At 45.9% G+C, this 121,896-nt stretch overlaps 1 protein-coding gene across 3 annotated transcripts; it reads left to right on the top strand.

The window, feature by feature from the left end:
* Nucleotides 1-1,506: 1,506 nt before the first annotated feature.
* LOC310922145 (muscleblind-like protein 3) lies at nt 1,507-111,373 on the top strand. Of its 3 annotated transcripts, none has more exons than XM_083882546.1 (9): nt 1,507-1,614; nt 42,017-43,045; nt 82,473-82,637; nt 90,522-90,722; nt 92,159-92,395; nt 101,735-101,885; nt 106,592-106,686; nt 108,121-108,194; nt 110,120-111,373. In XM_083882546.1, the coding sequence occupies exons 2-8, from the start codon at nt 42,872-42,874 to the stop codon at nt 108,175-108,177; spliced, it is 1,080 nt and encodes a 359-aa protein (XP_083738672.1). In that variant the 5' UTR covers nt 1,507-1,614; nt 42,017-42,871; the 3' UTR covers nt 108,178-108,194; nt 110,120-111,373. The 3 variants fall into 3 exon arrangements, 2 of the variants coding, with proteins under 2 accessions (XP_083738672.1, XP_083738673.1); XM_083882547.1 differs by lacking the exon at nt 1,507-1,614 and adding an exon at nt 1,820-1,856; XR_014592305.1 differs by lacking the exon at nt 106,592-106,686.
* The last annotated feature ends 10,523 nt before the right edge of the window (nt 111,374-121,896 follow it).

Genomic DNA, 121,896 nt, shown 5'->3' with positions numbered 1-121,896 from the left:
ACTTTGCAGATCGTATTCCGGGAAGGTTCTTTTCACATGCGGATGGAGCTCGTCGGCCCATGGTTATTTCAATGTGTATTCCTCAGCGGAGAATTCTCTTTTTGTTCGGGGAGGAATTTCTCTGTCTGGGTGCGATGCCGATTCTTATCTGGGTTGGCTAGTGTCTTTGTTCCTCCTGATGGCTCCTGTCCTGTTCTTTTGTCCCAAGACTGGGGGACGGTGGAAACCTGGCTGGGGAAAAGTTTCTACGGACTATACCTTTTCACATTTTATATTAACATCAATATAAAATATATTGCTATATTCTTTTATCACGAATTTTTACCCAATGCCACATTTATCACAGTGGGGACATGTAAGAGTGGCTTTAGGGACAGAGGGTACAGAGTGGGAAGGTATGATGGTGACTTTGGGTACAGTGGGGACAGCGGGGGCATATGATGGTTTTGAGGACAGAGAAGACAGCAGGAAGGTGTAATGGTGGCTTTGGCAATAGAGGACTCAGTGGGGGGTATATGATGGTGACTTTGGGACAGCAGGGACACAGTGGGGGGTGAGATGGTGGCTTTGTGAACAGTGGGGATGCAGCTCCTCAGCAGGTGGATGTGATGGTGTCTTTGGGGACAGTGGGAACACACAAGAAGGTGTGATGGTGGCTTTGGGGACAGAGAGGACCCAGCAGGGATATGTGATGGTGGTTTGGGGACAGTAGGGATTCAACCCCTCATCAGGGGGCTGTGATAGTGGCTTTGGGGACTGAGGGTACAGAGTGGGAAGGTATCATGGTGGCTTTGTGGACAGTGGGACTACAGCCCCTTAGAAGGTGGATGTGATGGTGTTTTTGGGGACAGTGGGGACACAGCAAGAAGGTGTGATGGTAGTTTTGGAGACAGCAGGGACACAGTGGGGATGTGTGATAGTGACTGGGAACAGTGTGGATACAGTAGGAATGTATGATGGTGGCTTTGGGGACAGAGGGGACACAGCAGGAATATGTGATGGTGATTTGAGGACAGTAGGGATGCAGCCCCTCAGTGGGGGGATGTCACAGTGGTTTTGGGGACAGTGGGGCCCCAGCAAGGAGGTGTGATGGTGGCTTCAGGGATAGAGGGGACATGTCAGGGACGTGCGATGGTGGCTTTGGGGATGGAGTGGACAAGCCAGGGAAGTGATGACAGTTGGGGGTGGAGGGGACAAGGCAGGGAGGTACGGCGGCGGCTTGGGGACAGAAGCGATGTAGCCCCTCAGCAGGTGGCGGTGGCTTTGGGGACAGGTGGGCTCAGTGCGGGAGCGCGGTGGCCATGTGTACAGCGCCGGGCAGAGGTGCGGGTGCCGAGAGGTGCCAGGGTATCCCGGCCAGCGGCGGGAGCCGCGGTCCCAGGACGCGTCTCGCGCGTCGCGGCGGGGCGGGGGTCGCGGGGCGGTTGCCATGGCAGCAGCCGGGCGGCGCGCGCGGCCGGCGAGGCGCGGCGCGGCGCGGCCCCGGAGCGTACCATGTGCGCCCGGCGGCGGGAGGCGGCGGCGGAGGGGCCACGACGGTGGCGGCTGCTGCTGCTGCCCTGCTGCTATAGCTCCGCCACGGCGGGCCCGGCGACCAGGACCTGCTGCGTCAATGTAACGGCGGGGACGGGGGCGGAGGGGACGGGGAGTACAAGGGGGGACGCTGAATGGCATTTCCACGCCGCGCGTGGCCGAGGGGAGAGGGGAGAGAGGGGGGCGGAGGGCGGTCAGGAGGCGTTAAAATGGCGGCGCGCAGGCGGCTCCCGCGCTAGACCGGTCCCCCTGGCTCCCCCCGCGCCGCCGCGCGTGGTACGGAGCGGCCGCCGCTGCCTTGTAAGCGTCGCCGCCGCTGCGAGGTAAGGCCGGGGCGGCCGCGGGGCGCTCAGTGCCCCCCCCCCGAGCCGCGGGCGCCCGGGGACGGGGGACGCGCTCCGGGGAGGGGGCGCGGCGACGGCTGGTCCCGGTCCCGGTCCCGGTCCCGGTCCCGGTCCCGGTCCCGGTCCCGGTCCCGGTCCCGTGGGTGGCTGTCCTGGGAGAGCAGGCGGGCTGGCCGCGGGTGCTGGCGCGGGTCCGCATCGCTCCTTTGTCTGGCGGTGGAGGGCCCGGGCTCCGCTCCGGCGGGCGGCTGCGGAGGGCGGCTGGCGCGGTTGGAGCGTGGCGGAGGCGGCGTTCTGTTCTTTAATAGGAAAAAAAAAATCACAAACCCCACACCAGAACTAATTTTTGCAGCCGAAAGTGTTGCAGGCGCTGCCGTAGCCCTGTACGCCTGGTAGCGTGGCAAACCCCTGCTCGGAGCAGCGGGAAGCGGAGTTTTACTTCTGGAAAAGCAGCCCAAACTCTCTGGAGGGCTCCGACCGCCGCAGCGGCGAGAGAGGGTACAGAGGGCGGATTTTTTTTTTTTTTTTTTTTTACTATTAGGAAGACATGCGCGTTTGTTCATTCTTGCCACCGCACTGGAGTCTGCCTAGAAACAAAGAACACAGCCTGGCGAAGTTGATGCTGGCTCCCAAAGTGTCTGGTTTGCTTTTTTAAATTTTTTTTTCTTTTACTTCATTTTTTTGTGCCATCAGTAAAAGCCTCGAGATGTTTCCTTCAGTTATTCCCATGTGCCTGCTGATGGAAACACACCCTCCCCGCCGCCTCTCCCCTTCGCCCCCCTCGCCCCTACCAGGCCAGGTTACGCATTTTGGAAAGTGCAGCCATGATAGAAGCAAGTTCTCTCTCCCATTTTGCCCCGGCCCCGCGGTGTGACAGCTCGCAGGAGGTGTGCCTTCTCACCAGGAGCCACCCCCTTGCTGAATCATCGCCGAGCCGTGGCCGGACAGCTCGTCCGCCCGGGCAGCGGAACATTCCCCGGCCGAGCATGAGGCGGTGGCGAAGCTGACGCTGAGACCTGTTAACATTCGGCTCAGGCGCGGGCGAGCGCCTGGGGGGAGAAAACCTTCCCGTTTCATGGCAGCGGGAGCCGCGGATGCAGTTTTGAGCTCAAAGGCAAGACGTGCGCTGCTGTAAGGAACATTCCCTGCCTTTGAGGTAGTGAAAGTCCGACTGACTGGTGCTGCAGCTTTTGCCTATGAAAACTCCCCTCTTGCTCAGATAGGCTCCATGTGTGATCAGCACTGGGCTCGGGCGATTTCGTGGTGTTGTGGCTCTTAGCAATAATCCTATATTGCGTTTGCATAGAGAAGTGTATGAACAGTAGTGTCATGTCTGTGCTATTTGCCTAAAACTAGTTTATTCTGCACTGATGGAAGTCATTGCCTTTGTTACCACAAGGAAATAATGACTTAATCTTCATGGGGCGCTAGTGTGTCAGATGGTGAGGTGTTGCTAGGTATCCCTGCCTCCATTCAAACGTTGCCAAAAAGTAAGAGAGTGAGAGGTGGGATGAGCAATTTTCAGCTGGGGTGTATCAGGCAAGACTAAATTGCAGCAGTTGTTGGACATATAACATGATCCTATAATTAGAGTGAGGTTATAGTCTATACCATGTTGAAACTATCAAATGTCTGAGTTGGAGCAGTCTGAATTAAGCTAGTTATTCTGGGATTACACAGAAGCAGAAGTAATGCAGTTAAAGTTTCTATAGAGCAGCTTCCATGGGGCTGCAGAGATGTTTTCCCCCTTTGGTCCTCCCTGCGGGTGTTTTGCTGTTGAGGTAGTATGTGGAGGCTGCAATGGTGCTGCTCTCCATGTTGAAGAAATGCCTTACATGGTACAGTCCTGCTCCTTGGAGCTTAATTTACTAATGAACATCCAAACCATGCGTCTTGGTCCTGGGAGGGAAAAAGATCCTGAAGGGAGGACTTGGGGGGTTCAGCTTCGTGCAGAAGTGAAGGACTTAAAGGACTCTGTAATTTGGTCTTGAAATGTCCCTGTCCCCCTTATTCTCCAAACCCCAAGAAAGATGAGTGTTAGCAAGTCTGGTGGAGAGCCTGCAGGCTGTGGTCTTTTCAGTGCTCCTGCCAGTGGGGCAGGATCTTCCTGGAGTGGCTTCAAGCGGCTCTGGTTTGCTGTAGGGCTGTAGTGGTGTGGAGCTGCACAGGCAGACCTGGGAGGCTGTGCAGAGGTGCAGTGTGTGGGCACCAGCTCTGCTCATGGGTGATAATTTCCCTTGGTGTGTGTGCATATATATATAGACATGGTACATATTTAAATGAAGTAATTTTAAAGTAGAGATGGCCCAGAAAGGTTTTGAGAACTATTTCAGTGTTTTGAGTGTTTCTCTTTCAAAGACAATGGACTGTGCTGAAGCTTCTAGGTATTATGGGATGTGCTGATAGCAGAAGGAGCAGTCTATTTTGGGCTCAGTTGGCCTTCCTAGGAGCAGCTGAGTTTTATGTGTGCACCTGGTTCAGCCTGTTTACAGCTGTGTGGCTGCTGCAGATCTGGTGCTGCCTTATGGGCCTTTTGGGATATGTTGGCAGGGGCCCAAAGCAGACCTGGTGGTCAGCAAGGAAATTAGCCCCATGGTGCTGTAAACTGTCCTGCTCAGCCTCCTGCAGCATCTGGCCAGGTCAGCAGAATTCAGGGTGCCACATCCTTTCCTCTTTTGTGAGGGAGTGAGGGACCCACATGGAAAAAGAGGGAGTGGATATAGACCTGCCATTCCTCCCTCCCAGTGCTGGACCATGTGCTGCAGGAAGGTTACTGACAGTAGGGATGCTGGGCAGTTGTCCCTCTGAGATGTTGAATCCACACAGAGGATTTTCTAGTGGTTTTTGTGCTCAGTTCCACATCACAAGCAATGGGAGCCTGCTCTGCCCTCTTATTCTCTGTTGGGGAATGGCTGGCATAAGTCTCAAATGTTATTCTTAGAATTTTACAGATCTAGAAATTTTCTCCTTGGTTTGTCCCATCTTGGCAATAGGAAAATGTAGAGCTTAGAATTTTGCACTTATGATGCCATCAGACATGAAGTTTTGAGAGGCTGTTCTGCACGTTTAAGGGAATCTCAAAGTGCAACTTAAAAACTTGTGACTGCAGAGAGAGAGGCTGGCTTTCTTACTTGCAAATAGCTTGCAAATCAATTTTAAAGCTGGTGCTGTGGTGGAAATGGTGCTGCTTCTGGCCTTTTCCTCCACTCTTCCATCCTTGTGATTTAAGAATAATCTTGCTGAAAAACAAGAAAAAAAGGACGCTCATTTTAGCCATCATTCAGCTTCTCCATGTGGCCACAGAAATGGTTGTTGGTGTAAAGACTTGGGGGGCCCAGGCAGGACAAGATGAGGCTGGGCCACAGCATAACTGCATTGTTAATGTCTGGCAAATGGATCTTCCTAAAGGCACAAGTCAAACGGTGGCTGGCCTAATCACCAGTGCCTGCAGCTCAGTCAGGAGCCTGAAAACAAATGAAGATTTTTCTTTGTGGCTAATGCAGGCACAGGTGAAGATGATGAATCTACAGTTGGGATTTGGTGAGTGATGCCCTGTGTTGGTTTAGCAAGGAAGTGATTCTTCGGAGGAAGTTATAGCAAAACCAATTAGTGACTAAGGCATGAAAATTGACAGCTAATATAGCCATTAGTAAGGTTACACGCCTTTGCGAACACACAGGGTTAAAATCATAGAACTAGAACTCCCGGGAATCGATCTTTCTTCCCACCTTGGAGAGAAGTAACAGGAGCGGCGGGCTGGCCCCGCTCTGCCGCGCCCCCTCCCCACCCCCGGGCCTGGCACGGCCTGGTCGGTCGCTGCTGCCGCCCTGGCAGGACCGAGATGGGCCCCAGGTCCCAGCAGCTGCCGACGGAGGGGAGGAGGGAGGCCCTGGCTACTAACATCTAGCCAACTTTAAAGCTTGCCCCGCCGCCGGCCTGGGCCGAGGGAGGTGTCCGCTGGGCCCCTGATAACAGCTCTGGGCCCGATCTGGGCCAGGGCCACCTCGATACCAGTGAGGGGTGGTGGAAATGTCCATCAGCCTGTCCTGGCCGCTGAGATTCCTGACCTTCGAGCCACTCCGATCTCTCGGGGTGAGCTTTCCCTCCCCCCATCGGCGCGGCTTTGAAATCCAACACCGTGAGCCACAGCCCAAGAAAGGCAGACCCGGTCGAGATGTTAACTCTTTCACTGCATAAATTGAGACCTGAGGACATTAACCCTTTCCCCAAGTGAGAGGAAAATAGTCAGTGACACATGGAGAGACGCAGCATGAAACTGAAGCCAGTGAAAAGAGAGAAAGAGTAAAGATTCTAAGTGATGAGGAGATGGAGAAGATGTCTTGATTTTTGGGCTGAAAGTCTTTTGTGAGCCGTGGTAACAGACTGTGATATGCTAGAATATCCCTTTAAATCGTGGAAAATATGCATTGGGGAAAATGATAAGATTGTTCAGATTGTGGATTGGAGCAAAGGTGTTTGTGATGGACTAAGTGAATATTGAAGTAGCTGTGATCTTATGAGAAGCTGTGATTTTATGAGAAATTTGAACAGAGAGAGAGAGATGAGATATGAAGCCCTCTGCCCCAGGGAAAAGGAGAAGACCTCTGTTCCATGCAATGAAGAAAATCCTTTGCGCTTGGAATCGCTCATTTTTAAAAATTATACCCCAGGAGCATCCATGACCCATATGCAGCTGGTGGGAAAGCTGCCAATGGGAGGGACTTCACAAAAGCAGGTTCCCGAGTGGCTGGTTTTTGTGAGAATTAAAACCCACAAGAAAACTGTTCTATGTTGTCAGTGGGAAAATTCCATGGCAGACTAAAAGAGACTTCTCTCTCTAAATGAACTAATGAAAGACTATTTTATGGGTGGTAAACTGACTAAGAGTTACAGGTTTTGTCTCTTTATGTTGTTAGTGAGAAAGTGAACATTTGTGGGGAGGGGGAAGTGTTTTGAAGGTTTCATTTTGATTCTCATTTTCTTCTTTTAGTGTTTGTTAATAAACCTATCTTTATACCTTTTAAGTTTGAGCCTGCTTCGCTTTTCTCTTAATCCTATCTCACAGCAGAAAAAGAGTAAATGATTCTGGTAGACACTCAAACCACCACACTAATTTTGAGAAACAGGAATTGGCGAATGTGAAACCACTACATGCCCACAGTAGAACACCCCTTCTGTGCTGGTGGTGACTACTTGGTTTTGTCAGTGGAGTGAACCACTGCATGACTCAGATGTGTTGGGGAAGAGTATGGAGCATTCGTAGGAGCAAGCTTTTTGGACCACGAACATACTAGAAGTCACGTGTGGAAACTGAGTACTAGAAACATGAGACTGCTCATTGAGAGGGAGGCTGAGCACTGAAAAGCACAGTTTGCTTAGATCTCGATATCCAAAGGTAGTCAGGAGTGATGGCTCTTTTGGTGTGCTTTGAGAACAGTGTAAACATCCAACCAAAGAACTGCCACGTCAGACAGACATGGCATCTTGCATTTCCATTGCCCAAGTCCAGCCTCCCAGCAGCCATCAGGGAAAATGTGAGAAAAATCTTTTGCAAAATGCTAGAAAATCTTGTTTGGGGAGTGACTGCAGCCTGGAAGCAGGGGAGAGGGGATGTCTTAATTGAACAGTGTATTTGCTCTTAAAATCCCTTACAAAGCTCTGAAGCTCAAGCTTGCTTGATTTGCCGTGTTTGCCATATGTAATATTTCAGTGAGAAGTTTCAATTCAGTGTGGCTGAATTGATGCAAGAGTTCCTTTTTAGGTGATAGGGATCCACTTACCCATGTGTATTGTACTGGTTTGCTTTTTAGACTGTTTTTTGGAGGGGAGGGGTTGTGAGCTTCTTTTCAATTGGTGTAGTCCAGACCTCCGGGCAATGCATGCATCCATCTCTAGGGCAATGCTCAGATTCTAATTTGTCATATGATTTAAGCAGAGACTTGCCTCTTTTGCTGAAATTCAGTCTTTAAGCTGGAGCATTTATAATAAAACATTTTGTAATTCTCTGTTTACCTCTAATGTAACACCACAGGTTCCCCAGATTTTGTGTCTGCTGCTGAAATGGAATTCCTTATCGTGCCGCCTAAGTATAGAAATTGTATGAATGGATCCTTTTAGTTTGTTTTCTCCAGATTTCCATGTACACAAATTGCTGCCCCGGATAGATGATTTACCTGAATTTGTGCTTGTGATGCTTTTGCAGTTGGCCACCTCTTGCCTGCTAAGCTGTGCAGTGTTTTGTTCTTTTAAAAGGTGTATATCCTCCCCTTTTTCCATGCCACCTTCAAGGAAGGATAGTCTACTCAGAGCGATGTTATCATCTCCCATTTTAAATGGTGTCAGCAGATATTTGTTTTTTCCCCTTCTCTTATTCTGACGCTAAGTACTCACCATGGGAATGAGTCATCTTGTATTATTCACGTGGAGCAAATCTGTGGCTTGGCCTGCAAATTATGAGGCCCTGCTGAGTGAGGATGAGGGCCTTGGGAGCCCAAGTTTGCCAGGGTCTGTTTGCCTGGGTTTTTTTTGTAAAAGCATGTAGGCCGATGGCAAGCTGAAAAAGCAGTGGCCTTCTGAGCCGGAGATTTTATGTCTGAGGGCTTCTGAATGCATAAAATCAGAGAGAATGTGTCTGTGTAATCCGATCTGCTCTTGAAAGCCTTGTGGAGGGCTGCATGCTGCAGACATAAGCTGTGTCAATAAGAACTCTATTCACCCTCGGAAAACAGCCTCGTGATCGAGCTTGATTGGCAGGCTTCCTAAGGGAGGGCCTTTTTTTGAGAAAGAGCTCTGATTTTTTGGCGGTACTTCTGAGTGCCTTTTCGGACTCCCACTTATTGTTCTTTCCTCAGCGTGATAAACTTGGATATTTTTGCTGGGAGCTTGCTGGGGCAGAGAGAGGATTTCGTGTAGCACTGTAACAGGAGTGTAAGGTGAGTTTTCTTGCTTGCAGTGCAGCTCCTCTGCCAAAGCTGTATTTATGAGCATGAAGGTGAGGGATTTAAAAGAATATGAGGTAGGACTGGAGGTTGCTGTGTGCAGGAGAGTGTACCCTTCTGCATGCTCAGGGTACTGTCTTGCAGAACAGTGGCACAAAACACCCATCCTTGTAAAAGTCTTGGATGGTAATGCACAAAATGTGTGGTTGTGCATGCCTATGTGCTTTTTTCCCCTTTGGTTCTGCAGATGTCTGTGTTATCCAGAAGTGTTGGATTAAATTCTGCTTTTGGTAATGCTGCCATAAATCTGCTGGGAAGGCAGTGTTGTACTAATGGCTGTAATTTGCTGGTTGCTATTATATATTAAAAAAAAAAAAAAAAAATCATGCAAGGCAAAAGTCTAATTCTGTTTTATGAAGTATTCTACACCTGGCATGTAATCTTTTAAAATCTCATAGGAAAAACCTGCTTAAGCTGATAAAAATGGTACTTATGAGAATTGCTGAAAGCGGAATTTTAGTCGGAATACCGGGTTCTGAGCTGCTGTTTAGGGTGTAGCATTTGTGTAAATGACATTTTCTGCTGCATTATTATGTGTGTGATATTCAGCATTTGCTCTGCTGTCCTCTTTGGCACTGAGTTACTGGCTTTAGCAAAAAGTTAATGGACTCAGTTTTGCATGTTTCATTTTTTTTCCAAGTCCTTTGGTCTATCTGTCTTTTTAAAAAGCTTCATGTCCTTCGTCAAGTCATGATTTGAAAATTAGCTCATCTGTATGTCTTTCTGGGTTATTCCTGTAGCTGCACATAAAAGCTTTAAAATATAATTAGAATGTAATATGCATGAACTAAAAAAACCCAAAAAAACCCAACAAAGTTATTATTTAAGAGAAATGCAATTATATTTTGAGCCAATTGAGGCTTGACTTAATTTCTCAGGGTTTGGTGGTGATGATGTAGTAAAACCAAAATTAACTCTTGAAATATGCCTATCCCGAGTCAGGAATTTGGCTGGTGAAAATGTAGAGCCACTGAAAGAAGGGGAATCTCCTTGTAAGGTAGCCTGTCCCTGTGCAGTTTGCAAATGGATGCAGCATTTGGGGTGATTCCTGCAGTTCCATTTTCCTGGCTCTTCCCAGTTGAATCCCCTTCAATAAAGGCCTGATCTTGCCTACAACAGCTTTAATAACAAACTGTCTGTTTTAGGTGGTATTGGCCCCTGAGCAAACTGTGCAGACTGTGGTGGCCATGGACAGGGTGAGGGTGGGCAGGAAACACTGGCTGCTGCTCCTCTTAGTGTGAGGAGGCCACAACTGGGTGATTTGTTTTTACTTCCTGTTCCCAATCTGTTTGGGTCAAAAGTAACAGTGTTTTTCCATATTAAGATGTTTGGCTTCATTCTGCTAGGCAGCAATAAATTTCACACCATGCACAACGTGTTTCTTATATTTCAGAGACACTTCATTGCTGCCTTTGACTTTTAATTTGGATGGTGAAACCTTTATTAGCACTTTCTTTGTTGCACAACCTGCTTTTCAAGGAAAACAGAAAGCTTTTTCTTTTTTTCTCCTTCTGTTTTGGAAAGAGCCTTTGAAATATCTCACAGGTCTGTAGCTGAGCAGAGGGAGGGAGCTGGCAGGTCTGTCTGACATGCCTGGCTCCTCAGCCAGCTCACAGGGAGATGGAGACACCTCAGCCTGCTTCTCTGCTCCTGGAGTTAATTGGGATGCTAGGACTTAATTAATTAGTGCTTGTGAAGTGTTTGGTAAAGTTTTGGTGGAAGGTTCTGGGACTGTGTGGTGGTGAGGTGTGGTTGTGCAATGCAGGGCTGTGATACTGGGAGGAGCCTGTGTGGGTTGATGGACCAGTTGTTAAAGTGGTCCTAAAGGCTGAAATGGTGAGCTGTAAAACATCCCTATGTCATTGATGGGAAATCCTGCCTGGTAAAGGACAAGCTCTGAGCCATGGCTGACTGCTGGGCTGCTGCTGGGAGTTGTTCTCCAGAGCACCGGATTAGTCCAGTCGTTTTATCGGACACACAAAGGACGAGGCAGACAGCAGAAAGTCAGGCAGGAAAGTTCTATTTTAATATTTCTGACTCCATTTATATACACTTTTTACAGAAGGCAAAAGATTGGCTACACAGGTTGCCACCTCTTTGACCTTGTAGGTGAACATCACCATCATCCACAAACATACGCCTCCATTCCGTGTACTCTGCTTGTTCCTCAGACCAAGTCGATCACTGATGAATTTGGCTTGACTAATTACTCAGTGAAGCACTTGGTGTGACAACCTCAGTGCCCTTCGTTAAGCAGAGCCTTGGTAATGAGCTAACCTTGGCGGTGTCCCAAGTGCCTGGGCGTGGTCTGGCTAATGAAGCAGCACCTTTCACATGGTGCTTGAGGAAGCTGCGCTTCAGGTCGTGTAAATAAGGAAACCAGAGTGGGCTGCTCTCCTGTAGGATGAACATTGAGCCCCTTCCCTCCTGCATCTCCACAGTGAGGTGACACCTCCCCTGCTGCCTCTGGGTGCAACCAGCCTCTCCCCCTTGCTCAGAAATGCAGGCAGGTTATCCCCACTCCTTGCCATGCCTGCACTGCACACTCCCTTGGACCAGTCTGCTCAGGGCACCTCTCTTGGGTGGCTCTCTCATGAGATTGACCACCTTTGTCATGATTTTGAGGGTCTGTAGAGCAGTGGGTTGAGTAGCTGTGATTCATGTTTCTTCTGAGACTGTGGAGATGAATATGGCATGTAGGGCAGATTCTGCATGAGGTTTTATGAACCTTGCTGAAGGGATAGACCTGCTGGGTTGGGGACTTTCCAGCTCTGGTGACTGTATTGTAATATGACTTGTCACACCTGCATTTCTTGCTTTCAAGTGTTTGAGTCTTTGCAGCAGATTCTCACGCTGCTTCATGTAAACAATATTATATTCTTAGAATTTATCAGTATGTTTTGCATTCTTGTTCTCTGAGAGAGAACTTGACTGATGGTCATATTGACCAATAGAGTCAGGAGGTTGTAACCTCCTTGGGCCAATCTTGGCCCTCTGTACAAAATGTATATAAACTATTGAAATCAGATAATAAAGAGCCTTCCATGTTTGACCCTGCTGCTGCATGCTGTCCTCTGTGAAGGTCCACACCACGTCACAGCATGTTGCCCCTCTAAGGGCAGGAGTAACAATGACTCATTCAGTAGCTGACACTCAGGTACCAAGGTTGGAATGAGGATGCTGCTGCCAAGTGCCAAATTCATTCTGTGCCCTGTGTTAGGTGGAAGGTTATCCTTCTGACAAGACCTTGAGATCTATTAATAAGGTACAGGGAAGCTTCTTGTGTGTTTAATAACAGATTTATTTATTTTCTGTACAGTGCCACCCATCTTGTTTTTCTAGAGATACCTGGATTTCTAAATTCGGCCCAGGTGTAGAGACTGTTGTAGATGCCCCTAGTTGGGTAGTGCCACCATTTTGCATGCCACCTTACATGATAAAGTTTTCCCCTAGGTCTTGAAACATCTTGTGGGGAATGTGTGTATTTGGGACAAGATGTGGAAACCTTTTGACAATGGGGCATTGCCAAGGCAGAGCCATTGGCTGCTTGAGCTCCTAGGCTGTTCCAAGTGCTCTTGGCTTCATGGGTGCCATGAGAAGCAAAGCCTACTCCTTCATGCACTTCATTTGTTTTTTGGCACTGAAAGGTGTATTCTCTTTCCTCGTTGCTGCTGTCCTCTTTCCTCTGCTCTGTCAGTCTCATGAATGCTTGTCCTGGCTGAGGGAGAGGGCAGGAATGATGCCTGGGCCAATGCAGCCTGTGCTTGGCTCAGCTGGAAAAGGTGGTGAAAGCAGAGCTGGAGGATGCCCAGTGCTGCAGGAGAGCGTCTGCATGGGTGAGGCTGAGTCAGTCTCTGGCAGCCTTCTGCAAGGTGCTGGGGTTTTTTGGTTCAATAAAACACTCTCATAATTATGTACTGATTTAATTAGAAAAATGCTTAGAGCATCCATTGCATAAGGCCGTGAGCTAAGGCAGGTGCCTTTTAGCAGGAGTAATTCCCTTTTTGAAACAAAAGGACTGGACAGTTGAGTTGGACTGATCCCATACAGCGGCAATTCACTACACACTACATTTCAGACAACTGCCCACTGATTCTGGTTCTGTAGGTGGGGGGATGTGCTGGCTTGACTTCTCAATGTAGAGACCAGGAGAGCAAGTGGGGAATGCCACAGTCCAGCCAAGCATGCCAGATTTGGGACTGATTGGCAGTGATTTGCAGATTTTTTGACATTGATGCCTTGGGAAGGCTGACCTGGAACAGAGACTGAACAGAGCTAGAGAATAAAGTAGATATTTATTGAAAGGCCTTTAAGGGTACACCTTGGGCAGAACAAGAGCCTGGCCAGGGCTACACCCAAGGTGGACTTAAAATGGTCACAAAATGGACAACCAGTCACAAGGTCTTACACTTTTGTAAGTTTTGGTCCATTTGCATATTGGGGTTTAATTGTCCAATTACAGCTTTGGGTTGTGAAGTCTCATCCTTCTTGTTTTCCTTCGCCGTTTATGCTTTTGGGCCTGAAACTTGTCCTTGGTCTTCATCAGAAAAGGGTTTTGTTTTGTTTACCTACTCTGTGACGAGAGCTTACTAACACTTAATGAGGCTCAGAACTACATCCCTGGGCAGCACAGAATCTGAAAAACATGAAAGCTAAAACTTAAGGCATCAACATGAAGTTCCCTTTCTCTCAGTAAAATGTAGATTCAAACACTTGTGAGACGCTTTTTAAGTGCAATCATTCTTGATGTTCAGCAGCAAACATGTGACTGGTGACTTGCTTGTCTGATGGCTTTCTATTGAGCATCCTCAGATATTTCTGTCATGATGACTAGGGAGAGGGATTTTACAGTTTAACTGAAACTTAAATTTCAAAAGGAGTTTTTTCTCATGAAAATAAATCTGTGTTTTGCTTTGCTGCTGTTACTGTGCTCCATCTTCAATTTGCTGGTGCTGGCTGTAAAACCATTATATTCCTAGTGAGGTGGTGCAGAGTAGTGTCTTCAGTTTGAATCTGAACATTAGTGAGGAGCAACTCAAATTTAAAATCAAGTTTTGGTCACCAGCAACAGACACTTTTTTGTTGGTCCCATGTGCCTGTGACACATGCTGGTGTTGTGGTGTGTTCCACGCTGGTGAGTGTCAGCTCCCTCTCCCTGGCAGAGCCTAGAGCTGAACACCACTTGTTCTGTCTGCAGGAGTGACACCACTACAGCACGTGAGACTCTCCCCTTGCCTGTTGATAGGCAAAGAACCCATTAGGATTGCAGAAACTTCTTCAGAGATTTATGCAGCAATTGTAAGCATCCTATCTTCCTATTTTTTTTTTAGGTTAAACTAATGCTACAAATACTTTTTTTTATAAGACTCCTAATACAAAACTGTCGAGGGGGAGAAGTCCACTGTGGTGATTATTGTCCAAATATAATTTTTGATAGGCAGAAAGTGAGGCTGACTACAAATGGGAGTGATTCTGTGAGGAAGGTAAAAAACCTTAATATTCTGAATGATAGAAGAATTAATTTAAATTCATTTAATGTCAGTAATCTTTGTGTTATTAACCATAATCTGCTTCTGTGAAACATACAGATGTAGCTTCTTTTTTTTCTCCAGCTCTCTGTAGAAATGCATTAATAAAAACAGTGTTTCTCCTGACCTCTGCCTTTAGACTATGAGCTCCGAAGGGCACACATTTACTTCTGTATTTTTGGACAGCATCTGCAGGTAGTGAAAGCTGCCACAAATAAGTAACAAATCTGGGAAGGTGTTACCATAGTCCCAGATCATTTAGCAAGGGATTAACCCTGCATGATGTTTCCAGGAGAGTGAAACAAGGGCTGCAATTTGATATCCTTTCATGGGTGTTTTTAGGATCGTCTTGAACCTGTATGTTGCTGTGGAAAGACAGATGTAGTGTTAAAGGCAATCCTGCCTCAAATATATTGCAGCTGTTTTAATTACCAAAGAGTCGGAACAACCTTGCCCCCACAGCTATGGATGTGATAAAAGAGTGAGTTAGTTAGTAGAGAGTTGGTGGGAGTCTGCTGGCCCTGCTGTGAGGAGGAGGGGATAGGAGGTTGTATGAGAGAGAGATGGGGTTAGGTGGCCCTGCTAGGGACAGGAAGCAGCAAACTGGAACTGCAGAAGGAAGAGAAGAGAGAAAGAGCCAGAGCTGTGGGGAGCTGCCCATGGGAGGCTACATAGAAAAGTATGAAAGACTTCTAGATAATATGGTGCTGATACTTGAAGCCTTCTTGTTGTGGTTTGAAAAGCAAAATGAGTGAGAGGCTCCAAGTCAGAAATATACCTTAATAAGAATAAAGGTAAAAAGGTAAAAAATAAAATAAAATAAAATAAATGCAATAACACAAAGGACCACTGACGGAGTCAGAATACAACCTGAGCAGCATGGTGGAAGCAGTCCAGGTGAGGTGCTCTTCCTGAAGCAGTGATCCTGTAGAAAGGTCTGGTAGCTCTGGTCCTCTGGGAATCCAGTAGGTAAGGGCTGCTTGTACTGTCCCAAATCCCAGATTATATCCAGGTGAGAATGCTTGGCTCCTCCCCCTGGGTGGAGCATCTCACAATAGGATGAGGAGTTGTGAAGTGGGTCCTTGATGGTCCATTAAACAGAGACAACTCCTGGAGGGAGTTACCTGTGAGTCATGGGCAAGGCGTTGGTGGGCCATTAGCAGAAGACAGCCCAAAGGCAGGGGCTTGGGAACACTAGAGCACTGCCCTACTTGGTTTCAACAGTTCATGAAGATGGTGATAGAATAAATACTTTGTGTACATCCTACACTACAACCCAGGACACTTCTGAAGTCTTTATCGAAGCACTCTGAGTGCATGGCCATCTCAACTACATGTTGCCAAAGAGATTTTCAGCAGGGTGATCTTAGGAGGAAGCTGAAAGAGTGTGAGAGGGTGCAGGCTGCTGTAGTTTTGGATGCACAACTTTCTGGATGGTTTACCAGAGGGGGAGGTTCTAATGCAATGGTGTTGATGAATTTGATGCAGTACTGTTAGCTGGATTGTGGAGGTGAAGAGGCAAGACTGGCTTTAGGATTGCTGTTTGGAGCTTTCAACATGGAGAAAGAGTGCCGTGGCACATCAGACATCTTTGGGTGGGAGGTTATCACGATCAACCTCATGAGTTTCCCTCTTCTGAGGGAGAGAGCTGGTGCACATGAGCTTGGATTTCTGTAGGAATGTGATATTGTTCATCCTGGAGATCCAGGCAACCAAAATGAGAGAGAGAGAGAATTAAAGTGTGAGATCTGTTTGCTTATGACCCGAATCCCCTAATCACAGCCCTGTGTAAGTGAAGGTCTTAGGCTGGGTTGAGTAGAGGGCATCTCCACCCAAGAAAATGTACATCCACCCTCTACATTGTAGAATTGGAGCTTACTCCTGATGAAATACAGTTGTAAGAACATTAAACTTTGCCTTAAACCAGACCTGCTATTTGTGACATTGCTTCCCCTGTGGCAGGCACATAGTGAAGGCATGGTGAAGAGGTGTGTGCTACCTGAGGTCCCTGTCCTCAGAACACCTACCTTGTGTGCCAGGAAGTGTATCCTGGTGAGTCCATGCCTTTTGGAACTGGTCCTTCATTTGATGGCTTGGATTAAACCCTTAATTTTATTAAGTGTTGTGATGCTACTTACTGTGAGAAGTAACATTGAGGCAGTTCATGCGATAGTGTGGCCACTTTCATTGACCCTGTAATTTCCTTTTGACTGTGGCTGTTTCTCCTAGAGTATCCCACTAATGCCAAGCCTGTGGTGATCCCATGCTTTGCAGCATGGTGTTCAGTTTATTTCAGGTTGTAAGACTGCAGCTAGTGATGTAAGACTTGCTGATTTTTTTCATGTATGTAGCTAAACTGAAAAATCAATTTTTTTAAAAAAGGAAAGGAATTTATTCTGTTTTGAGCGGTGTCAGCAAAGAGAAAAAAGAAAAAATTGTCAGCACATTTTTGGCATGGAGGTGAAGGGAAGAGCATATTTTTATGGAAAGATATGTAATTAATTTATTTATTAGATGAGAGGTAGAGATGTTTCAGCTGAGGGATGGAGGAAAAAAGAAAAGGAAAAACAAGGAAGGAAGAAGTCTAATGCTTTTTGCCTTTTGTAAAGAAATGCTTCAGTTTTTCTTTTGAAGCAGTCTGGAAATTCAGGTTAGTCACTGTAAAGCTGAATAAATAATTTCTCTGAAAAGCACTGCCTAGATTGCACACATAGCAGGTAGAAAGATTAAAATATTTCATTAAAGGACTTTAAAAGCACCTTTGGCTCAAATCTGTGGTACTATAAACTGAGAGAGAACCTCTGATTTTTCTGTTTACTGAGGATCTGGCTTTTGGTTTTAATCTCTTATTCTCCCTCCCCTCTTCCTCCCATGGTATGAAAGGTGTGGTTGTATGGAGGATTTCTTGCAGCACATATTCAAGGACTGTTTCAGAGCTCAAACAATTTGATCCAAAGGCTTTTCCTAGCCTTGGAGTTTGGCTTTTACAGCTCCTGTGATTTAGGAGACTATTGGTTCAGCATCGTGTCAGATACAGATAATTGGGGGTTTGAACATTGCCCACAAACACTTAACAAAGCACTGTGCAAATGTTTTTGAGAGCTAACAAAAACCTGTGTTATCGCCTGAAGGTTGAATACACAGCTAGCTGCCTTCTTGGAATAAGCAGATAACAAATAAGCTACTAATACCATATTTGTGGTTTGATATTCCCACTGCTGCTACTGATGTGTGACTGGGGTGAAGGTTTTTGGGTCACAAGGTAGAGTGCAGGAGCTAGATCCTGCTCAGTGTTGATACTCTGTTTATATGGTGTGTTTGGGCAAGATAGGACAAGCTGTTGTCCATCCATCTCTAGCCTGTGGCTCCTGCATATTGGCCACATGGGGTGGGGACAGCAGGGACCAGGCCATGTGTGGCAAAACAGATGAGCCAGCTTGCTCTTTGACTATACCACTGCAGCAGGTCACGGAGCTGTGCCTGGTAAGGTGCTGTCAGGGGGTGATGTGGTATCTGGTTGAAGTTCTTTGCGTTCAATTGGTATCCTGACTTGTGTTTCTGACAAAGGATGAATAAGTGTTCAAGGTCAGGTTGGATAGGGCTTTGAGCAACCTGTTTTAGTGGAAGGTGTTCCTGCCCATGACAGAGGCATTGGAAATAAATGATTTTTAAGATTGGTTTAATCTCCATTCTAACCTTTAGATGAAGCTGGATATACCAAACTTGGCTATGGTTTCAGTGTGAGGCCAGAGCTGCTTCTGAGGAAACTTTGGGGACCGTTGATTTAAGGTCCATGTCCTGTTGGGTGAGCTCTAGGGTAAGGATTCAGCTTTCAGAAAGTACTGTGTGTTTTGTTTGCTTTTTGGCTTTTGAAAATGTGTGGGTTTTAAGAACAATCGGTTTTGAGGGAGCCTCCTGTCAATAATTGTTGGTATTTGTGTAGGGTGATCAAAAGAGTCTCTGCAGGCTGAAGGGGAGACTGAGCATAGAAAGGCCCACGTTGGAGTCGCTGTGTGTTTGCTGTGCCCTTAAGGTATAGGATTAAGCTTGCAGAAAAGGAACGAGGTCAGGTCTAGACCAAGAAGTAGACTCTGGAATCCAGCCAGGAGTGTAAAGTTTTTCCTATAACAGCATCCTAGATGTGGCAGTTGTGTTGACTTAGCCAAAATGAGGCTGACATCTGTAGGTCAGGCCTGATTAAAAGGGAAGGAGGGTGGAGAATAGCTCTGCAGAGTAAAGAGGATTTAAAGATAACAGTGGGGGGAGATGTGTGGCCCTTACTTGCAGAATTTGGGTAGGCCTTGGGAATCTCACTGTGCCTGGGAGCAGGGACCTCCTGGTCCCTGAGTTCTCTGTGAGCCCCAGGACACTGTGGCTGCTGCTTCAGTTCATGGGTGTCTTCTGACTGATCCCTTCCCCCTGAGTCTGACTTTTTGGATAGAAGTCTGACTTAAGCTTTCCTCTTCTGCTGTTTAAGGGACACCTCCCACACAAACTTTTGGCTTGGTGTAAAACCCTACTGTGATGACAACACCCACCCCTCACTTTGTTGTGTTGGAGGATTAAGTGTCTGGGTCTCCTGCTTGGTGCAGATGAAAGGTGCTGTATTGCTGAGCTGTGCTGTATGCTGGAGCATTATGTGCTGGAAGCTGCTTCAGAAAATGTTTCTGTGCTCCTTTTGACCTCCATTGTGTCTTCCTGCCCAACTTCAGTTGTGCTAGTGGCTGAGGATGATGGAGGCTCTCTTTTTTGAGAGAGAAGGAAAGAGGAAGGTGATGGCATTTCAGAAGCACTAACCCCATACTTTGGTAGAACAGCATATTGTGCCCAAAATTGTGCTTCATGATTATTAGCTGCTGCTTACACATTTAGTATGTTGCTCTCAAAAGTGCTCTGACACCATGGATCTCTGTCCTTTGGGATGGATGAGGTGAAACTACAAACAGTAGTATGAAGGAACATGCCACCTTCAGGGTCAGGAATGTAATTTATCTGTACTTCTTGCCTGGAGACCTTCAGGAGCTGGTCTGCTGTTCTGATTTTTTTCCACAACGATTCCTTTCAGCTTTTCAGGAAAAAATAGCTGATTTGATTAGATGAACACTTCTGTGGTATAAATCAGAAAGGAAGAGGGTGCTCAGCTTCTTCCTGAAGCAGGAGTTTTAGTTTCCAAATGAAAAACTTAGCATGATAAAAATAGAGAATTACTTTATGGGGAAAGTACTTGCTTCCCTCCTGGCTCTGCTGGGCAGCCTTCAGCTGGGAGGAAGTGGGGAAATTGCCCTCAGCTCCCTTGGACCACAACCAGTCTTAGTGGTTTTCCAGTGAAGTAACTAGAGTTACATCAGAGCTGTGCTTTAGCTCTTCAAAGTTAAGGGATAAATGACTCCATGTGAAAATTAAATTTTAAATCCTGCTAGGCATGGTGTCCCTCCCTGTAGGACCTGCAACTCGTGTGGCACTGCATCATGAAGTGCAGGCCATGTTCAATGGTGAGATTCATCACGTTGGGGTGCTCAGTCCAGCTAAGCAGCATGGATAGCTGTGATCACCACTCGCATCAGTCAGTCAATAACTCTATATATGGAGAAATAACTGCATGAGCAGTAGTGGCCTTGCATAGAATTCTGGGCCTCTCTGTCAGGGGATGGGAAACTATTTGATGATTTTGTAGAAATTAAATTATCTTTGCCTTTATTCTGGTCCCTAAATTAATTTTCAAATGTGCCAAGAGCCAGGATTTAAACTTGGGTTTCCTAAAGTAAAATGCAGTTAATTAGCCCACTCCATCATTCTAGCCTTCTCTGTTAACAAAGGCAGTATACTCAACCAGACAGCTCTTGCTCGCAAGTGATGCTCACCTTTTGTATGGCAGACTGTGCTTGCTCAGAGCCTAGAGTCCTTGTTTGCATCCCTTTTCAGCAGTGCTTCTTAACCCCTCTGTGCAGCCCCATTGTAGTGCCACCTGCCTCCAATTGAGACTGCTGGCACCAGGATGTGTTTAAGTTTGAATGATGGTTTGTGTTACTGGTAATGGCTGTGGAGTTTTACCAAGGTCAGATTGCTGCAGGGTAAAGAGGAAGAGGGTTTCTACCCCAAGGAGCTTGTAGCCCTCAGGGTGTGTGACGTTAGTGTTATTAGCTGTAAATTGTGAATGGGGTTCAAGCAATGTTGAGGGGCAAAGTGAGGCAGTTAAAACAGCTTGATTTCTGAGCTGGAAGAAGGATTTATGAGCTGTTGTCTGGGGTCCTGGCTTGCTGTTCCCACTAGACCACATCTCACTGGCTGGAAGCTTGTTTGCAACAGATACTGCTAAGCCAGAGCTCAGCACCAAATGCTGCTGTGGTGGATCAAGTGTAGGGAGATAAACCAGCAAGAAAGATGGGTTGCTGGGAGACTCTGCTGCACTGCTCCTGGCAGATCAGGAGATGTGTTTAGACCTTTTTGTTTGCCATCTCCCCACTGATTTGGGTTTAGAGGCTGGGGTGAGGCAGGGTGCTTCCTGAGCAGGGCAGGCTGTTGACAAGTTTTCCTAACTGGCCACTGACCTCAGATAGATCACTTAATTCTGTTCTGCAAAGGAGTTGCTTGGGTTAAATGTCAAGAACTTTGAGCTTTGCAGTATCATGATATTGTACAGTTTCAAAATACTATTTCTCTTCCTTGTGTGAATATCTAAATTTGACTGTTGTACCTGCAATGTTACAGGATTTAGTAAACTGGGGAGATGGACAATTTTTAGTGTAGGTATAACTATTGGCTGTAGTCTGTAAAAATGTGTCTGCAGTTTAAAAAACATAGGGAATTATTTTCAGATCCTGTTATCTATTTAAACCCAGGCTCTTCAGTACTTGGCTGCTTCCTGAAGGCTGCACTCACTGATATTGTAATCCAGAGCCTGTGTGTGCAGGCAGTGCCATGTGACTGAATGCAATCCGTGCACAAAAAATCATCTGTATGTAGATACTAGAATGTGAACAGTGATGTCTGTGTGAGTGGATAGCAGGTCACGACCCCCTGAAAATAGAAACATATTGATGTTGTTTGCAAAAGCTGTGGAGCATGTTTTCCTTGAAAATTGTTATTCAATGTTGTTCTTGCTGTCTTTTGAATTAAACATACTGTAAGATTTGGTTTGCTGGAATTTTGACTGTTCTGGAGCACTGGATATTGGGTAGTCATTATTAACAGCCAGAGTAGGTAGCATGACCTACTGAACAGACAGCAAGATGCATAGACACTAGCAGCAGGGAAATCTAAGACAACACATGGAAAAATATGTACAAGGTAAAACTTGCGCAGCCAGCCCTCATGCAGCAAATAAAACAAGGTCTTACTGACCTTGGCAGCTGTACAGGGCAGTCTTTGCATAAGAATGACTTGTGCTTAATATGCTAGAGAAAATATTCAGGGACAAATATTCCTGTTTTCTGCGGTACTGGGGACAATGTCATCTTCCATCTCCAGTCGCAACACAAACACAAATGCATTGCAGACAGGGTACAAGGAGGACCTGACCCTTCTCAAGCACAACCAGTTCTGCTTCCCATGGCTTAGAGAAAGAGATTGGGTACTATCCTCGTGGTAAAACTGGATCCAGTGCCTTATAGCAGCCACCTTTGAGACTGGCACTGACTGGATAAAAAGGCAGCATGATGGGTGTCATCCTTAATTAGTCTGTGCAATTTGTGTCCGCTAATAAGAGGTCTGCTAGACTTGGAGATCAGAGGGGCACTTTGCTCTTCCTGTTGTGCTGTGTGGAAGCAAACGGGGACTAGACCTGCAGGCTGGTTAAATGCCAGGAGATACTGAGCCAGTGAGGCATTTCCTGTGGCCCAGTGCTTGTGTGCAGCTCTTGGACAGACCAAGCCCAGCTCACCCACTGTTTGGAGTGAGCAGGAATTACAATGGAGCCTATACTTGGTGGCTCCCTGCTTCAGAGCCCAGTTTCCCTCCAGCCAAGGTGTGAGTGGGACAGATGGATGTTGAGCTGGCTGGAGTCTCTGCTCCCCACATCCTGGGGCCAGGCCAGTCCCTGTGCCACCACTATGGCCAGGTCTGCTCCTGCACATCTCCTCTGGTGGTGTTGCTTACTAAACCTTGCTGCTTTCTCACTACTGCTGTTTCTCATTTTTCCTTTCTCTTCCTCTTCCACTGGATAGATCAGCCCCACAAATGTCCATGTTCAAGAGCAAAGCTGTCTTGAGTGTTTGGCAGAGCAGGATCTCCAAAGTCTCTCTATCAGGAGAGGGCCAGAGATGGTGTTTGTTGGTATCGATCATGGGAAATGTAATTAATGTGGGTATAAAGTGTTAAATTAAAATGTGAAATTTAAAGGCAGTCAATAGGTCAATTCTGAGGCTGGGATGAAATGCTCAGGCTTTCAAGCAATAATCAGATTTATGATAAAACCTCACTGTGTGTAATTAGAGGGGTTGAAATACTAAATCAAATGTTAAGGGAGTGATATTTAGATGATGTTGAAAGAACAAAGATCCAGACAAAAAGAGTCCTCCTGTCTGCAGGCAGAGCTCAGGCTGGGCAGAAATAATGTGGAGCTCAGGGGATGTGCTGATCTAGCAATTAAAACTGCCAAGAGAGGAGAATGATGGGAAAACTGCACAAATCTACAATGCTGAACATCTGCCTGGATGGAAACAAGACCATTTGGACCTCATAGCTCTCTTGTAGTCTGATAACACTTCTAAGACCTTGGTCCATCCACATGCACAGATGTCTGCATCTGATGTGGTCTTGGTGAGCCTTCCAGAGGAGTGAGGACAACATGTTAAAACCAACTCCAGCAGGAAGTACTGCCATAAAAAATACGTCCCAAGAGTTAAAAATACTAATTACCAGCTGCCACCACATTTCAGTGGTATTCCAGCTAGTCAATAAGAGCAAAGGCATGCAGTTGATATTTTGTTAAGGGTAACAATTTAAGGAGAGGGGAAAAGTTAGGCTCAGTGTCCTAGGGCACATGGCATTTCCAGGACATTTCTTTGAAATTTATATTTTGCTCTATAATCCATAAAAAAGTAAGCAGAAAAGAGTCCAGAGTAGCCAACTCCCTAGTTTAACTGGCCTATGAGTAATGATACCAAATAAGTTCTGCTTTAGGAGCAGCATCAGGCTTTGCTCTTCCAGTCTCCTTAATTTTCTGATGCTGTGAGCTGTGCAAGAGGCTGCAGGAAACATCCATTCCCTGAATATGTATCATTGCTTTTCATCCCTAAAGGGATTATTCAGAATATGGGACAGACATAGTATTTACTGTGGGCACTGCACCTGTCAAGGTAACATTACTATGGAATGGAGGGTAAAAAACACTTCTCTGCTAGATAAAATGGATAAACTGGCTCATTAGCTCTGGGCATTTACTTGCTAACCTCGTCCTGTACCTGTGATGTGATTATCTGTGAAGATGTAGCTGTCAGTCTCTCCAGAGCCTTGAAAGATGCATGTTTTAAGAATATCTTCTCATTCTGTTTTATAATCCTGGTGCAGCCTCTGCTGTGCAGTTCCAGAGGTTGAAATGCTGGTCCATGGATGTGATGTAACCCCACCCAGCTGGTCATCAGTGCCTTGGAAATGCTTCGTGGTTGTTACTGCTTAACTGCAAGCCCTGCCTTAGCCATGGCTTGAGCCAGACTCCTGCTCACCTTGCTCCTTGCAGAGCATGAGGGTGAAGAGCGAATAGGGTGGTTTCAGCAGTGGAGAACTCTTATGAGGTTTTAAATAAAGGTCTCTAAAATTTCCACCCAGGTGTGGCTGGGCTGAGGTAACCTGATCTTTGGAAAAGTGCCTTTGTGCTGTAGTTTACAGAAGGGCTTCTTGATTAACAAAGCCTGAATGTGGGTTAAATTGTAGCCATTGTATTCAAGGTCACTGTTAATTTTTTTAATTGCAAGCTTTCTCCCAAAGTCTGGGGTTGGAAATGAGACTTGCCGTGTCAAGCTCCCAGAAAGAGTTGGAAATTGTGGCATTTCATCCTGCAATGACTGTTTCACTCTGCCCCTTCCCTTTATATAACAGGAAAATAAGCTTTAACAGTAAACCGCTGTACATAGATTTTAAGTTCATTGCTGATACTAGAAGCCCCAACAAGCATGTGTCTCTGGGAAGAGATGAATGCTCAGTCTGTGGCATATCATAAAACCAGCCAGGGGAAGGGCAGGGACATAAGGGCATGACTGTGGCTCGGGACTTATAGGAGGTCTTTCCCTTCACATGAGTCATAGTGGAGCTCTGGAGGTCCTTGCCAAAAGGTATGGGCACATGAAGCTTTCAAAAGTGCTGCGGAGACTGGGCAAACACTAAGCAAGGAGTTGGATGGGGAATAGTGAGCAGACAAACAGTGGCATGCTTAGGGAGTCCTCAGGAGTGGGAGGCTGGAGCACCAGGGTGGGAGATTGTGAATGCTTGCTGTGCTGTTACTCCTGGGCATCTATGGGGGCTGCTGGATTGTTTTCACTAGCTGTAGCCCAACTGGAAGGAGGGTCATTCCTCCACACTCCTGCTGCTCCTGCCTTCTTTGCCCACACCTGCCTGTGGACAGGAGCAGAGGAAGAACCCATAAACAGCACGCCACTCTGAAGCATGATGTTTGAGGGCTTGCATGCTGGAGGAGAAGTCCAGCCTCTCATGACTCCCTGTAAAGGAGCATTTTCTTGCTCTCCCTGAACCATTCCTGGGGTTCTGGTTCCAGTCTTCTGGGTTATTTCCACCTATATATTCGGCACAAATAGGAAACCTGCAGCACTTGACAGCACAGGAAAGGGTGAAAGACTGCTTTATGCCTGGTCCTGCACACTTTCCCCCTAAAGAGTTTTCCCTTACTCTTTTCCTAGACAGATTATCAGGAGGCAGAACAGAGATTCTAGTTTCTGGTCTTCTCAGATGCCTCACTGTTCCCTAAATAATACTCCTCTGGGTTAACGCTGTCCTTGCACGTTTTTAATGTGAAAGCCCTTGCAGTCTCATTCCTGGCAGGCAGAGTTGGCTGCTCCTGCATTTGAGCTCTGGTGATCCTGGCAGAGCAGCATCTGCATGGTTGGTGTGGTGAGTCCCAGTTATGTGTTTTGCGACCTGAATGCATGGAACAGCTTGTTCTCTGCTGTCTGTAAACCCCTGGAAAGACACTTCCTCTCATGCTCCTTTGTTCTGCACTGGCAGCGCTCAGCAGGGTCAGCTCTCCACTTTGGGTTTGGGGGCAGAGCCTTCGAGGGAGTTAATTGCTGAGTGATGATGGCTTTCTCCAGATGAAGGTCTGCTCCCATGAGATATTTAAGCCTCTGTTTCTTGTATGTCTGTGCCAATCAGATTACCAGATGCCAGGAAACAGACCATGGCCTGCTTGCTCTTAAATGCACCCTTTTTCCTCCTTACCTGTTTATTCTGGTCAAGCCCCTTTCCGCTCTGCCTCAGTTCTTTAATTTAGCTTTGTTCCTTCCTTTTCATTTTTACAGCCTTACTCTGGCCCATCTCCTTTCCCTGAGGCTTCCTCTCTGGGATTTAACGTACAGCCTTAAGAACAGTCAATCCTGTTTCCTGTCATAGTCATGACTGCTCCATTTGCAGAGCCATATGCCCCTCTGCACTTCTGCATTGAGCTTTTCTTGCTCTTGATTCCCTCTGTGTTTACCCTGTTGTAACTTGGATTCCCTTTAAATTGCAGTCGAGAGATCCACAGATCAGTGGAGCTGCTGGAGGGGCTCATCTTCCCAGGAAAGAAAGGGGAACAGGTTGGGGAGGGGAGTGTGGCTGAGAGCTGCCCCTCAGTCATTCTGCAGGGCTGTTGCCACCCCACTGTCTTCCCTAAAATGCCTTTTATATGTACTGCAGGGACTTTATCTCCATCCACTGTGTGCAAGGGTTCAGACTGGGCAGGACCACCTCGATTAATAGACCCTCGGGTGTTGACCATCCAGGTAGCTTTGGCTAAGTTCATTTCCCAATTCTTGAAGGTCCCCCCGCCAAGTGCCTTCAGGGTAGTCTTAAGTAGTCCATTGCACCGTTCAACTTTTCCGGCAGCTGGTGCGTGATAAGGAATGTGATATATCCATTCAATACCATGTTCTCTGGCCCAGGTGTTTATAAGGCTGTTTTTGAAATGGGTCCCATTGTCCGACTCAATTCTCTCAGGGGTGCCGTGTCTCCACAGGACTTGTTTTTCCAGGCCCAGGATGGTGTTCCGGGCAGTGGCATGAGGCACAGGGTAGGTTTCCAGCCATCCAGTGGTGGCTTCCACCATGGTCAGCATGTAGCGCTTTCCTTGGCGGGATTGGGGAAGGGTGATGTAGTCAATTTGCCAGGCTTCCCCATACCTGTACTTCAGCCATCGTCCACCATACCACAGAGGCTTCACTCGCTTGGCCTGTTTGATTGCAGCGCAGGTCTCACAGTTGTGGATGACCTGTGAGATGCTGTCCATAGTAAGGTCCACCCCTCGGTCACGGGCCCATCGGTATGTCGCATCTCTTCCTTGATGACCAGAGGCATCATGGGCCCAACAAGCTAAGAACAGTTCTCCCTTGTGCTGCCAGTCCAGATCCACCTGTGATACTTTCACCTTGGCAGCTTTGTCCACCTGCTCGTTGTTGTGATGCTCCTCATTAGCCCGGCTCTTGGGTACGTGCGCGTCTACATGTCGAACCTTCATGGTCAGTCTCTCTACTCGAGCAGCGATGTCCTGCCAAATGTCAGCGGCCCAGATGGGTTTTCCTCTGCACTGCCAGTTGGCCTTTTTCCAGCGATTCAGCCATCCCCACAGAGCATCAGCTACCATCCACAAGTCAGTGTAGAGATAGAGCCTCGGCCATTTCTCTCGTTCAGCAATATCCAAAGCCAGCTGGACAGCTTTAAGCTTTGCAACCTGACTCGACCCACCTTGTCCCTCGGTAGCCTGTGCAACTTGTCGTGTGGGGCTCCAAACTGCAGCTTTCCATTTCCGGTTAGCGCCTACAATTCGACAGGAGCCGTCAGTGAAGAGAGCGTATCGTCTTTCAGTCTCTGGTAGCTCATTATATGGTGGGGCTTCCTTGGCACGTGTTACTTGCTTTTCTTCTTCTTCAGACGATAATCCAAAAGTCTCACCTTCTGGCCAGTTTGTTATAACTTCCAGAATCCCAGGGCGATTTGGGTTTCCAATACGGGCGCGCTGTGTGATGAGAGCAATCCATTTGCTCCATGTAGTGTCAGTGGCGTGATGTGTGGAGGGAACCTTTCCCTTAAACATCCACCCCAGCACTGGTAATCGGGGTGCCAGAAGCAGCTGTGTTTCAGTACCAATCACTTCTGAGGCAGCTTGCACTCCTTCATAGGCGGCCAAGATCTCCTTCTCTGTGGGAGTGCAGTTGGCTTCGGAGCCTCTGTAACTTCGGCTCCAGAATCCCAATGGTCGGCCTCGAGTCTCCCCAGGCACCTTCTGCCACAGGCTCCAGGACAGACCGTTGTTCCCGGCTGCAGAGTAAAGCACATTCTTCACATCTGGTCCCGTCCTGACTGGGACAAGGGCTACTGCATGAGCAGTCTCTTGTTTGATCTGAACAAAGGCTTGTTGCTGTTCAGGGCCCCAGTGGAAATCGTTCTTCTTGTGGGTAACCAGATAGAGAGGGCTCACGATCTGACTGTACTCAGGAATGTGCATCCTCCAGAAGCCTATGGCACCTAGGAAAGCTTGTGTTTCCTTCTTGTTGGTAGGTGGGGACATGGCAGTGATCTTGTTTATTATCTCTGTGGGGATTTGGCGACGTCCATCTTGCCACTTGACTCCCAGGAACTGGATTTCTTGAGCCGGTCCCTTAACCTTACTTCGTTTAATGGCAAAACCAGCTTTCAACAGAATTTGGATAATCTTCTCTCCTTTCTCAAAGACCTCCCCTGGGGCGTTCCCCCATACGATGATGTCGTCGATGTACTGCAGATGTTCCGGAGCCTCACCTTTCTCCAGTGCAGCCTGGATCAGCCCATGGCAGATGGTGGGGCTGTGTTTCCACTCCTCGGGCAGTCGGTTCCAGGAGTACTGCACGCCCCTCCAGGTGAAAGCAAACTGGGGCCTGCACTGTGCTGCCAAAGGAATGGAGAAGAAGGCATTGGCAATATCAATGGTCACATACCACTTTGCTGCCTTGGACTCCAGCTCATATTGAAGCTTTAACATGTCTGGCACAGCAGCGCTCAGTGGTGGCGTGACTTCATTCAAAGCACGGTAATCCACCGTCAGTCTCCATTCTCCACTGGACTTACGCACGGGCCATATTGGGCTGTTGAAAGGTGAATGAGTCTTACTGACCACCCCTTGGCTCTCCAGTTTACGAATCATCTCATGTATGGGAATCACAGAGTCTCTGTCAGTGCGGTATTGGCGGCGGTGTACTGTTGTTGTGGCAGTTGGTACCTGTTGTTCTTCGACTCTGAGCAGTCCCACAGCAGAGGGGTCATCTGAGAGACCAGGCAAAGTATTCAACTATCTGATGTTTTTTTTCTCAACTGCGGCTATCCCAAAAGCCCAACGATATCCTTTCGGGTCTTTGAAATATCCATTCCTGAGATAGTCTATGCCGAGAATGCATGGGGCCTCTGGACCAGTTGCGATGGGGTGTTTTTGCCACTCGTTCCCAGTTAAACTCACTTCAGCCTCTAATACAGTCAGTTCCTGGGACCCTCCTGTCCCCCCAGAAATAGAGATGGATTCTGTTCCTACATACCTTGATGGCATCATGGTACATTGGGCCCCAGTGTCAACCAACGCCGTATATTCTTGTGGGTCAGATGTGCCAGGCCATCGGATCCACACAGTCCAGTAGATCCGATTGTCCCTTTCCTCTTCCTGGCTAGAGGCAGGGCCCCCCTATTCCTGGTCATGGCATACACTGTTCTCCTCCTGTACGTATGTTTCTGAGGTCCCTTCCAGAGGATCAGTCATATCATCATTCCTGTACCGTCTGGAGTTCTGAGAGACTGGGGCAACCTTGATTCTAGATGGGCTTGTTGTGGTAGTTGTTCCTCTTTTCAGTTCACGTACCTGGGCTGCTAAGGTGGAAGTGGGTTTTCCATCCCACTTCTTCATGTCTTCTTCATGCTCTCGAAGAAAAGACCAGAGGTTACCCTGTGGTGTGTATCCTCTCTCCCTGGCTGGGGGACGCCTGCTCCTAATGGCAGAGACTCTCGTCGGCTCTGGTGAGATATAGTAAATTTCTTCCTTAAGTTCTTTTAATTTCTGATGGCCTTCTTCAATCAAGCTCCGGACTTGCTCAGCCAGTCTTGTTTCCACAGACGAGACATGGGTGCGAACTGGGGCGGTGACAGTGTCCTCGTAAATTCTTAATTTATTAGCCAAGACACCCACCTTGTCCTCACCTTCCCTCCATTGCAGTGTTGCCAGGTAACATGAGTACATCTCTGGTCCAAGCCGTGCAATTCTCAACCACATCCGTGATGTGCACTGGACATCATCTGGGCTTTTAGGAAATCTCTTGTCTTCTGAAAAAATGATCTCCAGCACAGCCAATTCCCTCAGGCATTGGATACCTTGTTCTATTGTGCTCCATTTGCCTTGGTGCACTTGGAGGTCTTCTTTACAAAGGTATCTTGTCTTTCACACTTGTCAGCAGTCGCTGCCAGAGGCTGAGAGGTTCTTGGGTTTTCCCGATCCCCTGGTCAATGACCACATCCCGGGACAGCGATCCCAGTTGCCTGGCCTCAATTCCATCCAGAATGGTGTCATTGGCTGCAGCGTCCCAGATGCGGAGCAGCCAGGTCAGGATGGACTCGTTGGTCTGGCGGGTGAATTCCCTTCGCAGGTCACGCCGCTCACCCAGGGATAGAGAGCGCGTAATAATCTCTGTCTCCTCTGCTGGCTGCAAAGGTCCTGCTGCATTCTCGTCAGTCACTACGCGGACTGATTTGCTCCTTGACTTCTTCTGAGTGGTGGCAACTGCTACTGGTTTAGGTTGTTTCAGTTCAGTGACGGTTTGTGTGGAGATGCTGACAGCACCTTTGGTTCCTTTCTCCTCTGTGACAGTCTGCGTAGATGAGGACACTGTTGCCTTGTGTTTGGTTCCCTTTTCCTCTGTGACAGTCTGTGTAGATGCTGATGATGTTGCTTTGCTTCTCTTTCCCTCTTCCTCTTCCTTAGGAACACGCTGTATCACACCAGGTAGTGTTTTGATCCTAAGCATGGTGCAGAAAAGACAAAGGGCTGTGCAGAGAAGACAAAGCAGGACTAACAATAACATAATACTGTCCTTGGCATCCAGAGGGTACTCAATATTTTCAAAAACTGCTGTGTTATGCCTGAAAAGCTGGAAAAAATCATTCTTTACTCCTCCCCACAGGGGCTGAGTGAGATTGTTGAGGCCCCAGATGTAGCATCCTAGACCAGGACACAAACTTAAAACTGGATATATATTCTGAATGGTGTTCATTGCTTCGGAGTTCATCAAGCAATGGGCATAATAGGCCAATAAGGCAATTTTAGTACCATACCCTGGTCTGTGCAGGAGCATTAAGACCGGCTGATAGTGCCCCATGTGTGGAAAAATATAGAGAGATAGGTATAAGACACATGTAAGCACGTTGAGCATCATAGCAAACGTTTCTTCTCAAATACAAAACTGTAGTTCTGACTTTTCTCAGTGCCTCTGGCCCACGTTGGGCACCAAAAAATGTTGTGGTTTGAAAGCAAATCGAATGAGAGGCTCCAAGTCAGAGATATAATTTAATAAGAAGAAAGGTAAAAAGGTAAAAGTAAAATAAAATAAATGCAATAACACAAAGGATCACTGACAGAGTCAGAATACAACCTGAGCAGGATGGTGGAAGCAGTCCAGGTGAAGTGCTCTTCCTGAAGCAGTGATCCTGTAGAAAGGTCTGGGAGCTCTGGTCTTCTGGGAATCCAGTGGGTAAGTGCCAAATGCACTGTCCCAAATCCCAGCTTATATCCAGGTGAGAATGCTTGGCTCCTCCCCCTGGGCAGAGCATCTCACAATAGGATGAGGAGTGTGAAGTGGGTCCTTGATGGCCCATTAAATAGAGATAACCCCTGGAGGGAGTTACCTGTGACTCATGGGCCAGGCGTTAATGGGCCATTAGCAGAAGACACCCCAAAGGTCATTAGCAGAAAACACCCCAAAGGCCATTAGCAGAAGAGGCAGGGGGCTTGGGAAAACACTAGCCCACCTGGTTTCAACAGTTCATGAAGATGGTGATAGAATAAATACTTTGTGTACATCCTACACTGCAACCCAGGACACAGGGAATTGCAGGGAGCCAAATTTCCGCTGCTGAGTTTGTGCTATACACATATGTTCCCTCATATGCGTTTAGTAAACAAAGTTTTCTTCACATTAAGAAGAATTTAAAACAGTTTATCCTTTATATCTGATTTTCCTCCCTTGTTGGAAAAAGATTGCTTCTGTAATATTATAAGGGGCAAAGTACTGTTAGCTGGGGTTGCAAGAAAAGCCTCTTTTTTCCAGACCCCCTGAGCTAAATATATTTTGTGGCTTATGTATGTGCATGTACATAGGAATGATAGCCAGGTGATGGATTGCTAAGCCACATCATAAATTCAGTTTGTTGGACACCTCAGATTACCTCCTCTGCATTCTGCCCGTAATCATTCTCCTTCAAACATCCTTCTAATGTTCTTAACAGCAGCCAATTAAAACAAAGACTTCACTTGCCATCTATCCCCTCTTCCCTCTGCCATCATCCAAGCTCCTTCTCTTTGGGAGCAGGGACAGAATGCATTAATGGATAGTGGTTCAGTGTGTGTGCTCAAGGTTTAATGAAATCTATCCCTACTTGGGGTTTTTTTGCCGCCTTCTTTAAAATTCAGCTTGGACAGACACCCAGCCAGGACAGGGGTGGGTGCTTGTGTGTTTGCATGTGACTGGGGACTGGTGGCAGGAAGGGTGGGGCACATGGAAGACACTGTTCATCTGTACAACTGCCCACCTTCTTGGGCTCCTGATTTTGTTTCAGAGGTTTCATGCTGATTTAGATGCTTTCTGAAGAAAAGCTGCCCATGGTCATTAAGAGGAAAATTGAAAATAATTCAGGTCACTAAGACTTCTACAGGGGAGAGGAGTTACAGGTTGTGGTGTTACAGATGCAGGAGGGTAATGAGATAATTGAAGATCTGAGGATTTCAGTTGATGTCAGTGACTCAGGCATGTCAGGGAAAACAGAGGATATTCAGTCCCTGAAAAGTTGATTCATCCACCTGGCAGTGAGGTGAAGAGTAATGAGTAACAGATTTTGGGGTGCATGGAAGGCAGGAGAGGCCAACACTAACTCTGAATGGCTTGGGAAGTGCCTCATGGGTGATTTTGACTTCCTCTTGCTTTTTTTAGGGCTTAGCTGTGCTGGCTTCACTCTGCATGCACCCCTAAACCCTGTTTCCCACAGGGGCACTGGACAGAGAGTAGAGTGGGCGGTGCTTGGTGCCAAAGTACGCTGCCATAACTAGCCCTTACACCTTTAGGTGCCTTTTGGTTTGGCTGCTCCCCTGTAAGTATGACAGCAGTGCCTCCCTTGCACGCTGGGAGAGTGTTTATTGCTGCGCAAGCAGGACTGAAATTGTTGGACGTGCCTTTCATCCTTCTGGATTAATGGGGCAGATCTCTGTGCGTGTGCATGCTTTCTCTTCTCTCTCCTCTATCCTGCTTCAAACTGCAAGGGCTGTGGGGTCTGAAACAGATCTGTTCATCTGGAGCTTGTGCAGCCTTTACTGCAGCAGTTTCTTAATGCCTAATTGCAGTTCCTGCATTTTATCTGCCAGACATCACTGAGAGATGGGAATGTAACAACCCCCATTTGCAGAGGGATTAAGTGGCTTGTCACTTGTGGCACCTGTGGCTGTAGCAGTGTTTGAGCCCCTGTTTCCAGGGTCCCAGTCTGACAGGACTATCTTTCCTGTCAAAATGATGACTACCTGTGTAACAATAATGCCTTTGGGGTTTGGGACTAGGCTGCTCTGGATTTTCACTGGCATATGGAAGTGGAAAATATACTCTCAGTTGCCACTATGTTTGGTTTTCCTGCTTTCCTACATGTTCTAGCTTCTTTATTTTAATTCTGAAAGAAAACAATGTAAATACATTGGATACTTTTGTTACCAGCCTTTCAGTCTCCTTCTGTCGTTGCGTATTTGATTTGCAACCTGGGGATGCTGTTAGAGGTCTGAGTTGAGAAATAAGTCAAGGCTTTACTTTTGTCAAGTCCCGAATTGTTTGACAAATGTATTTTTGAGTACCTTTGTGCACTTTATTCCCTTCCATGTAGCCCATAAGTGATAGGTGTTTTCCCTATTGTGCATGAGTCTTCATTTTTAACACATCATGTAACTCAGATGGACTCAATTGTAGGAGCACAAAGACTTTGGAGGCCTGCCCTGTGCAAAGGGGAAAATTACTGTCTGGCCCAGAGCAGTGGCTTTGTGATGACCGCATTGTGTTCTGGTGTGCTGTGTTTGTACCAAACTGGTTTGCTGCCAAGTTACGTATAGCTTATTCAAGTGCTCAGTACAAAGAATGTTAAAAGAAAATCTTTTTTTTTGTTTTCTCTGAATTCTTCCAGCTGAGAAAGAATTCAAACCACAGTCCAAATGCTGTCTCCTCTTTCTGCAGGCCTGTGGTGACCAGGTAGGGCAGTTAACACTGGAGTGTCTTCAGCTGTAGTGTGTGTAGGAGCATGTATGTGCTTATAGAAGATATAATACGGGACCTGCAGGGAAAGTGCCTTGTTGTTGGAGAAAAACCTGTCTCTTTGAGTAGAAGGCTCTGGGATGGAGAAGTCTGGAGTGGGAATTTTCCAGGCACAAGTATGTATGCCTGGGGAGAGGCACCTATGAAGCACCAGACCTGGATTGGTCTCCCTGGTGTATAGAACATATCTGATACCTCCTGAAAGTCCCAGGCTGCCTCTGCGGCACAGTGAATGGCTGAGCTGGGGTCTTGTTTCTGTATTTCTCCTGCCTGACAGAGTATATTGCCTGTCTTGAGGGCTAGGATCATACTTGGAGCTAAGGAGATACCTGTAGGTCATTCCTGTCAGCAGAATCCCAGGAAGGGCAGTTGGGTAAAAGCATTTCCTCCCCTCAGCTGTCCCAAACACATGCAGACACTTATCTGATTGGCAAGGACCTTGGGAGTTTCTTGAACACTGATTAGGATAATAAGGTAGATTGTGGGATACATCTGCTTGATCCTATTTCTTACCATTACTTGGTGGGGAACAACCCTTAATGAGCCTTGTCCTTTCCTGTCTCTGTAAATTTGTTTGATTCAATTGAGCTCTGTGTGAGACAGCTCTCTTTGTGCTTGGATATGGAAGCATCTACCTCTGAAGCTGGCTGTGCTTTGAGACGGGGTTTGGATTAGTTGACCTCCAGAGATCCCTGCCAACAATTTTTTTCCCCCCTTTTCTTTTGTGTTTGCAGATGGTGTGATTGTGGTCCTAACCCCTCCCAAGCAGTGCTGACACTGGAGAGGATTTTAGCACTGTTTCACAGCAAGTGCAGTAGCTGCTTCTGCACTGTAGAGGAAATGCTCCTTTCGGGTCAGCCACCCCGCTGTAATGCAGCTCCCTGGCCCCTGGCGCTGGGAAGTTGCCTCATGTAGGAGGCCAGACGGGATTTGCCAAGCAGGTCCTAATAGAAGGGAGCATCCTTCTCCATGTGTCTCTTACTGGTGATGGCCTTAGTCAAGCAAAACTCCCATTTGGCTGCCTGATCAGCAGAGCATTCCCCAAATCCCATAGGAGTGGGATGGCAGTGGGTCACTATCAGTCCTAATAGAGAGCTGGAGTAGGAAAGTGGTCTTGACCTCTAACTGATTCCAAATAAGCTGATGGCAGAAAATCAAAAGCCCCAAAGAACAGAAATGTGCATGTGTGGTTATTCTAACAATAAATCTATGTAGTGGAAGAGGGGGGAAGTTCCCTTTGAAGCACCGCGATGCATGCTGCCCTGGAACACCCTATGGAAAGGTATTTGTTCTGCCAAGGCACGTGTGTGGGTCCAGCACAGCAGCTTCTCTGACTTTGAACAAAGACAAACAAATAAACGATAAAGCTCCTTAAACCACAAGGTTTTGTAGTGAATTTTTGGCTTAGAAATCCCCAGCAGATAGTTAGAAATAGCTCCCAGCCATTTGTCTGTGGAAGCATTTTGAAGAACTAATCCTGTAGGAGTGAAGAGGAGAGGAGTTCCCTGAACTTTGGTGGACAAGAAGTGCCGAAGGTTCAGGAAGAAGGAAAACAGGCTGAAGATTTCAGATGGCTGAGGAGCACTACAGTGTGCATTGAAGAATGGTACGTTTCAAAAACAAAGGGATTTTTTCAATATTTCCTTAAACTCAGCAATAATTTTTCCTGTGATTGCTGCAGGGTGTAAGAGTGGAGAATTGCGTGTACACAAAGGAGGATAAAGTTCCCTGCATTTATACATTCTTTTTTCTGCAGTGAAGGGCTTCCTTCCCTCCTGCTACTTTATTTTGCATATTTTCCTTTTTTTTTTTTTCCCTTTGTTTTTTTCAGTTGCTCCCCTCTGCATGTAAGAGATGCTGAGGTTGTGTCAGGGCAGCTAAAAGCAGTGGGGAGTGCCCAGAAGCCAATGATGCATGATCCATTTTCCCAAGGACAGTGGCACTGCTGGCCCTGCAGAGCCCCACAGCCATCTCCCAGGGTGCCATAAATCCAGGAGTTTAGCAAGGCTGGCGAGCCTCTGAAGAGATGAGATGCAGTATGTACAGCCTTCCCCACTGAGGGGCAGGAGGATGTTCCTTGTGCTGCTCTGTCCAGAGAGGTCACGACCATTAACAGCCCCTCTCCAAAGTTACTCTGAGCCGTCAGAATGAGACACTGTGGGGAAAGAAGGATAAGTGTTAGTGATTCCTTCAGCACAGATTTGTGTGGTACTTGCATGCCCAAACATCCACCCTATCACTTCTATAGTGGGTTTATGTCCTGAAAATGAGGCTTTTCCATTGCAGCAGCATTGGAGGGTTGTTTTACTTGCGTGGGTTTATTATTTATTTCTGGGTTCTGCCATCCTGTTCTGAACAGATGGCACTTGGAGCTGAGTTGACTTTTTGGCATGCAGTGTGACCCCTGGTGATTCATGGCCCCAAACATCTGTGATTAGACCTTGAACAGAAAGTTTTCATGTATGCCCATGGTAGAGGAAACTTGCTCTTTTTCTGAGTAACTGGTAGAAGAACAAAAGGGGGTTTATTTTCTTTTAGTTGTAAAGGTCTACTTTAAATGAGGTGAACTATTCCCTGAGGGAGAAAGTGTCCAGGTACAGAATGTTCACAAAGGAAATATTCAAAGTGTCTACTGTGTCCCTGAAGTGTTTGTTTTAAAGTATGAGGGCCAGAGCAAAAAATAGAATATTATTTTCTAATTTGAAAGCAAAAATACCTCTTGCAGGTGGCAGAAAATAAATTGACCTTCTTTGGTCTTGATACTGCAGCCCATTAAGTGCACAAGTGCTGAGAAGCCCTGGAGAAGCTGCCATTGCCGAGATAGCTCCAGTCCCAGAGCACGGCCTGGGAGCGTGAGGGACGGGAGCCAGCCCGTGTCCGAGGCAGCCCTGCTGTGTGCAAACTGTCAAATGTTCCACCAGCAGAGGAATCGTGTCTGTGGGAACCTGAACACTGGTGTGTTTTATGTGAGGTAGGGTAAGAACCTTGTCATTGGTGCTTCAGCAATGGAGGATCCATGCCTGGACTTTATGGGGGTTATTTTTGTGGTTTCTTTTGTTGTCGTGAAGCAGTACTTTTGAAGCAGTCCCGAGTAAAGCCTTGTGATCCAATGGTGACAGCACCTAACGTGCCATGGGTTTTTCTGAGGCCTAAAATGAACTTCTCTAACGTCAGCCAACTCAACTAATGTCACTGTGTTCCTGGCTTGGTAGATCCTAGATGAAGGTGTTTTAACTTTTTGTTTCCCCTTCTCACTGACTTGGAAAGTTGCCCACAAATGTGCATTATATTAACTCATTTCCAATAAATGTAACAGTAGAACACTTCAGTAAAACCTTACCTTTAACTATAACTTTTTGGTTCCTTTGATAAGCAAAGATATAGTTTCATGTGTTCTTTACTACTTGCTGTGAAAGGGGAAGAGAAAGGAAGGCTGTTGGATGGGTGGTGGTATTCTCCACAGTTTTCTTTCTCTTTCAGAACAAAACAGTTCAATGTGCTATTTTCATTGCTCCCATTTCTCTTTGCCTTGCAGTGTTTCCAGGAACACTGTGTTGATTTGGAAGATTGTTTGATAATGGAAACATCTCACTGCTGTTTGGGTGAGGAGTTCCCTATTCTGGCTTATCAAGGATGTGGTGATGGGCACACCAAGCTCTTCCTTACTCATTAAGGTGCAATAAAAAGCCCAAGTTACAGAATCATCTCAAAGGTGCAAGGACTGATGAGTGAGTGTGGCATTTATACTGCCAGCTGAATTTAGTGCTTTGAGGAAAGCCCATAGACAAGTCCTTTTTGGGCTCTGACAGTATCTAGACGCTCAGTGAAGATTAATAGCAATATTTAGTTTTAATGGAATTGGTATAAAATTTGAGGTCTTGATTTTGCGAGCACAATTCCTCTATTGCTGTGCCTCCAGGGTATCCATCCATCCATCCAGGATGGATCTGAGCTTTCATTGACCGTAACTTGCAAAACTAGGTAAAGCACACTGCAGCCTGGCAGTGTAGGGCTGACCTTGGACTCAGGAGAGCCGGTCCTCAGTTCCAGGGTTACGTGCTGGTGATTTGAGTGGAAGAAGAGCATGGACAGCATCGCATATGATAAAAGAATGGGCACGGCTGGAACTTAACCTTGGGAAAATTCCAGTGTGTCTGCAGTATCCTTATTCCTCTTCAAGTGAAGGGGATAGCTGCTGTTCTTACTCACTGGACTGTGAGTTAGGGCAACAGCACTTCTGCTTCTCAACTGAGCAGTCATGACCCATAAATCCTTGAGAAACAGTAAATAAGGAACCCACCTTGGCACTTCTACTGAGTCATTTTTTCTTAAAAAGAAAGAAAAAAAATTCTCTTTTAAATAGCATCATTTACACTTGGGAGCTGCTCAAATCCATCCTGTCACATAAATTACCATTTCTGAACTTGGCTGTCAGGAAGTGTCCTCACAAGTTGACATCCACGGGGGCTGTCAGTGGAAGGGGATTAATTTTGTGGCAAGCAGGAGGAATTCAAGCGTCAAGTGAATATGCTCGTCCTCATGTTGCCTCAAGTGGTCAGGGCATCTTAGTCCTGCCAGAGGCGAGCCCTGGTGTGTGACCTTTGCTCCTCAGACTGCCTTTGTTACCCTGTACTTTGGTAGCTGTAAGGCTGGGTCTGACATCTGGAGCAAGCCCCATCCTCCTGCAGTTCAGGCAATTAGAGCCTGGCCCAGCAAGTGGCCCTGGAGCAGAGGCTTCAGGGATATTGTAGTTTCTTTACAAGGATAAAGGCCACAGGCTTTTCTCTCTGCTCTGCTGTTTTCTCCAGCTTTGATGCTGATGCCGTTGAAATGAGATTGGCTCATCCGGTAGTGGAGGAGCTCAGCCCTGCCAGACGGATCTGGCTTGCTGGGAAGAGTTCAAAAGGCAGCACCTACCCTTTGTTGTATTTCCTGCATACTAACAAAGCCCCTGATTTCTGGAGCTACTTTTTAATCCTTGAAGGTTGTATGTTGATTTTGGCATGGATGCTTTTTTTTTTTAAATTCCTCCCATTTGAAATATACAGGAGAACAAAGGGAATAAAATGCCAGCCACCCAACACCCTCCCCCACCAAAAAGGGTGTAATACAAAGGAATTGTAAGGGTGCATTCTGGTGAGAACGGTTGTTTGCTGCCAGGAGTTGAAAGCTGGAGAGCTGAAGCTCTGTATTGTTGGCGGTGGGTTCCTGTCTGAGGTTGTCCTTGGGCTGTGCGTGGGAGCCTTGCTGCAGCAGCATGCAGCGCTTGCTGTGATGTCAGCCCTGCATGCATGCGTTTCCAGCCTTCCCCGTGACCACATGGAGAGGGATTTGCAGCAATCCAAACACTGACAGAACTGTATTTGTTGACTTGCAGAAAAGCCTAACTCGTGCTCCTCTGCACTGTGATCATGTAAGCTGAAACATGATGACTGCTGCCTGTGCTTGCTGGCCTCCCAGTCCTGATAAACCTGTGAAGCAGATTCATTTATTTAGGCCCTGATTCAGCAAAGCACTTAAGTAGATGCTTCAGATTTTCTTTCCAGAAAGACTGTTGGCATGCTCAGTTAAGCATGTGCTTAACTGCTCTCCTGAGTGCCCAGCAAACAAGTGATGGGGCAGTGTGTGCTGGTGCTGTGCTCTGCCAGGTGCCTCGCAGGCTGCAGAATTGCAGTATGAAAAATATATTCATTAATTTGGCTCCCTCCAGTACAGGAGCTCTAGTGTCAGGGTCTGAGATGAGTCATTCCTTCTGCAGGGAGGCGGGTTGTTTCCATAGCACAGAAAATTTCTTGTCTCTTGAATGTTGCACAGATGAGTGTGCCCTTCTGCAGGGTGTGGGGCAGGGGCAGTTTCCATCAGTGGGTTTGTTTCTTCCCCCACAAGTTGTAAAGAAAAATATCCACAGTGTTACATGTGTCTGAATGTTTTGATATTTGTAATTTAATGTTTTGTAGAATTCATTTGATTTAGCTTTCATTAACATTATGCCCTTCATTTTGAGGACCGAGCAGTTTAGTGCAGCCATGTACCTGTGGCAGTATGTGCTCCTGAGGTGCATGGCTTGAGAGCAAGATCACATTTGGTTTGTTACACTGGGATTTCTTGAGGTTGAAGGACTGGGAAGGGCAGATGTTACTTCACTGTTTGGACATCTTGGTGTTTGGTGTAACTGTGTTAAGTCAGACCCATCATATTCTATCCCCGGCATTAGCAAACTCTCACTTCCCTTGAGAGTCTGAAGCTGTGGAATAGGCACTTAATCCACAAGATGGTTGTATTTCAGTCTGCTCAGAAAAACTTCTGAGAGTGCATTCTTTCTAATCCCCACCCATATCTGACCTGTTCTAGCTCGTTTTTAAGAGCTGCACCCAGCTAGTCCTCAGCTCCTTGCAGAAGGTTTCTGCCCATCTTTTCCTTTTGCTTGATTTAGAGCATCTCTTCTTTACAAAACCCAAAAGACACGAGCATGGTTAGATGTGCCTTTTTTCCTTCTCTTTGACGTTTAAAACACGCTAAGTAAATATGACGTTTGCAGTCTCTGTTCCCCACCTGATGTGCAAAAATGCAAAGGTCCTTCCAGAAGCATGGGTCAGACCAAGCTTTGTGCCGATGCCTCAAGCTGGATTGCAGGGATCTGGGCAGGTTTTATTATCAGTTTGAGTCTAATTAAGCCTAGAAAGTACTTGCAGTGTAAGTTTAATGAGTGTTGTTTTTTCTAAATTGAAATAATGGAATCTGTGAATCAAACAGCCTCAGTGCCCCACCCCCTGCTGCTGATGACAGCCTCTTCCCACACTTTTTCCTTGGTAGCATTGTTTCCATTGTTTCCAGCTCCAGTAGGTTTCAGTTACTGATCAGTGTAATTGCAATAACACACCAATAATAAAAGAGGAATTTAAGCTTCCTTTTTTTGTAGTCGAAGGCTCTTCTCCTACGAAAGCTTGAAATCCTAATAGCAGTCACACAGGCAACATCCCGTGCCTGTCAAATGTTTGCAAAAGTGGACGGTTGTACTTTAGGAAGATAAAGGGCTGGATTTTGGGAACTTGGAAACAGCCCAATCCTATCAGGCGGCAATGGTACAGCTAGTATTAGAATGGGAGACTCTAGGGACAGCTTAACGTTTTGGTGGATGCCAAGGAAGCCTTCAACTGGAATGCATTGAAAGTTGTTTGTTGTATAACACGAGTTGCCTTTGGTCTGGTGGAAAACTACAGCTGTGAGCAATGAGTTAATTTTTTTCCGTGTGTGGGGCTTAGGTTTCCCTGTCGGGTTTGCTCTTAGTTTTGTAGGCTCTGAATCCATAGAGGAGCGGCTGCGCAGCAGTCATTTGTCTCCATGTGCCATCGCAGAAGCAGCCCTGCGCAGGGGATGGGTTTAATGGAACACCTTGGAAGTGCGGAGCGGTGCAGGGCTGAGCTGGAGCCTTGTATATAAAGAAAGCCACCGGCTGCTCTTCCTGCCTGAACGTTTCCTACAGAAAAGGGGGTGGGTTAGTTAATGTTAATTAAAAAAAAATATATACTGAAAAGCAAACTATTCCCCCGTAGTCTGGGAGGGCTTGTGGGATGCACCCCCGTCGCTGCCCGGAGTTTGGGCTGGGCTGGGCTGGGCTGGGTTGGGCTGGGCTGTCCCGTCCCCGTCCCCGTCCCCCCCGGAGGGTCCCGGGGCTGCGGCATGCGCCGGGCACCCACCGCGGCCCTATGAAACGGTCTCTTGTATTAGTCGGCTGCCCGCGGGTGCTGCTGTAACGGCAAGCGCCATTGGCCGGCGCCGCCTCCCATGCGCGGCGCGGGCAGTGCCCCCGTGCCCACAATGGCCGCCGGCGCCGCCCCGCGCCCGCTTGCCCGAGCGGGGCCGCAAGCTCCTGGCTGATTCTATTTCTCTTTTTCCTGCAGGTTGCTGAAAAGTGCCTTTCCTGAAGCCACCGCTGCTTGGATTTCTGTCTAGGGCTGCCTCTCTGCCCCTCGCCCCCCCTCTCTGTTTAATTCGGCGTTGCTTGCGGTCCGTGCCCTGACGGCGGCTCCTCCAGCCTTGCCCTTTTTTTTTTGTTTTTTTGCTCCCCATTTACACGCAGTTTGCTCAGCCATTTTTTTTCCTTCCCCCGACTATGTAGCACATATTTAAAAGAAAGAGGAAAAAAAAAAATCAGACATCCTTTTGCTTGTTTTGATGCTCGTGAACCATAATTTTTAGAAGCAAGAAATAGAAGGAAAAAAAAAAAACAACAACAAAAAAAAAACAAAACAAAAAAAACAAACCCGAAGTTTTCTCCCCAAGGACTGAGACCATTCCACAAACTGAAGTGCTGCCAGCAGCATATGCTTTTTGCAGGAATAATTGAAACCACTAACTGGAGAGCACAGAATTATTTTGAAAGTCTGCCAGTTATTTACAAGTAACTTTGGCAGTGGCACAAAATATAACACTTGTATTTTAACTTCTACAATTGCACTTTTAGGAGCTGGCCTCTAATTTGATTTTCAGTTGTTCTGATAAGATTTCTATTTTATGATTGGCTTTATGTTTAATTCTTGTTTAAAGAAACACAATTTGACTTAAATGAAAACCTAAGTGCTGATGAATAGGAATTCTACCAAAGCAACAAGTTAGTTATTTCTTCACGTTTAACTTGAATTCACTTTTTTACCCTTTTTTTAAAAAAAAAAAGAAAAAAGAAAAAATAAGATCAGCAGTAAATATTACCCTAAGGAAGGGTGCAATTGCTTGCATTTTAATTTTTGTTTTTTAATATGGCTGTAAACGTTTCCCTGGTTCGTGATACAAAATGGCTGACGTTAGAAGTGTGTCGAGAGTTTCAGAGAGGGACTTGTTCTCGGTCTGATGCAGAGTGCAAGTTCGCCCATCCGTCACGGAGTTGCCATGTGGAAAATGGTCGAGTTATTGCCTGCTTTGACTCCCTAAAGGTGAGGACTGTAATGCGTGCATTACCTAAAGCTTCCTTGCTTTTCTCTCCCTTCCCGAGTGGCTTGGTGTGCAGGGGTGTGGGATGTGCAGAACAGCTGTTTATTGCTCTGTGTCTGCAGGGAGGATGCTGCTCCTGAAATCCAGGCTGAGTCTGACATTGGGTACGATTGCCTGGAGTGAGGATTTTATCCAGGGCATTTTTCAGTGGTAGCTCAGGTCTGATATAGCTGTCCCTGAGACAGACAACACAGGTTGTGGGCAGCAAATGAAATAAGAAGAGTAGAGAGAACTGAAACCCAGTTTTGAGTGTCCAGATCACATCGGCTGTGCATTTGGTGCAGGGATCTGAAATGTGCTTTTAATGAGCAGAAATAAAAGCAGCATTTTAAGATAATGAATCAACTTTACATGTATTTCCTGGAGACAGAGTTGCAAATGCATTTTAAGGTTGTCCTGTTGATGAGGACCAGCCAAAATATTTGGAGAACAACATTTCCAGAAATGGCTATTGGAAAAATGTTCTCTTCTAGGGATGCACAAACTCGAATGCTCTGCCAGGCCTATTGGAGCTATGGCTAAGCCTTGAGGTTGGTGCTAATCCTTGCAGAGTCGATTTTGGAGGCAGTAAATGGCTCTTGGTTGCTTGTCCCTGCTGGAGTTATAGGGGTGACTTTCAAAAATACCAAAGACCTCGACTGTGAGTCAGGGTGAGGAGTGGGGGGGCTAACAGGAGGGGGATGTGGGCATCTCTTTTTGGCCTCACTTCACCATGGTTCTTGGGAAAGGAAGATCCACTTTTTTTTTTCTTTTTCCCAAATGTATGACTCCTCAAAAGTCTTTTTACTCTGAGACCATATGGATAACTGATAGTAAATGAGAATTCTTGACATTGTGCTTAATGTCTTGACCAAAGTAACCTGTTAAAATTTCTAGAAAGAGTCTGGAAAATTTTATAATCTTAAAAGTTTTCTCTTGAACTTCAACTGTTGCTTGAAGAGATTTGTATTTATTTGTATGAGCATAATGAGTAATCAAACTGGTAGAATTATATATGCAGAGCTTCAGACCAGGACTGGATCTTGACTAACACTGGTTTATCCATTTTGTTCCTGTTAGTGGCCTCTTCATATTTTCATTTCTGTTCTCTTTTTCCAAGAAGCTCAAGTTTTCTGTTTGCATTCGGTTTTCTCTTTTTGATCTGATTATATGAAATGAGTCTTAGTTATACAGTGACTTTCAAATGTTCATTTACATTGCTGGTTTGCTGATAGTAAGAGACAAACATTTTTTTTTTTTTTTATTGAAGGGGAAAAAATCTTGTTCTTTATGCCCTTGAAACTTGGATTGTAGCCAGTGGCAGTGCAGATACTTTTAGTGAAGAGATTAATATGTTCATGTTTATTTGTGAATGGAAAGGAGGGCTGTCATGCTGTGAAGGGTAGTTTTGTGCTCCTTGCTGGTGTTTGCAGCATCTTGGGGAGGTGTCCCTGTGCAGCCACCCAGCTTGGCTGGGCTCTGAGCTGTGCTGTCACCTGGTGTGTGATGCTTCCCCATGTCTGCTGTTGGCAGTGCAGTTCCTGCAGCACACCCAGGCTCTCTGTGCCAGCCCCTCTCTGCACAGCTGGGGCTGAGATGATGTGCAGGACCAAGTCCATGGGCAGCTGGGGTTCAAATCCCACCCACTGGTATGAGCAAACACTTCTCCCACTTCAGCAGTGGGGATGGGATGAGGAACACCATGTTAAGAAAACAAACAAAAAACCAAAACAAAACAGGGGAAGGAGTAGGGTGTGATCTTCTACAGCTGAGTGTTTCCTGTGTAACTGGCTGTTAAATAATGTTCTGGTTGCAGTTTCCTCTTGACACAGTAGCAGATGCCCAATATGTGCTGGTTAAGTGGCCTGAATTTTCCAGAGAACAGGTTTTTTGGACTTAGGAAAGCCTCATGGAGGGCTGACAACTTTGTCTTTGGGAAGTACTCGAGGAGAGGTCTGACTGTGCAGAGCACTTGGCCAAAGGTGATGGGGCTGGTTCTGCACCCCTCTTTGCAGACAAGAAAGTGGGACTTGGAACACTTCCTTCAGACCCATGGATCCAGCAGCTCTCAGTGGACAGAGCTCTGTTTCCCTGTGCCGTGGAGGGCTGCAGTCCCCAGTGCTGCAGCCTGTGTGTGTGTCTTAAAGCCATGCATTTTCCAGTGGAGATAACCCCCCTGGGGACTAAATCCTCAAACAATGTTCATTCTGTTCCTGGGCCAGAGCTGGGCTTCCAAAGCCCTGTTTGCAGTGGTCTTGAGGGGCTCCTGGCTGTAAGGAGGGGCCACCCTTTACCAGTCACCAGAGAGATGTTACATTCTCACACCCTTTAAGAGGCTTTTCGTGCCCATCCTGTGGACGACTTTGTGCCCAACAGCTGTGGAACACTGACCCTCTTTCCTGTGGAGGGCTCAATAGCTGCTTAGTGCTCTCTTGTCTTTTCATGCCCTGCATTAGCAGAACATCTGTGTTGCTTTATTGGAGGCAGGATATAGGATGCTTGCGGCTAATAAGTTTTCCAGTTGTCTTGCGGCCACCCAGGGCTTTGTTCAGATGTTTCTTATCTGCATCCATTGTGTGCTGCTGTTGCTTGTTTTTTTTTTCCTCACAGACCTCTTAAGCTTGAACAATGCCTTCATACAGGAACTTCTGATAACTGAGCAAACAATGGTCTCACCTCACTGGTCAGGTCACACGCAGCATCCATACACTTACTGAATCGCCCTTTTCCCCCTTTTTCCTCAATCTCCTATAGCAGTTCCATGCCTGTTGCAGTGGAAAAAGCGGTAATGCTTCCAGAAGCAGTCAGACTGCCTCAGTGTGGGTTGTTTCACGGGTAACTGTGTGCTACCTGTAATCTTGTGAAGAACACACAGGACTCATTGAAGGTAATGGGGGCCATCACTGATGCTCAGGTGGGGGTCACCAGAACATACCCTGCGGGAACATTGTGTGTTGTGCAACACTTTGGTTGTGAAATATCTGGTCTTGATTAGGTTGAAAATGCAAGGCTGGATCTTGCTGTCCTGAGCTATGCTTCTTTAAAGGGGGAGTTTGCACATTTGTAGGCAGCAGAAGGAACCTTTTTCAAGCAGATTGATACAAAACTTAAAAATAGTTCCTTGTAAGAAGCTGTGATTTGAATTAGATGCCAAGAGAGCTCCCACTCTACTCGTGCATTCCTCCTTGTTATTCTGGAAGCAGTGTTCTCTGAATTAATTTGTGTGAATGGCAGGAGAGTCTGCACTGCTTGTCTGCAGGGCAATCCAGAGGCACCAGAGCTGGCTATGCTGGGCCACCCCACTTCCAGAAGTGACCACGAAGGCTGCTGGTCAGTGGCCAGTGCTCTTTGGTACCTCCTAGGCAGGTCCTGTGGCACCTCAGAGATGTTCTGAGCAAAGGAGAGGAATGTCATGTCACCTCTGTAAATCCAGATGGGCTCTGTGTGCGTTCATTGTTTCTCTCCCAGGATCAGTGTGCACCATCCTATGCAGAGCCAGTGCTTTTTGTAAGGATTGGGACATGGTTTACTGGCTCATGGCAATTCCTACAAAGGTTTGTTTTGGCACTTTGGTGGGCTGCTCATCAAGTCATTAACTTTCCTATTCAGGTTGGATCAGGAGGACAGGATATGAGCTTGTCTGACCCTTAGTTCCTGGCCAGCAAGTCACTGGTTGTGTTTTCAGTTTCTGATGTTGTCAGGAAGAAAAAAAAAAAAGCATAATATTCAGTCACTAATGGAGCAGAGAGCTGAGGCATTAGGGGATGGTGATGTATTATATAAAAATGTGTAGGTAATGCATATCAGGTGTTCACAGAGGCTTTGATTTATACTGCTCACAATTTGGGTATCTGCACTGAGGACTTGTGGTCTAAAAAATTTACAAATGCAGCTTTGTGAGGTGTGGGCTGAGGCTTTTTGCTGTTTAGGGGTTTTTAAATTTTCTTTATGAATGTTAATGTGAATTGAAGCTTCAAAGAGCATTTTGAGATGGAAAATAGTGGGGTGAAAAATTTGAGTAATGTGAATTTTGACTTCGGGAGGTCTAATGTGAAAAACATTGTTAAACTATTTCATGTTTCTAAGCAGTACTCTATAAAAAGAAGATGAAAAGTTTTCTGTGAACAGGCATAAAAAGAAGTTAAAGATAATTTTGTCTAAATTGTCTATTTTCTAAAAGAAGCGTTATTCTCTGGTAATCATATTTAAAATCCCACGGCAATCTAAAATGTTCACACTGCTTGGGCAATAGATGTACTATATGATCTTGAAACTGATATACCTGAGGCTGTTCCTCACAGTTTTCATGCTAATTTGTACCTGGTTTTTGCTAACTTGACTAGAATTATTTCTGACTTACTGGTTGGCAATCAAATCTATTTTTTTTTTTTAATTTAAATAAACTCCAAATTAGGAAACAACTGAAAACACCCTCTAAACTTAGCATATGGTTACACTTTTAGAGAGGAAGAAGAAAGCAAACAAAGCCATAGTGATGTTTTTGGAGACATTCCAACTCCATGTCTCAGCTCAGTGTAATGGAGATGTAAATATTCCACAAGAACAGTGTTGAGCCAAGTCACCTGTGTGAGAAACATCCACTTTTCCTTGGTCATTAAGTCACTTACCTGTGTGGCAACAGTAGATTTGCAGCAGCTTTCTGTCCACTCTGGATGCTTATGTGTCTTACGGCATATCATAAGTGCTTTTTATAACTACCAAATCAAACAACTTAAAGTGGGGAAAAAGTATTTAGATTCAATATTATTTATAAAAACTGTTAGTACTGTATTTCTCTGTTAATTTCTGTATTTCTCTTTGTATTTCTTTCTGAAGTAAATTGGTATTTCAAGGAGAGTAGGACAGCTTGTTTAGGCCTGATCCCTTCTTGTCTATAGGTTACAATGAGCTCCATATTATTACAGCTTAATTTTATTGGCACACATGCTGTCTATACTCTCTGTAGTGTCTTCAGAAGTTTTTGGCACATCTGTGGCATGGAGAGCACTGATGGAGAAGCTCACCTGGCACTGCCTGTGGCTAAGCATCTCCCAGGCCTGCCACAGTGTCTGGGCTGCAGATGCTCTCTGTGGGGTTAAGGCTGGTTACTTGAAGATGTGTGACCTCCCTAGGCATGTTCAGCTTTCCAGGGAAAGGATACACCTTGTTTCTTTAATCTGCCTAGCTGATCTTTCTGTGGGACAGAGGTCTGTGCACAGCATGTTTGATTTGTTTAGTGTTATCCAATGGTTTCTCTGATGGCCTGTCGTCCCTGCATTTCTTGCTTTCAAGTGTTTGAGTCTTTGCAGCAGCTTCTTACGCTGCTTCATGTAAACAATATTGCATTCTTAGAATTTATCAGTATGTTTTGCATTCTTGTTCTCTGAGAGAGAACTTGACTGATGGTCATATTGACCAATGGAGTCAGGAGGTTGTAACCTCCTTGGGCCAATCTTGGCCCTCTGTACAAAATGTATATAAGCATTTGGAGTCAGATAATAAAGGAGCCTTCCATGTTTCACCAAGCTGCTGCCTGCCGTCCTCTGTGAAGGTCCACTCCCACGTCACAACGTGTTGCCCCTCTAAAGGCGTGGGGTAACAAGTGGTGACCCCAGATGTGTGGGAACAGGGGTCTCCTGTCGCAAGTGGTGACCCCTCCGTGTCTGGACTGCAGCTGGGTCACATCTGCTGACCCTTTGTGTCTGAACGGCACATCTGGACACTGTCTGTGTCTGAACGGACTCCTGATATGGGAGAACAGGTCACACCGGTGACCTCCGACTGCGAGAGAACTGCACGTCGGTGGACCTCTGTGCCCAGTGAGAGGCTGTAGCTGCTCTGCCTGAGGTATCGTGGTAAGAGATAATGATCTCTAAACCCTCCTCAGATGAGGAAACCCTCATGGTGGACCTTTGCCTTGAGGTCCTGCGGAGAGAAGAAGTCTCCTTTCCTGGAGATGCTCTCCAGAAATTGTTCTATTATGCTGAGGTGTCTTCCTCTGCCTCGGCTAGCCCTGACACCTCAACAGTAAAGGAGGCATGGCTCGGTAGTAGGATGAACCTCACCGACTCCGTGAGTTCTTGTCTTGCTTGAAGGAGTGAAGCAACGACGGCAGGAAAAAAGAGGAGGCTGTTTTGGGTTAACTGCTGGCTTTATTCATCAGGATATCTGCCCCAGCAGATACCCCTCAGCAGAAGCAGCGGGGAAAAAACGAGGGAAAAGAATCTCTTTGGACCCCCCCCCAATGCAACACCTTTTATTGGGGGGAAGAACTCAAGGATGGGTCTAACTGGGGACAAATCAGGGGCCAAAGGGGCATGGCTCTCTGGATAAATGACATACATAGTAACAAATTAATAACTCAGGTGGGGAGACAGCTGAAGTCTTGTCCAATCACTTGGGGTTTTTCCTGGAACTTTCCAGACTTTTGGGAGAGACCCCAAAGTGACAGACAAGGCCCAGGGGCTGGATAACTTCTGATTGACATAGAACTGGGGTTGGGATGAAACCAATGAGGGTGGAACATGGGTGCATGGGGCAAACCATTATAACTTATAAAAATGAACTTAATACAAGGAACAAATACATACATAAACTGATAAAACCAAACCCACACCATTACACTATTATGCTAGAACTCATGGGTTTTTTTGCAGCCTTGAAGAAGTTTTTTCTACAGCAGAGTGGAAGTCTTTGGGCGACTATCTGCTCCAGGTTTTCTTTGCAGATCGCAGTGTGAAGCTTTTGGAACTCATAGCCACCTGGAGCAGGCTGGAAAAGGTTTTGCCTAAATTGCGGATTTCCAGCTCTGAGGACAGCTCCAGCCCCATCGGGCTGAGTGCCAGGGAAGACGGTGGAGTCATTCCTCCTGTCCCGGCTCCGCGGAGGCGGGCAGGACAGCCGACTCCGTTTCCTTGGAAACGCAGCAGCCTGGGAGAAGGCCTGCCTGCACTCAGCGCACCAGCTGAGGCGGGCACGGGGTCTTCTGTAGAGCAGACCCCTTCTGCACCCACACCTTATCGGCGCTGGAGTGTGGAAAACCTCGGGGCTTGTGAAAGCCCTGCGGGACCGGAGAGATCAGCGCTCCCTAATCCCGTGCCGAAAAAACAGCGGCGGAGGCGAAAGATCGCCTCCCCCACTTCCCTCCCCCCCTCCCCCCCCCCCCCCCCCCCCCGTGCTTTCCTGGCCTTGGAGGCGCCGGGAGCGCTCTTGGATCGGGGGGGCAGGGTGTTTTTTCGTGGATTGTCCGCACTGTGGAGTGTCGGTGGAATGTTCCGTGCGGCGGGGCGGTGCGGGATTGCGCCGTCCTGGGGCGCCGGGCAGGGCAGCCCTGTGCCACCGCGGCGGGGACCTGCATGGCACACACAGGTCCGTGCAGTTTGGCCACAAGTGAAGTGCCCCGCCGGAGCGGGGATGGGGGCCTGCCCAGCCTGTGAGCGGCGGGACGGCTCCGAGAAGCAGCGGGGCCGGCCCTCGGCGGGCAATGCAGCCTGCCCAGCCCCCACGGGGGGGGTGGCCCCAAGGAGTGAAGGGGCCAGCCCAGGGCCACCCCGCAAGGCCCCGGAGCGAGAAGAAACCCCCCTGCAGCGGCCGGTGCCGCCTCTGAGAAAGGGTGGGCCGGGCAGCGCAGCAGCCGCGGCTCCGCTTGGGAATGCAGGGCTGGGACAGCCTCCCAGCCCCCCCGCTTTTCCCCATGCCGATTGGGGCACTCCCCCCGCGCCTGTGGGGGCAGCGCTTGGCAAGCGGGACATGCCTCCTGCAGCGCTGCCATCTCCCCCTGTGCCGGGTCGGGGCCGCACGGAGTGGGCAGCAGCCGCCAGTCCGAAAGCAGCACCGAGGGACACGCCCCTCCCAGCGCTGCGATCTCCCCCCACGCCGAGCAGGAGCAGCACGAGGGAGGCAGCTGTGGCTGATCTGTTTATTTTAATGGGACAGCACAATCACAAGCGGGTGTTCCCCCGCTGCAAGGGGTCCCGGGGTGCGAGATCCCCCTCAGTCTCGGATGATGTCCCAACCGAGGCTGATGCTGTGGGCGGCCGTGGGTCAGCACGGCGCCCCCTGCAGGGCAGGGATGGATTCCCTCATTCTGCAGGTGCAGTGAGACAAGTTCTCACCCCTGTCCCTGTGGTGCACACAGGACAGGATTCAGAGGCTGATGATGCCTCATCTAATGCTTAGGCCGGCAAGACTAATGCTAAGGCCAACAAGAAACAAAGAAAGAGAGTGCAAAAAAGAGGAATCAATCCCTTGTTTCTTTGTGGAAGGTGAGGACGGCCGAATCACATGGCAGATGTTTGCAAGGCAAGCCATGTGAAAGGCCAACCTCTGTCAGAAGGGCAGTGGGGTGCCAAGAGGAAGTGTGCTCGGACAGAAGAGTCTTCCCAGTCCCCACAGCCAATGGAGGTTTGTTGGGAAGGTTTAGTCCCACACCCACCTCTCCCTGTCAGTGTCCCTGAAGGGACCAAAATTGTTTAATTTGTGTTTGAGTTTTCTGTTCACAGGACAAAGAGTCGGTGGTGAGAAGGCAGTTGCTCTGAAGTCACTGAGCTGCCTGGATTTCACTGGACTGTTGCTCTGATCAGAGACTGTCCTGGAACAATTTGGAATGGACATTGCGATTTTTTCCTTTGCTGTTGGGTAGCTGGAATGGACTGTCTTTCAAGATCCATTCATCGCCCTTCGTGACTTGTTTGGGAGCTGTTGGACCAGGATCATCTGGAAATTTCAACCAGTCCTGGGACGTTCCTGTGTTCTGCATCGAAACAGAACTCTGGGGACTGGAGGGTTTTTATAACACCTCCAAAAAGCCAATCCTCAATTGTTAATCTGAATGATTGTTTTCTGTGATTCATTTGTATCCTGCAGGTATCACTGGCTGATGAATGTCCAATTCCTTGCACGTTCTGGAATGGGTCAGTTTTGCCCCATCTGCCACAAGGCGGCAAAACATTGTTTGGAAAAAAAAAAACAAACAATCAAAATATTTTTTTTTTGTTTGAGCTAATTATTGCTCGATTTCAGCTGCAAAAATGGCAATCAATCATTTTTGTATGAGCTCATTGCTCGATTGATAAATGCAGGCAACAGTGCTTGCGAATTTGATGGGTGCAGATGTTTTTTAAAATTCATACTCTCAGTATTATGGGAGGAATTTGATTGGAGCTTTGCAAGCAGTGTTTTTCTGCCAAATGCTCTGGAGCCATGAGCTGTTGCAAGTGGCAAGAATCCCTTGGATTATTTTTTTGCGGCCCAAAAATATTCAGAAATTTAGTGCAAGGGCCCACTGTCTTTACAGACTATTTGGGAGGATGAGGTAGGCCAGTGTTGCTTGGAAGGATGATTTTGAGGGCAAGTTTCGGAAGCCCCTGAGGATGGGCAGCCCATTTGGTTGTATTGGGGCTGCTGTCATGGCATTTCCACAGTTTTCCCAGAAACTTTTTCATTTAGTCACGGATTTAATTTCTGTGGTTGACATGGCACACAGATGGGTTGTTCAATTCAAAGGGAGTCAGCAATGTTGTTTGTTCCATTTGCTGAAGAACCTTTTGTTGTGCCACAGAGGCCTGGTTCTTCAAAACAAAAACGGGGAACTCAGGGTGAAGCCCCGCAAATTTAATTGGCAAAGGCTTTGCATGCCATTGAGCACCTTACAGGTGCCACAGAATTTCACTAACCCTGCAATGTGAAAAGCAAGAAACCGTGACCGAATGAAGGTCAACAGAGGAGGAACCACTGGTCCTCCCATGGGAACAGAAATTGAACTGTAGTTCATTTTCTTTTTTTCCTTTTTTCTTTTTTTAAGGTAAAAAGGGTGAGATGTCGTCCCTGCATTTCTTGGTTTCAAGTGTTTGAGTCTTTGCAGCAGCTTCTTACGCTGCTTCATGTAAACAATATTGCATTCTTAGAATTTATCAGTATGTTTTGCATTCTTGTTCTCTGAGAGAGAACTTGACTGATGGTCATAGTGACCAATGGAGTCAGGAGGTTGTAACCTCTTTGGGCCAATCTTGGCCCTCTGTACAAAATGTATATAAGCATTTGGAGTCAGATAATAAAGGAGCCTTCCATGTTTCACCAAGCTGCTGCCTGCCGTCCTCTGTGAAGGTCCGCTCCCACGTCACAACGTGTTACCCCTCTAAAGGCATGGGGTAACAATGGCCCAGTAGTCTCATTTCATTTATCTGTGACTTTTTGACAGCTGAACCATGGCAGATGAGCACTGGTGGGTTTTGCAGTCATGGTTTAGAAGGTTGCTGCTCTGAGCTGTCCCCTTGCTTCTCTGTTGCAGGTTGCTGCCACTGTGGCAGGGTTAACAGGAGGACAGAGCACCTTAGGCACTGAATACAATGTCCAGCAGCTGGAATTCCCTTGGTCTTGGCTCTCTGCAGAGCTGCTGGGTGATGAACTTGTGTAACTGGAAACAGGCTGGTATTACCTGGTGACTGTGCTACAAGGACAGCAATAGACAGGGAGATGCAGGAAGGTCTTATTCATTGCCAGCCGTTTGCAAAGGTGTAAGGCAGAGTCCTTGACAGGAATTCTTGTCTGTGCTCTAAAGCAAGGAGGTAATCTTTGAGGTGTGTTATGGAGAGCAAAGAAGTTGGCCTCCTCCTTATCTTGACCAGGTCTTTCTGTAGCTGAGCAGCCTCAGCAAGGAACAATGCCTTTACATTTACAAGGACATGTGCTTTGTGGAATATGGTGTTGTGCATGGTAACATGGCAAGAAAGGTGAGATATCTGTAGGTTTTCTGGTGCATAGTCTAGTTCTGGTGCTACCCTGGAGGGATGCTCTCTTCTCAACTCATTGCTCATACTCCTGCGGAGGGTGGATATTTGGTGACTGGGTATTTGCTGTGCAGTAGGTAAAGAGCACCATCTGTGCCCCAGACCTCCTGACCCCACATTTCTCCTGAGGGCTTGCCCACACAGGAGCAGATGCCTTTGCTGTTGCCTGTGTGTGAGTGTCAGTCTCATGTGTGATGTCTCTGGGACAGGTTCAAGAGGCTGGCAGAGGTGTAGGCACAGGCTGGCATGTTGGGAGGCACTCCCAGTGCAAGGGGAAGGACAGGAACACTGTCCTTGTCTGTCTTCTTGCAGCTGATTTATTGATTACAGCTTTTCCTTGGGGCTCAGACTTGTGTGCTTTTCCCCTTGTACGTGTTGGAAAGCAGAGCTGTGCCCACTAACTGGTCCTGAGACCACACTTTGGAGACCAGCCTCTTCAGGGAGATGGGCAAAGCAAATTCAGCAGTGGGGTTTTGCTGCCAACATCGCCTCTCCTCACCAGCCAGCCCTGGCAATGCAGGGCCTCTGCTCCTGCCTGCAGCTCATGATGCCTCGTTCTTCTCCCTGTGGTGTGAGCCACCATCCTCAAAGGGCAAAGCCAGTAGCTTTTACATTATTAATATTAGCCAAGAGTAACCTTGGGTTTCTGGTTGGGAAGATAATGGTAAAGTGCTGACTGCTGCTCACACTTGCCTAAAAAAGCAGGAGAGAAATTCTTTTGGGATGTTGACTCTAAACCCTTCTGAGCTTGTGTGTGCTTAAGCAGATACAGTTTGAAACCTTTTATGGACATATTGCAGTGCTCCATTGGCCGTGGCATGCCACCTCCTGCTCCTGAGGCTTGCTTTCCCATTTGAAGGACAAAGCCCTCCAGACCAAGGTTACAGTTCTGCAAAATACTTAAGCCTGATTTTAAGTGCTGTAGAGTTCCTGCAGGCAGTGAAGAGCTCCTTGTGCTGGAGTGAGCTGTTGCATCAAGTTTAGAGCATGGAAAGTGGTCTTCTCAACCACTCTCTAAAGGGGGAGATCTACCCGTGATCGTTTACTCTGCCACCTTTGGCTTTTGGGAGTTTCTTTGCACGCACACCTTGAGTTTGCAGTCTTGACAAGCCTGCTGGGATCTGCAAGCACAAACTCCATGCCTGTGACCCAGCACAACTTCAGGGGGATGCTCTGTGAGCCCCAGGGTCTTCCTCTGCACAGGGAGGAGGGAGATGAAGTGTTGGGCCTGGATAGCAAGTGGCTGTGCTTGCGTTTACCTCTGCCTGCTGTGAATCAGAAGTTTGCCAAGGGAGCACAAAAGGGGTTATGTGTGTGTACAGTGAGCTCTGGCACCTCAAATGATGCCAAGTTGCAAAATGTGGCACTGCCAAATTCTTCTAGGGAAGTCCAAGCATTGTGTCTTCTAGCCCTGATGTGTAGCAATAGCTAACACTGGGATTGAAATAGAAGCACCAAACCTACAAGTCTCTATGCCTGAACAGTCTAGGGCAAAGAGGATGCTTGACTGTGATGTCCTGTCTTGCTGCAGTGTCAGTGAAGCTACCTAGGGACTTCTCATGCTCCTGATTGCATTAGGCCAGCAAAATGAGCTGAGGGGAAGGTGGTGAAAGGTGCCTGAATGAGCATGTGGAGTTGGTGGATTTCTTCAGTGGCATAGCATCAGTTTGATGTAATCCCTTAGCTGACAATAGCTTTCTGCCACTTGGTTCACCCTTCTGAAGGAGGGTGCAGTAACTAACATGCTTTTATGTAATTGAGCTGTTTGGAAGCTTTAAAACAAATATAAACAAGATGTGCCAGGCTTTTTGGAGAGCCATCCCCTGACATCTCCCACAGAGCATTTCAATAAGTGGTTAGATTTCCAAGTGAGGAGCTGAGCGCTTTGAAATTCTGCCCCTATAAATATTGTTTTGCTGGTATTAAAATAAATGCTTTGAAGACCTTAGATGAATTTTGCCCCATACAGGCACAGTTTTACTTCTGGCTTATTAATACTGTTTTATTGCTGTTCATAAAACAGCAGGGACCCAGGCACTGACCCCCTTCCTCACCCTATATAGTCCTCGTGCCATGTCTGATGACAGTCTTTTGATTAGAGGAAAGACCAAGGATTTGGAAAACCACCTTTCAGAGCCTTGTGATGATGCAAACTGCTTCAAAGTGTTATAATGTCGGTCTCTGTGCCTAATTGCACTTTTTGACCTCACAGGAGCAGTACAAAATAAAAGTTTTTGAAGGCTGAGTGTAGCTGAGCTGCTGTAGTAGCAAGACTCTGGGTGTTTTAGACAGGTGTCCTAACTGAGTAAGCAATTTCAAACCCTGGCTCCTTCCAGAGGAATAGCTATCAAACTTGCTTAGTTCTGTAAGCTTACCTGCCTGTTAGGAAAGCCCCCTGTTCTGTAATGGCAGTGAAAATATTCAACTTAACCATAGCTAATGTGTTAGGATAGTAAAATCTTTCTGCTATCCACACAGTAGAAAGTACATGGCACAAAGGTAATGAAGATATCTCGGGAGCCCTGGGTTTTGCATCTGGCTCTCTGAATGTCTGGTTAGTGTTTGGCCTTGGTTTAGGATTTCAGTGACATGGTTACTTGATGTCCCCACTCTCAGAGGAGCTAGATGTTGGAGTGAGGGATTATTAATCACTAACTCTGTGTTTTTACCTCTTCTGTCTGAAGCCAGCACCTGGGAATGGCTTGGTGCTGTTCTCTGCATGCCTCAGCTCCAAGCTGGAAAGCTGAGACCTGAAGGTGCCTTTCTGCAACATTTAGCTTAAAGCTGTGAGGAAGAAGCATATTCCTGAGAGGGCACAATTGGCTCGCTGGGGCATGAGCATACTGAAATCAAGCAATTCCCCAAGTTTGTAGTGAAATGTTACGGCAGATGGCCTGCTTACAATGCAGGATATTATTAGAACCATGATCAGTGCTAATAAGGTCATTGGCGGTGGGGGAGGAGGTCAGTCTCTGACCTTGTTTGGAAGGTGGCAGCCTGTGCTCTGGGAAGAAGTTTTCCTCTTGCAACAGTGGAATGTGAATGTTTAAAACAAGCTACTTTGTGTATTAGTTTGGCTGCATAGTGAAGAGAAAGACCCACTACCCAGTCCAGCATAGCTGCTGCAGGTGTGCTGCTGGCCCCTACCCCTTGCTGAGGTAGGTGCACAGAGCACCATTAACAAGTGAGGCAAATTCTGCTGAATTCTGGGAATGGGAACCAGGAGCAGTTTAGCTAGTACTCCAGCATGGATATGGTATCACAATGCATTGCCCAGGTGACTGGTCTCCAAGTTTTATCTTGCCTCTGACCATACTCTGCATTAACTCAGCACTAACTTTCAGCTGTTCTCCTACACTGGTGGCAGAAAAAGACCCAAAACTACCACTACAGATAGGAGTGTTGGAATCCAGTTGAGTTGCACGAGTGATATCCACATCTCTGCCCAGCAGTACCCACACCAGGTTCTGATGGGGATTTAAGCCAATAGCCTGAAACATGATGCTTTAACTCTGTCTCATTACTTCTTCTTTGCCTTATGAACTCTGGGTGCTGTGATCAGCTCTGGGTGCACAGTGAGAGGAGACAACTCTTAAACAGAGGGGCATTTGGGAAAGTATGGAGTACCTATCTGGGGGTTCAAAGGTGGCCAGGGCAGCACCAACATGGTGGAGTTGCAGCCCATGTGCCTGAGACTGCGGCCATCATGACAGTGCTTCCCTAAGTCCCTGTTATCCACAGGCTGGTGCTGGGAACAGTCACACGGAGATTAGGTCCTTAAAGAGCCCTGCTTCAGCTGAGCAGAGTTTGAATACAAAACCTCAGCGTGTAATCGCAACAGTATTGGACAATCCCACTGATCTACATTTCTTCCTCTTGCTGTCCATTCCTAAAGGATCAGAGCATGGGTAAGGCTTGCAGCCATTATGTGCTCTTGATCCCAAATGGTTGGTTTGTGCAGTGTTGTGCTGCATGCAATGCTTGGGCTCTGCTCCCAGAGTCCCTTCCACATGATGCTGCAGATAGCAAACCCAGGATGAGTTTGCCAGGAGAAAGCTAGAGCATCATGGGATTGGACATTTCATCCCATGCAGTAGCACTTTAGTGCTCAGGGTTGTGGGGAGTTGAAAGCCACACATATAGATGAGCCTTTAAGGAGAGCTTGGAAGGTCATCCAGGCATGGCAGAGATATGTTGGTGTTTTAGGTCAGCTGTAGGAAGGAAAACTCTTTCCTCCCTGTGAGGGAATCTTGTTTCATAAACCAGCAGACTTTCAAGACAGAGTTGTCTTTGGAGGGAATGTTGCTCCTTCCCAAACATTGTAGGGGAAGGTGTTAAAAGATGCTCCTGCTTATGCAGAAACCTTCCCAAATCTTGTTCCGATGGTGCAAGACTTGCAGCCTTATTCTAATGCCCTGTTTCTTCTTTCTGCTCTGTTTCCTCCTCCCTTCTGGGCCTATTTGTCCTTAAGCCCTAGTGCAGCTCCCCTGTCCTCTTTGCCCCTGTTGTAGTGTCTGCAGGGACTGTATAAGGCAGCCTGAGAAATCTCTTGCTCTCCTCTTCTGTTGCTTCAGCAGTCATTTTTATTCCTCAGTGCATCTGGTGCCCTTGCAGATGAAGATGTAATCACGGTTACCTCCCTGCATACTTTGACTCCCTGCTGTGTCAATCCTGTTGCTTGTAAAACCTCTGTGATGTGCTGCAGGGTGGGAGCTGGAGTAAGGCAGGCAGGGTGATAAAAACAAGACAGGGATGTCTGAAACCTTCTCTGAGCTGCGAGGGATGACCTCGAGGGAAGGAGGAGCAGTGCTGCTTCCCAAGCCACTTTCCCATAGGACTGGGGAGCTCAAGGATGTGGCAGGGACCCTGGCCACCCATCGCTGCCAGCTCTGTCAGCATCTGCTGGCTGGCATGTCACGGCAGGGCGTGGATTGCCCTGCACAGCCCGTGTCACTCCTGTCACCAGAGCCCACTCAAACTGCTCTGCACCATCCTTGGGAGAGTTGGGGGGAAGGGGGAAATCACTTGGGGGCTGGGAGACAATGGGCAGGATCACTTTTAACTAGCGTTGCAGGGGTGGGACACGGGGCAGGCTGCCGGGAGGAAGGAGCTTGGGAGGCATCAAGGGCATCACGGCTGCAGCAGTCCAGCACAGAGCAGCTGGAATGCAGTCTGGATGTTGCTGAGGCTTCCCCTGGCTGCCTGGGGTTTTTCCACCAAGTCTGGTATATTTAGACTGAAAACTCTTCAGACTGGGACTGTCTCATTTTCTGTTTGGGTAGTAATTGGAGCAGGACCCTGAGCCTGTAGCATTGATGAGTATTTGTATTCCCACAGCCAGAAATCCCCTGCTGTGGCCTTGTGTGATAAAGCACAGATTGAATTAAGAGGATTTTCATTGTTGTTTTGTGTTTCTCTGCATGGGTTTTTGAAGAGTCCACAGTAATATAAAATCTTTAGAAGTCTTTACTTGGAATAGAGCTCACATTAGGTAGGACAAAAACACTACTCAAAACTGGGGGGTTTTTCCTGTTTTGATTGTGCTAATTCTTGGAGAATGATTTTAAGCATCCTTTCAGTGCTTAGCCCAATCAGGGGAAAAGTGTTAGCGCTTTTCTTACTTTGTCTTTCTTGGCCTGTATCTGAGACACTTAAAGAAAGTTTGTGCAGGGATTTCTGCTGGAGCCCTATCAGAAGTCTATCTATCTTGGTTTAAATCACTTGGAGCATTTTTCCAGCAGTGTTGGAGTGTTTGCTTACATAGGCACTGGTCCTGCTGCATTCCAGACTTGCTAATGACCCTGGAGCTTCTTTGCAGCTACCTCTCTCACATGGGAGAGATTGCAGATGTCCTCAAGAAAGGTCACTTTTCCTTGCAGAAAAAAAATCCCTCCAGTCCCCTCCTACCCCCATCTATATGGGTCCATCTCACCTAAAAACAAATGAACATTTGCATTGCAGCTGACTCATCCTGACTGTGCTGGGTGAGAGCAGTGAAAGGTCTTTTTTTTGCTGCCCTTTTAGGAAGGGATTGTGCTGCATCTGAAGATATCTCTTGTTAGTAGCAAAAGCAAAATACATGATATCAGGTGTCTGCTGCCTAAGGAAGTCATGTTGTTTAAGATCGCTTTCTAATAGAAAATAGCCTTCAAAAGCTAACCCTTGCATTCCTCCTCATCTACAAAAGGTTGAGCATCTCAGGCAGTCTGTACTGCACTTGGTGAACAGAGCAAGGATAAGCAGCTCAGGGCAGGAGTTTGGAAAGCAGAGCAGCAATACAGGAAGGACAGAAAAACCCCATGGTAATTTGATGAGTGCTTTTGTGCCTCAACTCTGAATAAGCAAGCACATCCACATGAAAATGTTTTAGTTGCTTCTGCTTCCCCCAGCTTTTCTCTTGTGCTCTCAAACCTAAGTAAGTGAATCTGGCAGTTATTAAAAACATGAACTCCAAAGCACCAAGCAAATGAAAGGAAAGCCCTGATCAGTTCCATTCTTGTTGGTCAGCTGGGACAGATGGATAGACAGACACACATGTATATTCACGCAGGACACATTCCTTTCTTAGCTGTTCTGACACTTACACCAGTGCTGCTCAGAGGAGAATTTAGGTCAGACCAAAAGTTGCATCTCACAGGAGTAAATGGATACATCCACCTAACTAGGCATACAACCTTTTCAGTGTCCTGTCCTACAGCTCTTGTTACACAGAAGGGAACAGTTCTCAGTAGCTGCATGGAATTAACCTCTCAGCAGCTGAAATCATGGTTTCTGCAAAATGCATTATCAGTTAATACCCATTCCTGGCATCACATGGAGAAAGCAGACCACTCTTGCTAGATTTTGGTGTGTTTGGGCTGTAGGTCGGTGTAGAGACCTACACACTCCAAATTTTGTCTATGTAGGTCAGCATGGAATGCAAGGTGAGCAGAAAGCCTCCTTGAGCAGTCTGGTTGCAGCATGCATTGGCTTACTGTTCCTGGGAAGGCTTTGTTACTTTGTAACTGAGCGTGCTCAGTTAGGGACAAGAGCATGGATCTGCTTTGGCTGAGTGAGGTCAGGAATGTGAATCTGCACAGACCCTCATGAGACTGCATAACACTGTGGAAATAGGGATCTGTGAGCAGTGTTGTAATTAGAACAGGTAGAAGTTTTTCTCTGTAATAAATCCATTGTATATTAACAGGTTTTCAGGTGTTGGCACAGAATTGGGCGTTGTGTTCATTAAAGCTGGCTGCCTGTGTGGTACTTGTGACTAGTACATGGGACCTGCACCTAAATATGTCTCACTAATTGCAGTTTTATCCCAGAAATGTCATTGCCAAACTCTCCTTTGCCCATAGAGATGTCAGCGTATTATCTTTGGCACTGAACCCATTGTGTTTGCCTCTGTGGAAAAAGCTCTGTTCTGTTGCCACCACACCTTGCTATGCTTCTCCATGGGCTCAGCTCCTAACAAACATTTGCACTGCCTTAACCTCCCTTTCACTTGAGATGGTAGCAAATATTGGCTTTCCAGTGCCAGGTGCTTTTTAAAGAGCACTTCTGAAGGTGATTTTTTAGAGCAAAATCCCCTCTCTGACTTAAATGTGCATATGTTACTGGCTGTAATAAACAACTCACTAAATAGATTAGTCTGCAAAAGCTGACTGAGATGGAATATTTGCCCAGGGCAAGGCAGGCTTTCTTCTTATTTTTGCTTGGTTTTTTCCTTTTTTCTTTTTCTTCTTTTCTCTTCAAGCCTTGCTGCCTCCTAGATGGAGGTCTGTGATTAAATGTCACTTGGCCTGAATGTCCTGTTTGGAAGCCAAGGCCCATGTGAGATGTGTGGTCCTTGCCTGCTGTGCCTAGCAGGCTGCAGGAGCTCTCTTGAAGGGACCTTTTGTATCTGCACCTTTAATCTTTTGACCAACAGCAAGTTCATTATACTGTGGGCATGAAACCTGAGGCCTCGCATGGACCGAAAAGCTTTGGGGTCTTTGCTGTGGAGTTGGTGGCACACAGTCAGCCCTTTTCTGGTAGCTTGGTAGCTTCTCTGCAAAGCCAAAGCAGAGGGGAAACGTGTTGCTGTGCACAAATATGGTTGGCATGTGTAGCTGAAACAGGAGCACAAGGACAAAGCTTGGTCTTTGGTGAACTGAACTGTAGCATGAGAAAGCAGCTGGGGACATCAGTGGGCCATCAGGGTGAGGAGTAGGGCAAGCTGGCTTTGCTCTCTGCCATGGGGCAAATCCTAGCCAAGAGCAGAAAGATGTCCTGTGCCTTGGAACATCAGACCCCTGGCTCTGACAGATGTCTGGGAGCAAATCCTGTGGTTGCAACTGAGGCCATCACCCTGTACTGCTGCATCTGCTGTTGCCCTGAAGTCACCTCCTTTGGCTTAAGCTATTGCACAGAGGGACGGTCGTGTCATGTTCTGACATATCTTGGTGTTTCCACCTGAAGTGTGGAAAGCCAGAGTGGCAGAGCCCAGGGACATCCTTCCCTGCTCAGGGAATGGTTGTATCCTGCCAAGTTCTTAGAAAAACCCAACCAAACCTAGCCACCTCCGTATCTTTTTATTTGCAATTTCATTTTGCTTTCTGAAGCACAGTGAAAATGGGGTTTTCTGAGCATGACTTTGCCCTCTGCAGGACAGGAGGGAAGGTTTGGGTCAGACAGTTATCAATCTCTGCTCTTCCCTATTTGCCTTATCCCTTGTGTAAACTTGAGGTATGAGGCTGCCAGAGGTGGTCACATGTCCGATATTTGTATTCATGAGCACAGCAGTTTAACATTTATTCTCCTGGGCTGTAATGTGCTTTTCTTGGTTCTGTCTATGTATGGCTTGCCTGCTGCAATTGTAATATTCAACAGACACTGTAGGTAGAGGAAGGTCAGAGGTATCAACTTTCCATATGACCTTGATAGATTCATCTGGTGAAAGTTATAGAATTGGATTATGGGATTTACAATGAAAAGATGGTTTAAGGGACAAGAGAAACTGCACTTGCTGTTTTCAAATGCTGGCCTGGTGTAATAGCAATCAGGAGGGGCACAATTGAGGGAAATAGAAGGTAGAATACATGTGAAGCTTAATTTTGTTTGTTTTTCTTTGGGGTTTTGTGGTGGTTTTTTTTAATACAGTACTTGTGCAGTATTGTTCCAGAGAGCTGGCATGGGCTTTTTTTGTAATTTATTATAGAAGAAAAATCAATGATTTGCCAGTGTTTCTATCTTCCATGTAGAATTGATATTTTTACTTAGAAATAGTCCCACATTGAAACCCACAGGAATATCAACATTGCTGGATGTCACCTACTCTACATCCTACTCTGTACATGCAGTGGTCCCAGGGCTAAACCCGCTCTCTTTACTGGACACTAAATGTCTTCTTTTGTAATTGTTATTGATCATTTTCTTCAGCAGGTCTGTGGCCAGGCCAGTCTGTAAAGTCTTATTTGTCTTGGAGAGAGCCTGTTTTTGATACTGTATTAAAGAAGCCTATTTTATTGTGCTTTTAACATTTCCGAACCTAGGAGAGAAGTGGAATAATACTTGAAAGACATTAAAATTACTCAGTTCAGAACTCTAAATGATGATACTTCTACTCTGTTTAAACCTCATTTCAGATATATGGTGATAACAGATTGATGTTTCACAAATGTAGCATAATCAAAATGTATTGGTGTATACAAAAGAAAAAAGCTTGATGAAGTCTTTATTCCTGTCTTTTGTGGCATGAGATTGCTGTTATTTGAAGTAGTAATCCCTCAGATAAACATGTTTTTCTGCTCTGTGGCTCTCCAACTCAAAAAATATACTTTGACAGTGCCATACTCTTTTAATATATATTTCTTGGGCTTGGTAAACACTGTTCATTGCTTGGAGCAAGCTAAAATGTTCCACAAACCAAAAACATTAAAATCAATATACTTTTTTTCATTGAGCATAACAGAGCATGCCATTGGCCTCAAAGAAGAGAGCTTGGCAGGGGAACAGAGCTGGAAAGAGTTGTCAAGATGTAAAAATATAATGAAGGAGCTACAGGGCTTTTCCCCAACAAAATAACTGCTCTGAGTTTTTAAGAACTTTCAAGTATAACAAACAGCTTGGAATTAAAATCCTGCATGAAAGCAGGACAGCCATGATCTCTTTGTGCTGTCCTGGGGAAACTCAGTGGAACATTGCTGTATTGAGCAATGTGCAAAACTTCACTTACAGCAGCTCTCAGCTTCCCGAATTGCCAGGTGTATAAGGATTTGGGAATTTAGGCTAGTGCCTGTGGCTGCTTAGAGTCTACTGGAACGCAGTAGTTGCATGTACCCCCCTGTTCCTAATTAAAAAATATTTTAAAATGTCAGGGTGATAGTATTTGAGCTCTGTGGTAACAAGCCATCATTTCTTTCTGGAGCTGGATTTGCCTGCCGAGGTCAGTGGTTTGAAGTGATTGGCAATGGCTGTGAGTGGCTGTCACCAGTTAAGGTGCTACCAAAAAGGGAGGTGAGGACATAGAAATACTGCTTTCTGATTTGTTTTTGTCTCCTTCTCTGTTTTGAGCAATGTAACAAAAACAAGCTTGACAAGCATTTTGAGGCTGCAGATGTTAAGCGAGTCCTAGATAAGCATGTTTGAGTTCCAGCAGAGCACATCTGATCTTGCAAACCCCCTTGTCCAAGTCCCCTGCACTTTTATACAGACTATTTGAAAGGACTGGCATGGGCAGTAGGGCTTGGCCATGCTCTGCATCTGTTTGCTCCCAGCATTTGCACCTGATCACTCTGTTACCCTGGTGCAAGGGAAGCGCTGTGATGTGCTCAGTGTACATTTTTAATATACTGGTGAAATTGTTCAGCTGCTAAACTGTTTGTGCCATGTGGTGGGAAGCATGTCCCCTGCTTGGGAGAAGTGCTGATGTCCCTTATATGCCTTTTGGTGGTGACCTGTCCAAATCTGCAATAAGGAGATGACCAAAGCCCTGTCAGCTTGGCCACATGCCACATGGGGTTGGTTATCATGTGTTGGTGGCAAGGGACAGCTTTCCAGTCCTGTGATGGGAGAGAGCCTTCAAGCACAGCACATCCCCCTGAGCCAGTGGCACACAACACAGCCCCTACAGCTTGGTTTGTGTCTGTGGTAGAGGTTGGCTTTCACAAAGGCTGGAATGATAGAGATGGAAGCATTACTGGTCTTTAGCAGTGTCTGTTCAGCAGTCTCCTCAGCTGGCTGTAGGCAGCTTTTTTTCTGGACTTGAATACCTTTTGCAAAAATGATGCTGGCTTTTTTTACCTTCTGTGTCCTTCTTTCCGTCTTCCCTGCAAAGCAAAAATATCCCAGCAGAACAGTCACAGTAGGAGGCTGAAGAGCAGCATCAGTGTCTCAGAGCCAGGGATTGTTGTGTTTGCTTTCCATTCCTTATGCATTTTTCTAACTCCCTGGACACAGAGCTAGACCCTACCTGGACTGAAGTGGTTGTGTTTCACTGACCTGTTCTTTTAAAGTTGCAGAGGGATATAACATTTTCGTTTTTTTAAGTTCAAACATTGGTTGGCTTCCCAAGGCTCTGCCCCACAGCTGTAGGGAGAGGAAAACTGGGTAGACTGGAACTATGCAAAGTGTACTAGCCTTCCTTCAGTGGAGTGAACAGAGTGTCTGCTTGGTATGCTTCAGGGGTTTTCAAGCTGCCTTGCACTTGCATGTGCCACTGAGCTTTGCTTTGAGCTCAGTTCAAAAGGACCCAAAACTCTTGTATCTGCCAAATGTCACCTGCTTTCATTTGGAATCATGCAAAACATCAAGGTTCACTCATTTCAGTCAAAATCAAGTCTAGGCTTGCTCAGAAAGGGCTTGACCCAACATTCATTGAAGCCATGAAATTCAGTTGCTGTCAGTACTGACAAGCTGAGGCTGCCTTGAGAGTGCTGGGAACCTTGGTAGCCCTGGGAGCTTGTGATCGCTATTCTGTTTTTTCCACTGAAGCTGTGTGGAAAGGCAGGTCTGACTTTTGTCTTCTGTACCCTAGCAAAAGACACGTCCCTGGTCACCTCAGCAGTCCTGGGTCAGAGCTGACATGCTGCTGCTGCAGCTCAGAGCATCGTTCAGAACAGCATAAAATCTGCAAACGATTCTCGAGTGACTGCAGGGGAACTGAGTTGGGCCAAAATAACACCTAGGGTGTTTTTAGCAGTTTTTTTTCTCATGTCTGCACAGGCTCAGGGAGGTGACTCTTTATACTCAGAGGTGGGAATTTCAAAGTTAGGCAAAACTCATCCTAGAGGTATTGTAAAACTGTGATTTGTGCTTTTTAGGGGCTGTTTAAATTCTGTTTCCAGCAAATTTTGTATTCATGAACTATATACTTTCCTGGCTAGAACGTGCATTTCACAGGGTCTGTATCATCCATAGCTGAAAACTACCAGATTAACCTTAACTCTAGCATTTTTATTCACACACATTGAAATTGAAACTTCTGTATGGTAGGAAGTCTGTGTTGCTTCCCTTGCCTTCGAGGCTGATTGCCATCTGGTAATGATAACTAGAAGATACATTTTGCTTTTTCTTTCTAGCTATGATCTATTCACAGCAGGATCCTCACCATAACAGCAGTCTCTGGGCTCTCTATAAATGGATGTTACACCTGCATTTGAAAAATGTCAGCAGCCAGTTGTGCTGTATTTTTTATTGCTGTTACAAGTAACTTTAGACCACTAGCTTCTTTGTACCCAATATTGTATAAGCAGGGCTGCTGGCGTGGGTGGGGGGTGCAGAGCATGGACTCTCTAGAATCCCAACATCTATTCCAAAAGGAACAGAAAAAGCAGTAGAACTGGAAAGCCTTTGAGATGAGTTATTTCAGAGAGGGAGAATGAAGTGCTGGTGTTAGATTTGGGAGTCTTTGACGCAGCACAAATCCACTTCCAAACAGGGCAGGGAACAAAGCATAGGATAAACTTTTATGTGACTGTCCACAACAACTTGGAAAACTGTGTTCAGTGGCAGTCTGGAAGGATGTGCTTGGCAGGACTGTTCAATTTTGTTTTGTTCTGATGGCTTGAATGATGGAATAGAGAGTATGCTTGTTAAATTGGTAGGGTGCTTTGAACTGGGAGGAACTACAGACACTTTAGAGAACCAGATGTGGAGTTGCAGGTAGTCTTGACAGGTTGGAAAAGTAATCCATAAAAAGGCGAGTGAGTTCAATAAAAGCTGTATGAAATATAGCATTGGAGTGAATCAGCTGCCTCATACAGGGTGCAGCATAGTTGAGACTGGAGTAGTTCTGGAAAAAACTTATTGAGAGTGAATCAAAGAACATTACATTGTTAGTAGGAAAGAAAATGCTATGCAGGGATGTAAAAGCAGCACTGTCATCTGCGGGACATGTGAAAAAATCTGTGTACCTGCATAGCACTGGTTAGGGGTTAGGTGAAGCACAGTGCCCAGTGCAGGTACCCACAGCAGCAGGGACTGGGGAAGTAGCCTAAGGAAAAGCTTGGAGACTGTGCTGGGAGAGTTGGAAGAGGATGGTTTGCATAGTTTAGAGCTGAGAGTTTTAAGGAAGGGGGGGTAGATGTGACCACAGCCTTTAAGTATGGGCCCTTCCTCAAGGAGGAAGAGAATAATTCCTGTTCTGGCCTAAACCAAAAGTTTTAGGTTTCTGTTGCAAGTAGAGCAAAACTGCAGTTGAAAATTAGCTGTAGGGGGAGGCCTGTTGGAGTCCTGTGTCTGGGAAATACACAAGTAATGGGTACAAAGAAAATAGGTGATCTGTGTGGGCAATGGGGAAATATATCACTTCACTAGATTCTTCTAGACTTGCTTTTTAGGATGCTTGTAGGGGTTTTACAGCCTTCCATGAGAACATATTCAAGGAGTATTTTGTACATAATTACACTTTAAAACTTCTCTGTGAAAGCGAGCTGCTCCAACACTGCTAGGAGGAAAGCATTGCTCTTAAGTGGAAGTTACCTGATGTATTGGGCCAGGGTCAATGTTCAAGGGAGGTTGCAAGGTTGCAGTTCTCACTGACTCAGTTGGCAGCATGATTTCTGAAATTTCATTAGCCTGTAGAAAGGAGTTGCAGATAAAGGTGTATTCAGGGCTGGCTTTGAACTGCAGCAACTGACAGCTGGGCTGCATGAACACCTATCTGAGATGTAACACTCGCTAATGATCAGACTGACTTCTCAGCTCCAGCATCCTTTGTTTTCCACTTGAAAACATGCTATTTCCATGCTATTCGATGTTTGCCAGTGAAAGGCATTTGATCCATCAGTGAGATGGCAGCTATCTCCCTTCCTCCAACGCAGCTCTCTACCTGTGTGGAAAGAGGAGCATGGTGCAGCATTGGAGGTGGCTGGATGAGCCATGCAACACACTGGAGGTGGCAGGATGAGCCACTCAATCCAGCCAGCATTCCACTTGCTCAGCCCTGGAGCAGGTTGCTTAGGGGCAAACTGCAGTGAGCACAAAGCACTTGAGTAGAGGTGATGCACTGGTGGTTTTCTGTCCTGGAAGGGTAACTTTGAAGCTGCAAGTCCTTATAGGATGGGTGAAAGACTTAGAGCTTGGGCACGAGGTACCAACTCTACCTCCCAGGACCTCTCTTTTCTTACAGAACAGGTGGCAGTAGGGGTAGACCTGAAGCAGCATGTGCTGCTCAGTACATGTTCTTAGTTGTGCTGCATGGACACAGGGATGCAACCCTGAGCTTCCCACTTTTTGTCTCCCTCTGTTGCAGGACAATTCATGCTCTATGGCATGAATTTGCAGCTTGCCCTGCAAATGGGGGGCAGACGTCATGGTGGTTGAGGTTGTATTGTGTATGAGAAAGCCATGCAAGGCTGTGGCAGGAGCAAGGATCCATGGCCAGGAGAGAGCCTTTGTGTGCATGTGGTGAGTGGGATGGAAAGCAGAGAGTGCTTCATGCCTCAGCACTGGAGTGACAGGCACTGAGTAAGCAGAGCCAGCACATCTCTGAATGTGCCTCCCCACTGAGTTCCTCTTGGGGAGGTGGAAATCTGCTGCTTCATGTGGAGAAAAGTTATGTAGACAAGCTGTGTTTTGGTGCCTGGTTTTGTGCAAAACATGGAAATCTTTTCCTGCTTGGTCTCTTCATTCTTTTTGCTGTCAGTCATTGCATATGTCATCAATGTCTGTGGAAAAGACTGCAGTCAGGCCACCAACCTACTGCAGCCTCCAGTGTGTGAAAAGCCACATCAGCTTGAAGATTTTCACATGAGAACTGCTCGTGATTGAGAGACATAGTGTGCAGTCATTAAAACCAGAATTGTGTGTCTGGAACCCCTCACTGGTGTCCGGGATTAAAGAGACCGTAACAAACTGCATTACTGGTGCACATGTGAGCAAGCACTGGGGTTTGTGCTGAGAGCCTTGTTTCTGCAGCACAGTTCAACTCACTTCAGCAGCCAGGGAGGAGAGAATTTGTGCAACATGGTTAGGGAAGGTTCATTCAGCTTGATGCAGTACCCAGAATGCTCTTATTTGCATCCCTCTGAGCTCGGATGCAGATGACAAGGTGCAAACTCCACACAGCCAGGTGTAATGCAGGTTTTTCTACTGGATTTCAGTGTGCTGCCATCAGTGCTGCACTCCAAACAGCTGGCTTTGTTGCAGTGCAAGCTGCTGTTACGTTAGCGGGTGTCAGATGCCAGCCATTTACAGTATACGCCATCACAGCATGACTTAAGTTGGCAACACAGAGTCAATCACATGCCAGCAGCCTACTGTAAAGGGTGGGGGAGTGTGTGGGAAGAAATGGGGAGAAGATACTCTTAAAATCCTTTAATGATTTATTTTTAATATCCATTTTTCAAGCCTATGAAAGTACAGTCCATATGCTTTTCCCTCCTGGCTGTAGTTGGCAAAGAAGCAGATGAATATGGTCCTTCAGACTCCTTCCATTTTGCGAGGAGCCAGAAAATGCAGCTATATTTAGCATGTTACCAAGGCCAGCAGCAGTCTGTTATTGGGTGGTGATTCCCTGGCTGCAGGCTTGTGTGCCACCCAGGACAGGGTGGCAATGTGCCTGTCCTGGAGTCAGTACTCAGGCTAAATTGACAGTTGCAAATTTCAAATTTCCAGTTGCAGGAGGATGGCTGCACTGGTGCCAGCAGGCTCAACGTGCTGCTTACCAGCACAGATCGGTCTCTGAGCACCAGGCCCCTACCAACACCTGCAGTGGCCACTCCAGGTGCTGTAATGGTGCTTTTTGGTGCAACACTCAGCTTGGAGAATGTCTCAGTTGGTCTTCTGTGCACAGCCCTGGAACTGTCCTGTGCCCTATGCTGAGCTTTCGATATGCTGGAGCCACAGCTAGTCCCTGCAGGAAAACTGTGCCTTGTAGCATAAATATGCTAATCTAAAACTGGGGGACTAACTCCTGTTGTATTTTCTCATGTTATATTCCTTGGCCACACTGGTATAAAATGGAATTGTCCTTATTTATCCCCAGCCTAGTATCCACACAGCAGATTTGCTACCAGTTCCCTGTTGCTTCCCCTGCTGTGTTGCAGCTGGTACTGAGGAATTAAAAATGGCAGTTCCTTTGTTCTTCTGGCAGCTTTTGTAGAGCTGAAATTGGTCTTGAAAATTGTGTATGTTTCTGGGAAGTACCAAGAACTGTGGGTGTTGTGATGGAAGGGTGGAAGAAGGGCTCACCCCTACCAGTGTTGGAGTTCAGGGGATACTAGTGGTGCCCATCACTATAGAGCGAGACATCTTGAAAGTTGTTACATAGCAAGATGTCTAAACTGAGAACATTTTGTGTCACTCTGTCACATCACCAGTTCCTAAAATTCATTGTCTGAGAGATGAAGAACTTACTGTGGTGCTGGAGAGGGCAGCTTAATTCAGCTGTGGCTTCCAATATGCCCCAGTGAAACACAGTGGTTGGTGGTGCTCAGGATTAAAATGTTGGTGAGGAGGAGTTAGACCAAAGGCATGGGTTTGAATCTGAGTGTAGCAGTGATTCAATTAATTTAGTCTTTCTTGAGCCCTCAAAGGCCTGACTGACAGCATTTCACAGCCTTTGCTCTGTAGCAGCATCTGCACAGCTCTGTTTCTTACAAATACATGTCCTTAAAACCAGTAGCACTGCATGGGCACTGGTTTCAGCTTACAGACTCTGTCTGAAAGACGAATGCCTCGTGCTGTATGGTGGTTCTTTTATTGGTAGTAAAAATATTCTGTTTGTAGAACCCCTTGTTGGAATTAAACAAACTGCTTTGAGAAAAAAAAAGTAGAACAAAGCTTCGCACCAAGCTGGGGTTGCTGGTATCAATGATGTTCACAATTTCAGTTGAAATAGCAAGGTCCTTCTCAAGTTGAAGTCAACTGTGTAAGTATTATTTACAAAAAAAGTAGGGTTTTTTTTCATCTTCTCCATTCCTGCAGTGTAGAAACATCTACATGGATTTATTCCAAATTTGGTAGAAATAAGTGTTTCCTCACCCCAAAGCACTTGTGCCAAGTTACAGTCAGGAGGAATTTCTAAGGCTGATGTGTAAGCCTGTGGAAGCTGGAGCTTAGAATCGAGCTGCTGCCTGGCCATGGGCAGCCTGTAGTTCCGTGGGGTCTGCTCCCCACGTCTGGTCAGCAGCAGCCCTGCAGGAGCTGTGGAGGTGGGACACTGCAGGTATGCTCTGAGGCTGAACCCTGGACTCTTGCTGGGTCCCAGGTGATGGGAAAGGCTGTAGAGAGGCCTGGTCCAGTGCAGCATGAGCAAGATGACCCAGACCTGCCCAGTACTGATGAGTTTTCTCCTTGCAGATTAATGCATTTATTTCCTTTGTAGTGGCAATGGTGTCTGAGCACCAGCCAGCTGCCATTTTACCCTCACTTCACACAGATGTGAGAAAGTGTCTGGTGATGAAGATTCATGTCCTCAGGGCCTGTGAGCAATTAACTCACTGCTGGGGATCTGGAGCTGTTGGATTGCTGAGAAGCCAAAACAATAACATTTTAAAGTCTCTTTTGTTTGGAGTTGGGTTATTGGGAGCCACTGGGCTCTTAGGAGCAGGGCAGATAGTTTCATTCCACCAAGCCAGGCTGCTAAAGTTTGGAAGTGGTTTTTTTTTTTTCCTGTCCCACTGGCTTTAGCCCATCACTTCTTGCATTGAATTATTTGCCTTTTGTTTAACTCTGATCTCCTCGGAGTAGATAAGAGAGGAGCCTGTTCCCATGACACATGTCAAACAGCCTCTTTTAAGCTGCAGTCAAGCTCTGCAGCCCTCTCCCCAGTGATGCTGTTATGCCCACCAGGAAGAGGGGCAGAGTAAAGCTTGGAAATCTCAGGCTGCTCTACAGCGACCTGGTATGCTGGGGATTCAAAACCAGCCCCTGCAGTGGGTCACAGTGTTGAGTTTTTGCAGTGGTACTTGTACTGTCCAGTGGTTCCACCTGTATGTTCGCAAAAGCCTTAAAGAATCCCCATGGGAGTACCCTGGATGCATCAGGGGCTGATCCCAGGAGGTTCCCACCCGAGCCTTGAGTGAGTGGTATGTAACAGCTGTATCCTTGTGGACCTGTATGGGGTTACAGCTCTGCTGCACGTGATCCTGCTAACAGGGGCACAGGTACATGGGATGCAATGGTTTCGCGTTTGCCAAATTTAGTGTAGTGGTTTGAGTGTCTTTTCTGCTGTGAGATAGGATTAGGAGAAAAGCAAAGCAAAGTCCCAAACTTAAAGAGTACAAAGATTGATTTATTAGCACTCACTAAAAGAAGAAAATGAGAATCAAAATGAAACTTTCAAAACGCTTTTTTTCTTTTCCCACAAATGTTCACTTTCTCACAAATAATATAAAGAGACAAAACTTAGAACTCTAGGTCAGTACTACTTATAAAATAGTTTTTTATTCAGTCTTTTTTAGAGAGAGAAATCTCTCTTGATTTGTTGTGGTAACTTCCTACAAGAAGGAACAGTCTACTTATGACTCTTAACTCTCACAAAAGCAGCTGCCCAGGAACTTCTGCAGTTGTGGACTTCTCATATCATGTAGCCTTTCCCATAACTACATATGGGCCATAAACTCGTGCATACTGGGGTGTCATTTTAAAAACAAACAGTTCAAACGCAAAAGATTTCTTCATCTCATGGGACAGAGATCTCTTTTCACTTCTTCACTGGTGCAAAAGACTTCTTATCTCTCTCTGTTCAAACATCTCACAGGATCACAAGATCACAGCTACTAATTCAATATTTACTCAATCAATTACAAATACCTTTGCTTAAATCCACAAATCTGAACAACCATTTCCCCCAATTCATATTGTTTATGATTTAAAGGAATATTCTAGCATATTCATATTACAGTCTGTTACTACAACTTATAAAAGATTTTCAGCCTAGGACTAAGGCAACTTGTCATCTCTTCTACCTAAAGAGTCACTCTTCTTTCACCGACTTTGATATTTTCATATTGTCCCTGATTTATTAAAAAACTATGGATATTGATCTAATACCAATATCCAACTATGACGGACAAAGACTCTCTAACAGTTTAAAGTTAGAAAGGGTATGTTTATTACGACACCGGGCAGCATGCGGGATCGCTCACAAATACATATGCGCAATTTACAGATCATCACAGGGTCTTTTATGTACAGGAGTTGTCCTGAGTTGCAGTGTAGGATGTACACAAAGTATTTATTCTATCACCATCTTCATGAACTGTTGAAACCAGGTGGGCTAGTGTTTTCCCAAGCCCCTGCCTCTTCTGCTAATGACCTTTGGGGTGTCTTCTGCTAATGGCCCATTAACGCCTGGCCCATGAGTCACAGGTAACTCCCTCCAGGGGTTATCTCTGTTTAATGGGCCATCAAGGACCCACTTCACACTCCTCATGCTATTGTGAGATGCTCTGCCCAGGGGGAGGAGCCAAGCATTCTCACCTGGATATAAGCTGGTATGTGGGACAGTGCAAGGGCACTTAGCCACTGGATTCTCAGAGGACCAGAGCTCCCAGACCTTTCTACAGGATCACTGCTTCAGGAATACCACCTCACCTGGACTGCTTCCACCATCCTGCTCAGGTTGTATTCTGACTCTGTCAGTGATCCTTTGTGTTATTGCATTTATTTTATTTTATTTTTTACCTTTTTACCTTTCTTCTTATTAAATTATATCTCTGACTTGGAGCCTCTCATTCGTTTTGCTTTCAAACCACAACATTTTTTGGTGCCCAACGTGGGCCAGAGGCACTGATAAAAGTCAGAACTACAGTTTTGTATTTGAGAAGACGCCCGTTCGCTATGATGCTCAACATGCTTACATGTGTCTTATACCTATCTCTCTATATTTCTCCACACATGGGGCACTATCAGCTGGTCTTAATGCTCCTGCGTAGACCAGGGTATGGTACTAAAATTGCCTTATTGGTCTATTATGTCCATTGCTTGATAAACTCCGAGGCAATGAACAGCATTCAAAATATATACCCAGTTTTGGATTCGTTTTCTGGTCTAGGATGCTACATCTGGGGCCTCAACAATCTTACCCAGCCCCTGTGGGGAGGAGTAAAGAATGATTTTTTCCAGCTTTTCAGGCATAACACAGCAGTTTTTGAAAATATTGAGTACCCTCTTGATACCAAGGACAGTATGATGTTGTTGTTAGTCCTGCTTTGTCTTCTCTGCACAGCCCGTACCATGCTTAGTATCAAAACACTACCTGGTGTGATACAGCGTGTTCTTAAGGAAGAGGAAGAGGGAAAGAGAAGCAAAACAACAGCATCAGCATCTACATGGACCATCACAAAGAAGAAGAGAACCAAAGGCAAGGCAACAGTGTCCTCATCTACACAGACCATCGCAGAGGAGAAAGAAGCCAAAAGTGAGGCAACAGTGTCCACATCTACGCAGACTGTCACAGAGGAGAAAGGAACCAAAGGCGCTGTCAGCATCTCCACACAAACCGTCACTGAACTGGAACCACCTAAACCAGTAGCAGTTGCCACCACTCAGAAGAAGAAGTCAAGGAGCAAATCAGTCCGCGTAGTGACTGACGAGAATGCAGCAGGACCTTCGCAGCCAGCAGAAGAGACAGAGATAGAGATCATCACTCGGTCTCTATCCCTGGGTGAGTTGCGTGACTTGCGAAGGGAATTCACCCGCCAGACCAACGAGTCCATCCTGACCTGGCTGCTCTGCATCTGGGATGCTGCAGCCAATGACACCATTCTGGATGGAATTGAGGCCAGGCAACTGGGATCGCTGTCCTGGGATTTGGTCATTGACCAGGGGATTGGGAAAACCCAAGAACCTCTCAGCCTCTGGCAGTGACTGCTAACAAGTGTGAAAGACAGATACCTTTGTAAAGAAGACCTCCAAGTGCACCAAGGCAAATGGAGCACAATAGAACAAGGTATCCAACGCCTGAGGGAATTGGCTGTGCTGGAGATCATTTTTTCAGAAGACAAGAGATTTCCTAAAAGCCCAGATGATGTCCAGTGCACATCACGGATGTGGTTGAGAATTGCACGGCTTGGACCAGAGATGTACTCATGTTACCTGGCAACACTGCAATGGAAGGAAGGTGAGGACAAGGTGGGTGTCTTGGCTAATAAATTAAGAATTTACGAGGACACTGTCACCGCCCCAGTTCGCACCCATGTCTCGTCTGTGGAAACAAGACTGGCTGAGCAAGTCCGGAGCTTGATTGAAGAAGGCCATCAGAAATTAAAAGAACTTAAGGAAGAAATTTACTATATCTCACCAGAGCCGACGAGAGTCTCTGCCATTAGGAGCAGGCGTCCCCCAGCCAGGGAGAGAGGATACACACCACAGGGTAACCTCTGGTCTTTTCTTCCAGAGCATGAAGAAGACATGAAGAAGTGGGATGGAAAACCCACTTCCACCTTAGCAGCCCAGGTACGTGAACTGAAAAGAGGAACAACTACCACAACAAGCCCATCTAGAATCAAGGTTGCCCCAGTCTCTCAGAACTCCAGACGGTACAGGAATGATGATATGACTGATCCTCTTGAAGGGACCTCAGAAACATACGTACAGGAGGAGAACAATGTATGCCATGACCAGGAATAGGGGGGCCCTGCCTCTAGCCAGGAAGAGGAAAGGGACAATCGGATCTACTGGACTGTGTGGATCCGATGGCCTGGCACATCTGACCCACAAGAATATACGGCGTTGGTTGACACTGGGGCCCAATGTACCATGATGCCATCAAGGTATGTAGGAACAGAATCCATCTCTATTTCTGGGGTGACAGGAGGGTCCCAGGAACTGACTGTATTAGAGGCTGAAGTGAGTTTAACTGGGAACGAGTGGCAAAAACACCCCATCGCAACTGATCCAGAGGCCCCATGCATTCTCGGCATAGACTATCTCAGGAATGGATATTTCAAAGACCCGAAAGGATATCGTTGGGCTTTTGGGATAGCCGCAGTTGAGAAAAAAAACATCAGATAGTTGAATACTTTGCCTGGTCTCTCAGATGACCCCTCTGCTGTGGGACTGCTCAGAGTCGAAGAACAACAGGTACCAACTGCCACAACAACAGTACACCGCCGCCAATACCGCACTGACAGAGACTCTGTGATTCCCATACATGAGATGATTCGTAAACTGGAGAGCCAAGGGGTGGTCAGTAAGACTCATTCACCTTTCAACAGCCCAATATGGCCCGTGCGTAAGTCCAGTGGAGAATGGAGACTGACGGTGGATTACCGTGCTTTGAATGAAGTCACGCCACCACTGAGCGCTGCCGTACCAGACATGTTAAAGCTTCAATATGAGCTGGAGTCCAAGGCAGCAAAGTGGTATGTGACCATTGATATTGCCAATGCCTTCTTCTCCATTCCTTTGGCAGCACAGTGCAGGCCCCAGTTTGCTTTCACCTGGAGGGGCGTGCAGTACTCCTGGAACCGACTGCCCGAGGAGTGGAAACACAGCCCCACCATCTGCCATGGGCTGATCCAGGCTGCACTGGAGAAAGGTGAGGCTCCGGAACATCTGCAGTACATCGACGACATCATCGTATGGGGGAACGCCCCAGGGGAGGTCTTTGAGAAAGGAGAGAAGATTATCCAAATTCTGTTGAAAGCTGGTTTTGCCATTAAACGAAGTAAGGTTAAGGGACCGGCTCAAGAAATCCAGTTCCTGGGAGTCAAGTGGCAAGATGGACGTCGCCAAATCCCCACAGAGATAATAAACAAGATCACTGCCATGTCCCCACCTACCAACAAGAAGGAAACACAAGCTTTCCTAGGTGCCATAGGCTTCTGGAGGATGCACATTCCTGAGTAGAGTCAGATTGTGAGCCCTCTATACCTGGTTACCCGCAAGAAGAACAATTTCCACTGGGGCCCTGAACAGCAACAAGCCTTTGTTCAGATCAAACAAGAGACTGCTCATGCAGTAGCCCTTGTCCCAGTCAGGACGGGACCAGATGTGAAGAATGTGCTTTACTCTGCAGCCGGGAACAACGGTCTGTCCTGGAGCCTGTGGCAGAAGGTGCCTGGGGAGACTCGAGGCCGACCATTGGGATTCTGGAGCCGAAGTTACAGAGGCTCTGAAGCCAACTGCACTCCCACAGAGAAGGAGATCTTGGCCGCCTATGAAGGAGTTCAAGCTGCCTCAGAAGTGATTGGCACTGAAACACAGCTGCTTCTGGCACCCCGATTACCAGTGCTGGGGTGGATGTTTAAGGGAAAGGTTCCCTCCACACATCACGCCACTGACACCACATGGAGCAAATGGATTGCTCTCATCACACAGCACGCCCGTATTGGAAACCCAAATCGCCCTGGGATTCTGGAAGTTATAACAAACTGGCCGGAAGGTGAGACTTTTGGATTATCGTCTGAAGAAGAAGAAAAGCAAGTAACACGTGCCAAGGAAGCCCCACCATATAATGAGCTACCAGAGACTGAAAGACGATACGCTCTCTTCACTGACGGCTCCTGTCGAATTGTAGGCGCTAACCGGAAATGGAAAGCTGCAGTTTGGAGCCCCATACAACAAGTTGCACAGGCTACCGAGGGACAAGGTGGGTCGAGTCAGGTTGCAGAGCTTAAAGCTGTCCAGCTGGCTTTGGATATTGCTGAACGAGAGAAATGGCCGAGGCTCTATCTCTACACTGACTTGTGGATGGTAGCTGATGCTCTGTGGGGATGGCTGAATCGCTGGAAAAAGGCCAACTGGCAGTGCAGAGGAAAACCCATCTGGGCCGCTGACATTTGGCAGGACATCGCTGCCCGAGTAGAGAGACTGACCGTGAAGGTTCGACACGTGGACGTGCACGCACCCAAGAGCCAGGCTAATGAGGAGCATCACAACAACGAGCAGGTGGACAAAGCTGCCAAGGTGAAAGTATCACAGGTGGATCTGGACTGGCAGCACAAGGGAGAACTGTTCTTAGCTCGTTGGGCCCATGATGCCTCTGGTCATCAATGAAGAGATGCGACATACGGATGGGCCCGTGACCGAGGGGTGGACCTTACTATGGACAGCATCTCACAGGTCATCCACAACTGTGAGACCTGCGCTGCAATCAAACAGGCCAAGCGAGTGAAGCCTCTGTGGTATGGTGGACGATGGCTGAAGTACAGGTATGGGGAAGCCTGGCAAATTGACTACATCACCCTTCCCCAAACCCGCCAAGGAAAGCGCTACGTGCTGACCATGGTGGAAGCCACCACTGGATGGCTGGAAACCTACCCTGTGCCTCATGCCACTGTCCGGAACACCATCCTGGGCCTGGAAAAACAAGTCCTGTGGAGACACGGCACCCCTGAGAGAATTGAGTCGGACAATGGGACCCATTTCAAAAACAGCCTTATAAACACCTGGGCCAGAGAACATGGTATTGAATGGATATATCACATTCCTTATCACGCACCAGCTGCCGGAAAAGTTGAACGGTGCAATGGACTACTAAAGACTGCCCTGAAGGCACTTGGCGGGAGGACCTTCAAGAATTGGGAAATGAACTTAGCCAAAGCTATTTGGATGGTCAACACCCGAGGGTCTATCAATCGAGGTGGTCCTGCCCAGTCTGAACCCTTGCACACAGTGGATGGAGATAAAGTCCCTGCAGTACATATGAAAGGCATTTTAGGGAAGACTGTTTGGATTAATCCCGCCTCAGGAAAAGGCAGACCCATCCGTGGAATTGTCTTTGCTCAAGGACCTGGTCACACTTGGTGGGTAATGCAGAAAGATGGGGAAACCCGTTGTGTACCACAGGGATACTTAATTTTAAGTGAGAACAGTGTGTAACATTTTATTCTCTATGTGTATGCATATCTTTGTAAGAATGTATTGATTTGGATATGATGTACATGGTAATAGAATAAGGGGTGGATTATGTCCTGGGTTGCAGTGTAGGATGTACACAAAGTATTTATTCTATCACCATCTTCATGAACTGTTGAAACCAGGTGGGCTAGTGTTTTTCCAAGCCCCCTGCCTCTTCTGCTAATGGCCTTTGGAGTGTCTTCTGCTAATGGCCCATTAACGCCTGGCCCATGACTCACAGGTAACTCCCTCCAGGGGTTATCTCTGTTTAATGGGCCATCAAGGACCCACTTCACACTCCTCATGCTATTGTGAGATGCTCTGCCCAGGGGGAGGAGCCAAGCATTCTCACCTGGATATAAGCTGGTATGTGGGAAAGTGCAAGGGCACTTACCCACTGGATTCCCAGAGGACCAGAGCTCCCAGACCTTTCTACAGGATCACTGCTTCAGGAAGAGCACTTCACCTGGACTGCTTCCACCATCCTGCTCAGGTTGTATTCTGACTTTGTCAGTGATCCTTTGTGTTATTGCATTTATTTTATTTTTTTTTTACCTTTTTATCTTTCTTTTTAATAAATTATATCTCTGACTTGGAGCCTCTCATTCGTTTTGCTTTCAAACCACAACAGGAGTATTGAATACCCAAAACACAAATGCATATTCATAACTCTGGTACATCCCATTCCCCGCTTCGTATGGTAATTAGCCCAAAAAGCCATCAAGCATGCGTAGTTTGTTCTTTGTAATGGGTCGGTGGTCTTTTTTATAGGGTGGGGTCCCAAAATGATGAAGTAAGATGGGTCTTCCTCTCTTTGACTTTTTAACCTTTAGTGTTAGTGACAGCTGAATCCTGTTTTTTTCAGGACTGTTTGATTTATGATTTTATTGTATTCATGAGGTCTATTGATTATTCAGGATGCAAAAGCCTAGTTTGACAGCTTCCATGATTTATCAGTTCCTTCCATGATTTATCAGTTCCTTCAATCTGGCTTCTGTTAACAAAAAGGGAAGTCTAGTCTACATTATCTCAGCACTATCTATTTTAACTAAAGTCTTTAATTCTTCTAAATCAATGCTTCATCCCCTTATATGTCTGTAATTTAGCTGTTTCTCTCACTTAAAGAAGAGTTAAAGCTTTGGAAGTTTCATCCATGCCAAGAAAAAAAGTTAGTATCTTGCCCAGGGCCTGCAGTAGTTACATGATCTCTTCTGAGCGGCAGCCTCTCAGACCAAGGGATCTCAAAGCGGCTGGGCTTTTCCCCCTCCTTTTCTTCTCTGCCTGGGAGTCACCGAAGGAAGACGGGGACCTCCTGCCCACCCCTGGTCTCATGGGGTGGGCCCAGCCAGCAGCAGAAGCAGAGCCCAGCTGGGCAGCGTGCAGGCCCCAGGAGGCGCCTGTGGCAGAGTGGGGCCAGCCCAGCCGAGCCCAGAGCTGCTATCAGGGGCTCGACAAACATCTCTCTTGGCCGGAGGGAGAGGGAGGTAGTTAAGCTGCAGTCTCCCTCTCCCTCGCTGGCAGCCAATAGGGGCCCAGAGGTGCGGCTAGGGCCTGACCAGCCCCCACCCTGATTTTTCAGCCTTCTGATATTTTACATTTTTACTGGAGCTTTCTCATGCATTGAAAAATAAACAAAGAGTGATGTTTTGTAAATATGCATTCTTTTCCAGGGGGAAAGACAAATTGATGGACTTCTGGTTTGACCAGTGGGGTCGGAGAGGTGTCAACCTCGTCCCCCCAATCGCTGGTCAAAGTCCAAACCCTATTTAAACCCCGAACCCAAAAATAAATTTCTTCTTTTTCTCACTTCTCAACCTGACAGATGAGTGTTGTTTTTCGTGTCCATCTAGTGACACTGCCCCCCCCCAGCAGGGGGGAGCAGCAGGCCTGGCTGGCCTAGGCTGCTTCGTGGAGCGGCCCCAGGGGACCCAGTTGTTACCTGTTGGCAAGCCAGAAGGGAAAAGGTCTGGCTTGGACACTATAGGGACTTTATATAGGTATTCCTGAAGTCACATTCAGTTTCCTCAGTGGTTAAACAATATGTCAGTATCTAAAAATTGGTTTCTGATAGGTGCTTGTCCCACAGGAAATTAACCGGTCCTTATAGAGCAGTACTCCTCTAACTAAAAAACAAACTGTGTTAACGCATGACATGGGGTCATCTGATGTGCCCCTTTTGGAAAGCAAATTTAATTACACTGAGACCTCCGTGTCCAGCCCTTTATGACTGTGCCTGGGACAGGCTGGGTAATGGATGGTCCTGTGCCTTTTCTGGCTGCAGGAACTGTTATTAATTATCTGTCATGGAACAGCTCTGTGGCCTCCAGGTCTGGTCTTATTTTAATAGGCTTTGAATAGCTCAAAAGAATTTGTTCCTCAAAAAAATCACTATTTTTGCATAAAGTTATATTAAGTATTTCATGTTTTCTGTATGCCTCTTGTTTCTTGAGGAAGAAATTAAAAAAGAAAGGGGAGAGAGAAAAATCCTTATTATTCAAGAACTATTTCACCTTACTGACAACATTTTTACTAGCTTTCTTATTTAGTGATGTATTGATATTTATCTTCTTATGTCTACTTGCAAACACTATTAAAGTAAGGCACCGTTTATATGTGTTTTTAAAGTGATGATCTCAGTTGATTTGTAGGGATAACATCAGTGATCTCTTGCTTTTTAGGAGCCACTGGCATGGGTAGTGCTTATGTTTATTGCGGGGGGAAGGAGTCAGTGATGCAACACACATCACTTTTGACAAATGAAAGCATGAAGGGGGAAAATCATTTCAGTTCTTCGTCCTGTGACTGCCAGTTCTTGGCATCTCAGGGTACCCGCATGTTGTGGATCAGAGGTGCTGCCTTACAGAGCTATCCTCTTAAAGTTTTATCCAGTGCAGCTGGGGAGGTGGTGGAGGCAGTTTTATTTCTTGCTGTCTGATTGTCAGGGCCAATTAAGTGGTCTGGTGTTGGGAAGGAGGGGAAAAGCAACCCATACAAAGAAAAAAGGATTTTTTGTTGTTATTTCTGGAATTGTTGCCACTAGCTCCTGAAAGTATTGGTGTTTGTGTTAGACTGTTTGGGGCTTTTTCTTACAACAATCATTTTAACATCAGGAAGCCTGACTTTTTGGTTTAGCTTGATAGTATTCAGTTAGTGTTACTGCAGGAGAAGTCATGTTGCTCTTCTCTTCACCTACTGTAGAAAAATCACAGAAGAGGCACAGTAGCTACTAAGCCACCTCTGCCTTGATGATTGTATTGTTCAAGTAACCCAAACAATCCTTAATTAAATTTCTCTGGTTGCCCTGGGTGTTGCATTCACTGAAATGCTGTTCCATTATGTTTTTTAGGGCCGGTGTACCCGAGAGAACTGCAAATATCTCCACCCTCCCCCACATTTAAAAACACAACTTGAAATAAATGGACGCAACAACCTGATCCAGCAGAAGACGGCCGCAGCCATGTTTGCTCAGCAGATGCAGTTCATGCTCCCGGGCACGCAGCTACAGCCAATTGTGAGTTACAGCCGTGGATCCATTGGGGTCACGCTGCTCCCTGTTCCTCCCCTGTTTGTTCACTGAGGCCCCAGCACTGTACCTGAGCTCAGGCCATTGTCCATGCTGCACAGAACTTGGCAAAATCTTCCAGAGGGGTGTCTGATGCTACCTTTGTATTTCCTTGAAGCTGTGTCTCTCTTTTCCTCTGATAACTGAGGAGCTGTGAGATTCAGGGCTTCAAGTGGAAGGGTCTTACTACCAGGTGCTTATTTGACCAGTTGATTGATGTACATCCCCAAAGTTTTGAGTGGCTCAATTCCAGTGGATCCAGTTTTGGATAGTTGTTTTGCACTGAGATGATGCTGACTCCCTTGGACTAGATGTGTTGCACTGTTGGACTAAAACTGGGGAAGATGAATCCTACCTAGACTTTAATCCTTTTTAATGTCTGGGAGTGAGACTCATTTTGCTGCAGTTGTCCCAGCAGAGAGTTGTGCTAATGTCACAGTCCAGTCACTTGTTTTTTCACAGTAATGCTGATTTAGAGTAAGAGCAGGAAAGATTTACTTCTCTTCAGGTAGGAAGGGAAACCTGTGGGAGATAGGTGTTTGCAGAGCAGGTAGTTCAGAGAAGCCTTCACTGCCTGTCCCTGCTTTTGCTTGTCAGTTAAAACAGATTTCTGGAGAACCCTGTTATGCCAGGGAGAGGATGGCTTTTGTTTGCTGGTTGGTGTATCTGGGAGGGGACAACATTTGTCAGCTAAGTTTTAGTCTGTCACTGCATATTTTAAGAACTGTCAGAGGTCTTGAAGTAGCTCTTCAATGCTGATGTGAATAAGCTGCACTGAGAGTTAATTAGGAATTCTCAGTTGAAAGTTGGGGCTGAATATCTTTCCTGGGCCAATGTACACTTAGTGTGCTGTAGTTGGGTGAGGCTCCTTGTGCTATGCCACATGGGAGGACTGCCCAGATCCTTCAGACAAGCTCTTCTAGCCTGAAGGTGTCAAGTCTGTGAACCAGCCTGAACTTGGCCTCCTGGTGTCCCACTTACAGTGTCTGACATCTCTGCCCATGTGAGACACAGCATCTGTCACCCCAGCTTTGAAAAGCTCAGATGTTTCTGGTTTATTCTCACCAGAGAACAGTGAAGGATTCCTCCTCGTTGGAGGCTGTTGTGATGTTTGGTGTAAGAGCTTGTGATGGAGGTTTCCCTGTTTCAGCAGGGAAAGCTGGCCAGTGTCCCTTCATGATAATGGTTTGCGACCAGACTGGGCCATTTCCTCAGTCTGGCATATTCCTCCTGTGTTTTGGGGGCTTTTCCATGTTTGCCATCACTCTGATCATCCTGTGTGTCTGCTAGTAGTTTTATCTTGGCCCTGCCCTATAAGCTAGGAAAATGCTGTTTATTCTTCCCATCTTGAAGATGGAAAGGTGAGACAGAAGAGAAAATGGTCCACAGAAAAGGTCTTTAGTTGTGTTGTGCCTTGGGCTCTTATCTGCTGTACTCTTGCACCTCTTTTTTGTGGAGCTTGGAAATGTGTCCACATCAGAAGGAAATCCTGAATTCTCACAAAATAGTGGCATTGGTTTCCAAGCCCTGTACCAAAAGCAAACCCTTCCTACTTGAAGTTTTCCTATGTGGGGAATTCAGGTTGGATGCTCTTTGGCTGGCTATTCAAAGCATCTTTGGGATTTCCTCTTTGGAAAGTTCCCATCTTCCCACTGCAATCTTGTAGGTCCAGTATGCTCTTAAATTTTATTCCTGCATTTTAAATTGCCTCTGAGACTGGATGTGTTGGTTTGTCTGGTTAGTGCTCTCATTTCAGAGGTAACCTTATCTGATGAGAAAGGCCCTTGGTTTCTAAATTGTGCCATGAGGGAGACATGGGCAAAGAAGAAAAATAAAAATTTGTTCTGCAGTAACTTCTCCATGCTTTCCCACACTTTACTCTGACTAAACAAGCTCTTGGTCTGATTGCTGTGGCCCAACTTGCTCCACACCAATTTCAGGACAAACAAGAGATTGGTCTTTCAACTGCCTTTGATTTCTCAAAGATGCTGTCAGTAGAAGCTGGCTTTGAGAATTTTTTCTCTCTAAATGAGAAGGGTGGGGCCTCCTTCTGGATACACATGAAATTCGTCAAAGCAGAAAGTATTGCATCTGATGCAGCAGCAGAACAAATCCCATGCGCTCAGAAAGCTGATCAACAGGATGCCTGCTTAATTGGGATGCTTGCCAGAGATGGGATTTGAAACAGCATGCTTGATAGCTCCAAACAATAGCTGAATGCTTAGACATTTTAAAGTGCTGTTTCACCAGAAAAGCTACGAGTTAAAAAAAAAAACAAACCACCACCAACCCCCCCCCACCAAATCCAAACCAGCATTTGACATAGCAGCTTTTCACCAGGCTTCCTGAAATGGTGTCTGTCTATGAGTTAGGCTCTGGCATTGATAGGAAGAACTACTTTGGTAAATGTTATGTCTGGTTTCTCAGATATGGTCACTTTGTGTCCTGTGTGTGCCAGTGCAAGACCACCCAAAAAGTGCTGCACTTTGGGCCTAGTCCCCATTCTCTCCATACTGCTTTATCCCTTTGCAGTAGTGTGAGACAGACTTTTGGAGCTGACCATGGAGGTGCTGCAGCCCAGGGTCCAAGTGATATGGTGGAGCAGGGCACTGGTTTGCCCGGTGTTTCCCCATTAGTGCCTGAACAAGCTGTTGTTGGAGCACGGCAGTGGTGACCCACCTGACACCGCTCCTGCTCTGCTGCTGCCTAGGGAAGCTGTTTCCTCTGTTTTCAAGCTCTTCATCTTTTCTTTGTGTCAAGGTCTTTGTAGACAGGACTATCTTGATAGTTAAGTCACCCATGTCCCTGAAGACAGCCCATACTTTAACCCAGCTCTTTGTCCCCTCCTGGGGCAGCAGAATCCTGCTGCCATTCCTTGGTGCTGATGGAGGGGTTAAAGCAGAGGGTGAGCAACTTGCTTGGCCAGTGATGCTTGGAGCAAGTGCTGGAGCCAATTTCAACAGGTGATTTTCACAGGCATTTGTTCCATGCAGCAAAAACCTGATTTATATCTCAGCCTCTAGTCAAAGGCACACTAGGAATGAATAAACACATACCCTGGCCCACCCAGGAGCTGGTATCTGCCAAGAGAGAATGCTGTGAGGTGTTAACACCTGTCTTTTACAGCAGCCCACAGATGAGAGATCCTTTGAGCTAGGAGTATGTCTTTGCAGTCTGGTTAAGGAAATGAGCATCTGTGGTAATAGGTAGCTGGATGCTTTGGCCCATTGGATTCACTCCAGCATGCTCAGCCTTCATGTTGGAGGGTGGTTTTGCAGCCAGCCCCATGAAGTTACATTGGAGGGGAACACAGATTTTTGGGTTTTCTGACAGCATCAGTTATGTTTTTAATATCAAGGTTTTCAATCTTGTCAGTATGCAATCTTTATATTCAGTTTCTGTCACCAGACTGTAAGCTGCCATTGTTTTTTGTGTGCTTTCCATATATAGCTGCTTAGCAGTGACCTGTCTCCCTTCCTTCAGGCTATCAACACCTCTGTATTTACAGTGGGCCTCTCATTTTCAGGCTTTCCCTTTTTTAGGGTCTGAGGTAACTCAGAATCAACACTTCCTGGCTGAGACAGTGCTTGTGTTTGACAAAACACCAACCGCTCCTCTGCCTTCCTCTTCACACCTACTCTGTGTTTCTTCTCTAGCTTTAGCACAATTTCTGCTAGCCAAATCGAATGCAACTTCTAGATTGTTAACAAAATCAGCTGTTCCAGGTTCTGTCGTCACCAGTGGTGATAAATGTCCCTCCCTGGGACGGTTCCCTCTCTCTGCTCACCTTCAATCCAACAACTTCCATGCTTGAGGTCTGCGAGGAGCTCAGAGCTGTCAAAGTCCTTGGCAACCCTCCCCCTGAGATGTGTTCTCACAACAGCCATTTCAGCTTTTTTAAATTATTACTATTTTTACAAGCATTTTAATACTCAGTAAACCAGTCTTGTGAGCTGCTACCAGCCTGAACCCTTTGCTGCTGCACTGTAACCTGTTTCCCTCTGTACAGGAGTTACCGGTAGTGTCTCTATGCTATGATTTATAAAAGTTAATTTGCAAGGAAACCTGTCTCTGTATTTCCTGGATTAGCAAGAGCTTTAAGGGGGGCAGCAGGAGTAAGTGCTGATACTTTCAATCCTTTTGTTTTGCCCTAGCAAAACAATTAAGCAATTAAGTTGAGAGTTTGGTTTTTTAGTGTACAGCCATAATATTGCTCTGTCAGGTCTCCTGTCCCTCTCTTCCTCCCACAGCTTTATATCAGGAACATGATGCCATTTGGTCTAGGGTATCCCTTGGGTCAGTTGGAGTCAGCTGTCCTCTGTCCCCTCCCAACTCCTTGTGCTGCTCCCCATAGTCAACTCGCTGGTTGGGTGGGGTGAGAGGCAGAAAAGCCCTTGACCCTATGTAAGCACTGCTCAGAAACAACAAAAACATCCCTGAATTATCTACACTGTTTCCAATACAAATCAAAACTGCAGCTCTACACCAGCTACTGTGGAGAAAATTAACTGTATCCCAGCCAAAAGCAGCACAGCTGTCAAGAGGTGGACAGGAGGCATGTTGAGGATAGGCTGTTTGGAGTAAAAATTACATTTGAGTTCTGTCTGCAAGGAGGAAATTTGCTCACATTCCCTGAGGACACGAGGGACCTGCACAGACGTAGAGGAAAGAATTGACTGGCAGCATCCCTATTACTGGTACTGATGCATGAGCCAGACTGGATTTCCCAATCCAAGACAGGCAGCTGGGTCTGGCAGTGAGCACAGCCCATCTTTTCCCCTCATCAGCCACAATAAATACAGGGTTCCGTGGTGCCAGCTCACAAAGGCGCAGTTCTTGGAGTGCTTCACGCACTCCAGACTTAAAACCCCAGCTCTTGTAGGTTTAATATGTTGAGTGAGGTCTGCTTGTTCCCTGTCTGCGCACCCACTTGGCTGCAAACGTCAGCCCCAGCCTGCGGGCAGGGTGTGGAGCACAACTATCACTTCCAGTCAGGGAAGAAGGCACATGGTGCAGGCAGGCAGGAGTGCTTGTGAAACCTTGGGGGCACGGAAAGGGGAAAAAACAGCAGCAGCAATAAAACCTCATCCTGCTCCTACAAGCATCACTCTGCAGGTCTCCAGGATCGCAAGTGGATTGTACTACTCAGTTGTTCCTCATGCACATCTTTTCTCCACTCGCTTCAGCTTCTGTTTGAATCCATTAGCCCTTGCTGATTGCTCCCAGTGAGAAGAGGGGCTGCTTTTGAGGGAGATGGGGGATTGTGTTTCAGGGAGCAAGTTCTGCTTCCACCTTTGGAGTGGACCCCTTTCACTCTTTGGTGAAGAGGCTGGTATATAATCTCTTAGTGAATGTTTCAGGTGAATTCACTCAGTGTGAAGTGTTGCAATCCCCCAGCATTCCCAGTCTGCACAAATCCCTCCTTCAGCAGTGGGAGGAACATCTTCCCTTTGTCTCAGAAACCAGCGAGGTCCTTGGCCTGGCTGCTGGCTGTGTTTGAACTCAACCAGGAGAATCTTGCTTTAAAGGATCTCCTGGCATTTTGGAGCAATGTTTGTGCCACACCTGCTCAGTCAGAATACTTCTGCTGTATTAGGTGCTGAAAAACATAGGGTAGGTTTGCCCACACATTTGTACAAGCCACATGTACTGCAAGGTTTGGGCTACTATGGGTACATAAAACAAATGCTGACAACATGTCAGGCCCCACTATAACCTGTGCAGACTGGCCAGGTGGAAGAAGCTCCTTAAAATAGCATTTATGGTGCAAATGGTGACGGAAGTTCAGCAGATACCATTGTAATTACTGGTACTCGCACAAAAGAAAACAGTCTAATAGATGCGGCCTTCTCACTAAAGTGTTCAGGGAGTCACAGCTTTGAAAATTCTAAAGAGCTTTTTTTTAGCAGCAAAAGGTGTAAAATGTCTGGGAGCCACAGAGAATTGAAAGAGAAAAGAAAAATTATTTAATAAAGGGATGTGGATTGGGGGATCTCTGGCTTTTAGTGGCTGAAGTCTTCCAACAGCTGAAGCAGTGGTTGACTAAGGCTCACAAGAAGGAAAATTGGAAATCCCTCCCAGAAAGAGAATTATTTGGTTCTGCTACACTTAAAGCATCTAGCACCACTGATGCAGGAAGCTGTCTCCTCACTGAGGAGGAGAAAATGAGATATATTCTGTCAACGATTCCCTTTCCCATTGGCTCAGGAGCTGCTTGCTGTCACTGCCCTTAGGAAGGGGCACTGTTGAGCTAAAGCTGGGTTAGGATAGTTGGCTGGGGTTACTGTGGTTTAACTGCTTCCACATCACAACAAGCAAAGTATGAAAGTACCAGGATGAAGATGCTGTTGAGAAATACACTGTCCATATGTGGTTTCTTTTAGAAGTTCACAGGACTAGAAGTACCAAAACAAAAGAAAGGAGAGAATTATGTGTATGGCCAAAAAACTGCCCCAGACCCTTGTGTAAGCACACTTGTATTTATTGCCAAGTAGAGGCTGTAGCTCCTAAGGATGATATCACAGACACCTGCTAATGTGAGCAGCTTTAACTGGAACCCAGAGTTCACAGTGGAGCAGGTGACAGGAGGGAAAATAGAAATGATTGCAAGTTTTAGCCTGCTTTCCCTGAGGGGTGCTTGAGCCCCTGCTACAGGAGCAGGAGTGCTGCCATGCATGCTCTCATCTTCAGTGGGGGCAGGTGGAGTTTTTCATCAGCTGAAATTGGTTTCATTCTCAAGAATACTTTGGATCTGGTACTTTAAAACCTCACAAACTCCCTGGCTATAGGGGCTAGTCCCAGACTTTAAACTGAGCATCTGCTTAGGCGCCTTGTGCTCACCTGCTTGCCAGCACAGCAGCTCCTTTTCCAGATGAATGCTGCTGGGGCAGCCCAGGTCAGGGAAGTGCTTCTGCCCCCCAGCACTGAAGCTCTGCTGCACTCAGAGGACCTGCCCAATGCAATGTAGGGACCTGAAGCGGTAGAGATCTTTATGGCCTGTTGTTCTGTCCCAAAGAGAACGTGGCTCCTTGTAGCACAGGTGGGGTCTTGGACCTCACACTAGTCTACCTGAGCCATCTCATCTGGTACACTATCATTGCTATTCCAAGCCCAAGACTCACCTGCTCTTGCCAAAGCTATGAGATCTGGCATGTGACAATAACAAGTTTGGTGTCCTCTTGTTGCCATTCACATGGAGCACAGGCTTAGATCCTTCTGCAAAATGGCTTTTGCCTGGAGTCTGTTGACACTCTGAAACCAACCCCAGATGTGCAGGATGCCTGACCAACTGAACATACTGCAGTAGAGACCTCACCTGACTGAATGATGCCTTTGGTCTAACCTGAGGTCCACTGGCCATGCTAACATGGAGCTCAGGATGGGCTGATGGTGGATGCAGCAGTGCAGCTAATGGGGTTACCTGCTTCCAGGTCCTGAAGCTACAGTTTACCTTGGAGTCTCTCTACAGCATTGCAGTGTAGGCATAAAGAAGCTGAGATGTTTATTTGGGAATGAGAAGTCTGTTTAATTTGGGCCTGCCCTAATTGCTGGCATGAAATCGTTAATTGTGTCATTAAACTATAAAGATCATCGATATGCTTTGATTTGACAAATAAAGATGCCTTGTATTCAGGATGAGTCACAAATCTGTGAGTCAAGAGAAGCAAATGGATCACAAATAAATGGCAATAAATGAATAGATTGGAGAGCACAGCATTTTGATGTGGCTAATCAAATTGTCTAAAAGGATTGAAGTGTGATGCAAGGCTTTGATGGGTAATCCAAGACAGGGCTTTTTAACTAATACTTTGTTTTTCCTCTTTCTGTACACAGACAACATTTCCTGTGACTCCATCACTTGCAACAAGCCCCACAATGGCTTTTAGTCCCTACCTGAGTCATGTTTCTCCTGGGATGGGCTTAGTTCCTGCAGAGCTTTTACCAAATACTCCTGTCCTGGTTTCTGGAAATCCTACCGTTACAGTACCGGGAGGCTCTGCTGGGCAGAAACTGATTCGTACGGATAAACTGGAGGTATTTGGACATCTGATACAATACTGCTGACAGGGATGAACAGGACATGTGGTCCCAGCTGTTGCTCTCTGCTAAAATGACCTGATGCAGCACAGTACAGAGTTTAACTTGCAGCTTTCGTAGCACAGGGCTGTTGCTCTCTGCCAGAGCAGACGCTCTTGTGGTGCCTTTTCCCAAATCCTTGGAAATTTGTGAAAACTCACTCTTCTGGTATCAGTGGATATTAGAGCAGGTTTAGGATTGATTTTTTGTATGTGATCCGCCATGCTTAAAAAAACCCAAAAAAACCAAGTAGATGGTGTGCCCTTAAACTTTGTTGGGTGGGAGATGTTTTGGAGGCAACAGACATTTCCTTTTTCTAGAGATGGGCTTATCGAGCTTTTAGAGAAAGCTTTAAGCATTACACTGATGGGAGTGGTGAGTGTGGGGTGTTGGAAAGACGTCTCTCCCTCCCCAGTTGGCTGGACATGCTGGGACTTATTGGTGGAGAAGTTGTAAATGTCTTTCAAACCCTAAGCAGAGACTCTGCAGGAGATAAGGGCTGAGAACCTGAATTCAGAGGCCCCTGCAGGTGTAAATTATAACACAGGAAGATAGCAGAGAAAGGTATAATTTCAAAACACTTTATTTTGTGTTATGTACTTTATCTTGCCTTACTGACGTCTCACCTTTCCCCACACTCAGTCTGATTGCACACTGGTACATGAGCTATACCACTTGCTGTATAATTCAACAACTTCTCTCAGTTCCTCAGACAAGAAACCTTGCGGGCTTTTCGTGAAACCTTTTCCTCTGCCTCTGATGCTTCAGTGGTCATAACTTACGAGGATCTGTGAGATCCTAGTACAACTAGTAATTTTGGCAACACCTTCAAACACATTGCTGTGTAATCAAATGTGCTGTCACGTAATGCCATGGTCGGGGTTTTATTGCGAAGGGCAGGGAGGCTATTTATGTGAAAGAGGTACCTCATGTTTAAGAAAAAGTACTTGTTGCAAATAGCAGTAGCATGTAACATTTAGAATTAAGTGTCCTACCCAAGAGTGTGCTCCATAACAAATATATAACCCAGATGAGACACAAATCGCAGAGTTATTAACATTAAGCTTTAGAGGCAGGGGAGGAATCCTGAGCTGCAAAGGTTTTGTCAAAATTACATTGATTTTCTGGGGTCACTTTCCATTCTGCACAAATTCTGTACCTAACTTGCATTTGTTGATTGGCCTTATTAACCTTGTGGTTTTTTTCATCCCCTGAAGCAGTTGTGAGTAGCACCAGTTGCCCCTGTGTCTGTTGATATATGTGCTACCCCAGATGAGCATGGATTTAGAACATACACATGGTTTAATGTGGCCAACCAAACTGATATTCTATGTTGAAAATACTGAATGAAAAGTAACTTGATGTTCTGCTCAACAATGTGACTTTCTTTTAAGGTTTGTCGAGAGTTTCAGCGTGGAAATTGCACACGTGGTGAGAATGATTGCCGCTATGCTCACCCTATAGATGTTGCAATGATAGACACAAATGAAAATACTGTTACAGTTTGCATGGATTACATCAAAGGTCGATGCTCTAGGGAGAAATGCAAGTACTTTCATCCCCCTGCACACCTGCAAGCCAAAATCAAGGCAGCTCAACACCAGGTGAACCAGACAGCTGCAGCTGCAATGGTAAGTAGAGCTCTTCTCAAGCTGCATTTCCATTGCTAAGAGATTCCACGTGTCATATGTGTCATTTGTGGAAAAGTAGAGAGCTTTGTAAATGGCTGACTACAGAGCTGAGAGCATGTGCAAAATGCATCCCATCTCTTCATCCTGTCTCTGTGCTCATCACAGCATGAAGCCCCCAGTGGCACAGCACATCTCACCAGGTAGGGACATGGTGCCCAGCCCTGTGATTTGCTGACATGACATTGTGATGTGACATGAATGCAGGTATAGCGTGACCCAACACCTTCCCTGGCTGAGTCATAGGGGTCAGTTCAGCTTTCTCAATACACAATATATCCTTTTTAGGGAGATCCTGGCCTGTTCTCTGCAAAAAGTAGATGATATCAGTTGCTTGAGCTTAGCAAACTTGTGTCCGATACCTTTGTCAAAACTTAGTGAAATTACAAGACATGAAACAAGGGTGACTTCCTGACCTGTTTGATGCTTTGGACCTGGTAGAGATGGTCCCACCTGCATTTTATTTTGAATTGTGACTACTTATATCTAGAGTTCTGAACATGAGTCAAGGAAGACTCACTAGGTGACTCCTAGCTGGTGTAAATGTTTGCCATTTTGTTGAGTTTGGTTTAATGAGACCTGTTAATTCCAGAGATGAGAGAGCTGGGAAGGGAAGAAGAGGCCCAGGGGATCCTACCCATGTGCATAAATTCCTGATGTGGGAGGTAAAGAAGGTTGAGGAAAACTCTTCCCTGTGGTGCCCAATGAAAAGATAAGAAGCAATGGGCACAAATTGAAATTCAGGACATTCCCTTTAAACATAAGGAAAAATTTATTTACCAAAGAAAGGTCTAACACTGCAACAGGATTCTCCATCCTAGTAGATACTGAGAACCTGCCTGAATGGAGTCTTAAGCAAGCTGCTGTAGTTGACCCTGTTTTTGAGCAGGATGTTGGTCTAGCTGATCTCTAGCGGTCCCTTCCATCTCTTATATGATTTCTTAAATTTTTTTAAAATTAATATTAAAAAGACTCTTGCCTCCTCTTTGATTTAGAATTAAGGCCACTAAAATTTTTCTAAATACCTTTTTCTTTTTTTTAAGATAGTAAAGGAGGTTGCTTTTAACTCACAATGAAATTTAATGCAGAGCCAGGGCAGTTCTATAAATTAAACAAGTGCCCTCCTTGTAGCATCAATATTACCTGGAATCTAATTTGAACAATTAATTTATATTGCAGTGTTTATTTGTCCTGCAGAATTTATTTATTAGTTTTCTTACTGTTTTTATTGTTGTTGAAATAAGAGTCCAGGTCTGTCGAAAAATAACCTTCTGAAATGAAACTTGTGTTTTTCACAATTCAATCTTTACTTTTTCACTAATTATCTAGGACACTGCTACTCTAACCAAAGCCAATGCATGTTTTATTCATCCAGCTGAGTTGTCTTAAAAATGTAATTAACCCTATTTGTATGCTGTTAACTAGAACCTTTAAAATATTTATTGATGGCTTGTTGCATCACCCCTGCTACCAAAACAGCCTACATTATTCATTGACTTTTCAGGGTTTGATGCATTTACTGTACCTGTTGAGGTGTAAGACTTTATTAAAGGGAAGAAAGGTGCTCCATTTTCTTGGAGTGAAAAACAGATGCCAGGCTACAGGTCTGTATTCTAAAACAGATTTGGAATGACTTCAAATCTATATTCAGCATTTCTGAGGGACCCAATCCTGCAGTTACTTGATGTGCACAAGTAGTAGCTTTACTCACTCCTGCTTGGCTGAAGTCAGTGCAGCACTGGATGAACTGGGTAAAGCTTGGTCCCCAGTTCAGGACAGCACTTTAACATGTTCTTGAAGCTCCCTCCTTTTCCAGTGGTCCTTTCCTGTCCATAAGTGTTCTGCTGGCCTCTGCATGATGTGTAGCTGCAGCATGAGGGCTGGAGCCCAGTGCCAGTCCCTGTGCAAGTGCTGATCCCTGAGCACTCCTGCCCTGCTGTGCCAGCCGATGTGACAAAGCTCCAAAGCACGTGTCCTGTGATGACATTTCTTTACTTTTAAAACTTACCGAGGCAAAATAACTGACTTGCCACTAGGCCAGGTAATTACCCAGCCAGCCCATGTTGTGCATGCCTCGTCTCTTTAATATATTGTATAATGCATTCACTTTTTCATTTTTTTTCTCTTCGCCTTCCCAAATTCTTGCTCTCTCTTGACACACCTCTGCTTGCTGTTTTTGTTACTGTGCTTGATCCTCCTCCCTGGCCCATTGCCATCATGTGCTCGCTGCCTGCTAATTAAGACTCAGACAGCTGTCAGATCACTGAAGCGACCGCTTGAGGCAACCTTTGACCTGGTACTTGGACCTTTCACCTTCTCGCTTTGCATGTAACCATCTTAGTTTGCATGAAAGCCTTCTGCTCTTTGTCTGTGGTGTTAGTGCCTGGGGAGACTGCCCATCCCAGCCAGAAATGTTCAGTGTGCGTTCAGACATGCCAATCCTGTGCCCCACACACCGTCCATTAATGTCTGAGCTTAGCCTCCTGAAGCTTGGATGTGTTTTGGAGACAGTGAATAATCTTGGGGAGAGGTAGCTCTGACTTTTGAAGTGTTTTTCCAAACATTGGCAGCTTTGGAGTCACAAGATGCAATGTTTGAGGGAGAATTTGAGAATTTAGTTCATTAGGTCTGCAGTGTGCTCTAAATGCCAGAGGACTGTGTGGTTGCAGGACAGATCCAGTCACTTTTCTTTGTATTCTCAACATCACAGCCTTGCCTGGCTGTGCCATGCTGGTAACTGTCCTGAACAGGAGTGTTCTGTGTAATGAGCACAACTGAAATTTAGTGGGAAGAGGGCTAAACAGCATCCTTGGTGATCTGTGATGGGAACTAAAGCAGATGCAGTGTGGGACTTGGCTCATGCAGTGGGTAAGCTGGGGAGATGGCTGTCCCTTCAGCTGGCTCTGTCTGTGGTTCATCCCCCATTCCCCAGTGGGACAGTGTGTCAGCAAAGGGACCTCACTCTGGGTGCCTTTTGCTTCAGTCTCAAGTATGGGATCTGCTCCCCAAGCTTCTGCCTGCAAACTATCTTCATATCTTTGATTGTTTTATGACTCTCAAATAATACGTTTTATTTGGATTTATGATGCTCATAGTGAAGCAAAAGCCATCCTCACAGTGCTGTCAGTCCTGGCTCCATAGAAGACAGCTCCTTCCTGTTCTCCCAAATAATAAGGGATACAATACATTTTAAAAGAAAGAGCTCCTGTTGCCCAGCTATAGCAGGGAGAGGGAAGAGTGGGCACAGAGGAGCTGTGAAACCATCAAGCTGATGTTGCGTCTCATTCCCAGAGCTAGGGAGGAGAAGCTAATCTGCTCCACTTCCTCTCCAAAGATGTGTTTTTGGGTTTAAGTAGTCAAGAGGCTTCCTTATCAGAGTATTAGGCAGCAGCAGTAAGAAGCCTTGCTAGAGCCCAGCTTCTGCCAGCAGTGGTGGAATGATGCTGAGAATGACGTCGCAGCCTCTCACTTCCTCTGCTCATGGGTGACACAGACACAGCCCCAAAGCCAGCGCAGGCAGGACCTTGCCAGCAGCACAGTGCCTTGCTGCCCTCTCCAAGAGCCACCACTCTGAGGAGACACGGTCTGGCAGAGGATGGGAGAGCCCATAACTACTCCCCAACTGGACAAATCCTACGAAAGAAACTACTTGTACAAGTCTTCCTGCTCTGACACATCGAAAGGTTCGCAGCCACTGGTTGGAATGTCACCTCCTCTGAACCCTTCATGAGTGATAAGAGCATGTATGATCTTCAGAGGAAACTGCTTGCTTTGCTTCTGCTACTTGCCAGGGAACAGGTGCTACCTCTGCCCTCTCTCAGATCATTCTGTGTTTGTCATGCCTGGCAGCAGACCCAGCCCCTCTTTGCTGAGTGCAGAAGGGTGAAAGTGTGATCCTGTCACAGGAGATAGAAATCTGAGGGGAACTTTGAGGTGCAATTAAATTGTTTGTTGCAAAGATTTAATCCAGTTCTTGTCTTGCAAAAAATAACAAGAGGTTTGTTAATCATCACGTGGGAAATTCTGACTTTGGCATGCAGTATGTTTTTATCTGTCAGTCTTGCTGAAGAATTGCTTTCCATGCCATGCAGAGAAGTGGCACAAGCCTCTGTTCAGATGCTCATTCAAGCAGGAATGTGGCTTTTCCAGCCCAAAAATGGGAGGCTGCCTGGAATTTAATTAGTGGAAATTGTTCATTTGGATCAGTGCAGGACTATCACATGGAAACTGAATTAACCCTTTCACTGGTGTAGATGGCCAGATCCTGTTGCAAAGGTTATGTACCCATGTGTGCACACAAACACACAGGAAAAAAACAAAGTCAGACAAAGTTACTGTCCAGAACTGCTGCTGTATTTGTGGTGGTCAGAGCTTGTCAAGAGGGAAAGCACAAGCAGCTGGATGAGGTAAACTCATCAAGTAAGTTCTTTGCTACAAGGGTTTAAGTCTAATTCCTCTGCTGCAGTGGGGAGACACTGCCTACAGAATTTGGTGGTGAGGAGTCTGTTGCCTTTTGTATATTCTGCTTGTGGGATTCCTTCAGAACCAGGACATGGTGCAAGAAAGAAATGTTGTATCCCCTCGAGCTGCTACAATTCCTGCAGGTCCTGAGTGATACAAAAATTGTAGCCTGTGTCAAATGAGACACGTTAGTTTGATCCTGTGTCCCTGGTAGATCCCGATGCAGAAGCTGTATTGACCCAGCTTCTTCATGTGCAATTTTAGATGCCTCTTTAAGGCAATATAGATGGACCTTTCAGTGAGCGTGCTCCTGGCCTGAGGCTCTTACCTCAGCACACAGGCTGGAGAAGGGCTGAAGCCAGATCATTCTGTCTCCTTTGGGCCCTCCTACACCTTGGTATGAAAAATAAGATCGGTTGGCAACAGGAGGAGCACATCTTCATGTATCCTGTGTGAACACTACTCCAGTTGCTGGAGTGGAGAGGTGACCCACAGGGCTGGGTCAAACCAGAAGCAGATCAAGATGAGTTCCTAGCTCCCCTGCCCACAGAGCCCACGTGGGAGAGCTGTAAAGTGAGGGAAACCCTTAAAATAAATGGGAAGCTGGATGGGAGCAAACGCAGATCCAGCCACTATGATTAATGCTACGTTCTCCAGTTTATTTCATCTAAAATGGCAGGTTATATACACTTCTATATAGTTTACAGTTACAGTTACATTCTCATTGGCACACAGCACAGGGAAAAATGCAAACAAACATTGTTTAACTTGTACTTAAGGTGGCTAAAGTGTTCACACTAATAACTATACTCATTAACCTCTAGAAAACCCACTGTCCCTCATTAACACCTTAATATCTAATTTCTAACTGCACCACAGGCTTCACAGGCCTTAATCTGGGGCCCAGGCTGGGGTAGCTCAAATTTCAATCCAAATATAAATCATGCCCTCGCTCTCTGCAAAATTCTGCTATAGAGCTGGAGTTCAGGTGGCACAGGAGCTGCTGCAGAGTGCTTGTTTCTTTAGAACACTCTGGAAATATTGCATTTATTTGTGTTTCTCCACCTGTCTGCTGTTGAAGGAGCAACAGTGAGGCTGCCATAGCTCCTTTCTTTCCCTTGCTCCCATGGAGCTGTAGCAGGTTAGGAGGGAGGGTGATGCTGGAGAGGTGATGGGATAGTCTGATGTGTCTTGACATCCCTGAGGCCTGCTGGTGTCTGTATACTCCCTCTGACTGCAGTGCTGGGCTTGTGAATTGTCCTGTGGTGTGTGGGGACATCACAGCAAGGTCTCAAAGCCTTCAGCTGTTCTGCTTTTGGCACTACCATTGTGGGGTTTGGAGTGGTGACAGCCTTTGGCCAAGAAGCAGGGAGTCAAAAGTCCATTATGTGCCTGGCACAGTTGCTTTGCTATAATTACTACATTCTTCTTCTGAGGCAGATTTTGGAAGTGTCTGAAAAGCATTATTTAGCAATCGGGTACCATAAGGAGCCTGAATTTAAGTAGCAAGTTCTTCAATCACTGTAAAGCTGTAAAACCTCTGTGATGTACATGAAACTACTCCAGACTCTGTAAGCCACAGATCTGGCCTGGAGGAATGTTCACATAGCCATCATTGAATAGACAAGTTGTAGATAACAGGCAGATTTAACACAGATACCAATGAAAGCTTACCTAGAAATGAAAACTCATACATCATCCTAAAATATGGATCTTAAGTAAAAGATTTTGGTATCTGTGTCTGAGAATATTGTCCCATCTTTGACTGCTATCTTTTGGTAGCAGCCAGAAGAAATCTGGGAAGATTAAATCCTAATGCTGAGGGTGGATGCCCACTAGCATAGGCAAAGGGTGTGTGCATGTCTGAGGGCAGTTTTGCAAATGCAATTTCTTCTAATTTTTTTTTTTTAATATTAAAACCACCCAAAAGCAACCATGTGAGTAGAAATAGGATGGAGTAATGTTTTTCCTGGAAGTATGTTGCTTAACATTTCTCAGATGAGCAGTCTCCTGTTGCAAATTAAAGTGAAACCTGTTTCTAGATGGCGACAAACTGTTGCAAGCTTTCACATTCTGTTGTGTGTTGATCTTCATAACGCTTTAAAATCTTTTTTGTGTCCTTTCTTCCGAGTGTTGTTTGTAGCTTTAACCCTTCATTAGCCAAACCTTCTCCATTACCTACCATTCATGACCTATTAAAATAAAAGTAGGAGTGATAGCCCTGTTTTTCAGCCATTACTTTGCTACATGATACAGACTAACAACTAGTAAGAAATGACCTGACTCTGCATGACTTCCACGTGCGCAAATCTCATCGATGTCAATGGGAGTGTTATGTGCAAAAGGACTGTGGAGCTGTCTTGGTTTAGAAAGACAGGGTGTCCGCCAGGGAAAGCTAGAGCTTCCCTTGGAATGGAGAATGTAAACCCCCTCCCTCCAAATTATTATAATTTTGCAATTAGGGGCTTTCAGGCAAAGATATGGGAATAGGAATAACAGTTCTTTACTAGTATGTATAACAAGGCAAACAAACAGCAATTACAGCATTAACAACAAAACAGAACCAAGAACCTTGAGGGCTTTGTTTCACAAAACCCAGGGCAGTTTGGTCTTGGTGCCCCTGCAGGACTTTGAGAGCACTGAGCTGGAATGGTGGAAAATCCCAGGCTGGTGAATGAGATAAATCAGAAGCTCTGTGGTGGTAGCTGGAACGGCAGGATGTCCCCAGCAGGGCAGGGGGGGTGTGGGGCCACCCTGTAGCAAAAAGAGCAGTGACGAAGAAGATGCGATGGCAGGACAGGGCTGGCTCAGCTCCAGCAGGGCAGGTGGAGGAGCTCACAATTCCTGGGCACACAAGCAGATGATGGTAGATTTCCCAGGACCGGACTTGGTGGTGACAGCAAACTCCTCTCACAGCAAGCAGCAGCCTGGCCATCCTCTCTCCAATGCCGAGAGCAAGAGAGCAAAGCTGCCCCCAACACTGTCCTTTACCTGCCCCAAAACTCTGTTATCTCCCACCTCCAAGAGAAACTCCCAGAGACCCAAAGAGGTGTAGCCAGGTGCTACAACTCCTCTCCTTTGGCCCCTTTGTTCTGCTTGAGTACCTATAAGTACCGAGTAGTTAGTTTCCTAGCAACTTATGGGAAAAATTCTATAAGTAAAAAAAAAAACCCAAATCTAACCCCCAACAGGGGCATAATTAAAAAGGACTCTTTTCTATCACAATGTGGAGAAAAAAAAAGTGGTTTCTTACTTGGGTACAATGAAAAGCTGTAAATCATTAGAAACATTCCTGTCTCTTAAGAACCTGACATACTACTTTGCTGTTGAGATATGCTTGGATGAATGATGAGTAACTCACTGAGAAAAGTTCCTGATTTGGCTTAATGCTTTTTACCAAGTCTGATCATGAAACAGGTTTGACGGGCTGGAAGAAGCCCAGTGGTGTGATAGAATAAAAAGAAGGGGTTTGTCAATGGCTTTTTCCATTGTTAATAATGAGTGAGCAGTATTTGACTGATGGAGGCCATCTTCTGTAAAGTGGGAGCTGGTCCAAATCTGCTGGTAGTGAGCTGTGCCTCTGGTGTGAGCAGTGGAGAATCAGGCCTCGTCTTGACCATGTTGCTCAGCCTCTCTACTAACAAGTAGAAATGCATTTTACTCTGAATGTAATGTTATGTTTGTGTAATATATGTTGCAAAATAATTCGTGCAAAAATTTAAAACTACAGCATTCGTGTGACTAAAGTCAGTGACAAGCGATTTGCATCAGGAAAGAGGGATTCACGAAGCAAGGATAAGCCATCTCCAAAAATGTTTATTCCAAAGGATTTTTCTGTCTGGCAAGGCCCCAGTGATATGCATTCGATATGCACCAACGATATGATAATATTCGTCGCCAAAGATGTTTATTCCAGAACAATAATTCCAGGAAGCTTTTTGTCAGACCTGGCAGCAAGGAAAGGAAAATAAATGAATATGCTGAAAGGATACGATCAACAAGAGGAGCAAGGAGACCTCACCCCACTCAGCCAAAAAAGTATAAAACGGGACCCTGCGAAACCAGGATTGGTGAACCATGGGGATTTGAAGCAATAGAGTTCAAATCTGGTTCACCCAGTGTTGATCGCCTGACTCAGCACTGCGTTGCTTGTGGCTTTTCCCAAAACTTATACTTTGAGTATTTAATAAATTCTCTTTAATTATTAAATTGGCTAATTCGTTTATAACAGTGTGTAACTGGCAACAGCTACAGCTTTACCATCTGGACACATGGGTTGGCTGCATAGTGTGCACGCTTCCACACATGCACACATACATGTAGGCAGGTGTTGAACCAGAGGCAAGCATCTGGTTTTTTTTCCCTGGCATTTGTTACTTATGCTAATCTTCTTGGGTTGTAAATTGTCATCTACTATATTTTTCCTGTTTGTTTTGGGGTTTTTAATGCTTGCTGCCTGCAACTGCTCTTTGTAGCATCCTGTCCAGGTGATCACCTATCCCCTTCCTTTTCCCAGTGCTTTTTTCTCCCTCTGTACCTAAGTCAGTCCTGCTGAAAAGTTCCTTAGCATCCCTCCTCTTTTTGTACTCTGCCCCTCCTCCTGGTGCATTTACTAACTGCTTACCTAGTGAAGCTGTTGTTTCACCTACTACTCCTACTGTGACTTAGCTGCTCTTCTCCTTCCTGTCTGGCTAAGTTGATAAGTTGCAGGTGATTTTGCAGCCAAGACACCCCCCCCCCCCTATAATTTATTGCATGCTTGACGCACATCTGGGCCTCTTTATTTACTCCACTTGTCTTTAATGACTCCCTTATCCACAGGCCCTGCCGCCTGGTGCACTTCAACCTTTACCAAAGAGGCCAGCACTTGAAAAAAACAATGGTGCCACCACAGTCTTTAACCCAAGCGTTTTCCACTACCAACAGGCTCTAGCCAACATGCAGTTGCAACAGCCAACATTCATCCCCACAGGTAAGTGTCTCCTTGCTTTCCTGCCATCATGGTTGTTTATTTTATGACCTTGGTGTTCAGCTAATGAGCAGTTTTGTAAGAGTCCTTAGCAAAAGAGTATTGGAGTGCAGTTTCATGTTAAAAATGGATGAAAAAGTAACATCTTTTGTTTGACTTTTTCCCCTTCACCTACTACAATTTAGAGCTTTTCACATGTAAAGATCCTTCTTAGCCCTTTTTGTGTGGTTTGGGGTGGTTTTTAAGCAGTCAAACTAAGAAAAATGTCTGCATGTTTCTTGAATTCATACTTTCTGGTTTTCCTCCTTATGGTTTAACTGGTTAAAAATTAATTCTTTGACTCTTGTGTAGTGCTCTTTTAGACTCATGTTAAAATGTCTTATAGACCTCTATGCCTGCTCTCTTGAGGCTATAGGCACCTCCCTGAGCTTGTTTCTCACTGACCTACATATTGCAGCAGCTATGATGTTTATAGAGGGAATGGTTAGTCTTTAGTAAATACAAATTATATAATCCCCTTTAAAGGCATATATTCCTCTTCCTTGTCTTTTACCCGATCAATACCCTAAGCTTTTTGAAAGCAATTTAACTCCCAGCTTTTATTGTACCTTTAAGGTCTCAGAGTTAAATTGAACGATGCAGTTCAGTAATTCTTATAGGACTGGAAATATTAATGTGGCAGATGTGACTGACTTCTGACTGGCCAATTAACTGCAGCCAAATGAAAAACAAAACCTGCTTGGAGTGGAAAGTATTATAAGTGGCTGAATTAGGAATATTCCAGAGTTGATAGCTCATATTTTAGTATCATTATTATCATTCAGAGCATCATAGGAAAATTAATGCCTGGTGTTTTTAATGTTTAATGCTGTATTTACTTGTCAGATGATATTTACAAAAATACACAGAGTGTTTCTCTGGGCTGAGCCCTGGAGGTGAACACACAGTAAACCTGCACTTTGGTGCTGTTGTTCTTTGGGATGAGGGGAAAAGCTTTAGAAACAATCCTGTCCTGAGAGCAAACTTTCTCAGGTGGAGTGTGGGTCCAGGGAGTGGGTACCTAAACCCTCTCCTTGTGTGGCCTTTCTGTTATGAGAGCCCTTGGAAACACTCCGAAATCAGCAGCTACTAAGATGTTCTTCCAGGGAAGTGGATTCTTATGCAGAAAGATGGAGTAGTAGCCTCTTACCTTGTGCTCTGCAAAGCATTGGAGGGGCTGGGCTGAACTGACCTTACCACAGCTCTGACAGATGCCAAGTGAAATACTTCTTCAGGAAACACGGACACCTTGGAGAATGCCAAGTCCCCCAGCTGGCTACACACTCTTCTTCCTCAAGGTTGCAGTTGCCAAAGTTGACATGAGGACACACATTTCTGATGGATCATCATAAATCAGCTGTACCCAGCACTTGCTGTGCTGTGGTGCCAGTCTCATGGCAATGAAATTATGTGCAGGGCTGATGCATAACAGGGCTGCTTACTGGCACCTGCTCTCATCTGAAGACATTAATGCTGAGCAGAGCAGAAAATTTCCAGTCAGAGGATGGATCTGTGATGAATTTATGTTACACATCAGACTGCAGATCTGGGCTTGGCTTTGGCAGTGCTCAGGAAGGGAAAGCAGAGAGGTGGCACGTTGAAGCTCTCACTGTGGGGAAGGGAAGCAAGCTGTTGCTTTTCTTAGTATCTCCTGTTCAGTTGTTCAGAGATCAGCATTGTGGGTTGCCATGGCAGGGGAGAGTCAGGCTGTCTCTTGAAAATGGCATCACCACTGCAATTTTTTCGAGTCCAGAAAAATAAGTGCCTCTTTCAGCTTAAACTAGAGACTTTGAATCACAGTCCCTGCTTGTGGGAGTAAATTGCTTTTGGAAAGTCAATTTTAACATGAATGTGACATTCTTCTAAGGGCAGTTTGTTTTCTGTTGACATGATCAGAAAGCAATCAGCATACCCAATACCCAAAAAATCCCAAACAACCCTGATTTCTGGGATCAGTCATATAATTTAATACCAAGGTGAGAGGAGTTTATTCTCTACTACCCAAGAATTAAAGAATTAATTTGGTTTGCTATGATCTCTTAAAAATGAGTTGAAACTATTGATGTACTAATATACAGATTCTGGTTGCATGTGCTTAAATACTGAATGCTGCAAAGAGAATACCTGCTTTTTAGTTAAAGTGATATCTAACACTGAAGCTTCACTAATGAAATATCCCTTTTGTTCATCTTTCCACGCTTCAATGCATGGTGTGCAGGGTCAGTTCTGTGCATGACACCCACTGCAAGCGTTGGTAGGTTTTTCTACACAAACTTCCCAACTTTTCCTAATCTGAAAGAGACTGCAAGTTAGTATGCATCAGTGAGAACCTGGGTGGCTGAGTGGTGTGACTGTCTATCCGCTGTCTTCTTTGAGGCTTAAATGGTTGTATCCCTTTTAATTTTTGTGCAGTGCAGTGTTTCATGTGACTTACAATAAGAGAATCCAAGGTGATGTGTTCCCACCTATGGGCCTGATATTTCTGAGTCTGAAAGATTTTTAGCCAGCTAGCAGCTACTAACTTTTTCCCAAGGAAAAAATTCTCAAGAAAGCTTCTTCTCAAAATAATCTTGGCAAACAACTATCTTTTCTTAAAATAGTTTTTCTCTAGGTAGTGTTTTGCTGGTTTTCTGTCTGGGAATCAAACCTAGGTTGCAGCAGTGAGAGCACCGAATCAACTTTAAGAAAAGATAGTTGTTTGCCAAGATTGTTTTGAGAAGCTTTCTTGAGAAATTTTTCCTTGGGAAAAAGTTAGTAGCTGCTAGCAGGCTAAAAATCTTTCAGACTCAGAAATATCAGGCCCACACCTACCCCTATTTAGTTCTGATTCAGAGATAAGACTGTCATTTAAATGTCTTTACAACCCATTTAAGTCATCTGACACAAGGAAATAGAAGTGGGAGGATCCTGTTGGTTTATTTTTGTTTTATTTTGTATCAAGCAACAGGCAGACTTAAGACTGGAGTTTTAGTTGTCCTTCTGAAGATATTTTAGGAGACTGATTTAACAAAGGTGCTAAGGAGGAACACATCTGGGGTCAGCCCCTCTGCCAGAGCAGGGTGCTGCTTGTACAGCAAGAGAAGCAGGATTTGGATCATGGACTGGCTGAAGAGTCATCTCGGTAGGGCAGTGTACCTCATGGGGCGGTACCACTGCAGGTGCACGTGGGATGCAGGGAGGCAGTGAGTACGTGCTCATTAGTGCTGCAGGGATCCACTGTTTAGGCTCAGCATCTGGGTCTTGATGAAACCTCTGCAGGCCTTTGAGGACCTTCCCCTCTGTCTACAGCTGCTGGGCACAGCAGGGCAGGTGAAAGCTGAGCTTTCATCCCCTAGCCAAGGTTATGCAAGACTACCAGCATACAGGTGTGTGCCTGCTTTAGCCAGAGGGAGAGAGGTAGGAGCCCTGAGGGGGGTGCAAGGATTTCCAAGAGCAGGTCTGGAAGCTCTGGCATGAATGGCTAAACACTCTACTCTTGAATCTGCCTATCTCTATAGTACAGGGAGGACACATTGCTTGCATGACAGGGAGCTGAGTCCCTCAAATACACCTCTGCCTGTAGGAAACCCCAACCCACACATTCCAACATCTCGTGGCTGGAGTGTGCCCAGCCACAGGCACATGCTCCTTCCCTGCTACGGCTGGCCATGGCTGGTGGGGTGGAGGGGAAGGCAAGTCTGCTTCCCCACTGCATGTTTGTGGGGATGGCTGGGCCTTCCTGTGGGTTCCTCGGCCCCACAAACTGCCCCCGGGTTTGGGGGATGTCCATGTGTGCACCAGGGCATCCCTTCCAGCACTGTGCTCTGCAGGATGTGCAGCTTCAGGAGGCTGCCAAGCTCCCTGCTGCCGTGTTGTCCTTTTGGATGCTCTTCCTGCAAATTGTAGCTGTTCAGATTCATTTGTGTATTTTTCCCCTCTCTGTCCTTTCCCCTCTGCATCCCCCCCACCCACCACTCTGCAAGAGGAGAGTTTTGCCAAATCCTATAGAATTAGGGTGTGAAGGAAGCATGCCGTATTTGTACGGAGAGAGCTCAGTCTGCCAGCCGCTCGTTTGCTGTGCCTCTAGCTCTGTCCTGTGCTGAAACATTGTCCCTGCTAGAGAGAGGCGAGAAAACCTGGTGAAAGGGCTGTGGCAGCCACTGCAAAGTGTATCATGTACCTCTGGTTGCTGGCAGGGACGGGGTGGGGAGGGAAGGGGACAAGCTTTCCCAGGCGGGTGGGAGGGTGCGCTTGCCAAAATGTCCCCACCCAAAGGAACATGCACTGGCTGTGTCTAACTCCCCACGGGTGCGAGCTGACGTGGGCTTTTGCTAGCACACCCATCCTCTCCCCCCTTTGGAAATTTGGCCCCCGGAGTCTAATACATCATTGTTCTGCTTATAAATGTACTGTGTTAAGAATGTTTTGGTTTTTTCCTTAATTATAATTGTAATTGGCTTTTCCCCTTCTCTCTTTATTTTTTTTCCCAATGCTGTCTTGCTTTGCACTGTGATTGCATGCTGCACCCCGATGTGTCCTTCATGACGATGTCACATGGCTTGTTACTGTGATTCCTGCCACGCCCCCAAATCCACCACATGTTGCCATGGTTACATAAAACCAACCAACCAAACAAAATATATATATGCTCCACCCTCCTGTATGTCGCTTCCATGGTTCCCTTCTGAAAGTGCCCATGATGCACGGTGCTACGCCCACCACTGTGTCTGCAGCAACAACTCCTGCCACCAGCGTCCCCTTCGCTGCAACAGCTACAGCCAATCAGGTTTGGCCCTTTCAATGGCTTTCTTTCACATGTTCAGATCTTGAGGACCGCATGAGGGCTGGATCCCATCCAGGGGTCGAGCGCTGTCCCGCCCAGCTCGGCGCAGACTGGGGCACGCAGAGGCAGTGTGTGCGTGTGCGTGTGGCTGGGGATCCGAGAGGGGCCGCTCCTGCCGCTGCGGGATGGGCGCCAGCCTGGCTGGAGCATAGGGATGGGCGATTGGCAGGGGCACAGGCTCTCCTCCAAAAACACACCTCCCCCCGGGGCCTCCGAAAACTGGTGCTGTGAATATCCCCCGTGCGGACAGTCACGCAAGACCTGCAGCACTTCTGCTTTCAGTCTCAAGCAGAAATACCACCCTGAGCATCCTTCCCTGTGGTATTTTGGCATGTCCTCTCTGGGCTGGAAAGTGGAAGTAGAGATACAAAGTGACCTCCCCCCACCACAAAATTGGACTCTAAAAACTACCAAAAAATCCCCAAACAACCAAAACCCAAAAATTGGGGGTGAGACTGTGAAGTGTAAAGTTTTTTTAATACCAGTAGCATGTCACCCATCCCTACAGAAAGGATTCTGGATGTGCAGTACGTGCAATTGTAGCACTGCCATAAGTGTACAGGATTCTATGCATGTCTGCTGAACCATAATTCTCTCCAAAACTTTCCTCTGAAGATACTGAGTATGATGGCTGCTTCTGCACCAGTCCTGAACTGTATATGCACAACCTGTCCTAGTGATGCTTCCTGATAATTTGGTGTGACACAACTTCTTCCAGTTAGACCAGAGGCATTTAAAACACTTTTTTTTTTTTTCCCCAGGACTAATTTTAGCATTTTTATTTGTCATGGTCTCAGGTTTAGAGCTATTGCAAAGAAACTGGGGTGTCACTTTGCTCTGTAGGAGGCTGTTAGCCATGCTGAATGCCAGTAATATTTCTGGGGGCATCCTCTACTCTTTTGTTTGTGTGAGGTCTTGAGGATTTCAGTAGGTTTTACCTGCATAAGTCCTAGGCAGTGTTTTACTGCTCGCAGTAGGAATCACCAGGCTTTTTCTGTGCTTTGTTGTTATTTTCAGGTAGAGCAGGTCTTACTCAGACTTGTATGGGTCATGAGAGGAAAGTAGAAATTCCTGTGCAGCATTGCTCTGTGGCTGTGTGAGTCCTGTTTCAGCCAGATAGTTTCAGGGCATTTCTGTTTTTCTTGTAGTCTATGGAGTCAAAATCCCAGTACAATCACCAGGTACTCCACAAGGCATCAGTAGTGGTGCAGCTACATTGTACTTAACATGTAGCAAAATAAAGACTTGGGAGTGGATCCTGTTTTATAAGACACTGATGTACATATTAACCTGATACTGAAGACAGAATTAACAGGCTGATCTCAAGGCAATGTTTTAATGTGTTGTGTTCTTTGTTTTGTTTTTTTTTTGCTGTAGATATCCCAGTTATCAGTAGATGAACTGAGTAGCAGCATGTTTGTTTCACAGATGTAGAAATTTCCGATAGAACAGTAAGTTCCTTTTTGGTATTTCTCTTTATGGTGAATTGATTTGTACGTGGGCACTGCATCCCCTAAACACGGGGCTGGCTCAGGCAGAGGGGCTGAGCCCAAGGACCCCACTGGCCTCATGCTCTGCCGACTCAACAGGAATTCAGCAACTGCAGTACAGACATGGACCAGCCCCGTGGTTTGTAATGAATTTCCTGTGTCTCAAGTACCTGTGTTGTAGTGTTCACTGCCTCCCTGTGCATCCCCCCAGTCCCATGGCTCTGTTTACAGGTTGCTCTTGCTCTGCACAGCTCCCAGCTGCTTGCAGATGCCTCAGGGATTTGCAGTGTTGATGGCAAAGACTGCTCTGGTAATGAGTCAGCTGAAAAGATGTAACTTCTCTTTTGCTGTTAGTGACATATTTCCTTTCCTGGGGTAAGCAGGATTGGGTCAACAGCAGCTGTTGTGCATCTGTAAGGCTGGCTTGGTCTGGGCAGAACTCTGCTGATCAGCTGCAGAGAAGGCCTGGCTCATGGTGGGTTGAAGACCAGAATGAATGTCATAAGCAACATAGTCTTCACCCCACCTGCAGATCCTGGGCTTCCCTAAGATGATAGTTTCCTCTGAGGGGAATGATGGAGGAATTTGAGAGTACTATTTCACAATCATAGCAGCAGTGTCATTTTTCCATTGCTTTTCTTTGTGAGTTTTAGCTGATGTTCATGAGCTAAAATCTCTGGGTAGTTTCAGTTCTTGACTGTTTTTTTACCCCAAGAGAGTAAAGAGGAGTTCAGCCAATTCAACAAGAGGTCACCAGATTTTCTCAAAGCAGCCATTTAGTATATGCAGATATGCAACCCATTTCTTCCTTAGGTCACATATTACAGGCAAGTCCTTAAATACTGGAAATTAATTTGGCAAGCAATTCTGTAATGGTATCTATTACCAATCAACAGAAGCTACTTTCTCAGTGGTGGCTCTTATCTCTGCTGACCTTAATTAAATTTCATATGTATACATGACCTGCTAACTGTGGCTGTGGACCCTGTTCATGAGGGGTGACACCAAGCTTATCCACATTAGTGAAAATGTTCAGCTTAGACTGTACTGCTGTTCCAAATGACAGACAGACGTGACACCTGACATGTTAACCCATTTCCATAGCATATGTAAACCAGCCTGTTCCACCCAATAAGGGATCATTTGATTGGAAGAGCTTAATCTTGAAGTCTGAGATTGTTTTCAGAATTTTTTCAGGAGACTTTCCCTGAGTGGGACTTTGGTAACTGAAACGCTGCTCTGACAGATGTTTTTCTTTTCCTCCATGGTTGAAGTAGTCCTGGTAGCCAGGCTGGTTGGTCTAGGTCTGCAGGAGATAAGTTGTTGGGTCCTTCAGTGGAGGATTTTCATGAGTACATCACAAAGAGGCAATTTTCTCCCAGAAGAGGGTCCCCTGAGCACAGGGTTTCTGTGTCTGTTTTATCTCTGGGCTCAGTTTGCCTTTGGCTTGTGACTCCTTAGGATCAGATTTAATGTGACTGTCTGAAAGAAACAAGAGCTAACACAGTTCAGGGATTCCTTTGGTGTAGGATCATCCAAAGCCCTCTCCTTAGCCACCCTCTACTTGGCATCCCATCCAAAAATCAAGACTATTATTTGTCCACCTCCCTCTTTCACTATTTGTCCTGTCATTGTGTGTGAAGTGCGTGGGAAAGAGAGTCGTAAGTGCAGATTTAAGAGAATGCCAAGTGTGTTATTGGCAATTTCTCCCTACATCAGAAAATTAATGGAATAAAATGTCTGTCTGCAACACACTAATGACAACCTCTTGGGCAACACATTGAGAATGTAAATATATTAGAATGACTTTTAAAATATAGATGTATTAACTTCTCACTATTTCTTTGTTTTTTTTTTTTTTTTTTTTTTTTTTCTTTCCCCTGCAGCAGACCATGTTGAAATTCTGAACAGTAAAATTATGGAGCACCAGGACTTCTTGGTGGGAAGCTGCGCATGGCCTTTCTGTATATATTCCCCTCTTCCCTCTATCATTCTCTACCACCTCTACAGTAAGCCTGTTGCAGCCTACATGTTAACCAAAAACCGATCAATGGGAATGTCAAAAAAAAAAAAAAGAAAAAAAAAAGCACTATAGAAGCAATTAACAAACAGTGCTCTGTTATATGAGATATACAAGTAGGAAATTATAATCGACTTTTATAACACATTACTTTAACACACTTAATCATTTTATGACTACCATCATGATAAGCGCATCTGCACAGCGGACTGTTGGTTTACTGTATACTATCGATGGATAAATGTTTGTCTTGTTTTTAAAATGTTATCTTACTGTTTTGTTTACATCATAGTCTATTGATTTGTTTTAAAGTGTACATCATTATCAAGTATACTCAATACCATTTTTTCATTATTGTTATGTCTTAAGTTTTCATATACTGTAGGTTTTATGGGGTTTTGTTTGTTTTTTACTAAAAATGTTATTGAGGGAAACAGAAATTATGTGCTTGAAAAGCATGACAGAATGTTCTGCCCTTTGCTGGATTTTGCTGTTAATGTCAGTGAAAGTTGCTTATGTTAAATGCTCCTTTTATAATTTAAAACTTGCCTTCAGATACTCTCCAAATTTTTAGTACAAGTGATGAGTGATGTGAAAGGATGACTATCATTTTAGTCCAGTTCAGAGTTCTTCTTTCAATCCAATGAGCTGATTCTGGAAACTTTTGGGAAAAAAAAAAAAAAAAAAAAAAAAAAAAAAAAAAAAAAAAAAACGCCCAGGCTCAGTAAGGGGACAGGAACAGTTTGCTCAGACAGGGGTAAGCATCAAGGGATTTCTGCAGCTCTGTTGTCCATTGAAGTGCATTCTCAGCTGTAAACGACGCACAATCTCTCTCGCTGTTCTCATGGTGCAGTCAAAACAAACAACAAAAAGGTGGTGGTGGAGTGAGACAGCTTCAGTTGGGCAAAAGCTCATTGCATTGGAGAGGAGTGGGTGCCAGCTGTTGGCTGGGGAGGGCCTCAGGCCATGACTCAACCGAGGCTGGGTAGCTTTGAGCCCTGGGGCTTGTCTCCACCAAGCATGCTGAAATATTTTTGCCTGAAATCTTATATGTCTCTTGGTTGAAATTTTGTCAGCATGCCCCATTTATTTAATCACCATTTTCCATAAGTGGGTGATTTACACCCACACCCCCCCCACCCCCCCCCCCCCCCGTGGCCCTGTAAAGCAAACACAGCAGTAACAAAGCAGCAAAAAGCTCATCACAATCTTTCTGCTCTAGATAAACATTTGTCTTAATGGAGATCCTGTCGGTCAGTGGGTTTATTTTGGCACTTTCTACTTGATCAAGAGCAATGTTTGCTGCACAACAAGGGCTAGTTCTCAATACCTCCTTTTCATACACACGAATAAAACCACTTCAGCCCGTGCACCTTGGACAGCCCTGCATGTCGTTATGCTGCGTTGCTGAACAATCTGGCTGCAGAAATGCATTTTGGTTGAGGATACCTCCAAATTCATCCCTGTCATAGCTCTACAGTATCATTGGCATTATGGGAGAGATGGATTTGCTGCTGTAAATCCACAAACTCCATACAAGGAAAAAGAGAATCACACCTAGAGGCCAGCTCACAGTGTCTGGAGGGGCAACCACCCCGAGCTCAGAGTGGTCCTGTAGAGTGCCAAATTCAGACAACCAGATTTTCTTCTCTTTTCCCAGTTCCTTGGCCTTGGTGAGATTTTCCTTGCCTCCTCTGCTGCAGTATGAGCACAGACAACCTTCTAGATCTGTATCTCCATGGGCCACAAGTGATGGAGGTGCACCTAGGGCGCAGCCTGTGCACCCCAGGGCAGGCTCTGACCATCTGCCCATGGAGACACTCATAGAACAAACCTTTGAGAAGCCCAGCTCAAGAAGGCCTTGAGGAATTATTTGTTCAATTCATCAGACTTTGAACCAAACCCTGATAGAAAGAGGGAAAAAAACATCCTCCCAAGACCTCCTTTATGGACCCTGAGTTTTGACAGTCTCTTGTATCCGTGGATGTTCCCCAGCCATCTGTGCTCACAAGTGGCAGGGTGGCCTGAAATCAGTGACTCTCTTTTGTATTGGTGACCACATACCTGTTCTTTTCACCACTGTGTTTCTGTTTCCTGAAACCATAACATTGTTAGTGGAAAAAGTGGATTTGAGTACTTCCTGTTTGAAATTATTTGTGTATCAAAAATGGATTTTGCACAACCTGTGCCAGTGCCTCAACAAAGAACAGAGCTGATCTTAAGCCAGAAAGGATGCATTCAAGCTTGTATGGCTTTATGAGTTCAAGGAGGTTGAAATTTTTTCAGTGCTAAATGGATTTTTGTATATCTTGAAACTTTGATGTAACCTCCTATTTTATTTATCGACTTAAACATCTGGCATAGATGTGCATAGAATGTAAGCCTAGAATACAGCTGTTTTCATGTCACATTTAAAGCACTGAAAAAAAAGGCATTTAAGGATTATTTTTATTAAAGAGGTCCAGAGGTCCAATGAGGGATGTTCAGGGTAGTTATATTAGGTGCCACAACAGTTTTTATATTGCTGGCAAATTTAGAGTTAATTTGTAAATGAGTTTAAGGAAAGAAAAGCTTGAAGCACTAAACTTCACCAAATTCAAAACAATCTCGGCAAAAATGCCATTTTGAGGTAGCACTATTTAAACTAGTTGTGCAATGACTTGCTCTAATTTTCTTTGTTCAAGAAAGAAAAGAGAAACCAGTCGCCAGACTATAAATTTCCTAAATAGACTATTACAGTCACCAAGCTAGTTAGTGACTCTAAACATGTCATAAAAGCATGAATATCATCCTTTATTTGACAAGAGATGTATGTAAGTTTGTTTAAATCAATATAATTTTAGTGACGTTTTTATAAACTTCCCACTTTCCATGAACCTATATTTTTTATTTATCCAAAGTTATTTCTCTTTGTCCATTTCTCTCAGCCTTATGCAAACAATATGCAAGAAATGCTGAAACTTAGATAAAACGGGTCATGCAGAGGGAAAATGAAAGCTGAGATTGATCATTTTCACGAAAAAAGGTTGTTAGTAGTTTCAATAAAAAGTACTACTACTAAACTGTAACATAAGCAGACAATAAAAGAGGGATTTAAAATGAATTCATAAAACTATTAAGATTATTTTTGTTAAATACAGTGTCTTTAGTAATTTGGAACATGATTTCACTATCAGCCGTGTTTTTTAGTTGGAAATTTTTAGCTGATGATTTTTGACTATGTATTTTTGCATCGCAATGTTCTAGAAGCCATTACCTCCCTGGGCAGCCCGCGCAGGCCCCGTTCCCAAGCGCTCCAACGCACTTCTCCTGCCGGCCACCCCTCCTTGCTGCCTCTCTCTGCACTCGGGTGCTCCCCAAGGGTGGCACGGCTGGGTTGGGGTCCCGCTGCTCCTCCTGCTGTCTCACTGCAGCGGGTACCCTGCGGAGCTGGCACTGGAGCCGGGCACGTGTTGGTGGCACAGGTGGCCGGAGCGGAATGCACGTGTGCTGCTGGCATCCCCTGGCCTGGCTGGGGCTGGTGCTGGCACAGTAGGAGTAGCTCTGGGACACGCCAGGTACACAACAATTGAAAAACTGGAGTCCTCGTTTTGTTTATCCCTTGTACATTTCACAGACACGAAAATTGAAAAAGGTGAAATTTATGAGGAAAATCTAATTTCCCATTCCTGTTGAATGGATTTAGTTTGATATTGACCTGATTTTACCATGTGCCTGTTGAAGGCCTTAGAGTATATACTGTATGTTAAAGACTGTAATAACTTTAAAAAAAAATAGTTGATAGCCTAATCCAAATGTAAATAGAGCCACAACTCATTGTTACTAGGCTACAATGCATTAATTCATGTCATATATTTTCATTTCTCTACCATTAGTTTTTAAGGTTTTCATTATTGCTTTTTTTGATATCTTTAGTAACTAATGAATTTAATTTTGAAGGAGAGTTAGAGAAAGTTTAAAATTTTTAATACATGTATTCAGCCCATTTAGTTATATTCTAAACCAACACTGAAGCATGGTAAGATATAGAATACAGTCCATAACTAGTTTGTATAGTTTATGGTTTAAGAACAAAATTAACTTTGTATGTAACTCCTACAATGATAGATTCATTGTTAACTAATTATATTAAGTTGTTGTTGCTATGGCAACAAAACTACAACATGGCTACCTTTGTATACATTATTTGTGAAATTTTCACATGTAAATTAAAAGTGATGTGTAACAGTATGAGCTTGTTAAAGGTACAGTTCGATACTGTCAGATAAAGATATGATTGAATATTTTTAAAATCCCAAAGTCCTATGTGAACGCTGAATTTGTGTCTTTAAGGTCACTTTTTCAGTCAAGAAGTTTACAACACATGGATTTAGAGTCAGGTTTTATAGCTTGTAGAAATTGTTGTGTGGCAAGGGTTATTCCACAGTATTTTCACTTCGGAAACACAGCAGCCTGTATTTACAACGTAGTGACCGGTCTTGCTTTCATTTCACATCCATTCACACAGTGGGAATTCAGAATTAATCAGTTTCAGTACTGTAGCTTTGCCTGCAATTTTCTTTTCTCCAGGAATTGAACACTCACACGATTACATTACGATCAGAGCTAAATAATTAAGCATATAACTATTTTGATACTAATTTATATTAGCAAAAGCTGTACATAAGAAAAAAAATATTGTGGAATGACCCCATAACAGTGTTGAAGATACAAATATGCTGCAGTTAAACTGATTCAGTTAGTGTACGAATGTGTGAGACACACCTTTATTGCACTTATGTACATAGTCCACGAAAGAAATCCTTGGAACTTATTTTGAATATAAAAAGTCTGTAATAATACAGGAAAAGTTTGTAAAAGAGATAGGTATTACTAAGGCTTTGAAAAGGAGGAGTTTTTTGCTATAAAACTTATCTGAAAGCATGATGTTGCTTTGCTGTTGTAAAAGCTTTGTAGTTTGCCATAGCTTATTATACAGCAGACTGATAACAGGTCAGCTCCAACCTGCAGCGCAGAGAATGGGAAACGGTGTGGAATTAATTAGTAAGGTCACTAGCAAAGATTCAAATTACTTTTTTTAATCAGCCTACATTTTTAAATACACCCCAGGTCATGTTTCTGATTGGTTGTGTTCTCGGTGAATCCTTTTAGGACTGGTAGGTCCATGGCAGCACACACACATTTTTCCTAGCACCTAATCCTATTTCTGTCTGGACATGTTTATCTGTGGAAGGTGACTGTCATTGTGGCAAATGTTTTAAATCCCAGAGCAAATTTTAAATGTCACAACTTCTTGATTTTTTTTCTTTTTTTTTAACCTTTTGGGGCAAAGTAACAAAATGGAAGGAGCTGGTGAACTGTAGATGGACAGGGATGGGTTGGGATTGTCTGGGACCAGTTCATCCTGCTGTGTGACAACCATGATGTTTATTTGAGAGGCACATGGTAGTGCTGCTGGGGCAAGGAGGTGGAGGCTGGTGGCAGTGTGGCCAGCTGGGTGCTCCGGGCTGGGACTAACAAGCCCCTTTGAGTTGCCACCAAAGGAGAGCAAAGCTGTGGCCCCTCAGTGAGCAGCCTCCTGTTCCTGTTTGTATTGGCACTGCTGGGGCTCTGCAGTGCTGGGGGATTTTGGAGCAGCTGAAGTGCCTGTGTTGACCCAATTATTTTTGATTGGAACAAGTTTTGGTTTCTGTTGGAATTTTTTATTAAGGGGTTTTTTTTGTTTGTTTTGGAAAACCCAAGCTCCAGTTTTGCTTCAGAAAAGTAGTTGGTTTTGCCATGCGTCTGGTCCTGACTCAAGCAGTGAGTCAAGTCCCCCAGAGTAGAACTGGTGGGAGGTGGCATCCAATGTCACTGTCGCCCTTTTCTGGATGTCCCAGGGTTGGGGGCTGAGCTGTTGCTGCCAAGCCCAAGACCTGCTCCTTGGCCAGCATTCCTGACTCCTGGCAATGCCAGTGCGTGCCCAGCCAGCCCACTCTGCACCACAGGGCTGTGCAAGTGGTGGTTTGCTGAATTGGAGCAGCCCCCGGGTCTTTAAAATAAGGAAAAATCAGATGTTGCTTCTCTCTGTGGTGTTATATAATAACCTAGATTTTAATACGAAATAATCAGCTAGTTCAAGCCACCACACGATTATGGCTTCCCTTTGCCATAATCAGTTTCTATATATAATCAAGCTCTTTCTCATTTCTAGGATTACGAGAGAAAAATATTTTGCACTATGTGAAATGAATCATAGCTGGTCAAATTTTGTCGGAGTATGAGCATGATCATGACAACACTGCTAAAATCTTTGCTAGTGATCTTTACTGACATCCTCTATCATCAAAAATAACTGTATATGTCTCTCAAAGGAGATATTTAAACATGCAAAATAACACAACTGTTAAATAAAATGAAGTTATTTTTCCAAAGACACAACAGAGAGAATTACCTGACACCAAATTACAAGATTCCAGTTCTTTATTACTGTACACAGATGCTATTTGATAGTGGTGGAAGCCAAATGATTTTGTTGCCATGGCTTTTGTATCCTAGCAGATGAGGGGATGATAAGACCATTCTTAGACTGGATTATGGGATTTTTTTTTCTTTCCAATTAGCTTTGTTTTAATTTCTTTTTAGATCATGAAAATGAACCAACTCCTCACCCTTTATTACATCACCTGACAACAGATCACTTTTTTTTTTTTTTAATAGAGAATTGTATTTTAGGCAATCACTAAAATCAAAGAGAGAATGTTCTCCTAAATTGTCAATTTTTAATTTAAATATATAAAAGCATTTATACTGTACTGTGTAAAGTAGATCTTTGAAGCACATTCTTATTTTCATAGGCATTTCTGGTAAAACAAAGTAAGGGAAACATTAGATATCAATTTAATGGAATAGGTTAGAAAATATATACAAATGATTACACTTAGCCCTGTGGAATTGTAAGAAATTAAAATATCATTGGATCCAGACAGGCGTAGGTTAATGCAGTATTTCAGTTCCATAACAGGATAGTTCATTCCCTCAACTGCTACCAACAGGGTGTACGCTTTGAATTTGTTTCTTTTTGCCACATTATATTGCTGTAGTGCTTGTATGTGCTTTAGAAATGTGCATAATGCTACTCATTTTAGTATGTTACTTCTATATTGTTATCGTTTATTTTTTGATCTTTTAATAAAGTGTATAAAATTCTTGGTTATGTTTTTTATGGATCCATATCTACACATTAATAGGAGTTTACTATGAAAACTTTTCAAGTTCCAGTTTATTAGTCCCAAACTTCAAAGATTCTGATGTAAAAATAATAACTAATGAATATGAATATGAATCTGTTATATCTGAAGTGTAGATCAACAGAATAAATTTCTTTCCAGAAAATATCTTCCTTATTTTGAATTCTGTAGCCAGTGCTTCCTTTTTACTGGATGCATTTGGCCTATCATGATAAAGTTACTAACACAAGACAGACATTTGTATTTTAGAAAAATAAAAAGTAAAACTTTTCAGATGCTGCCTTTTGGTTTCTCTCGTGCCTTAGACCTTCGGAGACACGTGATATGGTCTGCTTGGCTTGTATTTTTCCATGTTTCCTTTCTGACCCTGTCTGTGATGTGATTAGAGAAGAGATCAGAGCTGTGCATTTGAAGATAACCATGAAGAATGAATCAACTCCCATTCAAAGGCCTGCAGCTTTTGTAGAACAGTGGTGTGTGTATTAATTTTTCTCTGAATTTCAGCATTCGTGGCAGATACTGTTTTGAATGTCCCAGTGCAATAATACATCAGTGAGCTCCCCTTTGGCAGCAGCCTGGATTCCCCAGCTCTCTTCCAAGTGCCCAGCCCATCCCAGGCTGCCCAGCCAGGCTCATGCCTCCAGCCAGCACAAGCTGGGGCTTCCTCTCACCATGGTCTGGAGCCACCCTGGCTGAGCTGGGTCTAGGCTGCTGCAAGAGAAAATTGCTTCTTGATGAGCTTGTTTGTCCTCTCTGTAGTGTTGCATAGATTTAGATGTAAGAAAACTGCTCAACAGTGAGGGGCCACTTTGGTCACCACCTTCTTGCCAATAGCATTGCATCAGAGGGGCTTTTACCCTTAAACTGGCTTGTGGTCATCACTTGTTCCATCAAGGCTTTAAGCTGGAGGCACCAAGCCAGGGCACATGGCTGTCCCAGGCCACAGCATCACTCAGCTTTTGGGCAACAGAGGACAATGTCGGGAGCCCCAAGGATGTTAGTAACTGCCCTCATGATGTGCGAGTGTCGGTGCAGCCTTGGCACCCAAGCAGCCATGACAGGACACCGGTGTGACGAGTGAGCCTGGATGGTGCAGCCAGAGGAGTTTAGTGCCAGCACAAGGGAGTCCCCTCACAGCAGGGGAGGGATCCTTGGCTGTTTTCCCAAAGGAGTTTAAGAATCTGATTCTTGGGACTTGGAGGAGGGATTAGGAGTTTGAGAATGTGTTTCAGGGGATGTGGGTGCAGTAGAGCTGCCCAGGGCAGGAGTGGCGGTGAGGAGGCACTGCTGGAGGAGGCACTGCCAGAGGAGGCTGGGCAGACACTGCTCCTCATCCCCAGTAGGACAAGCTGCTGACTGAGAACAGACAGACCGAGCCCAGGACAAATTATGTAACTGCTGCTTTTTCATCAGCCTGTTCCCCTGACTTCTTCCAGGTTAATTGACTCTTATTTGTGTGTCAAGGCCACTTGGAGCTTTCTTCTATAAATGACTCCTGCCTCATGTGATGGCACAGTTAAATGTCTGAATTGTTTCTAAGATTAAAAAAAAAGTGGAACTGAAACTTTTCTAGGCAGTTGATGTGGAAGCATAGGATCCTTCCTGAATGGCTGCTCATAATTTTTATTGCTAGCTTCGGTCTGGCTTTCTTTCCCTGCAGGATGGAGACAGGGGCTTTCAAGTGATGCATTCCTTGAGATGTGGGATGGGCTGGGCCTTGGCTGCTTGAAGACACCAACTCTGCTAAGAAGCCTCCCCCATGGAGGAGGTTGGGAGTGGGAGTCCCACACTAGCACTGAAAATTGAGGGTAGTCCATCAACAAGAGACTTCAAATTGTGTTTCAAGGCCAAACAGCATCCTTGTGCCAGGGATGTGGGATTTCACCTGGGGCCCATTTGCAGAAGTTACAGGAGGAGCTGCTGCAAACTGCACTATAGATGGAGTTGAATTAAAGGATCTGACCAAAATTATTCATAATGTTGTATTTACAGCATGTGTCATTTTGAAGTCTTACAGCACCTAGCCCGTCTACTTTTTCATTGGGGCTTGTTTGTGCAGGAAAGTCAAGTTTAATACAAAAATCTCTTTTAGTTCTTTGACTGTTAAAGCTTCAGTGGGAAACATGGGAAAAATTCGATTTTTCAATACTTGCTCCATATTCAGATGGTCCAAAGCCAGTTTTTATTCAATCTTGTCTTAGTGCTGGATAAATAGATCAATTTGATTTCTTTATTATGAGAAATAAGAGAATGGAGAAATGTTTGGCTAGTCCCCAATGAGTTGTGGATCTAAAATATGCTCTCCAACACAAGCAGCCCTTTACTCTCCCCAGCAGGGGTCATGTCAGAGTGCAAGGCAGTATGAGGAACAGCCTGTACTCTCTCACTTGTGCTCTGAGCTGTTACTGCAGACAATGCACTCAGGTGCCTTGAGTACATCTCAGATGGCAGCACATGCTAACAAAGGATCCCTGTAAGTGGGCTGGGAGGCCACTGAGGTGTCTGTGGACAAGGAGACAGAAAATGCCACAGCTGAAGACCATGGGGACAGGCTTGGAGGAGCAGCCACCCAGCAAGCCAGCTCTGATGAGGTCCCAGCAAGGCCTAGCTCAGTTGGAAGATGTTTGCTTTGCCCTTCCCTCCTTATTTTGCCTTTTTCAGGGTGGCTCTGCCAGTCTGTTTAGCAGGCATGTGCCCTGGCATCTGCCCCACTGTTCCCACTGCTCTTCCCCTAGATCCAAAAGTATAAATCCAGCCCCGAGGGGATGGCACTGTGACACCTCACCACCTGCCTGAGGAAGATCCTGCTGCCAGGCAGGAGGCCCTGGTACCGTGCTGCTGCACCATTTCTCTCTTCACAGCCACAGCTGGGTTCCACAGAGGTATTTCTGCTTTGCTCCATGGTTTGTGTAAATGATTTGCTTGTAAATGTTATCAGAGCCTTCCCAAGGGAGCTGCTGCCTCCCACCCTCCACAGCCACTGCATGCTCAAAGCCTGTGTCTGTAATTGATGCGGCTTCTGCTTTAATGCTTCACAGCACCAACGTTCAGCCCATCTCCATGGCAGTGCTTCTGCTGCAGTTCCTGCATGTCCTGTGCTCCCCATGGCCATGAAGCCTTTGTGGCCATGGCCCCACCTGCCGCACAGCTCTGCCAGCTCTCAGTTTTGCCCTCATACCTGCAGCACAGTGGCACCTGAATGGTAGGGCTCCTGCTGGTGAACAGTTCCTGGTGATCACATCAAGGGACACTGGGGGGTGTTTTGGGCTGCATGTGGCTGCACCAAAGCAAAGGTGCCTGTAGTTTGTAAAGCTTCTGGAAAACTCTTATTGAAGAAAACTGTGTTTTTCTTTCCCCCACAGAAACCTGAATCAAAGCCATCAGCCACTTGCCCTGTGGGGTGAGCCTGCCCGAGGGTCACACGCTGGCATGCTAGTAAGGAGACAGGATATTCCCATCACTGTTCTCAGAGCCATGTGTGGCTGTGCTAAGGCAGAGGAAATGCAAAGGTAAGACCATGTATTCTCTGGGTTGCAGGGTGCTGGTGGCCACCCACACCCCATGATGGTGTGTGCAGGAGCAGCAGGTGCTGGCTCAGCAACTCCCCTGCCTAGAGTATCCCTTGTGCTTTGGAAGCTGGATATGCCCAGTCCTGCTGCCCTGGCCCTGTTGTGACCCTCAGCGAGGTTAGGAACAGGCAGGGCCCTAGCAGTGCTGGCAGCAGGAGGATGGGTGATGCACAGGTCACACATCATGATGCTACTTGTGCTATTGCATAAATCAAGGGGATTTTGGTGAGAGTAACAAGGACAACTTGGGGCTCTGAGCTGAGGAGGATGAGTCCTTGAAAGATTTTAATTTCCTACACTGAACAGTCCAAGGGTGGGGGCTGTGGCCACATTTGGACCAGTAGGATTAGATTGAAGGTAGCCCATGCTGAGGAGGGAGGAGGGCTGGACTTTCCCCACCAGGCTCTCACCCCTCTGCCCGCTTTGCTCAGTTATGGGAAATCCTTTAGCTTTTGCATTAGTGCTGTATTTATGCCTGCACTGTATTAGGGCTTGGTGTAGGGAGTGCAGTGAGATTTCTCACTTAAAGAATGTTTTAAAGGTATTTGTCACTGTGGGCTCACTGCCGGGAACCAGCTCTCCAGGCAGCCAGGAAGGGAGGGTGCTGTGGGAGATGAGGGAGCTGGGCTGGCTCTAAGGCCTGCTATGCTTGGCCCTGGCCAGGTCCCATCTCTGCCCGTGCTCCCACACTGAACATTGGGACACAAGGTCCTGGTCTGCCCCCATTACCCACCCAGCCAGGGGGCACATCAGGTTGTATATCCCAGGGCTGCAGCTAGTGACCTCCCTGCCCATTTGCATCAGCACAGCTGCTGGCAAAGCCCAGCCACCCTCCCATGAGGCTC

Source organism: Zosterops lateralis, assembly GCF_965231275.1.
Source record: "Zosterops lateralis genome assembly, chromosome: W".
Lineage (NCBI taxonomy): Eukaryota > Metazoa > Chordata > Aves > Passeriformes > Zosteropidae > Zosterops > Zosterops lateralis.
Note: the sequence above shows the minus strand (reverse complement) of the source record. Positions and strands in the feature narration are given on the sequence as shown.

Excerpts from the sequence above, each read along its gene's own strand:
- LOC310922145 (XM_083882546.1), top strand. The coding sequence starts at position 42,872 with ATGGCTGTAAACGTTTCCCTGGTTCGTGATACAAAATGGCTGACGTTA. Across the intron at positions 82,638-90,521 it reads GCACGCAGCTACAGCCAATT|ACAACATTTCCTGTGACTCC; the intron begins GTGAGTTACAGC and ends TTCTGTACACAG. Across the intron at positions 90,723-92,158 it reads TTCGTACGGATAAACTGGAG|GTTTGTCGAGAGTTTCAGCG; the intron begins GTATTTGGACAT and ends CTTTCTTTTAAG.